General features: G+C 40.0%; 1 protein-coding gene and 2 long non-coding RNA genes across 6 annotated transcripts in view; 2 read left to right on the top strand and 1 right to left on the bottom strand.

The window, feature by feature from the left end:
- The first annotated feature begins 81,105 nt into the window (after positions 1 to 81,105).
- Positions 81,106 to 84,000, top strand: LOC146893425 (uncharacterized). Of its 2 annotated transcripts, none has more exons than XR_015002928.2 (3): positions 81,106 to 81,557; positions 82,678 to 82,790; positions 82,891 to 84,000. It is a non-coding gene; the product is annotated as an uncharacterized LOC146893425 (long non-coding RNA). The 2 variants fall into 2 exon arrangements; XR_015002927.2 differs by having other exon boundaries at positions 82,531 to 82,790.
- A 1,167-nt stretch (positions 84,001 to 85,167) lies between these two features.
- On the top strand, positions 85,168 to 135,719 carry Far1 (fatty acyl-CoA reductase 1). 3 transcript variants are annotated; one of them, XM_087908545.1, is made up of 13 exons: positions 85,198 to 85,302; positions 98,928 to 98,981; positions 107,433 to 107,626; positions 108,483 to 108,658; positions 114,915 to 115,094; positions 117,428 to 117,605; positions 118,534 to 118,578; positions 118,695 to 118,813; positions 119,364 to 119,431; positions 121,390 to 121,561; positions 129,280 to 129,409; positions 130,993 to 131,120; positions 132,903 to 135,719. In XM_087908545.1, the coding sequence occupies exons 3-13, from the start codon at positions 107,438 to 107,440 to the stop codon at positions 133,063 to 133,065; spliced, it is 1,548 nt and encodes a 515-aa protein (XP_087764671.1). In that variant the 5' UTR covers positions 85,198 to 85,302; positions 98,928 to 98,981; positions 107,433 to 107,437; the 3' UTR covers positions 133,066 to 135,719. The 3 variants fall into 3 exon arrangements, with proteins under 3 accessions (XP_085549059.1, XP_087764671.1, XP_085549060.1); XM_085692934.2 differs by lacking the exon at positions 121,390 to 121,561 and adding an exon at positions 120,914 to 121,085 and having other exon boundaries at positions 85,199 to 85,302; XM_085692933.2 differs by lacking the exons at positions 98,928 to 98,981; positions 121,390 to 121,561 and adding an exon at positions 120,914 to 121,085 and having other exon boundaries at positions 85,168 to 85,302.
- Positions 135,720 to 137,820: 2,101 nt separating this feature from the next.
- Positions 137,821 to 144,179, bottom strand: part of LOC146893426 (uncharacterized) — a 7,911-nt gene continuing 1,552 nt past the window's right edge. Inside the window, exon 2 of the long non-coding RNA XR_015003035.1 lies at positions 137,821 to 138,156. This is a non-coding gene — a long non-coding RNA (uncharacterized LOC146893426). The remainder of the gene's footprint in view (positions 138,157 to 144,179) is intronic.

Genomic DNA, 144,179 nt, shown 5'->3' with positions numbered 1-144,179 from the left:
AAAAACTAATCTATAAACACCCGGATAAAGATTTTATTTAGTGTAATAGAGCCGTGCTTTTGCACGTAGTAAGTGCTCAGTAAAACCTGCTGTTGTGCTAGGTGTGGTGAGATTTTCCTAGTGCCGGAGACTGAATACAAGGCCAGCTTGAACGACATAGGAAAGCCTGCTTCAAATGAACAAGTAAAGCCCTGTTAGAAGCAAAATCACTAGCTAAAAAGCTGAATTTCTACTTTAAACAACATACAAATTTAACTCAAGGAGGGGAGATAGAGCTCAGTGGTAGATGTAAGGCTGGTACACACAAGGCTTTGTTCTTTCCCCAGGGATGCCAAGAATTATGCAAAACGGATTAAAAAACCTAAACAGTTATACCTAGAAGCTCCTAGAAGAAACAGTGGATGACATATTCTGTACTGAACAATATTAGTAGTCAAAGGACTGTATACATTTTCAGAACTTCAGGACAAGTTACAGTTCATAGGCGTTAAGAACATCTCTTTAAGGCTGGCTTTTACGAGCATCACCCAAAACCTCATGTGGGGTGAAGGAGTTGAGGTGTATAGGTGGGTGATCCCACGAATAGAAGGGTTTGGGAGTTCACCAGTGTTGGATCTCGACTCTATATCTCCAGTCCTCTGCACCGTAATTTGTAGCTGATTATCTCAGAAACGAGAGCACCAATGCACTCTCTTTTACTTAGATTTTTTTTCTCATCTCTGGTATTTTTAGGATCCTCTTAGGAATATGTCAATCAATTACATTTTTACCTTCTCAAGTTTGTTCTCTGCTTAGCTTAACCTCTTTATCATTGATAACAAACTATGAATCTTCAGTTGGCTGACAGGGTGTTATTTAGTTTTTAAATCTCTAGTATGAGAGCGTTACTAAATTGCCTTCTGTTTTTTGTTTGTTGGTTTTGTTTTCTTTAACAGTCTAAAAAATTAGTTTCAGACAGTGAGTGGATACAAGTGAAAGATGCTTTCAGGCTTGTGACTCCCATCTTCTCTTTTTGCTTTGTGTGATAAGAGAATGAATGTTTGAGTTCAGAAGTGTTCTGGTTGGTGTAGTGAAGGACACCTTGCGGATGTCCTTTGGAAAAGACAAGGGAGCTTCCTGGTGTGACTTAGCTTGTTAGTGATTCAGGCAATGCTGCCATCAAGTGGGCCAAAAAGTACGTTCTGGAAGAGGCGACAAATAAAAAGTCCATTCAAATGTCCCTGACCTTTTGTGTTTAACACAGTGACTGGATTGCATTAATAAAGAATATGTTCTGGTTGGGTGCAGTTCAGCAAGCGTTCTCAAGGGTCTGTCATTTTCTGAATGCTAGCTAGAACAATACAAAACAGGTATTTGAAAACAGGTCTCTCTAGAATAAAAAAGAAAATGATACATAAATGTAAAGTTTTCAGAAGTTTTTTATGCAAAGTATTTAGATTGATTTATAGATAAGTATTATTATAATCTTTAAGATGAGGAAGCACAGACCCGGAAATGTAAAAATTTGCCCACGCTGCTTTTTGGAAAGAACGTTTAATCAAATCTTAAAAGCAGAAGCAAAGTTGAGAATCACACTGTTCACTATAAATGCGCGAAGTAATTATAATATAAAAGGAAGTTAGGTGACTGGGCAGTGGTGGTTGGTGCACGTCTTAAATCCCTGCTCTTGGGAGGCAGAGGCAGGGGAATCTCTCTGAGTTTGAGGCCAATCTAGTCTACAGAATGAGTTCCAGAACAGCCAGGGCTACACAGAGAAACCTAGTCTAAAAAATAAAAACAAAAAACAAAGAAAAAGAAAAAACCAAATCAAACCAAAAACAAACAAACAAGAAAACCCAACCTAAACCAAAAAAACCACTATCCACCACCATCACCAAAAAATTCAGGAGAGCAATGGAGCACACTCAACTATGGTAGGGAGTATGAGAAGACTCTCTCAGGTATAGTGAGTTGACTTTCAAAGGGCTAGGTTGCTATGTCACTGTAGGACAGTGACAACATGGAAGACATCTTGTTATGTGACACCAGAGACGATAGAAATAACTGGTAAACCCAACTTCCAAAGTCAGACACCCTGTAACTTTGCTTTTTCGTTAATTTCCTGTAGTTGGAACACTTGTTCTCTCTCTTCTTTGGGAGCAATAAATAGATACCAGTGATTTTTATTACTTCTGTGGGACAATTATTTTGTCATATGTGTAATGATCTGTCCGATCCCTTTAAAAGACAAGCCCTGCTACTCCCACCCCTGTCCACTGAGGCAGGCAGATCTTCCTTCCTGCTTTCAGCCTGAGTCTCTTCCTTTTCCATCTCCCTCTCGAAGAGGCAGCTTCTGCCTTTCCACACTTCTTCCCTTCCCACCTTCTCTCTCTCTCTCTCTCTCTCTCTCTTTCTCTCTGCCTCTCTGCTCTTCTCCCCTTTCTCCCTTTCCCCTCCATAACCCACTAAATAAATATCCAACTTCACTCTGCGTGGCATGCCAATCCATGTCTCTGTCTCTTGCTCACTGCGTGGCTCCCTGCTTGGGACCAGCCACCTTCAGGGAGACCTGAGTTGTGGTCTCGTGGCGTGTTCATCTGTCTGTCTTTCCTCGTGAGACTGGCTGCCCCATTGATGTCTCTTACCCTCCACGTGGCTCCCTGTTTGGGACTTGTGGCCCACTGCAGTCACTTGGGAACCTGCAGCATTAGACCTGCGGTGGTATGAACTCATGCACCATCCCTGCCTGGGACCCACTGCCCCTTGTGGCCCACAGCCCTCTGCTGCCCTTCAGGGACCTGCACCATTTTATTTTTACCATTACAGTTACGCAGGATTTTGTGGACCATCCAAGATGGGTACTAGGACCCAAACTTGGTCTTCTGCAAGAATAATATGTGCTCTTGACCCGTGTATTAGTCGCTGTTCTGTTGCTGTGAAGAAACACCATGAGCAAAGCATCTCTTATGAAAGAAAGCACTTGGGGACTTGTTTACAGTTTCAGAGGTTGAGTCCATTTTTTTATGGTGGGGGCATGGCAGCAACTCATGGTGCTGGAACAGTAACTGAAAATTTGCCTTCCTGATTTGCAGGCAAAGAGAATAACGGTGGGCCTAGTGGGCTTTTGAAACCTCAAAGCATTCAAATATTTGTGCCTATGGGGTAGGGGTGGGGGAGACAATCCTTATTCAAGCCACCACAACCACTAAGTTGCCTTTCCAGTCCCATACCCCAAGACTTTCTTGATCCTGAATAGTTTATCATTTAGCCCCTGTTGTAATATAAAATGTTACATTTCTTTTTCCACTTCAAAATCTTATTTTAAAAAGGAAAATTATTTTCATATTAAATTTTTAACTTTTTCCTTCTGTTTGATGTTAGAGACTACAGCATTACTAGAAACATATTCAGAACCTGTTTTATAATGTGCCTTTTTGTGCATATAGTAATGTAATATATAATATCAAACACACAAAATCAGTGTGTTCCTTTACAAATGTGTTTCAGTTCTAGAATGTAGGAGGGTTTTGTTTTAGTTTTTATTTATTTTTTTTTTTAGTTTACTGCAACAAACAATTTGTGCATACTATTTCTTTGAAATTTTCTTTTTTCATTTTTTTGTTTTTTTGAGTCGGGATCTTGCTATGTAGCCTAATGGCCCTGGCACTCACTGCCGAGACCAGAAGACTGGCCTCAAACTCGTGTGCAATCCTCCTACCTCAGCCTCCCCACTGATGGGATTTCAGTCATGTGTTACCATAGCTGGCCTATGTGTTGTTTCTGTAGATTATTTTCAGAAGTAAGTTTTGATATCATGGTAAGTGTAAGTACTTTGCCTTATCTATGAGTTATAAATAATTGTTTAATTTCTAACAGGTACCAACTCACTCAAACAAATTAAACCAACTTTGGATCAGTAGTGTCAACTAGTTTCTGTAATTATTTCTATCTTGTAACAGTTAATTTATATAAGGCCCAATTAATACAGTGAAATCTTTATAATAATATTTAAGAAGATGGATAAAGATCGTTCAGATCATTCATGTTGTTTATTTTGTAGAAAGGATAACTACATTTTTCTTTGGAACTTCCTGGAAACTCTTGGGTGGTCTTTGAATTAATAAAACATCTTTTTTTTGAGAAAGGGTTTTGCTAAAGCTTTGGAGGCTGTTCTGGAACTAGCTCTTGTAGACCAGGCTGGCCTCGAACTCTGAGGTCTGCCTGCCTCTGCCTCCCAAGTGCTGGGATTAAAGGCATGCACCATCACCGCCTGGCTTAATAAAACACTTTTACCACAAAACAAGTATTATTCTTATATCATAATGACAGTAGCAATTCAAGTACATGGCATAATGTGTGTATACAAGACATCTTATTTTGTGACTTTACCTCTTCTTGCTGTAACAGACAAGGCCTCAGGTAGCCCAGGCTGGCCTCAAACCCACTAGATATCCAAGAATGATTTTAAGCTCCTGATCTTCCTGATGTTTGGTCAAAAGTGAGATCCCAGCCCTCTAACACTCCTATATCCAAGGACTCTGGGATGATTGATTGAAAGTGTCACCTCAGCCCCCTGATACCCCTATATCCAAGGACTCTGGGGTGTTTGGGTTGGAAGCATCACCCCAGACCCTGGCAGTCATCCTTGGGTCGCCAATGGAGTGCCAATGGAGCAGAATGCTCCATTTCAAGCCCCTTCCCCCTGGGAGTTGCCTTGGTCCAGACTCCACCTCTGGGAAGCCCGCTAAGCGCTGACCCCTCCCCAGGGAGAGTCAGGACCACTCCCACAGGCTATTTAGGTTTGTGCCGGAAAAAAAAAAACCACACGGTCGAGGGTTTGCATGGTTTCTCCCTCTCTGTCCCCACCCTCATGCTCCCAACCACATGGGAATCCTGCATTTATTAAACATGGGCATCTTTGATTCAGTCTAATCTGGTCTGATTGAAATTATTTGTGTCAGCGGAGAGGCTCCTCTTAAGGATTATTTCTAACCTACCTCTACCTCCCAGGTGTTGGGGTTATGGCCTAATGCCACCAGACTAGGCTTGTTTAAAAAAAGCTGTGTGTGTGTGTGTGTATGTATGAGAGACAGAGAGAGAGAGAGAGAGAGAGAGAGAGAGAGAGAGAGAGAGAGAGAGAGAGAGAGACCGCCATGGTGTGCATGTGGAAGTCACAGGAAACCTCTTGGGGGAGTCAATTCTCTCCTTCTACTGTGGCATCTGGGGATCAAAACCAAGTTCTCAGGCTTGAGTACTCTTACCCACGGAGCCACCTCACCGACCTTGCTAAATATTTTTAAAGAGGGTTTTGTTTAATTGCTTGTGTCTTTCTTGGAGTGGTAGCTGAAAAGATGTTTAGTTAAATATTTGTATAAAACTTACCTGGTTGCAAAGCCAAAACAAAAGGACAAAAACAATGCAGTTTACAAAAGATAGAAAAAGATCTCCAGGGTCAGGAGATCAAGAGGTAAGGCAATGTAAGAGGAGTCAAAGTATAGAGAGCAGAGAACACTGTAGCTCAGGCAACACTCAGTTTGATTGTGGAATTTATAACATGAGGAGAGTTGGCAGGTGGCTCAGTGGCTCACTAGGTGACATGAAACATTTAGGTTGAGAAGCATGAGTGTTAGGTCTTTAGACGTCTGGGAGAATTCAACAACGAATCCATCTGGACCTGGATTCCTTTCAATTGGGAGATTTTTTTTTTAAGTACAGTTTCAATCTCATTGCTTGTTAGAGATATGCTTAATAATCTTGTATGCACATTAAAAGTCATCCATTTCTTTTAGATTTTCCAGCTTAATAGAACACTAATCTTTGTGCCCCAATGATTTTGTGAATTTCTCGGTATTCGCTCCCCATGTCTCCTTTTCAGCTCCAGTTTCACTTACTTGGGGTCTCTCTCTCTTTCTCTTTTCTTTCTTAGTTTGACCAAGCCTTTGCCATTCTTGCTAATCTTTTCAAAGAACCAACTCTTTGTTCCTTTGATTCTATGTATTGTTTGGGGTTTTTAATTTCCATTTTATTAACTTCTGCCTTGTCCTCAATAATTCCTTCCCATCGACTGGTTTTGGATCTGCCTTGTTTCTCTAAGGCCCCAAGGCCCATCTGTAAGTTAGAGCACCTTGACTTTCTAAACACAGGCACCTTTGGCTCTACACTTTCCTCTTGTCCTGGTGCCCCATAGGTCGTATGTTGTGCTTTCATTTTCATTTAATTCTATGGATTTTTTTATCCTTGCTGACTTCTGTAAAGTTCCCCCCCCCCCCCCGGCCCAATGAGCCTCTCCACCAACACAATAATCCAAATGAGACCAAATCAAACCAAATTTTAAAAAGTCCAGGTTGAATGGATGCCAGCTCTCCTGGGTGACCCTTGGGGTAGGGGACACACACAGAGTGAGGGTTGGGGGGAAGGAGAACTGGAAAGGCCACAGACAGGGGAAAGGAAGACCAGAAGATCACACATTTATTCTCTGGGGGGGCAGTTTAAATAGCCTGTGGGAGTGGTCTTGACAGGCTTTTTTAGAGGTGGAGTCTAGACATTAGCAATTCCCAGGGGAGGGGTCCTGGAATGGAAAGTTCCATTCAAACATTTTAGAATGGATGCCAGGGGCTGGGGTGAAGCCTCTAACCAAACAACTCCTTCGGTGATCCTTTCATCATTCAGTGGTGAGTTATTCAATTTCCCAGAGTTTGTCTGTTCTGTGGCTTTTCTGCTATTGATTTCTACAATTGGCTTTGGCTGTTAAATAAAGGAGGAAGTAGAGTTTGCCTAGAGTCTCACCTAGTAACTGATATCAGTCCCAGCTTTCTTTGTTTTTTCTTCCCAGGCTTCCAGACGCCTGGGTGACCTTTTGTAAGGTCACAGATGCTGAAACCGGCAACAGTCTTTCAAGAGTTGGCCTTGAATTCTGGTCCCACCTAAACTTGGCAAGGTTGGTGTGGTGATATTTTGTTTATGTATTAAGGAATAAAGCTTGCCTGAAGATCAGAGTGCAGAGCTAAACCACTAGAGCCCAGGGAGTGATGGCACACACCATTAATCTCAGCACTGGGGGACCAGGCAGAGGGGTGGATCTCTGTGAGTTCAAGGCCACACTGGGTTACAGAAGATTGAATCTGTCTAAATGAGAAAGAGAGCTCACACAAAGGTGATCCCAACACTTGGGATCACATGCCTTGAATCCCAGCACTCGGGAGGTGGAGACAGGAATAATATGGCTGGGTGGAGAGAGGAATATAAGGTGGAAGGAGACAGGAGCTCAGTGCAGTCTGAGGATCACTCCTGCAGTCAGAGAACAAAGTATGAGAAGACAGTCTGAGGAGGATTGTCTCTTTGGTCTGAGTATTGGTAGAGGTAAAAGAACTCTCTAGTGACTGGCCACTCTGCTCCTCTGATCTTAAGCATTGACCCCTATGTCTGACTCTGGGTGTAAAGCTCTAGGATAACTCTGAAACCATTTCTGACAACTTTGAGGCCGTTTCTGAGGCCTCTCAGCCTTAGTGCTTCCCCCTCCCCTGGGAAACTAACAACTACATATGCATGTACTGGAATATTGGAGACTCTCTATCTCCTTGTGTCCTTGTGGACATTCTCCAAACAGAGGTCTGCTCCTGGAATTAGGAAAAGACAACCCACAGATGTTCACAGATATTTTGGCTCAGTCCTGGGAGAGGGGCCAAAGTAACCCTCAGATGTTCCCTCTTACCTCACCTGATCTGTCAACAGCCCTCCAGCCCTGCCTCAAACCAATTATTGCGTGATCTAGCCAGATTCTCGGAATTTGGCCAGATTCTCTGACTGTGGCTGGCCCGGGGTCTTTCTGAAAAGCCATTGACTATGACACTGGGACCTGTTTCCTCTGCATATGCTGGATTTTGGGGATCCAGTCTGTTTGGACGCTCGCCTTCCTGGACCTGGAGGGAGGGGGAGGGAGCTGGAGCTTCCCACAGGGCAGGAAACCCTGACTGCCCTGGGGACGGAGGGGAAGGAGGGAGGGAGTGGGGGGAGTGGGAGGGTGTTGGGAGGGGGGGCGGAAATGGAAACTTTTATAATTTAATAAAATTTACAAAAAAAGAGTTCAAGCTGAAAAAAAAACAAACAAAAAAAACCCAATTATTGTTAATAGCCCTTTAAATAAGTTAATCCTAATAGTTGAAGAACAACCCCCGAGTTTTCCCCCTCCCTTGTTTCTATGGCTTTTTACTTTAAAAGTAGCCTGTACCAGTTATTCAGGGTCTTTTGGCTTCTCAAATGCTGAAGGACCTTGTTGTGACAGAATTAATTAAACTCTATTGCTTTTACATCAACTGTGGTGTGAGAGTGGTCTCTTGGGGCAACTCCTCCTGGTAATTGGACTTCAGGGTCCAACATGGGTTTTTATTTTTAATACCAATTAGAATTTGTGCTATAGGTTGGATCTCAAATACTGGTCCTGTTTTTATGAGTCAGTTTGCCAAAGTTGGCCTCAACTTTCCTGTTGCCCTGTGCACTACTTACAATGTGAGTCTATTTTCCCCTAGGGCCTGGCTCTGAGCAGACTTTGCCTTTTGAAGACTGTGCAGTTCCAAGTCAAAGTTCCTCCCCATAGCCTAGAGGTACTCTCCTGGCCAAGGTCCAGTGTATAGTCTAATGGCACTCTCATGAGTGTGATTCATGGGAGTCGGTGGTCACTCACTCAGCAGGGATTCTTTTAAAACTTTGTCTTATCGACCAGTGTGCCTTTTTGAGCTACATCCAGGAAACTCATTCTTTGCTAGAGTGAGCTAGAATAAGCTCTCAGGCTCTACAGAGGGTTTGAGAGGGTATGATCTATTATGGAAGACAAGGTAAGTTAGAGTCCATGGGGGTGGGAATAAGCAACTGGGTCTCCTCACAATCACCTTTCATTTTGTTCCCTTTGTCCATTCTTGCTGAGTCTGGTTGAACAGTCTCACAAGTGATTTCACCTATCTCACTGTGGCCTCTTCACCAGCTCTTGAGTTAACTTCTTAAAATACTTTTTTATTCTTTCACAAGCAATGGAACAGATACATTAAAAAGTCAAATTCCCTACATGGCACAGAGGACCTCTGCAACCCAATTCTACCTCTGTGTCCCAAGTTCAACCTTTATGACTTCTATCATGTACCTTTTTATGATTTTTTTTAAATGCTGCAAGATCCCTGGCAGCAGTAGGCAGCAGAAATGCTCTAGGTCCCAAATGGTGGTAGAGGGGCCATGTGGCGGCAGACAGCAGGCACTGGGAGCAGCCAGTCCCAGGCAGAGACGGCTGCTGGTCCCAGAGCGGTGGCCCAAGCAGTGGTGGTGGGCCATGTGGTGGCAGGCAGCAGACTCTGGGAGCAGCCAGTCCCAGGCAGAGAAGGCTGCCAGTCCCTGAGCAATGGCTGGTTCCAGGCAGGGAGACACATGGCGGATGGGCAGAGACAGAGACATGGATAGACACGACATGCAGAGTGAGGTTGAATATGAATATTCAGGGGGTTATGGAGGGGAAAGAGAGAAGGAGGGCAGAGAGAGAGAGAGAGAGAGAGAGAGAGAGAGAGAGAGAGAGAGAGAGAGAAGGGGAGAAAGAGACAGAGAGGGGGAAGCAGAGAAGTGGGGAGAGAGGCAGAAGCGAAGCTGCCTCTCCAAGAGGAAGATGGAAAAGAGAGTGAACTCAGGCCGGAAGCTGAAGATCAGCCTGCCTCAGCGAATGGGGGAGGGAGTGGGCGTGGCTTGTCTCTGGAAGAGACAGAACAACCATTACATTCCCATCTTTTTTTTTTATAATAAAATGCAGGTGGTTAGGCACCACAGGTCAAAGGAATTGGGGTGGCAGATTCTCAAGACTGCTTCTTGTTTATTTGTGGGCGTCATCTTTGGGGGGAACCTGAGAAGACTGGATGCTGGCCACATCCTGGAATAGCTGGTCTCTTTGCTCCTGTCTGGTGTTTGTGGCATGGAAATGTCTGGTGTCTCTTATACCTGGTTAAGGTATTGGCAGAACAGAGGACAAAGTTAAATTAAGGAAAAAAAATTTAGGACCAGGGAATTGAGGGGGATGTATCTGACCTGTTTAAGGTGAATCCTTTAATTCGGCTCTCTGGAACTCACAAGAATTTTTTGGGTTTGTGAAAACAGAAGTTTTAGACACATAATGACTGTGACATATTTTTGTACAATGAACAGTTTTTTTTAGACAATGGAAGGCAGCATAAAAGAGAAATTTGATTTGAAATTTGTTTGGTGAGGTAACCTGACAAAACCTCTCAGCTATCAAGCTGTATCAGAGATCTTTGAGAAGGATAAGATTTTACTTGAGTTACTGATTAAAATATGACAGAGAACTTACTTGGTTGGCACCCAGAGCTACTCTTTTTTGGGTCCTCCATGGTCACTGAAGGTTGCACTTGACCTTTACTGTTTAGCTCCAGGTCTGCCAGGCTCCAGAAGAACCTGTGGGCTAAGAAATCTGTAGGAAGACAGGCCTACCTTGACCTGAGCAGCTAGACTATCGATTCTAGCAATTCTGTCCACATCTGGAGGTCTTTAGTTTAGATGAAAGGCAGTCTTCCCCAATGGTCAGCGTTTGGCAGTCGAAGCAAACTGCAGATGGACGTTGTTCTGTGCCCATTTGTCTTCTGTCTTCTTTGGAAGGAATAAGAGTGCTGCTGCTAGGAGTCAACCTGTCTCTTTTTATTATGAAAAGTTTTTTAAAAATTAAATATTTAAATATCACATTCTTCAGATCTCCGAGCAGTTGAAGGCTGTTTATCAGATATAACTACAGTATAGAATCTGCCCGGAGAGCTGGGTCTGAGCTTGACCACACTGGCTCTCAACTTAACAGGTAAGATTTACCCTCGTAAAAGGACAGAAAGAAGAATAAACTACTTGTAATATAAGGTTAATGACAGAATTGACAATAGTAGAGAACAGCTTAATATATTTTAAATGAGGGCTGGATTAAATATAAGACATTTTTGTGAGAGAATTAAAAGTATATATCATTTTAAGGCATGAGACTTACTGATTTTATAGTCTGAAATGAGATGTAATGAACAATTATTACACACAGAAAGAGTGAACAGGGATTGAGCAAAGTGGGTGCTCTTGGTGGGTCCTACCAAAGGCGTGCCACTGTGTAAAACACATGTAGCAGAGTCAACAAGAGGAATTTAGTGAAAACTGGGGGACAAGGCAGGGTATATTTCAGTAAAGATGGAGGAACTTGGTCACCTGACCTGGCTCTCAGTTGAGATGGCAGTAAGGTCACCCATGCAATAAAGTTAACAATGGGGAACCAGACAGATAATACCTCAGTAAAGATGGAGGAACTTGGTCACCTGACCTGGCCCTCAGCCAATATGGTGACAAAGTCACCTGACCCCAATCAAAATGGTGGCAGCCACAATGTTATATGGAAAAGTCACTCAGGAAGATGGCGGTGAAGTCACTTGACCTCAGTTAAGATGGTGGTGAGGTCACATGACCTCAGTCAAAATGGCAGCAGTCACACGTTGTATGAAAAAAGTCACAATTTTTGAGCTATAGGGGTTTTAAGACCAATAAGAGATGGAAAAGCGACAATTTTTGAGCTGTAGGGATTTTAAGCTTAATAATAAGAGAGACCTAGAGGCATGATCTGCCCTGTTGCTGAGCTGCCATGCCACAAGCTGTGGCGGGGAGCAAAAGACTGGGATTGAAAAAACCGGATCATGCTATGGATGGAATTGAAAAAAGCCAGGGGACAGACATGGATGGTTGCTATCCACAGCTGAAATTTTGAAAACCCGTGAAACAGTGACATCACAAGGCCTATAATGGGGACGTCTCCCTGTATAGGCAGTGTACAAATCGGCATGAACACCCAGGACCCGTGAGCCGGGCGCTCCCTGACTCTGGGTGGTGTGCTATGGCCTGGCTGGATCTGGTCGGGGTGACTCAGAAGCCAGAGAGGCCAGAGGCCACTCAGAGTGGCCTTTTACGGTGAGGGAAGAAAAGGAAAGAAAAGAAATGGGGAAAAAAGAGAGAAAGAAGGATCAGAGGGCCCCTGGGCCCTCAGTCACGGGTGGATTGGCCCCGGACCATTCCAAACACAATTTAAGCAGAGGGAAGCAACCATAGCAGAATGGGGGAAACTTAAAGCTGGTGGTGGGAGTAGGAAAAAATCTGGTTCAGGATCCCAATCTCTGGAGAGGAACTGGAGTGGGAGAGCCTATCCGAGTCACGGCATCAATTTTATGATTTTTTTAAATGCTGCAAGATCCCCGGTGGCAGTCGGCAGCAGAAATGCTGTAGGTCCCAAATGGTGGTAGCAGGCCATGTGGTGGCAAGCAGCAGGCTCTGGGAGCAGCCAGTCCCAGGCAGAGAAGGCTGCCAGTCCCCGAGCAATGGCTGGTTCCAGGCAGGGAGACACATGGCAGGTGGGCAGGAGACAGAGACATGGATAGACACGACATGAGTGAGGTTGAATATTTATCCAGGGGGTTATGGAGGGGGAAGAGAGAAGGGGGCAGAAAGAGAGAGAGAGAGAGAGAGAGAGAGAGAGAGAGAGAGAGAGAAAGAGAGAGAAGAGGAGAAAGAGACAGAGAAGGGGGGAAGCAGAGAAGTGGGGAGAGAGGCAGAAGTGAAGCTGCCTCTCCGAGAGGAAGACAGAAAAGAGAGTAAGTTCAGGCCAGAAGCTGAAGATCAGCCTGCCTCAGCAAATGGGGGAGGGTGTGGGCGTGGCTTGTCTCTGGAAGAGACAGAACAACCATTACATACCTGATGTGTTGTCATTGGGATTTCCCCTTTCTCTCATCACTTTGATCTTATGTGCGTTATGTCTTTGTATCGATTGCAGTAAGTAGTGGAGTGTCAGGAACAAGAGACCTTTCTTCAAAAACAAGAAAAGTAGAAGGCCGGTGTGATGCTTATCTTTGACATGATCTAAAATTATCTGGTGTGTTAGTTGCTTTCTCGTTGCTGTGATGAAATACTACAAGCAGAACTGACTGTAGAAGAATGAGTTTATTTTGGCTCATGGTTGTTATCGTAAAAATAAAGCAGCATGTTCCTCCGCATTCCTCAAGGGGCCTGTGGGCCATGAGGGGCAGCAAGTCCCAGGTGGGGTGGGTGAGAGACAGAGACGGATAGGCACACGCCATGCAGAGTGAGGTTGGATATTTATTTAGCAGGCTATGGAAGGGAAGGGGAAAGGGGAGAAGGGGGAAGAACAGAGAGAGGCAGAGAGAGAGGGGGGAGGGGGAAGGGAAGAAGGGGGTAAAGGGAGAGAGGCAGAAGTTGCCTCTTTGGGAGTGAGACAGAAAAGGAAGGGCTGGCAGGCTGGAAGCAGAAGGAAGATCTGCTTGCCTCGGCAGACAGGGGGTGGGGGTGAGGGGAGTGGGCAGGGCATGTCTCTTAAAGGGACAGGACGGACCATTACAATGGTTCCAGAGGGATAGCCCATAAAGGCAGAGAAGTTATGACAGCAGGTGGCTGGGGCAGGAAACTGTTTGATCACATCAACACCACACACACAGGAAGCCAAGAACCATCAGAAAATGAGGCACGGCTATAAATCCTTAAAGCCTGCCCCCAGTGATGTACATCCTCCAGCAAGTTTCTACCTCCTAAATATTCCATAACCTTGCAAACATCGCTACATACTGGGGACCAGTTTCAAACACATGAGCCTATGGGAGACATTTCTCATTCAAGTACATTTGTGAAAGAGGCTCAGTGAGTGACTGTCTAGATCAGGTTGACCTATGGACATGTTATCTTGATTGCCTTACTGATGTGAAAGCAGGCAGCATCACTTGTTATGGAGGACCTGGACCATATCAGGGTAGAGAATGATAGCTGAGTAGGTGAGTACTAAGTATGCACACACCATTTATCTCTGCTCTTGAATGTGATGCTTCGCGTTCCTGCCTTGACTTCCCTATAATGATGGACCGTAACCTGAAATTGTGAGTTGACAAAATAAACCTTACATTTACTTTTGTCTGGGTATTCTATCACAGCAACAGATACGAAACTAGGATACCTGGCCAGATCCGTGGATAAACGCACCTTTATTGGATAAGCCCAATGCCCCTAGTTCAGTTCTTAGAACCTACATAAGGTAGAAGGAAAGAACCAGCTCCACAAAAGTTGTTCTCTGACCTCTGCACATGTGCCATGGCCCATGTGTGCCCACTCAGTGTCCAGGAACACACATATAACACACACAAAAATAACAAATAAAATAAGCATTCAATATATTTAAAAGAAACAAAAACAATGTGGAAAGCAAGAACTGACTCTTCTAAGCTGTCCTCTGACCTTCACACACTCTCTGAGGCATGTGTGCACCTATGCTTACATGCAAAGTATGTTAAAAATTTAATAAATTTGGTGCTTGATTTGGCTGAGCTCATCCTTTTGAAATAGTGTCTTGTGAACTAGTGTTACAGTTTCTCAATTCAAGGGGCTCCTGAGAGATGTCCCTGGCAAAATAAAAAAAAAAAAACACTTGTGGAACATTAGTATAAGATGTGTAACATTCATTTATGCTATGGAATAATTGTTAAATGATGCAAAGATGTGTTGCATTCTTTCATGTTCTATTGGTTTAGCTCTGTAAAGCTGTGTTGCTTTGCCTGCATAAAACACAAGGTTGGTCTAATAAAGAGCTGAATGGTCAAGAGCTAAGCAGAAGAGAGTAACACACAGGGCTGGCATGAAGAAAGAATAAACAAAAAAATATAGAAAAAAGAGGAGAGAAGGACATCAGGGGCCAACCACCCAGCCACACAGCCAGCCATGGGAAAAGAAAGGAGAGAGAGAGAGAGAGAGAGAGAGAGAGAGAGAGAGAGAGAGAGAGAGAGAAAGAGAAAAGAAAGAAAGATAGAATAAAGGAAGAAAGAAAGGGGAAAAGCCCAGAGACAAAATGTAGTTAATGAGTCATGGAATAATTAGGTTAGAAAAACTGGCTAGAAACAAGCCAAGCTAAGGCCAGGCATTCACAAGTAAAAATAAGTCTCCATGTATTATTTGGGATCTGGGTGATGAACCCCCAAAGAGTAAAAACAAAGAAACAAAAAAAACCCCAACCCCCCCCCAAAAAAAACTAAAGTTGATCCCATTTTTTTTTTCCTTTTAAAAAATATTGTTAGCAGGAAAAGTGAAACTATATACACAGCTTATATCTCTACTAAACAGCACTGCTTTCAAATATAGGGGCCCATGGCTTTAGGGCTTACCTGTGCTAAAACCCCAGGATAGGACAAGTCCAGTTCAAGAGTCTGCTACACGCTATTTGTGGATCCCACAGTCCCCTGCCTGGCGCCTTCTAAACACAAGATAGTGTAGGGAGAAGGAGGAGGTGGGAGAATAAGAGGAGATTTGCTGTAGTAGTGGTCATAGTAGGTGCTGCTGTGGATGTACTCGGCTCTGTTAAGCCCCGTGTGAATTAAAGCCGTTGCTGCCCCGCTGACCTCACAGGTTGGAAAATGGTTTGAGTAAAGCAAAATCTCCTTAAACTGTAAAATCGCCACATAAATAGTGGTTGTCACGGTCCTATACTCATGACGGCAGCTCTCATATTTTGGCATGCAGTGCTGTAACTGGGTTAGCATAGCTGGCCCTGGGCCCCACAGCCATTTTTATTGCATCAAAACTTAACACTGGGTCTGACACTAGGTGGCAGTAAAAGCCACACTCCTTGCTGTCTTGGTCCCAGCAGCACAACTGACCCTGAACTGGAAAATGTGCAGTGTCCCTGAGGGACGCACCCCATACCCTCTTGGGTTAAGAGTCTTTTGCATCTCAAGTTTGCTGCTAGGCACTGTGGAGAACACAAAAATCTTCTAAGACACAGAACAGCTCTTCAGGAGCATGCGTGTGTTAAGAGACAATTACGGAGGCCACTGCTTGGAACCGAATATTTGCACCAGGCCCCAACGGAACAGTGTAGCACCTGCACTACTGGGAATGGGGCTGGAGACTTAAAAACACACGAACCCAGACAGACAGAGACACGAGGACACAGGTCATCCTTGATACAAGAATGCCCACTTTATTGTGCTGGGGGCAGCTTATATAGGGATCCTTACCTGATAGCCACGCCCCAGCTCCCGGGATCTTTCAGCTGCAGGCCTCATCAGAACACACTCCCCTGCCATCAAGGTCTTATGCTCAGAGCAGCTGAGCACAGATGTTTTGTTCGGTTCACTCCAGCAGGCAGAGGGTCTATCAAGGGGCCAGGGGTCTGCAGCCCCCAACAGACCAGACCAAACCAAAATGATGTCATTGGAGCTAAATACCACATAAACAGAAAATTTAAGTACATCAACCCTAAAACAGATTAGCTTCCTGGAAACAGACTCCAGTCTCCCTAAGCTAATAAAAGGAAGTCCACTATGCTCTAACCCTTCCCCAAACGGTGTAACCTCATATTAGCCCACTAGTTTATTTCCCCTTCTCCTTCCTTGTCTCTATCTTGCAAAGCCCACTGTTTGAACCTTACCCAGTGACAGCTTTTTTGTAGAACTGAGGCAGCCCTGATTCACCATCCTTGAAGAAAAGCCATTCATATTTATGATAAAATTTGTTGTAATTTTGTCTTTTGATGAGTCTAAGAAAGAAGGCTAGTCCTCAAAAAAAAAAAATCTGTGTTGGAGAGAGGGGTGGCAACTGTGGGTGTCCTGAGAGGCCTACAGGGGAAATGGGAAGAGCTTCCTATGGCGTTTGACATGTGACATCTGAGCTGGGTTTTCATGAAGGATGTCTTCTCTTGGTGGAGAAAGCAGGGGACATTCCAGAAGAGGGGTGAGCAACTGCAAAGAACACTTGGGACACCAGTGAGAAGTGGGGGGGGCCTTTGGAAAGGGAAGATGAGGGGTGGGCATGGTAAGACAGGGCTGCAGGGTGAAGACGCGTCCTGCCTCGGACAGCGGCGTCCCTGCTGAGCAGCTAATAGTACACAGAGGGAAGCGTAGATGGCAGTGGGAAGGTGCCACAGCTAATCCTGGCAGTCAGCGTGAATGAAATAAACACAAACCACCTGACATTCTTGTGAGGGACTTACCTTGTGAGGGACCACCTGCTGGTGGTCACAGTGATAGGAAACTTTGCTTTGGTCTCACCTGCCTTCACTCCTCTGGCAAGTTCACCTATCCTATGGCATTCCTTTGCTGATGTTAGAAACCACTTATGATTCTGCCATAGACTAGACTAGCCCCCTCCAGGAATCCTCTAGTATGTCAGCACCAGACTGGGACTGCTGAGACATCCAGGCTTTTTTGTTTTTTTGTTTTGTTTTGTTTTTCGAAACAGGGTTTCTCTTGTGGCTTTGGGTCTAGCTGTTGTAGACCAGACTGGCCTCAGACTCACAGAGATCCACCTGCCTCTGCCTCCTGAGTACTGTGATTAAAGCCATGCGCCACCACCACCTGGTGACATCCAGTCTCATAAATGGAAATAGGGGATTCCGAGCCTTCCCAGTGTGAGATGGCCATTGTTGGCCCAGCAGGACCACCTCATGTAACCCAATTTAATAAATTTCCCTTTTGTATATGTTCTCGTCCCTGCCTTTCTCTTGTCCCTAGATTTCTCCTATTTATTCTCTCTGCATGCTAGACCCACCTATTTCTCTCTCCTGCCTTGTTACTGGCCATTCAGCTTTTTATTATACCAATCATACGTTTTAGGCAGGCAAAAACAACAGTGTTACAGTGTTAAACAAATGCAACATAAAAGAATGCAACACACCTTTGTATCATTCAACATATATTCCACATCATAAATGCCTGTAACGTATCTTAAACTAATATTCCACACCGAACACTAAACAGAAAGGTCTCGTTAGTACACAGAGCCATTTTCAGTTTGTTTAACACAGTTTGAAGGCCAGGAATGTTCTATAAGTACCAGACTATGTTTGAAGCTCCTGTTGGTGTTGTGGACGTAGTGATTCATCTCTCACTTTCCATCTTCCTCCAGCCCAGATGTGCCAATCCCTGTTCATTTCCTACTAATCAGCACATGATTGGGCCAGTTCTGGTAATGGAAAGTAAAAAGATAGCATCTAGGGAGCTTCTGAAACAACTTTGATTGTTAAAGTTGATAGATGAACAGGATGGCTCTCTTCCTTCCTTCCCTTGTGCTGCTTGCTTGGGCCCCCGAACCACGTCAGCCACTTCATATCGGAGGCGATCCAGCGTTGAGTAAGGAAGGAGAGAACCACAGAGGGGTTGACCACCAGGCAGGCTGCCCCCCAAGGCGGAGTCCATTTCCTTGTGTTTTGATACCGTGTGAGGGATGCTTCCTGTCACCTGCAGCTAGAAACACTACTCTTCTCTGCCACAGAGCCGTCATCTGAAACAATCCCTATGTTCTTGCATTCTGGAGTTTAAGTATGATCACGTTTAGAGTGCACAGGGCTATCTGTGGTTTTGGTACATGGGAGAGTGAGTTTCCTTAATGTAGAACCTTGGGTGAAGCTCCCTGTTCTTGGCAGCCAAGAACATTATGGATCTCTATTTGGATCCTCCGAGCCTCCGTGAAGCAGAAACTCTATTGCTTAGCTAAATCACATCTATTTATTTGTTTATTTAGTGTCGGGGGAGCACATTTGCAATAATGCGGAGGTCAGAGGACAACTTTTGAGAGCCCCCTTCTTCCTAATTGAAAGTCTGTCCTCACAGTGAATTTTCAGTTTGTGTGGATTCTCATAATCTGATGAACTTGACCCCATGCAAGCTGAACTGAAGACCTTTAAATGGGGTGAGATTTCAGCTCCATTGCTAGGGGGCATAATATGTCACTAGGGAAATAGGCTTAAGAGTTAGGCTGTCCCTGTTCCTCTGTAATCTTGGTTAAATTGCTCAATGTCTCTAAACCTCAGAAACTCCATGTGTGACTCCCATGTGTGACACACATATATTGTTTTAGAAGCTGTAAGAAACCAAAAGACGTGCTTATTCTTCTCAATTCTGAGCTTTATATTCTTTTCAACTGCTTTCTATTTCTGAAATTGGGGTGTTTTCCTCAAACCCTATGCCAAATAAACTTACAAGGGTAACTTATGGTGTGTGCTTGGCAATTTATTAGTTACTTATTTTGTTGCTGTGGCAAACACCTGAGAAAGGCATTATAAGGAAGAAAGGGTTTGTTTGAGCTCACAGTCTGAGGGGACAGTCTGTCACAGTGGGGAGACTGGCTCTCTCTAGCTGTGGTGCCTGGAGCATAAGGCAGCTGATCACATTGTGTCCACAGAAAGCAGGGAGTAATGCCGGCGTCCTGTTCACTTTCTACTTTGTCTCTTTTTATTCACCTGGGGGCCCCAGCCCATGGAATGGTGCTGCCCACATCCAAAGTGAGTGTTCTGATTTCAGTTCAGTCTGCGGGAATATCCTCATAGTGTACCTAGAGCTGCCCCCTGACAGTTTTGGCGACATCGTTGGTAAGATTACACGATAGTGCTACAGCTGTGGAAAACAGCATGACATTTCCTAGACTGGGTGGGGCATAGGTGAGAAAAAATTTACATCTTGGTCCAGTCAAGTTAACAATAAGGCTATCCATCACAGATGGAACTTATGTGTTCACTCCATAATAAAATTAATTTTCAATCATTATAGAAAAGAACACTAAATATAAAAGAAAAAGATTAGCATTGATAAAGTTTAAAAAATATCTATTAACCAAGAGACCAAAAAGAAAACGGGCAGGTGCATAACACATTGAGAGAAAATATCCATACCATAGTTCCTTGGTACGGGGCTCCCTCCAGATCTGCCCACTAGAACTCTCAGGGAGTTGGGCTCCTAGAACTTCGACATTTGAGTTTGTGTCTACACACTGTGTTTGAGCAGAGGGAACTGTCAGAGAATGGATGCCTCAGTTGTAAAGGGCATTGGGAAAATGTGAATGTGTAGTTCACTGTTATCAACTGAAGCCAATTCAAATGTATTTGGAACAAAATGTTGGAAAACAATGCGTTTACCAAAGTTTTGAAGAAATCCACTATTTAGCATTCAGGTAGAGGAGGGAGAAGGGGGAAAGGTGAGCAGAAATGGATAAGGAGAACTTGGGGACCTATGGGTGTGTGTGCAGAAGGAAAACTGAGGTTACAATAGAACCAGAGGAGGAAGATGTGTCCGGAAAGGTGAGACTTGCCAAATGTTGCTGAGATGTGATGTAAGAACAGCATTATCAAATTTATCAAGGTCAGTGGGCTGTAAGGTGAGAAGGATTTGATTACATAACACAGGCAGACGGCTCATGGTCACCTGCCAATGAGAGGTAAGAGAGCAATCAGAGCAAGTGAAAGAGGTGAGAAACATTGAGTGTGAGCAGAGCCACACTCTGCCACACTCTGCCAGAGTCTGCCACAGCTGCCGGGATTGGCGGTCAAAATTTTACTTTTTAGTAATGTGTAGTCTGTGCCCAGTGCCCATGGTGGCCAGAAGAGGGCATTAGAACTGCTAGAACACAGGCAGCTGTGAGCCCCCTGATGTGGGTGTTGGGAACCCAGCCCTGATCATCTGCAAACCATTAGGAGCTCTTAACCTTCAAGACATCTCTAGTCCCAAGCTCTAGTTTGAGATAACAGCTCACACATTACAGGCTACCTTGAAGCTGGCTGTGTCTCGAGGTTCTTTTGCTGGATACTGTGCAGCTCAGTGGCTTTCAGATATAAAGTAAACCACTTGTTCAGAGTCATAGCAGCGGGTTTGACGCATTCCTCTTAGACAAGAAGGACTGGGGACACCATTGTTGCATAATGCGTGTACAATGGATGACTCTGAAGTGCTTTTGTTGGCCAGAGGTGACTTAATGTAGTCAAACTTGAGTCAGCGTTTCTTGTTTCCTTGACATAGTGGACAAGTGGATTATCAGACATCCTGGATTTAGTTGAGAGAGCAGGTCTGTTAGAGTCATCAGAGCACAGGTATTGTTTTGAGTTTGACTTCAGGTTGATGACAATTGCTGGCTGTCCTCTCTAAAGGCAGATGTTTCTCCATATTGCAGTGAAGGGCATAGTCACAGTGAAGGGCATAGTCACAGTGAAGGGCATAGTCACAGTGAAGGGCATAGTCACAGTGAAGTGTTGGGCGCCATCTGTAATATGAGGGCCGGCTTGTTGGGGTTTCTGTTCCCGCTCAGTATTCCACAACCGGCAACTCCCAAGGAAAAATCATATACAGAGTCTATATTAGGTTATAAACTGATTGGCCCATTAGGTCAGGCTATTTATTAGTTCTTATGACTTATCTTAACCCATTATTCTGATCTATGTTAGCCATATGGCTTGGTACCTTTTTCAGCTGGGCAAGTTACATGCTGCCTCTTTGGTGGTCTGTGCAGGAGTGGCTCAGGAAGCTTCCTCCTCCCTAGCCTTCTCCTATTCTCATTGCCCTGCCTCCACTTCCTGTCTGGTTGACCCACCTATACTTCCTGCCTGGCCAATCAGCGTTTTATTAAAATACATGATTGACAGAATATAGACAATTCTCCCACACCAGTGAAGGGCATAATCACACTGAAGGGCATAGTCACACTGAAGGGCATAGTCACAGGGAAGGGCATAGCCACAGGGAAGGGCATAGTCACACTGAAGGACATAGTCACAGGGAAGGGCATAGTCACACTGAAGGGCATAGTCACACTGAAGGGCATAGTCACACTGAAAGGCATAGTCACAGGGAAGGGCATAGTCACACTGAAGGGCATAGTCACAGGGAAGGGCATAGTCACAGGGAAGGGCATAGTCACAGTGAAGGGCATAGTCACAGGGAAGGGTATAGTTACAGCTGTCTTTGAGCTCACCACACTTAGCTGAGCAGGTGACTGAGTTTTGTCTTCTGTGGCTAAATTTTCAGAACTGTTGCCTTCTCCCTTCTTATATTTTTGATTGTGAGTCTAGCCTTTTGCGGCTGAGCCATCTCTCCAGCCCACCTTCTTCCTTCTAAAAGGTAAATCTTTATTATTTTTCTGAGACTTTCCTACATAAATACACTGTGTTTTGATCATGTTTACTCCCCACTCCTCCCCGTAACTCTTCCCAGCTCCATCCCTCCACTTCCATCCACACCCAACTCCTAGAGCACCGGACTTAGCTCCATTATACTTCCAAGTGCTCCTTTTCCCCTCAAACTGTACACTTTGTATTTCTCTCTGTCCAACTTTCTCCTTTATAGATTTGCTGAAGAGTGATCACTAATAACCACATAAAACAGTCAGTACTAGGCTTTCTTGAAATCTCCCTGACAATACTATTAATTCAAAACTCCTCATGTAGATTTTTAAGACAAGGGTAAAATGCAGCCACATTTGTCATCAAAATGCCATAAAAATCATCTCTAGGGGCTGGAGAGATGGTTCAGTGGTTAAGAGCACTGACTGCTCTTCCAGAGGACCTGGGTTCAATTCCCAGCACCCACATGGCAGCTCACAACTGTCTGAAGATCCAGTTCCAGGGTATCTGACATTTCACACCAATGCACATAAAATAAAAGTTAAATAAACCATAAAAATATTTTAAAAGCCGTCTCTAGGCCCCTTACTTATCAAAATCTTACCTCTGAAACTTCTCAAGCTGGGCCCCTACAGTTCAAATCAGTCTCAGCCTGAGTCTTACGTTTACTCACTAAGAGCCCTGCTAAAGAGCCCAACTATTTTTCTAATTCCACATCCCAGTCTTCTCTAGCCCTTCAACAAACCACATGATCAGACCTACACAGATATACCACTCCCGGGTACCAACTTCTATCTTAGTCACTGTTCTATTGCTGTGAAGAGATGCCATGAGACACCAAGAAACTCTTATAAGAGAAAACATTTAGTTGTGGACTTGTTTATGGTTTCAGATGCTTAGCCCATTATTATCAAGGTGAGAAGCATGGTGCTGGAGAAGTAGTTGAGAACTACATTCTGATCCATAGGTGGAGAGAGAGGGACTGGCCCTGGCATGATCTTTCTAAAACCTCAAAGTACAATCCCAGTGAAATACTTTCTTCAACAAGGCCACACCTCCAAATCCTTCTCAAAAAGTGCCAATCCCTGATGAATATCCATTTAAAGTATGAGCCTGTGAGTCCTTCTCATTCAAGCCACCACATTCCCTTTCTCTATTCCTTTCTTTGTCCCTGAAAGGTCACCTCATTCCCCGATTTCTTCTGTAATTTCAGTGATGATCTCTACAACAAATGTCTTCCCTGTTGTGAGATCATCACAGAAGACCTAGACTGCCATCTCTTCTTTCTAGAGTGGAGTCTTCATCTTGATCAGGAACCACACTGTGAGCTACATGTCGATCTTGAACTTCATCTAGAACTGGAACAATACTGCTGCCTCTCACCTCAGTATTTGTGGAGGATCCACAGGTCAGTGATGTCCGAGCTACTGCAGAAGTTTTCCAAGGCTCAGGTATGGCGGCTTGTGCCTCTAACCTCTGTTCTTGGAAGGCGAAGGCAGGGAGATGCCTGTGGGGTTGTGGTCAGTCTGGATCACATAGTGAGTTCCAAGCAGCCAGGTCTGCAAGTAAGATCTCCTCTAAAAAGGGTTTTTTTTTTGAAAGAATTTTCTGAAAAAATTAAACTGTAAATTCTAACTATTGACGTACTGAAGCATGATTCCTGAGATTTTTTTAATAAAGATTTTTAGAAAAGAATTTATGTATACATGTGTAGGATTGTGTGTGTGTACAAGTATATACAATGCCTACAGAGGCCAAAAGAAGATCCTCTGGGACTGGGGTTACAGTTGATTGTGAGTTGTCCAACATGGGTGTCCGGAACTGAATTCTGAGCTGCTAGTTCAGAATTTAGAGCTGTAGCTCTAAAACATCTCTCCACTTTAAAAACATTGTTTTGAAAGGTTGTGGGTGTGCCATGGCACACATGTGACACACATGTGACACACATGTGACACACATGTGGACGTCGGAGGATGACTCGCAGGAGTCAGTTTTCACCTTTAACCTGTGGGTCCTAGGGATTGAACTCAGGTCATCATTGAGCCTTGGTGGCAAGTCCCTTACCTTCTGGACCATCTCCCCTATCCTGTGCTGTGAAGGATGTGGATAAGGTAGGCTGTCATCGAACTTTGCCACTTATTCACAAACAGGCCCTTCTTCCAACTGTTCTAGAAGATCTGGTTTTGAGGACGATTTTGTGGGAGGCAGTTTCTCAATGTTAGCACAACCCACAACTCAAGTTTCATCATTATCTTAAGGTCTGTGTCACAGCTAAAGCCCTTTGCCTTCTACACTGAAGTGTAAATACACACGTGACTGAGGGAGAATGGAGGGGAAGACAGTGTTTGAGAGAAGAGTGAGGGAGGCAGAGCGGAAACTAAGAGAACATAAGATACTGTGAATAGTAACCCCTAAAACTGTGCATTGAGCATCGGGCCCTATTCTAAGCACTTCTAAAAATTCATTTATGTGTCATGGATGACATAATGAAGTAAGTTGCCATCTAAGTCACTTGTATTTATCAAATGAGGGAATACAGTGGAGAGAGGGGAAGAAACTCTCCATTGACAAGTCACCTTCGTTCACATAGAATGCAGCGGAACAGAATGGAGACCCCAGGGCCACTTTAGTTCTTAACCACCCTGCCACCCCACTCCTGCCTAAGAGCCTCCAAGGACATCTGGCCCAGGAAGTGCTTTAGCAGGCCCAGGGCTTCCTGGCATGGTTTTCCAGAGCCTTCTCACCATCCCTCCAAGGGAATCTAAAAGAGATTAGTCCTAGACGAGGCAAGGAATAAAACTGGAGGGTGGAGGAGGGACCCTGTTTGCATTACATAGAAAATAATTTACAAACAAATGGAAACAAACTTGAGCAGAAGGAGACACTCAGGGATCAGGACAGTGGTCTCTGGTATCAGTGACCCTCTGTTCTGCCACTGGGCATTGCCTTTGGGACCTCTGTGAAGGTTATGAATGTAAGAAGAACACTGTGAGCTGAGCTTTGTGACGCAGCTCTTAAAACCTAGAATGTTAAGGAGACTTCGTTTATTGAACTCAGGATGGAGCTTAAGAACCTCAGGGTTTGTACTCAACTCTTTGGAGTCTTTAAAAGAACTCAGTTCAGATTACCAAGGTGTATCAAATATCAGCAGAGTCGTGGCTGTAACTGTAATAAACATGGCTTAGAGTTTTCTTTCTTTTTTCTTTTTTTAATTTGTTTTGTTTTAAACCAGCTCTTCAAGACTGCAAGGCACAAAACTATGTACTACATGAAGCCCGACCTCCACTTCCCCAACCACAGCAAATGCCTGAGTTTCTCTTGCTCTGTGGCCTCACTAACACCTTATGTTTTGGTTTGGCCATTTTGATAATAAGCACTCTCACTGAGGTAAGGAGGCATCGCCTAATGCTTTTGGTTTGTATTTTCCTGAGTAGAAGGGTTGAGCATTGAAAAGGAAACACACACTGATCATTTCTATGTTTTCTTCAGACAGTGTGTTCAGACTACACTAGCCAACCTATGAGAACAATCAAGGTATCCACTGATGAAAAAGGATAATGCTAAATAGTATGTCAAATTATCGTATTGGACCCCATAAATATGTATAGATAAATGTCTCCATTTTTATTAAGAGAAAACACTTTAGATGGCACCCGTCACTGACACTAGTTAACTCCAAGGAGCTATTCTGAGAGTGTCTGTATTCACTTTTTGCATTTATTGTTTTCTTGACTTTTGAAAATGAACGTGAAATTTTAAAATAAGAGCGTTAGTTTTAACATTAATAATAAGTAACAAATACAGCCAGTTACACAGACTAAGGTTAAAGAAATAGGAAGTGTCTTCCAGAAAATTCTGCCTTGGAATCTACTTCCCCTCATTGGATTTCTCTCTGTGTGGGCCCAGGAAGTCAAAGGTGGGACGATGTCTTCACTCTCTGTGTGTTTGCTTTCTCTTGTAACAGGCAATCACAGCGGGATCATAGCCACGGGGAACGCTTTCTGTGTGAGCTCACCTGTGTCTCTCGGATCTGTTCCTATGTTAGAATCTTCACATTTATCTTGTCAGCTAGGTCTGATCATGGGTCTCCATGCCAAGCACTGTTACCCAAGCAGAGCAGGGGAACACACTGCCTTCTCCACTGGACTCTGTTCCATTTTCCGTCCCATTTGTAACTTCCTGCACCAGCGATGCTCCCCAAACAGCAATTCCGTCATTTCTCTAATAGTCCTCTCCAGCCATTCCTGGTCTAATTTAATCTACAGTAATAAACACCATTTTCAACATTTAAAAAGCATGAGGCAGGGGCATATGTGCTCTTTAGCATGCATGAGGAGGTCAGAGAACAGCCTAGGGTGTTGGTCCTTCCCTACCATGGCATCTCTTGTTGTTACCCCCATGTAGACCAGGATAGCAGGCTCATGAGCCTCCAGCCCTTCTTCCACCGGAGTGCTGGGATATGCATGTGTACTACCACATGCATAGTGTGGCTTTCCAGGGTTCCGGGATCTGCACTCAGGGCCTCACGTTTCCACAGTGAGTGTTTCACCCGTGGAACTATCTCCCCAGCCCCCGTTCATGTATTTTATCCTCATACCTGGTAAATACAGTTCCTAAAGCTCCTCCACAGAGACCCAGCAATTGTCCTCGTCTCTGTCTCCAAAACAAATGACTGACAAATTATGAACCCGTGACGAAACATATTATTTGCCTAACCTTTTCTGCTGGGACTTCGCTGGAGCCAGGCCAGCATTATTCGTAGGCCTGTGTTCAACTTTTTCTTGTCCTTGACTTATGTGAGCTGAGAAGCTGGGCCAGGCTCAGTTGTCTTTCCTTGGGAATTCTAAGTCAGAGCCACTTGGACCTGGCAGAACAGCTGTCTGGAAGGGAAGATGGTCTCTGCTAGGCTGTTTCTCCAGACTTCCCTGAATTCCTAAGCTTACTGAGGAACAATTTACAAACACGGGGTCACTTGCTTGGTGCCAGTTCATGTCCTTTTTCTCCTTCTAAAGAGAAATAATTAGACTTTCGATTAACCAGGAAACACTAACGATGCCACTTAAACTGAGGTGAGTGAAACAGCTCATTGTGGAGAATTAAATGGGGCGAGATGCAGCATTAACAACATGGTTTATCCTTGAGACTATTTAGGAATTTTTCTGAAGACTGAGAACATTTTTTTTCTTAAGATGATAAGTTTGGATTCTTATTATATCAAACACCCAGAGCCCTTAGTACATGATTGAGACCACCAGGAAAGACAGAGTCGTAAATAAAACTAGGACTTCGGTTAAAACACTTCTAGACATAACCCCAAAGACTCTAACTCCTACTATAGAGATACTTGCCCTTCTGTGCTCATTGCTAATAAATTCACAATCACTAGTAAATGGAGTTAGTCTAGATGTCTATCAAGGAAAATGAGAATGTTACATATACAATGCAATATCATTTGTCTGTAAAGAAAAACGATATGAAACTCTCAGGAAAATGGGGAGAAGTGGACTGGCAATGTGGCTCTTGCTGCCAAGACTTAAGTTTAGTCTCTGGAACCACAATGGTAAGAGAATCAACAGCTAAAAGTTGACCTCTGATCTCCCTCAAAATAAATAAATAAAAATAGAGGGAAATTAAGAAAATGGTTGGAACTAGAAAATATTGCATTAAATGAGGCAACCCAGACTCTTAAACCAATGCACATGTTCTCTTCTCATATGTGAATTCTAGCTTTTAATGATTAGATTTGTAGAGATCAGGAAGCTGAAAAGAGACCATGAGACAGGGAGGGGAAGAGAACTTAAGGAGGGAAGGAGATGTTGGAAGTATGGTAGTAGGAATATATAAGAAGACAGTGGAGAGCAGGGGCTGAGCTGTTAACCAGGGCTAAGGATGTATAGAAAACTTTATGGAAACTCACTACTTTGTAAGCTAATTTGTTAGCAGGGAATCCATACCCGATACTGTGAACCTGCTCAAAAGCTGTGGAGGTCTTAACTTCTAGGTTGAACCTACGACAGTTGTTGGGCTAAATGAACACGTTGTTCTCAAACTGCCTTGTAAATATTCATGTTTATACCCATAGACTAGTGCTGCTCTCAGCCTTGGTTAGAGAATTTTCTTCTTGAAGTAGAGAGCAGTCAGTGCAGGAACTCGTAATTGGTCAAAACGCTGAGAATAAGAGACTGCGGCTCAGCCCAAAGGGAACATATCAATATTCCCCTTTCCCCCAGGTCCCACCACTCAGGGAACACCATGGGAGCTTAGGTGGGAAGAATGTGAGAGGTAGAGGAAGGGGAGGGAGCTGTGGGACTGTCTTCTGGACTTGACATGACAGCTATACCCATGAACTCACAGTCACTGTAGCTAAGACCAAGACCTTCCCAAGACTGAGCTGTCAGCTCCAGTACTAGCTGAGGAATTATTGGCAATTGACAGCCACTGGGAGCAGAGAGTTTTTTTTTTCCTTCAAGACTGTGAGCACTGTGCAGTTGCTCATGATCCAGTAAATAGCCCCATGCCCACATACATGACAGCAACCGTTATTAAACTTAGTGGGTTATAGAAAAACAAAACAAAACATGAAAGCAAAAAAGTAAAGTAGGTGGGGAAGTTGTTGGGGAGAAGGCAGACTGAGGATTGGGAGGGGAAAGAGGAGACTGGGTGGGGGAAGACGAGCAGAGGCCGTCACACACGTCAAGGGAAAGTGCAGTTTTCAAACAAAGGCTGAAATACAGGTGGGGCAAAAATCCAAATCCTTGAGGAATCTGATTGGGAAGAAGTGGAGAAGACCAGTGGGAAAGTGGAGAAATGCTGGTTTAAGTGACAGAAATAAAAGCCGTCCAATGAGGGCCCAGAGGTTCACGCATGAACACATGGCAGACTCTTAAGTGTTGGGGGTTTGGGTAGCTAAGGCAAAGGTTGCCATGACTGACTGATGGACACAACCAAGTTCTCTGTATAATGGGGTCTAAGGATATGTGGTCCTGTGGCCATTCATATGCTGAACAAGGCCAGGTCTGGAGCTTACCCCCAGTAGTATTTATAACAGACAGCTATTTGCCAGGAGACAACATGCTCCAAAAATCCTGCTAAAGAGAGATAAGGAAGCTGGGAGAATTACACACTTATCGCTGACCGTGGCACAAGACTTAATCTGACACAGAAAAAAAATTAAATAAAAATGTCTCATTACGGTCAGCTGCTCTGATAAGAGAAACCTGCAGGTATACGTCCGCCGGAGGCAACCTGGATGTGTCCTCACGGAAGTGCCTGTAGGGAGTGCCCTTCTGAGCTAGCTCAGTATTGGCTGGTGCCAAACACTGCACATAGCTTGTGCAGAAGTCCAGTTAGTTAATGGAGAAGCTGAGATTGCCTTCTGTCTGTCCCTTAAGTTTCCACAAAACAAAGTTTGAAACAAAGTCTTGGGTACAGAAGGTTGCCCTAAGGAACAGGAAGGAGCAAGAGGATGGAGAGAAATGAGCTGGTAATGAATATATTAGTAACCTAGATACACCATGGGAAGTCTGAGCTTTCTCAGACTCTCTCAAGACCACCACCCTTCACCCTGATGCTCGGAACAGTTCAGGTCAGACTGTAGGAGCTAGGTGTTATATTTTCTGTCACCTGCATAATGTGTATGCATTTAGACACTAAATTGATTTCCTGTCCTGAGCACCAATTCTTAGTCTTGTTCTTAGTCCAGTCAGCAATGTACCTGGGTTTCACAGGTCTTCCAGCTTCTTTGATTACAGAGGAGACTCCTGGAGATTATTCTAGATTGTGGGTTTTTTCCTCAGTCAATCACCTACTTTCGTTTACTTCACATATTCTATCATTTTGTTGAAATCTTTAATGTTCTGAAGGAGAAGTGACTATTTAGATCCTTTACCTATATTTCATTGAGTTATTTGTCCTTTTATGACTAAATGGAAAGAATACATTCATTACAGAGTCTAGTCTCTTGTCCAACATAAGTGGGGTTCCAGATTCATGGTTTTTTTGGGGGGGGGCGTGGTTATCAGAGCACCAATTGTTGAAAAGACCATTCTTTTCCAAGCAATTCGGCTTGATGAAAATATATTGACTAGGAGCTAGAGATAGCTCAGCAGCTAAAAGCACTGGCTGCTCTTGCAAAAGACCCGAATTTGGTTCCCACATTTACATAATGGCTTACAGCCATCTGTAACCCCAGCTCCAGAGTCTCTAACATACTCTGCTTAACTCTGAGGACACCAGGCACTCATGTGGTACACATACATATATCCAGGGAAAACACACACATAAAATAAATAAGCCCAAAAATAGTTTTAAGAAAATATATTGACTATCAAGTATGAGGGTTTACTTTTGGACTCTTTATTCTACTCCACCGGCCATGCCTTCCTCAACGTTAATCTTCATGCCATTATCACAAAGTCTTTATGACCACAGTTTTTTAGTAAGTTTTTAAACTGGCAAGGGTGGGGTTTGGATATAGCTTAGTGGTAGAGAGCGTGTCCAGCACGTGCAAGTCCCTGAGTTCAATACCTGGGGCTCAAAAGTTGACAAGGTTGAATTCTACAGATTTATTCTTTTACTGATTGTTTTAGACTGACTATTTTGGATCACCTACATTCCCAGCATTAAATTTGGAGCTTAACTTTTCTTTACAGAGGATTGCTTATAGCTCTCTTCATGAATGCACAGAGCTCAACATCTGGACATGAATGTTGGGAATCATACGCTTGTTTTGGGGGTTGCTTATTGTTTTGTTTTGTTTTGTTTTTGTTTTTGTTTTTTGAGGCAGAGTTTCTCTGTGTAGTCCTGTCTATCCTGCAATTCACTTTGTACACTAGGCTGGCCTTGAACTCAGAGATCTGCCTACCTCTGCCTCCCAAGTGCTGGGATTAAACTCATGTGCCATCACACCTGGCCATACACTTAATGTGTGTTTTTTTTTATAAATACACTTAATAATTACACTTTATAAATACACCTAATGTGTGTTGTGACACTCTACGGCACTGATAGCCAGAGTGTGATGAATGAAAACAACATTGGAGACTTCTAATTTTTGAAACTTAAAAGTTTCAAATAGTAACATTTTATAATCTATATTCTCTAAAATAACTTTGTGGCCCAGGGCTGGCATTGCCATAGCTTGAGTGTGGAGTTCAGAGGACAAGCATTCCCTGCCTTTTCACCTTGTTTAAGACAGGGTCTTCCCATACGTGCATGCCTCTGGAGACTCAACTTTCTCCACCTCCACTGCCTGTTGGCAGTCTGGGATAACAGATGTGTAAGCTTCTTTATCTTACTGTTGTGTCGGTTCTGGGTACTCCAATTCAAGTCATCTGGCTCGAGTGGGAAGCACGTTTGCCTGCTGAGCCATCTCACCAGCATGGTTTGATGTTCTTTCTCAACTCCTTTGTCCATGATCCTAAAGCCCAGCCGAGGATCATGTGGGCTCTCCCCACCCCCATAGGAATGCCTGTGTGTTCATCCAATACAACTCACCCAAAGTACAAAGCGTATTATAGGAACTCCTTGTAGATCCAATTTCTTTTCATTGTGAAACTTCGTAACTATCTGTACTAATCCCTTTTATCTAACCCAGATAAAGGATTTCTTAATTACTTACTACCCAGGTTGTTTTTGCCAAGGACACCCAAGTTACCCCATCCATTGATCCATTTCCCTTTGCTTCACCTAAGCTCTATGCTTCCGTAGACACAGAGGTTTACCACCCACATTGAGCACTCGGTCTTTCAGAGTTTCTCTTGGGTTCTACTGTGGGCATCTCCTACAATGACCAGCTGGCCTGTGACGTGTCCAGTACTGACATCTCTCCACCACACCCCCAGGACATGCTCTAAGATATCCTCATCTTGCCTCTGAGTTTCACAACCAATGGATTCCTTCTCTAGGTCTTTCATCTTAGTTACACTACTGTGACCTATGCTTTTTAACTTTAATCCAATTAATCAAGTGTGCTGACATACTCCAAAATAATAAAAATATTTCCTCCTGTAAAACTGAGTGTTAGCTGCTACACGTAGACAGATCATCAGTCCACTTGGAATTTATTTTATATACAGTGTAAGTTAGAGATAAAAGTAATCTACATATTAGACATTGATATCTAATTGATCCATTTTAATTGACTGCAGTGTGTTAGTTAGGGTTTCTATTGCTCTGACAAAGTACTGTGGCCAAAAAGCAAGTTGGGGAGCAAAGAGTTTATTTAGCTTACACTTTAGCATTGCTGAACTCAAACAGGGCAAGATCCCAGAGACAGGAACTGAGCAGAGGCCATGGAGGGGTGCTGCTTCCTGGCTTGCCTTTCATGTCTTGCTCAGTCTGCCTTATAGAACCCAGGGCCAACAACCCAGGGATGGCATCACCCACCATAGGCTGGGCCCTTCATCACTCATCACTAATTAAGAAAATGTCTTACAGCTGGATCTCATGGAGGCATTTCCTCAGCTGAGGCCCCTTCCTCTTTGATGATTCTCTTTTGTGTCAAGTTGACACACAAAACCAGCCAGTGTACACAGTAAAACATCTTCATGTCATGGATCCACATTTTTTGTGTCTTCCATCCCGTTCCTTTGATCTACTTGTCTGTTTTTGTGATAGTTCAACATAGTGTGAGTCACGGTAGCTTTATAAGAAGCTATGCTACCCTACAGACCAAGAGTTTTGTTTTCTATTTGTAATGCGTGCTTTCATATGATTTTTAAAATGAATTTAAATAATCTTGTCAATTTCTACATGCACACATATATGTTCTGGTTGTTAGTTACAATGGACTTAATTCCACTTAGGAGAAAAGTGATATTTTAAAATGTTTATATGCAAGACAATTGCTCTACCCCTGAGATGTTTCCTCAGCCCTGCATAACTGGGTCTTCAGTTCAATTCCATTAGTCCTGTCTGTTCTTATTCCAATACCAAGCTGTTTTCAATACTGTAGCTCTATAGTAGAGTTTGAGGTCAGGAATGGTGATGCCTCCAGAAGTTTCTTTATTGTACAGGACTGTTTTATCTATTCTGGGTTTTTTGTTTTTCCATATGAAGTTGAGTATTGCTCTTTTGAGGTCTCTGAAGATTTTTTCTGGTATTTTGATGGGTATTGCATTAAATACATAGATTGTTTTTTTGCTAAGATTGCCACTTTTACTATGTTAATTCTACCTATCTAAGAACACGAGAGATCTTTCCTTTTTCTGATGTCTTTGTTTCTTTTGCCAAAGATTTAAAGTTCTTGTCATACAGGCCATTCACTTGTTTGGTTAGAGTTACCCCAAGATATTTTATGTTATTTGTGGATTTTGTAAAGGGAGATATTTCTCTGATTTCTTTCTCAGCCCTTTTATCATCTGAGTATAGGAAGGTACTGATTTTTTTTTTTAGTTAATCTTGTATCCTACTACATTACTGAAGATGTTTATCAGTTGTAGGAGTTCCCCAACAGAATTTTTGGGGTCACTTATGTATACTATCATATCATCATCAAATAGTGAAAGCTTGGCTTCTTTTTCAATTTGTATCCCCTTGACCTCCTTTTATTGTCTTATTGTTCTAGCTAGAATTTTGAGTACTATATTGAATAGACATGGAGAGAGTGGACAGCCTTGTTTTGTTCCTCATTTCAGTGGGATTGCTTTGAGTTTCTCTCCATTTAGTTTGATGTTGGCTTGCTGTATATTGCCTTTACGATGGTTACGTATTTTCCTATATCCCTGTTCTCTCCAAGATCTTTATCTTGAAGGAGTATTGAATTTTGTCAAATGCTTCTTCAGCATTTAATAAAATGATCATGTGATCATGTGTTTTTTTTTTTTCTTTGTTTATATGGTGGATTACATTGACCAGTTTTTGTATGTCGAACCATCCCCGCATCTCTGGGACAAAGCCTACTTGGTCCTGGTGGATGAGTTTTTTGTTTTGTTTTGTTTTGTATTTTTGGTGTACTCTTGGATTTGGTTTGCTGGTATTTTTGCATAAATGTTTATTAGGAAAATTGATCTTTAATTCTCTTTCTTAGTTGTGCCTTTGTGTTTGGGTAACGGTAACTCTAGTCTCGTAAAAAGCTTGGCAGTGTTCATTCTGTTTCTATTGTGTGGAACAATTTGAGGAGTATTGGTATTAGTTCTTTGAAAATCTTGTAGAATTTTGTGCTGAAACCATTTGGTCCTACGCTTTTTTGGTTGGGAGACTTTTCATGACTCTTTCTATTTGCTTAGCAATTATAGGTCTATTTTTAAAAAATATTTATTTATTTATTATGTATATAATATTCTGTCTGTGTGTCTGCCTGCAGGCCAGAAGAGGGCATCAGATTTCATTTCAGATGGTTGTGAGCCACCATGTGGTTGCTGGGAATTGAACTCAGGACCTTTGGGAGAGCAGGCAATGCTCTTAACCACTGAGCCATCTCTCCAGCCTGGTCTATTTAATTTGCTTATCTAGTCTTGATTTAATTTTAGTATGTGGTACTTATCCAGAAAATTGTCCTTTAAGTTTTCCAATTTTGTGGAGTATAGGTTTCTGAAGTATGACCTGATGATTCTGGATTTCCTCCATGTTTGTTGTTGTGCCCTCCTTTTTGTTTCTGATTTTGTTAATTTGAATATTCTCTCTCTGCCTTTTGGTTAGTTTAGATAAAGATTTGTCTGTTTTGTTGACTTTCTCAAAGAACCAACTCTTTGTTGCATTGTTCTTTGTACTGCTTTCTTTGCTTCTATTTTGATGATTTCAGCTTTCAATTTGATTATTTCCTGTTGTCTAGTCCTATTGGGTGAGTTTGCTTCTTTTAGTTCTAGAGCTTTCAGGTATTCTGTTAATTTGTTAGTGTGAGATTATTCCAGCATTTAGTGCTATGAACTTTCTTAGCACTGCTTTCATTGTGTCCCATACGTTTGGATATGTTGTGTGATCATTTTCATTGAATTTTAGAAAGTCTTTAATTTCTTTCTTATTTCTTCCTTGATCCAGTGGCGATTCACTTGAGCATTGTTCAGTTTCCATGAGTTTGTGCACTTTCTGAAATTGGTGGTGTTGTTGAATTCTAACTTTAAGCCACAATGATCCAATAAGACACAGGGGGTTATTCCAATTTTTTAAATCTATTTAAATTTGCTTTGTTAGTGAGTATGAGGTCGATTTTGGAGAAGGATCCATGAGAAGAAGGCATATTCTTTTGTGTTTGGGTGGAATGTTCTATTGTTGCCTGTTAAGCCTGTTTGAGTCATCACATTGCCCGGAGGGTCAGGAACCTGTAACATACATTACATCAGTAAGCTGTCATGTGTTGCTTGAAGTTGCTGAGAAGCTGGTGGTCAGGCCTGAAGGCCTTCCCAAGGCTCACCAGCACTAAACCTGATATTTCATCAGTTTTGTCCCTAGGGACTCAGGCTTGATGTTAATCGACCCCTATTTGCCTCCAAGTGATATAGTGCAGTTCATTTGTTTGGCGTTTTTTTCTTTGTATCTGTCTTGACTTGTTTTAATACCTTACAGATTTACTTTATACACTGGCCTAAATAATTTGGGTCTGCCAAAGCCTCTTCTACTTTACAAAGATTATGTCCTAACACAGAACTCACCAAAGCAACTAAGGCTTCAGTCCAGTCCTAAGCTTCCTGATAAATCTACATCTTCCTCAACTCTCAAATAAAAAAAGTCTCATCTGGCCCAGTGAACTGGGCATCCATTACCACTTAAAATTTATTTCACGCTTTTCATGGGTTCCATGTTCTTGGATCTTGTTAAAGGATTCATCTGTGTAGGGCTCTTTAGCGTAGATTTAACTTTGGTTAAACTTTGTTCTTTTCTCTCTCTTTTTTCCTATATCTTGCTAATTTATGAAACAGTCATGCAGAATTTCAGTCTCAGCTTCTCTTACATAAGGAAATACCCATGGAACACCCATCTTGGCCTTAGATACATTTTCTACTATTCTTAGTAGTGGCCACGCAAACTCTGTGGCAGCCTGCTGACACTCTCTTGGACCACGGAGAGAAAGGTAGCCACATCAGTATTTCCCTCGTGGGCTTCCCACGCAGGCTCTCCCTCTGAGTAGAGGTCTTGGCCTTTGTTGTAGGTTTTAGCACCTTGTAGGGTTTGTAGAACAGTTGACATAACAAAAAGAAATGCCGTCTTAGAGAATATAGGGAAAGATAGCCCCCCAAGGATCATCCACTCCCAGCCCCTCAGATACTCCACCCTCAGGCTGCCCAGCCTCAGCTTCTCGCCTTGCTACCCACAACCAGGATCATGTATTCACTCTGCCAGAACTCATCCTTAGTTCTCTGTCTGTCCATGGCCAGGCACCAGTTACATGGTGGGACTCTATTCCTGGGGAGACATGAATGAATGTCTACTCACCCCAGACAGCAAAGTAACAACAGATCATAGCATGGATTCCTTAAAAACCTAACACAGTGAACCAATGTGTTTTATTGGGATTGCTTACAGGAATATGGGTAAGAGGCTACTTACAGGGGCAGAAATGACTCACGGCTTGCATGAGAGTATCTCCCAGCAGTCCCTACTGCTTATTCAAGCTTCAGGAGAGATGGACCTAGTCTATGCGGTCAGTTTGGGGGAATTTCATGAAACCTTTGCGCTGTTAACTTCCTGAACTTAAGGAGCTTCTCTGCAGGATGGAATCTCCCCATTAGGGTACCCTGTTGTTTTTATCCTTTTAGAACATCTTAGGTCTTAAGGCATTCCAAGATAGATGGTTTTATCGTAAACGGTGACGCAACATCCCCTCCCTCTGAATCAGACTGTTGAAACAATAAATTCTCGAGAAACTGGAACTTCTCCCGGAATCTCACACTGGGAGACTAGAAGGGTCTTGTGTCAACTTGTCGGCAAACTTGTCGGCAGAAAGAAGTCGCACACAGTCCTGACAATTGCCAGGTCTCCTTTCAAGAGAAGCTAGAACCAAGAAAACGATGATGGGCCGCACCTTGAAGAGTCATAAAATAAGAATATAGCCACGTAGGTTGCAAAAATAAAAATGTAGGAATAAAGAAATACAAAGTTGTAAGCCTCGGAGAATGGGAGCAGGCTGTCAGCCGCTTTCTCAGCAGTTTAAGGATTACCTGTCAACAGTGGGTTACTCTGCTTTACAATAGACAGTTCTGTCTGCAAGGCTGAAGCAGCCCTCTGCAAACTGAGGGTTGCTCTGTAAGCTGGGGGTCAGCTTTTAGATACCACCCCCGGCCCCAGTCACTCATGACCAGCAACTGATGTGAGCTGAATTAACCTTAATTGATGGGATGCACCTGACTTTTGGTTGTGTGTTTTCCCATACCCTCCACTGCTACACAAAGCTGACTGCATCAGGGAACTATAGAGCTTTGGCAAACACCATCAGAAAGTGCCAGGGAAGAACATGTACTTAAATACAAACACTAGTTTAACTATTACTAGTTACACTAGTTATTAATTTTTATTAATTATTATTAGCTCATACTAATCTACGTATTCTCCCATTCACTTCCCCCCCTTTTTTTCAAGGAGATCTCTGGGCCTACATAATTTTCACTCCAACCCTATATGAGTAATAAACAACCCCTAAATGATGTCCCTAACCCTAAGGACAAACTTTGTTGGGAGAGGGGACGCCTCTTATAGAATTGCTTCCAGCAATCTTTTCTCATTTTACATGCCAAATCCATTTCCCACTCCCTTCCCTTCTCCTGCTCCCTCCATCTTCTCCCTCATACCCATCCTCCCACTCCCCATCCACTCCTCAGAGAGGGTAAGGCTTTCCATGAGGAGTCAACAAAGTCTAGCACCCCCTCCCCATATCTAGGCTGAGCCAGGTATCTCTTCAGAGAGAATGGGTTCCAAAAAAAAAAAAAAGACAGAACAAGCAGTAGGGATAAATCTTGGTCTCACTACCATAGTCTGCCCCAGCCATACAGCTGTCACCCACATTCAGAGCACCTCGTTGGGTCCTATGCTGGTTCCCATGCTGTCAGGCTGGAGTTGGAAGGCTTCCATTAGCTCAGGTAAGCTGTTTCAGTGAGTGTCCTCATCATGGTCTTGACCTCTCTGCTCCTATTCTCACTCCTCCCTCTCTTGGACTAGACTTTGGGAGCTCAGGCCAATGTTCCACTGTGGTTCTCTGTATCTGATTCCATCAGTTGTTAGACGTAGGTTCTATGATGACATTCTGATGACCTTCTTAAATGTCAACTTCTCTTTAATTCACTGTCTTAGGATTCTATTGCTGTGAAGAGACACCATGACCACTGTAACTCTTATAAGGAGAACATTTAATTGGGGACTCATTTACAGTTTCAGATGTTACCATCATGGCTGGGAGCATGGCGGCATGCAGGCAGATGTGGTGCTGGAGAAAAAGCTGAGATTCCTACATTTTGTAGGCCACGGGAAGTAGACTGAGACACTGAGTGGTGTTCTGAGAATAGGAAACCTCAAAACCCCCTTTTACAATGACACAGTTCCTCCAACAAGGCCATCCCTACTCCAACGAAACCACACCTCTTAGTGCCGCTCCCTATGAGATTATAGCGGCCAATTACATTCAAGCTACCATACTCAGTTTACTTACAGAACTGTTTTTATGATTATGTGAGCTCACATAAAAAAAGCACTGCAATTACACCTAGTATATGGTTAGTGCTTTGCCTAATGATATCTAATAAAGTTTGACTGTGGTCAAGGTCATTATCTTCATTTGATGAGAATATGTAAGACTAGCTCAGGATTTTTGCTGATATAAATATTGTACTCAGACTTCAACTTACCTTGGACAAGGAATCCAAGAACATCTACATTTACAGGTACTGAAAAGTCAGACTGCCTCTGGGTGGAGTGAGAAAGCTGGAAGTTTTCTCTGGCATGTGTGTGTGTGTTTGCTTGAGTATACATGTGTGTGCATGCACATGTATTCAGAGGCTAGAGGTCCACCTCAGATGTCATTTCTCAGAAAGCCATCCAACTTGTGTTTTGAGATGGGGTCTCCCACAGGCCTGGTGAGGCTGCCCGATGTAATGATTACCTAATTTGTTCCAGTATAATAAAAACTCAGGAGTCAGAAATTGAGATAAACATCTGAAAAATCCAAGAAAAGCAGAGCAATTGGCTGACACTCTCCATGTTTTCCCCAAACCACTAGCCCTGGAAATTCCCTAGAACTTGTCCCTCCTCTCTTCCTGTCCTCCCTAGCCACCCTCTTCAGTCCTCCAAGACCTTTATGGCTAATCCTGGTCAGTCAATTGCTGACTCCATCCTTTGATTCAAGGTTGCTTTTATTGGCACAGTAGATTGGTTGTATAGACAATTCTCCTACAACAGCCTGGAACATCCTGGTTTGGTGAGACTGGCTAGCCAGCAAGCTCCAGGAATCTCCTCCTGCTTCTGTATCCTGGGATTATAGCCATGAGCCACAACACCTGGCTTTTTTACTTGGGTTCTGGGAATTGAACTCAGGTCCTCATGCTTCTGAAGCTATCACTTTATTGACTAACCCATCTTCCCAGTCTCTCTTCAAATGAATAAATGGTGTCTTCATACATAAAAGCTGAGGACTAAATTTCTTTCATCTAGATCCAGAAAGGATCCAGTTGGCCCAAGAAGACAAAAAGACTAACAGATTAATAAAGAGCTAACCTTTTTTGAGTGATTGGTACATGCTAAATAGTGTCTTAAAATTTTAACATTTGTTTTATTTTTTCATTGCACAACAGTTCTGCATATAAAGATTCAGTCTCTGTCCATTTCACTGAAGTATGGAGCAGCAATTTCCCCAAGGTTACTTACTTATTTTGGTGTGAAGTTTAGCCTTAAATCAAGACCCACTCAGCCCAGAACCTTCATCCTAGTTATTCCCTGGTAGTGTTTCCCTTGCTACCTGTGTTAGTTTGGATGTAATTGGCCCCCATATGCTCCTAGGGAATGGCACTATTGACTTAGTTGGAGTAGTGTTAGTGTGGGGGCGGGCTAGAGATCTCTTTTGCTCAAGCCATGCCCAGTGATGCAGTTCACTTTCTGTTGCCTTTGTATCAAGACATAGGACTCTCAATTCTAGCACCATAGCTCCCTGCACACCACATGTCCCACTATGATATGGACTAAACCTCCGAAACTGTAAACCTCCCTATTAAATGTTTTCCTTTATAAGAGTTACCATGGTCAGAACATCTCTTCACAGCAATAGAAATCCTAACAAGACATCCCTTTCCACCACAAGTAACCACCAATTACTCAATTCTGACCTTTAAAATGTTTTATCTGCATTTTTACATATTCGTACTGATAAACACACACTTGCATACAGTGCCCATGGAGACTAGAAAGGGGCTTTGTATCCCTTGGAATTCAGGTGGTTGTGAGCTGCCTATTACAGGTGCTGGAATTTAACTCATGTCTTCTGGAAGAACATACATTCCCTTAACCACCGAGCAATTACTCCAGCTCCCATTCTGATTTTTAAGCTCGTTCACTTTTGCAAATCTGAAATAAATAGTTATTTCACTAATGTAGTTTGTACTTTTCTGATCATTTGGGAGGTTCAGTCTCTTTTCACATCTTTGTGGGCTATTTATAGGCCTTTCATGAGTTATTTGTTTATATCACTCTTGTAAATGATCTTTTTTTTCTGGAAATAAGTTTTATATATTGATGCAATCAATTTGTAACCTATGTGTGTGTGTGTGCGTGTGTGTGAATTATCTTAGGCTGGCCCTATACTTTCCATCTTCCTACAGATTTTATTTTATTTTTGAAATAAAATTCACATTGCACAAAAGTCACTCTTAGCTATTTTAAAGTATACAACTCATGGATTTTAGTAGTTTCACATTATGTTTCTCCAGAATATTTTCACCACCCAAATAAGAAACGCTGTATTTATTAAGCATCCACTCCACACCCTCCCATCTGATCCCAGGCCTGGGCAAGTACTAATCTTCATATGTGTTCATGTATTTGTCTGCATTTCAGACAAGTCATTAATTCTGCTTCTTGGAATCTTCATTTTTATTATGAAAACTCCTGTATGTATATTTGAAGTACTAATAAGATGTGTGTACTTTTCTCCTATTAATCTGTTTCTGTAGCTGTTTCATTATCAAAACCTAAGAACAGGCAGGAATGTTTCCCCTGTGTTGGTTAAAGTCAGTAGCTGAAAGCCTGGTGCTCAGAAACTGTGCACTAAAAGAGAACAAAGATGGAGGAAGGAAACTGATGATAGAAAATGAGACACAGAGCAGTGCATAGAGAGACGGTTCTTGCGTTTGTGCCATTGCAGATTTTAGAGCTGCTTGCTTAAAAATAGATTTATTTTATTTTTATAAATTGTGTGTGTGCATGCATGCTTGTGCATATGTGATCGCCTCTATGTGTGGAATGTGAAACTATGAGTGCAATGTCTACAGAGTACAAAAGGGGGAATCAGATGTCATGGAGAAAGAGTTGCAGGCTCCTGTGAACCCCCTGGTATGGATACTGGGAGTGCTTTTCAAATCTGTAAGGGCAATATATACTCCCCCCCCAAAATCCAACAAAACAAAACAAAACAATAACAACAAAACCCACTAATATACTTTTATGTGTGTAGGTGCTACGTCTGCATGTCTGGTATCCAAGGAGACCAGAAGAGAGTATCCGTTACCTGGAACTGGAGTTACAGCCATTTGTAAGTCACACTGTGGGTACTGGGAATTGAACTCAGGTCCACTAGAAAAGCAGCCAGTGTTCCTAACCACTATACCATCTCTCTAGGATTTTAGTACACACTCTTAACTTGGGGAGACGTCTCTCTGGCCCCTAGAGTTGCTTTTGAATATTCGTGAACTGGGTGCTAAGAAGTGGGGAAGTTCACTTTCAGGAAGCGAAACTAAGAACGGACCAAGCATTGCATAATTTTGTCTAATCTGTTATGCTCAAATCCTTGAAGTTCCCCCAAACCCAACAAGGAGACCGAGTCCTGTAAGTAAAAACAAAGAGCCTTTATTTTATGCAAGTTTGCAAACTCAATCTCTCCAACGTATTGGAATAAACGGAGAACCCTGAGCTCAGTTAGAGTTGGGTTTTTATAATAGTAAAGGTAGGGGTAAGGGGTTTATGAGGTTCAGGACCCCTGATTGGCTGACATTTGTCTAGGGGTGTCCTGGTGAGTGTGTGTTGGCAGGTGATCCTATCTACAGTGGTTGGAACATTAGGCATTTCCTTTGGATGGTCTGTTCATGGGTGGTGCTCAGGTAATCTTAGTTGATGGTCATTTCTGCAACCAGGTATTGCTTCAGGGTAAACTACTGAGACTCAGGCCTCTATTAAATTTATTGATGATTGAGTCCTACACAGGCAGGTGATAATGGTTGGAAGTAAAGAACTTCCTTTGGGTGATCTATTGAAATTTAGCTTATTATGCCTGGCTCCCACATTTTCCCCTTCACAAACACTGATGACCGGATCGAATCTTGGGTCCTTCTTGCCCCTGGTTTTAAGGAGGTATGAAACTGCTTAAATTAATAAGTCTGTTAATTTACAAATTTGGACCTATTTTTTTAGTGTATCAACAGGCACTATAGGTAGTTATCTTGTCCCCCATGTCAGGAAATTTCCCCTTGTCTCAGTCTTTCAACCTATTTTGGGCAGGGAGCATGGAACAACGCGTTCCTTTCCACAACTACTTCAAGCTCACCTTGGGGGCATTGCTGTCAAAACCCACGTAGGTTGAAAGGCTAGCCAAAGGTAGGGAGGGAATTCAGACAATGGGGCACTCATCAGACTCCACTGAAGCAACAGGGAGTGTTCATATCAGCTGGACTGGTCCACATCAGGTTTCAGGAAGTACAGGGCTCGCCACCATTCAGAACAGATTGTAGTCAGCAACTGATGCTTAGATGAGTCTGCCAGTCAAGTGGAAGCCTATTGAGATAAGTTTAAACTAATAACAGAAGTTAAAATTTATTAACTTAAATAAAAACCCATACTGTAGGGAAAAGAGCAGATAATGGGCATTTGTAAACAGAAGGAATAGACTCACACCTTTGAGTCCTAGCAAAAACACAGATTTTGGTTAGAAACATGTATATTTTTCTGCTGTCCAGAGAATCATGTATGGTTTGGACAGAGATGTCTTTGGCCTGATGAGAAACACCTTTAAGTTCACATTTAAATGGCAACCAGAACAGATCTAAAATCTTGAGCTTGTAACCCACACAGTAAGTAGTCATTGCTCCATCAGCTTATCAGAACTCCCATGTGTATGGGGGAATTAGAAACGTTTTCTATATCTGAACCTGTATTTACATCTTACGTCATTTTTTTAGACCCTCAAAGCATATGAACCTTTATATCCTCAGACTTTAAAACATTTTTTAATGAGCTAACAAGTTTTCTGTAGCTTTGTGGAAGGATCTGGATACCTTTCGCTACTAAACTGACATTATAACTGCCCTAGCCATCGACACTATCAGAGATCTAGAAGGATAAATAAAGTATATCTGAGTACAGACCAAGTGGTTTCTGAATCTATTAAAAATGACAAGGACCAGAGTCCATATACAGAGTCATACCCAGGTCTCCATAGCATTGGAGACAGAAATATCCAGAACAGCAGTCTTACTGTCTAAGCCAGGCCCATAAGGTAAATTTTTCTTTTTCTGTGGAAGAGGGGGACATGGAAAAGACTGACCTTATTTTGTCTAGGCAAAAGTGGTGCAATCAATTCTCCAAGGTCCTGCTGTTTGCCCACAGTCTGGACTGGGTCCCGGTAGCAGGCATTGCACTGGGGCATCTCGCCCCAGTGGTCAGTGTCATCGTAATCCAGGTGGAGACATCATGGTGTCTCCTAATCTTCTCTGGAGACCTTGGGTTACTGCTAGGATCTCGGAGTCTCTGTCTAATATAATAAACTTTTTAGTCATTATTTTAAATGCCATATTCTGCAGATCTCTGAAGTATGAGGGCTGCCTAGGTATGTCTGTTTAGATAAACTTTGTTTCTCATTATTTAAGTTTGACTTTGAAAACATATACAGGGAACTAAATAAGGCTTATTCCTGTAACTAGTTATATCAGTACTTTAAAGATGACTGACCGACTTATATATTTTCTAACAGTCTATAATAAGTTAACAACTTTCACAAGACTAGAACTCCACACTCTGTTATGATTTTGAATTAAAGCTAATAAAGAAACTGTGTTAGTCATTCTGAGGGTAAGCACAGAACAAGTTTATATCTAGCTGTTAAGGCTGTCTCCTGCAAAGGCAAGGAACAGGTTCCAGGGTAAAATGGGAACAGTAGGGAGTCTAAGAGCTAGCCTTGACCTAGGGCAAACTGAGGTGCAGGTCTACCTTACTGCTGATCTATCATCTTGACAAGTGTGTACCAAGTTGCCCTGGGAAAGCTGCCCTAGGTTCTACATTTTTCCCCTTCACAAATACCCATGACAGGACTCAATCATGGGTCCTGTACACCCAGGGGCTCAAAGCGGTGATACTGGGACCTCAATACCATCAGTTGAACAGTATTGACCCATTCTCAAGCAAAAGCCATCAGTCTGTTGATAAGAAGAAAGATCTTTAGGAGCCTGTTAGAGCTGAAAGTAAGGTTGTTAACCAAGGAGACCAGCTGAACAAGTTTTCATCCAGCTTCCGTGTGAGTGTTCTGTTTTTATTATTAACGAGGCCATTGAATCTCTAATTACTCCAGAGTGATTGACGTAGGAACAATATTCTTTTCCCAGAAGAGGTGGTCCAAACCTCTTAGTATCAATACAAAAATGTATGACTCAGTTTATCCAAATAGCTTAAATCCAACAAAGCTAGCAAAGGTAGGGAGGCTAAACATACATTTTTAAGCCCGAATAGACCTTGAACAAGGAAATATATTATTAAACTATTAGTTATATTTTAATTAGTTAACTGTAACATGACAGGCTGGCTTGTTTGGGTTTCTGTCCCACCCGGTACCCCACAGCTGGCAAGCCCCAAAGAAACTCACACAGAGTCTATATTAGGTTATAAACTGATTGGCCCATTATCTTAGTCTTTTTATTAGTTCTTGTAGCTTATATTAACCCATTGTTCTTATCTATGCTAGCCACATGGCTCGATACCTTTTTCAACTGGCAAGTCACATGTTACTTCTTCAGTGGTCTGAGCTGGACTGGGAGGAATCAGCTTCCTCCTTCCCAGAATTCTCCTGTGCTCATTGCATCACCTCTACTTCCTGTCTGGTTTTCCTGCCTATACTTCCTGCCTGGCCAATTAGCATTTATTTAAAACATGATTGAGAGAATACAGACAATTCTCCCATACCAGTTAACCTTTTAATATAGTTTTTTATGTTATAGTGATCTTCCATTACAAAATTTACCCATTGTTATTTTACAACTGCAGTTTTGCCTATATTGTGAATCTCAGTTCAAACATCTGACATGCAGATGGTCCCAGACTACCCCTGTACAATCCCCAAAATATTTAGATTCATAGGCTTGGATGCTGTTCCAAGCCCTCTGTCAAACTGATTAGGTCATTGTCTCCTGTATCACAAGAAATGAACATTTCCATTTCTGGTTAGATTTTGGTGCTTATGGCTCTGACCCTAATATTTAGACTTTTATTTTAAGTTTAAATATTAACAATATAAAACATAATATAAAACATTTTTATAGCACAGATAGCTCACAGCCTTATAAATTTATTTTAAATTTTTTTCTAAAAAATTAAAATCTCTTAAATGTCTTTCTGCAATATCAAGAATATCAAAAATAAAGTACTTCTTTGGTCCCATCCTCGACAGCACATACATAGCCTGTCTTTTAGAGCTCAGTCTGCTCCATTTCACTGTAGCTGGTGCTTCTGGTGACTATCACCTGGCACTGGCATTTCTAAAACTATTAAGGTCCATTGTTGCAACTGCACATTCTTTGGGACTCTAGTCTTGCCGTGCATCTGTAAACCTTAGCTGTTTCCTACGATCCCTTTATATCTTTATAACCACTATCACCTGGGTGACTCTTAAATTAATAAAGTCTAGCTGGCAGAGCAAGATATGTTTGAGAATAAAAACATTGAGATGCAGCTTTAATACTTTAAATCATATATATATATATACATATATATACATATATATATGTATGCACACACACACACACACACACACACACACACACACACACACACACATATATATATATATATATATAAAACCTTGTTTTTAGAAAGGGACATGAGTCATCATGCAAAAATCTACCCCAATTCAAACTATCTTGGAGATTTGTTAGGCCCACTCCATGTGGTCATCTTTAATTAAGATGGTGGTGAAATCATGTGGCATCCATTTTTTTAACTCTAGTAAAATGGCAATCCAAAATTTAAAACGGAATCATGCTATGGTTTCTTTAAAATTACCCATGCATAGATTTTTATTGTTGTTGTTGTTGGGTTTTTGTTTTTTTGTTTTTGGTTTTTTTTTTTTTTTGGTTTTTCAAGACAGGGTTTCTCTGTTGCTTTGGAGCCTGTCCTGGAACTAGCTCTTGTAGACCAGGCTGGCTTCGAACTCACAGAGATCCGCCTGCCTCTGCCTCCTGAGTGCTGAGATTAAAGGTATGCCCCACCACCCATGCATAGATTTTAAGTAATTTAAACATGGGTCTAACAAAGGAAGAGCCATAATTCAATTCTTGAGCCAGCTTTTCAATAAAAACATCTTATAGCAGTTTTAACATTATCTATACCAAAACGTCACCTGAATTTCTGCTACCCAAATTTAGCAACCAGGGCTCAGTAATAAATTCTGAAGTCAGGCCCATTAATGTGGCCACAGCAGTGATGGGTGGCAGAGACAGCAAAAATAGCCAGACCATTTCTGTCTCAGCTCCATGCTTGCAAGAAAACTTACATAGACAAACTTTTTAACAAAACAAGCATATTCAGTATTTGCATGTATGAGAAACCACAGCAAACATAATTTATATCCCCCTTTGATCTTTTATAACTTTTAATATACCTTTAATCCATTTTTCCTCTCTTTTTTAATCTCTTTCTTTCTCCCTCGTTTTCCAGACAACATACCAAAATCTCTCTCATTTTTCAAACAACATAAAAACTCTTACCAATGTCTTTTTTTTTTGTGGTTTTCCTCAGTGGTATATGATATATTGTATGGCTACAATATTTTAAATAAGAACAGAAACATGCATATGCTATAACAAAAAATCCTTTAAATTTACATCACATAAAATCCTGTACCAGTGTAAAACATTTGAGACCAACAGTAGTTTTTTCCATACCTTAACCAATAAAAATTTGTAACCAGCCCTTCTAAATGGTGACAGGACTTTATAACACATTGGATCTGAATGATGAAAGCAGCTCTGGTGGAGGGAAGTCTGGCTATAGTGTCACAGCATGGCCGTTACAGCAACACTTATAGCCAAAGTCCTTGACCCGCAGAGTCAAACCTTAGTCAGGTTTGACCAGAAATTGCGGCACACAGTCCCCAGGGCAGGCTGAGAGAACTCATCCACCAGCATGGGAGGGGGCAGGGTTTTGCAGCATGGGAGGATGTTGTGATCTAGCTCCCCTTACTCCCCCTGACTGACAGTGGAACTTCCTTGTAGTCTGTAATTGACAAAGATATTTGTGTTCTTTCTGGTCCTTGGTTTTCCACAGAAGCAGTAGAGGTATAAAAAGCTTTAGCTCGGGACAAAATAAAGGTTGCTGTTCTTCTACCTGAAAAGAAGCCTCTGTGTCTCAATCCTGGCACCCACCTGCCAGTCTTGGCATCCAGGCCACACTGGGTGGCAAGTGGAGGTCCCACCGAGATCTGGAAAGTGGGGATTCATGAACGGGGTCGCTCTGTCTGTCAACTAAATCGAGGAGCATATTGGGAAAGGTAATGTGTTGCTTTTCATCCCCAGAGATACTCTGAGGGATATCCTCCAAAAGATTAGCAAGTATAAAGAAGCGGGAGGGTGAATTGAAGGCCTCAAAAAGTAACTGAAACTCTTAAAGCAACAAGGCACTGAAGTAACAAGGAAGACAGCTGAAGATTTCATATAAACAATAGCTCAAGTTAGCCCCTGGTTTATTATGGGAGGGGGTTTAAATGTTCCAGACTGGGAAAAAGCCAAGTCAGATTAAAAGGTGTATGTGTTTCTTCATCCCCAGGGATGCTCTGAAGGATTCCCTCAGGAAGACTGGCCAGTAGGGAAGTAATAAAGAGGAGGCAGGAGGGTGGATTGAGGGCCTCAAAAAGATAGGATATGTACAGATGTATGTTATTATGTTGATTGTGTAGTCTTTTGTGTTCTGGACAGGAGAAAGATATTTGATTCTGGGAACTGCTAATAAAGGTATTTTGACTTTAAAATATGGGCCTAAGGATTTGATGCTTTGGAAAAGAGGTTCTGCTTTTGTCTCCACAGAGGATGAGAACCTGTGGATTCATTGCAAATTTATGTGGTTTGATTCACCGAGACCCCCTGAAATGTTGATTTAAAATACCCACAAGAATGCAGCACCCCTGATCAGCAGGAAGTAGCCAGACAGGTTGACAATGCCCAAATTCCCTAAAAGATTGTTAAAGTGGGGCCCCTATAATGGTTCTGGAGCAGGAGCAGCGAGCCTGCTTCCCTGAGTTCTGCTCTGCTCCATGCACCGGTTTGGACCCAGAGAGAGTGCGTCTGGGGCCAGAAGGCAGCTGGAGCAGAGCTTTGATAGGCATGGTGCCCTGGCACAGTCAGAGCCCAGCCTGGGAGACAATATGGCAGTGTCAGGGGTATCAGCAAATATGGCAGCAAGTGTTGGACCATAGAAGATTGGCAGAAGAGAGAACTTGGAATCACCACAGCTATGATTGTCATTATTGCTATCTCTGCCACTGCAAGATACTGCTGTCGGAATTGCTCTCTCCCAGACTGTGCAGACGGCTGAGATTGCCAACCAGCTGGTTGAAAAAGTCAGCAATGCTTTGGACATTCAAAATGATCTTAATGGACATATTCAATTGGGCATATTGACCTTGAACCAACAAGTGGCTCTGGAACAGGAACAAGTGGGCTTTTCAACGGCTAACATGTTCTAGCTCTTATCACATTATGTGTGCTACTCCTGGCATTGTATTGCATGCTTCTGCTACTGTTATGGAACTCAACTGTCATATGAGAGGGGTTTGGAATACTGCTTTTGTTAATTTTACCACCCAGTTAGGGCATGCTAGATGGTTGCAGCGCTGGTCTGGCTTGTTGGCGCTCTCAGTCCTGGGGATACTTTGTTTTGGGCTATGTGTCTGGGTAGCCACGAACAGGCAATAATTGGGGGCAGGATGCCACCTAAGACAGGGAATATTAGAGGGCTATTCCTCACGACAGGCAAGGTATTCCACACAAAGTAACAAGACAGGCACCACTTATTTTATAAAATAAAATGGGGGGGTAGTTGTTGTGATCTAGCTGCCCTCACTCCCTGTGACCTACAGCAGAACTTCCTTGTGGTCTGTAATTGACAAAGATGTTTGTGTTCTTTCTGGCCAGTGGTTTTCCACAGGAGCAGTAGAGGTATAAAAGGCTTTAGCTAGGGGCAAAATAAAGGTTGCTGTTCTTCCACCTGAAAAGAAGCCTCTGTGTCTCAATCCCAGCACCCCCCCCCCAAGCAGTCTTGGCATCCAGGCTGTTCTGGGTGGCAGGAGGAAAAGATTGTTAACTACTCCAAGCCATAGCAATTAACCCCAGATTCTCTGTTCAGTGTTTGAAATCCTATGGGGGCACATCTGCCCCCTACAACTGTGGCTGGCAGCCTTGCTACATTGCAACAAGGCTGCATAGCCCAGCCACCCAGCCACACAAGCACGCTGCCCTGCCACCTCTGCTTGGGGCCAAAGCTGACTCCTATTCATGAAATGTTTAAGGCTGCAGGTAGAGGTCATTTGTCTTATCCCTTTTAGGAAAATACACCCCTGTGCTTATGGTTCTATCTCTAAAGTCCTGTAAGTGATCACAATAGCAAAGTCAAAGAACTCATGATTTGAGTCTGTCCCATATTGTCAGCACCAGTCTGGGTCAGGACAAAACCACAACAACACACAGACACACCGGACAATGGCGCCAAACCAAACCGAAGACAACAGCTTCAAGCTGTTTTGTGGCTGTGACCCACCTCTCTATCGAACTGAGACCACTTCCCGCGTGTCTCTCTGTAGAACTGAGACGGCTACCCGCGTGTCTCACCAGAGGGAATCACCCTCTGCAGAAGGGTCCTGGGTACGTCTCCTTCAGGTACCTCACCTATGATCTTTTTGCACTCCACCTAGATCATCTCCAGGCTCTATGGTTCCTGGGCCCGCTCACAGAAAGGCATGAGACATGGAACAAAACACAGAAATCTTACCAGCTGGTTGAAGGCTCTACAGGTGGTAGTCCCAGTGGACTTGGGGGATCCGGGATGAACCCCCAAATGTTATGTCCAAGTCCATGAAGTCCCCCAAAGGCCAACAAGGAGACAGAGTCCCATATGTAAAAACAAAGAGCCTTTATTTTATGCAATTTTGCAAACTCGGTCTCTCTGCATGTCCAATGTATTGGAATAAACAGAGAGCCCTGAACTCTGTTAGAGTTGAGTTTTTATAGTAGTAAAGGTGGGGGTGAGGGGTTTCTGAGGTTCAAGACCCCTGATTGGCTGACATTTGTCTAGGGGTGTCCTGGTGAGTGTGTGCTGGCAGATGATCCTATCTACAGTGGTTGGAACATTAAGCATTTCCTTTGGATGGTCTATTCTTGAGTGGTGCTCAGGTAATCTTAGTTTATATTCCTTACTGCAACCAGGTATTGCTTCAGGGTAAACTACTGAAACTCAGGCCTTTATTAAATTTATTGATGATTGAGTCCTACACTGGCAGGTGATAATGGTTGGAAGTAAAGAACTTCCTTTTGGCGATCTGTTCATATTTAGCTTATCATGGCTGACTCCTACAATCTAGTCTTAACAGTACCAAATTGTCCTCAAACTCCGACTGCCTCAGCCTTCCAAGTGCTGTACCACAGACTTATGCTACCACATGTGGATTTATTGGACACTCATCTTCTCTGTTAGTTTTTTCTTAGAGCATTTTCCAAGTGTGTAGGAAGATAAGGCCTACAAGGCCAAGAAATGAGCCAACCTGGAATCTGTCTGAGGCCCTAGCGGCAGAGGTCCTGATTGTGCCTAGCCAATGAGGGGTGACCAGGCAATGTCAACAGACTGGAATGCAGCCTGGGTGCTGGGAGGAGGGTATATAAGGCTCGCCCCATTGCTGAATAAATTAGTCTGTTGTTTGCCTTTCTTCTGACTCCCTGTGCCTATGTCGCTGATGCTGTGATTTTTACCTCATCCACTGAGAGAGCTGTTAGGACCTAGCAACACATGTGGGAAGGGAAGGGCTCATAATGTAGCTATTTACTTCCTCAGTTAATATTTCAGCTTGATGTGGCTCAGAGGACCAGCTCAACAGAGGATAATATATAAGCCCTCAGACGTAACTCACATACCATAAAGTTCACCCTTTAAAAAGGCGGCTGTGAGCATATTTATAAACTTGTACAACCACCACTATTGTTGTAGGGCAGTGTGATCTGAGAAGAACAACTGTCACCTTCATCTGAGAGGTTGTGACAAACAGTTTTTGTTTTTTCTTTGTCTTGTTTGTTGTTTTTTTCAAGATAGGGTCTTAGTATGTAGTCTGACTGTCCTGAAACTCACTATGTCATCAAGCTGGCCTCAAACTCACAGAAACCCTCTGCCTTTGCCTCCAAATGCTGGGATTAAAGGTGTGCACCACTAAGCCTGGATCCATTAAAGTTTTCCCCCTCTTCATTTATATGTAGCTTTTTAAACACTTAAATTACACACTGAAAACATGTGATACCACACTACCTCAAGCATAATTCATTATACTGAAAGCAGGCACTAGACTCATGTCCAGCTAGTGTTTTGGCAGGTGATCAATGGCATGTGAGTTCTTCACTGTGCTTACTTCTCTATGAGTACAGGGGAGATTATTTGAAATAAATTGATAATTTTACTTAAATTAAGGTCCTGGAGTCAAAAAAGTAACAAGATTAAAACACACACATACATACAATGAATAGAACTGGAGGACATAATACTTCCTAAATACGTTGCACAAATAAATGCATGTATGGTGTGATATCCCTCATATGTGGAATATGAAGAATCAATATCATGGAACATGCAGGTAGAATATTAGTTATTAGGCACTGTGAAAGACATAACATGCCACAACGAGAGGGTTTGCAGCTGGGTACAATGTGAATGAACCCACTGGCTACTCTGATATGAACATTATACAATGTACTCATATATACAAAGTTCATATCAAACCCCATAAATTTGTATAATCACATAAGAATGAAAACTTTTAATGTTCATCTTTTATTCAATCCCCCTATCCAGAAAGAAATCATTCAATCATGAAGAGAAGAAGAGAATGGAGTTAAGATGCTTGGAGGAAGATAGCCCTCTGTTAAACTCTCTCTCTCTCTCTCTCTCTCTCTCTCTCTCACACACACACACACACACACACACACACACACACACACACACATTGGTAATTGATATAAAATTCTTCACCAAAAATATCCTGCAAGTTATTACATTTAAAGCTCAAATTTGACATGAATTATATACCTCAATAAGGTTGTTAAAAATCAAAGAACAAATATATAAAAGGATTCCTAGGAAATTTATTGCCAGTAAATCTTTCTTGATGTAAATTTTGACGACATATGATTATACAGAGGAAAAATGATATAGTCAAGAAGTTTGGTGCCCCCTAAAGGAAATAAGATGTGTAAGAATGGACACATATGGATTATTTTTCATAATTTATGTAAAACACACTGGCATAAGGCAGCAGTGATAACAGTGTAATGTTGGTAACCTGCTGATGTGTGAAAGAAATGTCAAGAGCACACAATAGGATGCAACAATTAGAAATGTCTTCATGAAAAGTTAGTAACACATGGAGGAGAAAACTATCTCCAGATATAGAATATCTGAAAATATCTCCTACATATTGCAAAGAAAATAATAGATGTTTTAAGGAATGGAGTAATACAACACACAAGAGTAGATTACAATCCAAGAGTCAGATCAGGGGTGTATTGTTTGGCAAGTGGATGTCTGTTTTTCAGGGCTGTCTTCTTCCTCCTTCTCCTCCTCCACCTGCAGTTCATTCTTAAGATAAGAAGAAAAAAAGGAAAGAAAGAAACTTGCTTTTCTTTTTTTAAAAAAGGATATATTTAGAAACTGTTCAGCCCTGTACCAGACATGGATATCAGGCTGCCAGGAGTTCCCCATCCCCAACTAGTTGCCTAAAACAATTTAGAACAATCTTCTTGCAACCATCTTTGAAAAGGCCAGGCACATATTTCTGGCAGCGAGCAGAGTGCTTCATTCTGAGGCCTTGGTAGCCATCCCTCAGGACTTCATAGAGCCCTGGCCTTTGCATCCCCATTAGTGCCTCTGGGACCTAGCTAACAGGACCCTACTGTGGTCTGAAGGCCAGGGAACCAACCCAACAGAAGGTGCCCCTCCCTCTCCCTCCCTCCCCATTCACTCCTTCTCCATCTCCACTTGGATACGGTAAGGCCTCCCACGAGAATAAACAAAGCATGACATATCAAGATGAGGCAGGACCAAGTTCTTCTTTCCCTGCATCAAGGCTGAATAATGCATCCCACCATAAAGAATAGGTTAAAAAGAGCCAGTTCATGCATCAGGAACAGACCTTGGTCCCACTGCTAGGGATGCCATAAAAGACCAAGCTACACAATTGTTACGCAGATGCAGAGTGCCTAGGTCGGTCCCATGCCAGCTCCCTAGCTGTCTATCCAGAGTCTGTGAGCTCCCAAAAGCTCAGGTCAGTTGTCTCTGTGGGTTTCCCCATCATGATCTTGACCCTCCCCCTTGCTCATACAACCCCTCCACTGTCTTTTCAAATGGACCCAGGAGGTCAACCCAGTGCTTGACTGTGGATCTCTCCATCTACTCCCACCAGGTACTAAGTGAGCTCTATGATGACAACTAGGACAGTCACCAATCTGATTACAGGAGAAGGCCAGTTCAGGACCCTCTCCAGTATTGCTAGGAATCTTAGCTGGGGTCATCCTTGTGGCATCCCTGGAGCCTTCATGGCACCAGATTTCCTCCTAATCCCACAATAACCCCTCTATCACGATATCTTTCCCACAACTCTTCTGCTCTGTTCTGACCATGACTTGACCATACTGATCCCTCATGTTCCTATCCCCTATCCCTTCCCCTCTACTCTCCCCACCCCCAGTTTACCCAGGACATTCCATCTATTTCCTTTTTACAGAGAGATCCATGTGCTCGTCTTAGGGTCCTCCTTGTTACCTAACATTTCTGAGGCTGAGGATTGTAGCCTGGTTATTTTTTGCTTTATATCTAATCTTCACTTATGAGTAAATACATACCATGTTTGTCTGTCTGGGTCAGGATTACCTCATTCAGGATGATTTTTTTCTAGTTCCATCCATTTCCCTTCAAATTTCATTATGTTCTTTTTTCTGTTGAGTAATACTCCTTTGAGTAAATATACCACATTTTCTTTATCCATTTTTTAGTTGAGGGGTATCTAGGTTATTTCCAGGTTTGGCTATTACAAATAATGTTGCTATGAATATAGTTGAGCAAGTGTCCTTGGAGTATGTTTGAACATCCTTAGGGTATATGCCCACAAATCATATCACTGGGTTTTTGTTGTCGGGGGTTTCTGTCCTGCCTGGTTCCCACAATTGTTAAGTCCCAAAGAAATCACATATAGGTCTACATTAGTTATAAAATGATTGGCACATTAGCTCCAGCTTATTAACTCTTATAACTCATATAGCTCATTATTAGCCCATTATTCTTACCTGTGTTAGCCATGTGGCTCAGTACCTTATTCAGTGGGGCAATCACATCTTTCTTCTTCCGTGATCAGGTCAGGACTGCAGAGGAATAGGCTTCCTCCTTCCCAGAATTCTCCTATTCTCATTGACCTACCTCTAATTCCTGTTTGGTTGTCCTGCCTATACTTCCTGCCTGGCTACTGACCAATCAGCATTTATTTAAAATATAATTGACAGAATACAGACCATTCTCCCACACCAGGTCTTGAGGTAGATTGATTCCCAATTTTCTGATAAACTGTCATACTGATTTCCAAAGTGGCTGTACAAGTTTGCACTCCTACCAACAGTGGAAGAATGTTCCCCTTATTCCACATTCTCCCTAACATAGACTGTCATTAGCATTTTTGATCTTGGTCATTCTGACAAGTGTAAGATGGTATCCCAGAGACATTTTGATTTGCATTTCTCTGGTAGTTAAGGATGTTGAACACTTCTTTAAGTGTATTTTGGTCATTCAAGATTTTTCTGTTGAGAATTCTGTTTAAATCTGTACCTCATTTTGAAATGGAATTATTTGGTATTTTGATGTCCTGTTTCTTGAGTTCTTTATATTTTGGTTATCAGTCCTCTGTCAGATGTTGGGGCTGGTAAAGATCTTTTCCCATTCTGTAGGCTGCCATTTTATCTTATTGATAGTGTCCATTTCCTTACAGAAGCTTTTCAGTTTCAGGAGATCCCACTTACTAATTATCAATCTCAGTGTCTATGCTACTGATGTTGTATTCAGGAACTAGTCTCCTCTGCCAATGTGTTCAAGGCTACTTCTCACTTTCTCTTTTATCAATTTCAGTGTAACTGGATTTATATTGAGGTCTTTGAACCACTTTGACTTGAGTTTTTCCTCTCTCTCTCTCTCTCTCTCTCTCTCTTTTTCATAATATTGCTAACAGGGAAAAAATAAAATTCCATGTGTGCATTTTCTGAAGTTTAGTATTTTTTGTACATATTTTAGATTCGTAGAGCAAATGTTTTTTTCTTTTCTTCTTCCTTGCAATGATCCTCTTAGTATTATTCAGAGTTCCTCCAAGTCACGATACATCTGCAGAATTAGGGCTTCCACATCCATGTCCAGACACCCATTTCACTTACCGGGCTCCACTCTTCCATTCTGTGAATGATTTCCAACCTTTTTTGTTACGTTATATAGGTATGCAGTTGTCTTTAGACTGTTGAAACATGGCTCCCAAGCCTTCCTGGAGAGTCTCCAAAACACAAGAAAGTGAATAGGAATCCCTCTGTGCCAGGAAGGCCCCACTGCTGTTGCTACCCTCCTTTTGCTGCAACTTCATTCCCTCCTTCATCAGGCAACTGCACACAGGGCAGAGCTGGCCTGAGCTTGTTGAACTTGGAGAAGGTTGGAGAGCTGCAGCACCATAGGGCCATGGAGGTCTCTTCATTTAAGTTTTCCAATAAAGTTTTTTCTACCTATTTTACTCTGGGTGTTATTACAAACACATTTTCCTCATTCTATTTTCAGACCATCCTTTATTGGCATATAGAAATGTAATTGGTATTTGTATACTTAACTAGTATCTAGCAACCTTGGCAAGTTGATTCTTCAGTTTTGGTGTTTTTAAAATGCATTGCTTGTGATTTTCTAGATAAAAGGTTATATTGTTAACAGAGTTAGTTTTATTTCCTCCTGTTAATCCATTTTTCACTTAAAATATGTCTTGCTTATTTGTCTGGATTATACATTCCAGGGTAATGCTATGTATAAGTTGCAAAAGCCATCTATTTATCTTTGTTTGGAAAGTAAAGAAACATCTGCAAGTATTTCATTAAGTATGATATTAATTGTAGTTTTCTTTTTTTATGTTTTAGCTTTTGAATTTTTTTATATTTTTATTTTTCCATTCTATTATTTACACTTCCTTCCTTCCTCCCAATCCCCTCCTGCTCCCACACTCCCCCTCCTCCCTCTCCTACCCTGCTTGAGAGAGGGCAGGGAACCCTACTCTGTGGGAAGTCCAAGGCCCTCCCCCCACATCCAGGCCTAGGGAGCTGAGCATCCAAATAGACTAGGGTTCCCAAAAGCCAGAACATGCCATAAAAACAAGTCCCAGTGCCTTTATCAATGACTTCTCAGTCAGCCCCCATTGTCAGCCACAATCAGAGAGTCCGGTTTGATCACATGTTCATTCAGACCCGGTCCAGCTGGATTTGGTGAGCTCCCAATGGAACAGGCACACTGCCTCAGTTGGTGGACCAACCCCTCGTGGTCCTGACTTCCTTGCTCATCTTCTCCCTCCTTCTGCCTTTCAACTGGACCTTGGGAGCTCAGTCCGTTGCTCTGATGAGGGTCTCTGTCTCTATCTCCATCCATCTCCGGACAAAGATTCATGGTGATATTCGAGATAATCATCAGCATGATAGTGGGGCAAGGACAGTTCAGGCACCCTCTCCTCTGCTGCCCAAGACCTAGTTGGGGACATCCCTGTGGACATCTGGGATCCCCTCTAGATCCAAGTCTCTTGCCAACCCTAAAATGGATCCCTTGAGGTAGGTATCTTCTTCCCTGCTCCTATATCCGCCCTTCCTCCATCTCCACTTTCCCACTCCCCCAAGCTGCTGCCAGTCCTTTCCTTCTCCCTTCCCTCTCCCCCTCTCCCCTTTCCCCAAACCTCACCTCCATCCCTGCCCCCACCCCCATGCTCACAACTTTTGCCCTGCAATCTTGTTTGCTTCCAATTTCCAGGAGGATCTATATATGTTTTTCTTTGGGTTCACCTTGTTATTTGGCTTCTCTAGGCTTGTGAACTATAGGCTTAATGACCTTGGTTTATGGCTAGAGTTCACAAATGAGTGAGTACATACCATATTCATCTTTTTGGGTCTGGGTTATATCACTCAAGATAGTGTTTTCTATTTCCATAAGGACACTGTCATTAAGACAAAAAGGCATCCTACTGAATGGGAGAAGATTTTCACCAACCCCGCATCAGACAAAGGTCTGATCTCCAAAATATATAAAGAACTCAAGAAACTAGACTTTAAAATTCTAATTAACCCAATGAAAAAATGGGGCACTGAACTGAACAGAGAATTCTCAACAGAAGAAGTTCAAATGGCCAAGAGACACTTAAGGTCATGTTCAACTTCCTTAGCGATCAGGAAAATGCAAATCAAAACAACTTTGAGATACCATCTTACACCTGTCAGAATGGCTAAAATCAAAAACACCAATGATAGCCTTTGCTGGAGAGGATGTGGAGTAAGGGGAACATTGCTGGTGGGAATGCAAACTTGTGCAACCACTGTGGAAATCAGTGTGGCGGTTTCTCAGGAAATTGGGAATCAACCTACCTCAGGAGCCAGCAATACCACTCTTGGGAATATACCCAAGAGATGCCCAATCATACTACAAAAGCATTTGTTCAACTATGTTTATAGCAGCATTATTTGTAAAAGCCAGAACCTGAAAACAACCTAGATGCCTCTCAATGGAAGAATGGATAAAGAAAGTGTGGAATATATACGCATTAGAGTACTACTCAGCAGTAAAAAACAATGACATTGTAGTTTTCTTCTAGGTGCCCTTTATTAAATTCAAGGAACTACTGGGATGATCATAATTTCTTAACTTTCCTATATTAATGATTTATTTCATTTTTCATTGTTTCATTTTGTTATGTTAAATAAACCTTGCATTTATGTAAAAAATATTATTTGCCCACAGAATATTGTTCTTCTATGAACTGTTGGGTTTGTATTAAATGTCAACAACATATAGTTAAAACTGAAGTGAGGATTTCTGTGACAACATTTGTGGAGAGCATTCGTCGAGAACAGTGTTTCTCAACCTTCCTAACACAGACCCCTTAGTACAGTTGCTCATGTTGTGGTGACCCCCAATCACAAAATTATAAAATTATTTTTTGTTATTTCACACAGCCAGGAAATGAACAGCAGCCTCCCACAACAGATTGGCATGCCAACAGGATCAACTATATCCATGTAAAACCTGAGAAAGCATAAAAAAGGAAATTTAGACACAAAATAACAGAGTTAAACATTGCTTTTTGGTTGCAGCATTTTCTCAGTTGGGCTTTGTTTACTAGAAACAAGCAGAGGCATGATTCTTTTAAGAGAAGGCTTCCTGACTCAGTAATAGCAGCAAAAATTGCATGGCTTCTTTAAAAAGGCTTGCTGGTCAGTGCTAGCTGCATGAACAACTCTGACTCTTTTGGGAGGTCTAGCTATGTAACATTTAAATGGGGTTTGTGAGCATAGTGCTACAAGTTGCTTAATGGCAACACAGATTTGCTGCAACCTGACCCTGGATTTGGGGCAGAGAGAAAGACTCTCAGAGGCAGAGAACATGCCTCTGCTATGTTGGACTGGGCAGAATCAACAGGCAGTGTCATGAAGTTGGTTCTAGCCATGCCCACTTAGCATTAAAAATAAAGCACTCCTAGTCAAAAGATACTTACAGATACACAATAAAGAAAATTTCAAATTAAAAAAAGACCTCTAAATGGGTCACAATGTGTTTAAAAAGTGTATATAAGCTTGGGAGGGAAAAAAGAGTATAGACAGTTATAAAAAAAGGTAAAGTCTTTAAAGAGACAGAGTACAGACATTCATAGTCATAGATTAAAGGAATAAAGAAAAATAAGCCACGCAAAGATGGAAAATACACAGAGAGTATGATTATGTATATTATTGTGTTTTCTTTGAATCTTTTCGACTGTGAATGAGCTAAGTACAGAGATACATTTCATTGTATGGGCTGCTAAGTTAAACCAATATATAAATTTTAAAGGTATCTTGACTCCAAAATTTGGGCCTAAGGATATGTTGCTTTGGAAAAGAGGTTCTGCTTTTGTTTCCACAGACATAGAGAACCTATGTATTTCTTCAAGGCTAATGTGATTTGATGAATTAAGAGCTCCTGAAAGGTTGCTGTGAACACCCCCCCCCCCAAATTACTTTGCCCAACAAAAAGCAGGAAGCAGTTTGGAGAGAACTATGCCCAAATTCCAATTTTTTTAAAATTAATTAATTAATTTATTATACATACAATATTCTGTTTGTGTGTATGCCTGCAGACCAGAAGAGGGCACCAGACTTCATTACAGATGGTTGTGAGCCACCATGTGGTTGCTGGGAATTGAACTCAGGACCTTTGGAAGAGCAGGCAATGCTCTTAACCACTGAGCCATCTCTCCAGCCTCCAAATTCCAATTTTTTAAAACTGTTTCTTTACATTTAAAGGGGGATATGTTATAGAGACAAATATTTTTCATTGGTATGGATATTGGTTTATTGGGACAATTTAAGGTATATATATATATATATATATATATATATATATATATATATATTTCTGCTCTTGATTAAGGTATTGTGTTTGTGCAGCTCATTTAAAATGTATAATTAAGAAATATAGGTTAATAGATAATCTATAATAGTCAAGCTTGTAGTCATGTTAGTTAGGTTTTCTAGATATATAGAGATATACTTCAGTTAGATAATCTTCAAACCTTTCAAAGACATATGGAATATGGCATTTAAAGTGTTTAAGAACTTAGGACTTTTCACAACAATGAGACCCATCTGCTCCTGACAGCACCAATTACTTCAAAAGGAAAATGGGCATCGAAGAGATTCCTTATGGTGTTTACTAGCCATTTGGGCAAGAAACTGCTTGAAATTATGCTGTATGAACTGGACATGCAGGACACACAGAGAAATGACTGATGAACTTTCCTAAAGGTGAGACAATCCTTCAGGGTTCCTCTTCATGAAAGAGTTTGCCAGACATTCTGCAGGGCTCAGAAGAAAATGACTGGCAAACTGCCAATATTGCTGGGACTGTCTTTGAAATTTCCTGCTTCATGGAAAAGTCTGCTGGATACTATGGGCCAGTAGGCTGAAGATGGGTGCCCACAATGTTACAAAAGAACTTTTGAATTTATAAATTTTGCTTTATGTGCATTTCAGAGGAACCAAGTTCTCTTCTACTTAAGTTTTCCCAAACAACTTTGATCCATCCCCCATAGCAATTTCTTAGAATTGTGTTTTGTAACTTGGCACTGACTTGAATTTGTAGTGTTGATTTTTGTGACAGTATTTTATTTATACTTACTTCTTGGCAATTGCTAAGAATATCACATGCTTTTATTCCTTTCTCACCTTAAACCTTGAAATAAATAAATGCTGTTTTTGAAAAAAAAAAAAGAACTTTGGGTGACTGTCTAAGTAGCAAGATGTCTCTGTCAATTCTAGTGTTGGGAGTTGCTTACAATGCACTTCCTGTTTACTTAGGTATATTATATCCTTCTGGAGTCTTTGATGGACTTGAAGAATTTATAGTTATAGTTTTCTTTAGTTATGATAAAAGATAAAGTATATATAAATATTGTAACTGTAATTCTTGCTTGATAACTGCTTTATTGTATATAATCTTGCTTTGTTAAAGTTAAAACCTTCCTTTTTATTTAGACAGAAAAGGGGAGGTGATATGGGATTCTCCTCTATATGCTATGAATATATTTTATTGCCATTGGTTAATAAAGACGCTGATTTTGGCCAATGGCTTAAAAGAACAGAGCCAAGTCGAGAGAGAGAGAGAGAGAGAGAGAGAGAGAGAGAGAGAGAGAGAGAGAGAGAAGGCAGAGTCACAGAAGCCATGTAGCCTCCAGCAGGGACAGACACACTGAAACTTTACCCAGTAAGCCATAGCCATGTGGTGATACACAGATTAATAAAAGTGGGTTAATTTAAGATATAAGAGTAAGCCAGAAATATGCTTAAGCTATTGGCCAAACAGTACTGAAATTAATACAGATTTCTGTGTGATTATTCCTGGAGTCTGGGCAGCCAGGAAATGAACAAGTAGCCTCCCCCAACAATACTTAAAGATAAGTTCTCATGAAAGGGGCACTATTTAAGAGACACAGATCAAACAAAGAGGCTAGAGCGATGATTTTGTGGGTAAAGGTGCTTTCTATGTAATTATGCGGACCTGAGTTCAGATGCCTAGCACCTAGAGAAAAAGTAGAGTTTGTCTGTGTACATCTGTGACCCCAAGAACTACAGATGTGAGGGTAGAGACAAGAGGACTGGTGGGACTTTCACTGAAAACGGTGAGCTTCATGTTCAGTGAGAGACCCCACCTCAAAGCAAAGGTAAAAGCAGCAGATAAAGTCTGACAACCTGTAGCTACTTCTCAGATACACAACTGTGTGTACAAATACAACACATACACACACATACACACACACACACACTTACATTCTCCTTCTCTCAAACCAAAGTCTACACCAGATAAAATTTACTACTTAATGATAACTTATTAAGCTATATCATAATTCTTATCATAATTATTACATCTGCAACTATGGAAGTATGGCACATTCTTAGAAAATCATTGAGGAAATGAAAAACTTTAAAAGGAAAATAGTCAAAATATGATCACTCACCATTATCACAAAAATATTTGGTAGACATTATTTGAGAGCTCTGTATCACAGCTGTTTGATTCTATATTTAAATGTATTATTGTTTATCATTAATTTTAAATCTTATTTTGTCTTCACTTAAACATTTTGGATGTTATTCACAGCTATTCTGTTCTAAGACTTTGGTTGTTGTGACTCTTGACTTACTGAATGCTTAGGGGTGTGAATATGCTTCCTTTAGATGTGATTGGTTTGTATCACATTTTTTAGCCTAGATAATGCTCTGTGTTTGCTTTGATTTGTTTTTTTATGACATTAAATATTGCTAGGAAGAAGTGGATAATCCAGTTTTCTACTACTTTTGCAGTTTGTGAGTGTGTGGTTGGGTGGAGGTGCAGAGTCTCATTCTGTATCCCAGGCTATCCTTGAAATCATGGCAATCCTGCTCCAACAGCATCCCAGGTTCTGGAATAACAGAAATATACCGCCATATCTAGTGTCTCTTCTTAATGTGTGTGTGTGTGTGTGTGTGTGTGTGTGTGTGTGTGTGTATGCCTGAAGAATAGTGTTTCATTCTTAAAATTTCCCTTAGTTTGGTCTCATCTCCACTAAATCACTTTTTTTCAGGATTAAGATTGACTCTTTAATTTTCAGTTCTAACTCCTTTTAATGCCTCTCTCTCTCTCTCTCTCTCTCTCTCTCTCTCTCTCTCTCTGTCTCTCTCTCTGTTCCTTCAAGTCAAAAGTTAATCTTATGTTCTATGTTCATCCTCTGTGGTGACTAACTTCTACCTGCTTTGACTCTGAATTCTTTTCTGGTCACTGTAACGATTAACCAGGGTTTTGTTTATGTTACAAATCTTACTTCAAGGCTGGGAATGTAGTTCAGTTGGTAGACTGCTTGCCCAGCATGCATAAAGCCCTGTGTATTGGCTGCATTTCTATTGCTGTAGTGAAACACCAGGGCCAAGGCAACTTTTAAAAGGAGGTGTTTATTTGGGCTTATGATTTCAGAGGCATAAAAACCCATCATGGTGGGGAAATGGCAGGCATGGCAGCAGGCATGATGACTGGAGTAGCAGGATGAGAGTATAGAGAAAACTGGGGATGATGCCAGACTTAAACTCTCAAAGACTACCTCCACTGGTGTACGTCCTTCACTAAAGCCACACTTTAAGACTCCCCAAACAGTATTACCACCTGGGAACCAAGTATTCAAATGTCTCATCCTATGGGGGACATTCTCACTCAAGCCACTGCACCCTGGTTCCATTCAAGTCTCCAAGTAACCTCCTGCATTCAGAAGGCTGAGATGAGTAAAGAATAACTATGCGTGTGAGGCCAGCCTGGGGTACATAGGGAGTTCTGGGCTAGCCTGTGCTGCAGCATAAGACATTGTCTCAAATAATCAAACCAAAAAAAAAGCAAAAAGAAAGAAGAAAAGATAGACAGAAAACAAGGACAGAAGGAAGGAAGGAAAGAAGGAAGAGAGGGAGGGAGAGAAGAGGGAAGGAGGAAGGGAGGGAGAAAAGGAAGGAGGAAACTCTCCTCAGTTGTGCCATTTTGTTCTTGTTTCAGTTTATTATAAGACAGAGTTATTTTGTCCTCCAACTGTTTCCTCAATTCTACCTTTTCCCTCTTCACATCTGCTGGTGTTGTTTTATCTGGTATTTGAGATCTTGCTTTGTTAAATCACTATAACCCAATTTTCCTTAGGCAAAAAAGCATTCATGTGCATTTTCTTCAATATTGACTATGCATAATATTTTGTAGACTTAACTGGGTTTATTTTAAACACTCCATAGTTCTCTAAAGAGTTCTCTAAAGTTGTGCCAATCACTTGGGGATGTATGGAGGAAAACATTTAATACATTTTAAAATAAACTTTTAATATCTCTATCATGTGTTTGATCCTCGTCTTTGTTGAGGTGGAATGTCCTGTATGCTATGAATATATGTTGTTCCCATTGGTTGATAATTAAAGCTGATTTGACCTATGGCAAGAGAGAATATAGCTAGGTGGGAAATCCAAACAGATACACAGGACAAGAAGGGTGGGATCAAGAGGAATGTGAGCCCGCCACATAAGGATAGAGATACCAGCAGCAGCTTAAGAAAGATGTCAGAACAGAGGCAATGCCTCGGCCACGTGGCGATACACAGATAGATGTAGAAATGGGCCAATTTATAAGAGACAGCTAGCCAGTAATAGCTTGAGCCATTAGCCAAGCAATTATATTTAATATTAGCCTCTAAGTAATTATTTTATAGGCAGCTGTGGAGACTGGCAGGCAGGAGAGAAACCAGTCCAGCGGTATCAGGCAAGACAGAGAAAACTTCCAGCTACGCTTAGTTAGGGTTTCTATTGCTATGAAGATACCATGACAGTGGCAATTCTTATTAGGAAAACATTTAATTTGGGTGGCTGGCTTACAGTTTCAGAGGTTCAATCCATTTTCATGGCAGGGAGCATGGCAGCATGCAGGCAGATACAGTGCTGGCTACATCTTGATCAGAAGGCAACATAACGTGAACTGTGGCACTGGGAGTACCTTGAACATAGGAGACCTCAGAGCTCACCCCCACAGTGACACGCTGCCTCCAGCAAGGACATACTTACTTCAACAAGATCACATCCTAAAAGTGCCACTCCTTTTGGGGGCCATTTTCTTTCAAACCACCACAGTCCTATGGCTCTTCTCATTGTTCTACTCTTTCGTTCTTTAGATTGAAGGCTTGAGACCAGAACAACCTAGCCAAGCTGCTACAGCATCTGCTGGCCCTTCATCCGTCTGACCAGAGGACCATATGCCACGCTTCATGCAGGTATTTTGAGAAGACAACTTCAAAGAAACAAAATCTATTTTGAGGGTAGTGGGATTCCAGTACATCTAGGAGTCAATGCCCTCTGTATCCCAGCCCCAAGGTTCTTAGTTTAAGGGTGCAGCATATTCCGTGTAACACTTGGCCGTGGATTTCTGCCCAAGGAGCGGCACTGACTTCACTCAGTGATTACTTGTTCCCATTTCACGTGGCTCTAAGTGAAGCAGTAAACTGAGAGATAACTGAGCTCTTCCTTGGGGATCGATAGCATTGACTCGGTCCAGCTGCTGCCAACAAAGCAGGCTTTACCATTAAAAAGGAAGACAAGTCCATATGCCAGCATTCCCAATAGCAAGAAGAGACTAGGAGGACCTAGCCCTTTTTCAGCCTACTTTTGAAGGAGGGAGTATCTTCAGAACCCTCCTTTTTACAACTTCACACCCAGGTTTCCCCTTCCTCTGGAATTGGATCGTAAGTCACTGTAAAACTGGACTGTCATGAATCCTTGATGACAGGAATGTCAACTGAGAGAGGCTTTGCCTCACAGGGAAATTTTACAACATTTGGCAATGCCTTTGGTCATTAAACTTGTCAGTAGCTAAGGCGTTTACTGGCATCTAATGGGATTGTTTCTTGGAGCTCCAGAGGCAATGCGGTGTAGCATTAGGGCCTGCTTATCAGGGGTTTCTGTCCTGCCCAGTTCCCAGAGCCCATATGCCCCAAAGAAAATCACACATGTGTTACGTTTCAATATATGTATCACTCAGAGTTCACCAACTTATTTTACTAATATTTAGGGCATGTTCCAATGGACTGCCAAAGGTAACAACACTGTTTTCTTCTCTCCAGGTGAGATTGGAGGAGTCATCAGATCTTTCCCAATTATATGCAACACTTTGGATGAAAATTATGTGTGTATATTTTTTATAAGGAGAAGTCTGGTGTTTATGGACACCGTCCTTCACATGGGGTTTAAAATCTAAACTTGGATTTTCTGCCAGAGTGAGAAGTTCTAAATTTATTGCTGTGGAACGCCTAGAATAATTCAGTGTGCGACATTAGAGCCATGCATACACACACGCATTTGATAGCTCTGTGTACTGCGTGGTCCATCAAAGTGAATATTCAGCACTCAAACCTCACTTGCTAAATACATTCTTGTAAAGAGAAGTCACAGGAACTGGTTCAGAAGAGTTCTCAGTGGCAAACAATAAAACAATCCTCATGCCAAAACATTTGAGGATAATATTTTTTAAACCAACAATAAGCGCACATTGTATAAAAATATTGACTAAACAAAGGATGGAATGAATAAATTTAGGTGTTTAAGAAAATTAACAAGGAATTCTTCACAGAAAATATAAAATCCGATTTGTAGCTATTGCCTGCTCTGCAAAGTAGAACTGACTTTCCCTCCATTTGAGCTTGGATTGGCCTTGGTGACAGATTCCAAAGAACAGACTGTGGGGAGTAAAGATCATGTAAGAGTGAAAAAGCTAAACGCATCCCACAATTACCAGGTGGTAAAGATGGTATTGTCAGTGTCAAGACACATGGGCAAACCACCCTAGCAGAAGCGACGGACGCAGTCGCTCCTGCAGAAGAGACAGACACAGTCGCTCCAGCAGAAGTGACGGACACAGTCGCTCCAGCAGAAGTGACGGACACAGTCGCTCCAGCAGAAGTGACGGACACAGTCGCTCCAGCAGAAGTGACGGACACAGTCGCTCCAGCAGAAGTGACGGACACAGTCGCTCCAGCAGAAGTGACGGACACAGTCGCTCCAGCAGAAGTGATGGGCAAAGTGTACCTAGCCTTTGCGATTATCCACAAAACTCATCACAACAGTATAGTTAAAAGTCAAATCCCAGACAAAATTGAACTGAAGGATGGTCTATAGCATTGACTAATGTATTCCAAACTAACAAAATCATAAAACCTGAGAAACCATCAAAGATTTGAGGTGATTACGAAAACATAGAGACTTAAACATACATGGAATTGTGGGCTTACTTCTTGATCAGAAAAGGGATATTAGTGAGAAAACCAACAAAATCTTGGTAGAGTCCACAGTTAGTTGTATTATACTAATATTAATTTCTTATGGTTTGTGAGTGTGCAGCCCTGTGCACATGTGTGGGTGCACAGGTGTGCACATGTGTGGGTGCACAGGTGTGCACATGTGTGGGTGCACAGGTGTGCACAGTGCATATGGAGGCCAGAGTATGATCCCGGGTATTGTTCCTCAGGTGTCATCCACCTGTTTTGTGAGACAGAAATTTGAGTATTGCAGAGGTGTGGAGCTTTCTACATAGTCTAGGTTGGCTAGGCAATGAACCACAGAGATTTGCCTGTTTCCACCAGCTCTGGGATTATAAGCATGTGACATCTGGCATTTTCTTACATGGGTTCTGGTGATCAAACCTAAGGCCTCAGCTGACTTATCTGCCTAGCCCTAGCTTATTAGTTCTGAGAAATGGCCGTCAGTCACAGTGTGTGGTGTATAAACCTAAAGAAAACTGGGCAGAATGCATATGGCAGCTCCCTGGTTTACTTTTGAGAATCTGTAGCTCATATAATCTTATTCCAAAAGTAATTTAAAAATTTAAGTATGTTCAGAAAAGCAATTTTGGGCAGTGTCACATAAGAAAATTATTTTTCTATGGGTCATGGGTACTTCCCCAAACCTCACAACTAGGTGGCTGAAAAACACCTGTATTCTAATCTTCCGTTCAGAGAATTCCCAGCTATTCAGGAACCTGTGGAATTCAGCTCTTTGGGTATTGTACTGGGATGAGGAAGTCCTTGAAGTGGGGGACACAAGCACTCTCTTTCTTGGAAGTGATACTCTCTGGTTGTCAATAAGATCAGCTGGCATTTGAAACAACTGTACCAACCTCAAAAATGTGAGCTATGGCACCTTCCACTGAGAACTGGCTTATCCTAGGGGCCAAAGTCAGTCGTCTGGTCCAAGGCTCAAAACAAGACCAGCATCCTAGTCCAAGGTTCAAAATCAAACCTACACCCCCTAGTCCCCATTCTTTCCATCCTGTTTCTTTCCACTGTTGCTCTGGTCCTTTGGTTCTCTTGGCCACTAGCTCTCCCACAAAGACCTCCAGCAACACCATGAGTGCTGGAGACAATACAACCAACTGCTGATACCTTGGCACCCTGATTGCTGTTTTTAATGACTTGAATATTTCTACATTTTTTTATTTATTAATTATGTATACAGTGTTCTTATCCCTGAAGGCCAGAACTGGGCACCAGATCTTGTTACAGATGGTTGTGAGCCACCGTGTGGTTCCTGGGAATTGAACTCAGGACCTCTGGAGGAGCAGCCAGTGCTCTAAACCTCTGAGCCATCTCTCCAGCCCTTTCTACAATTTTTTTTAAAGGACACTTCTTTTCCCTTTGATGTTTTTTATTAAATAAAACCCATGGCATACTCCCAAAGCATAAATAAATAAAGCAAAACCCTGACTCCAGACACCAGCCTGACCAGTTCTTCAGCATGTTAACAGAAGTCTCCATTCTGTGTGACTAATTGTTCTTAAATGTCCATATGCTTTCCTGACCTTTCCCTTATCAGGTGGTAGTTTAAAGCCCCTTGGAGCCAGAATTGCTACTTTTCTTTTCATACGTGAAACAAGCAGTATGTATTCTGTGTTTGTCTTTCAGCTCTTAGGTCCTTCCCTTCTCTAACTTGATTTTTATTTTGATTTTGTATTGAGCTTCAAGTTCCTCTGGTCAACAGGACTCTGACCTGGTGATCAACTTCTTTTTGTAGTTAACAATTGTCATTGGGAACTTTGCCACACAAGGCACAAGTCCTCTGCTGACAGCTACAATGTTTACAGCCAGAATAAGAGCAAAGGCTGACGAATGCATCCTCTTTCCTCTTCATGCCCGTCCGGTGGTTTCAATGGTAAGTAAACACTTTCACTTTAAAGAGGTGGACTGCCCAAGTGACGAAAGGTTGATTAGTAAGGACACACTTAGACTGAGGAAGATCTGTTTTGTTTTGTTTTTTTTTTTTCCATTTCTCTTCTGGGACTTGAAGAGAATTCTTTCCTTTTATAATGTACATAATCAGTTTTTCCTTCTTGCAATGCTCTCTAGAAGTGGCTCTTTCTGTCAGGGCCTCAACTCAGTTTCTTTAACCATTTTGGTCTGTTTCTGGTTGTACTCAATATAGGGGAGGCGCTGTGGGACAATGGTTTGTACCCTGTAAAGGTTTGTCACTTGTATTGGTTTAATAAAAATGCTGATTGGCCAGTAACCAGGCAGAAAGTATAGGCAGGGTGACCAGAACAGGAGAATTCTGAAAAGAGGAAAGGCTCATCACGCAGACCAAGAGGAAGCAAAATGAAAATGCCTCACTGATAAAAGGCACTAAGCCACGTGGCTAACACAGACAAGAATTATGGACTAATTTAAGATGTAAGAATTATCTAATAAGAAGCCTGAGCTAATAGGACAACCAGTTTATAATTAATGTAGGCCTCTGTGTGTTCCTTTGGGACTGAATGGCCATGGGACTGGGCAGGACAGAAACCTCTGTCAACAGGGAGGTGAGAGAGAAACTAAGCCAGAGGTGCCAGAGAGATGGTACAGTAGTTAACAACACTGATACTCTCGAAGAAGAGTTTGGCTTGCTTCCTACCTATGTGGTAGCTCACAGATATATATATATATATATATATATATATATATATATATATATATATATATATATCCAGTTCCAGGTCATCTGATGCATTCTGGCTTCTGCCGGCACCAGGCATGCACACGGTGTGCATATATACATGTAGGCAAACACTCAACACATTCAAGTAAATATATATATATATATATATATATATATATATATATATATATATATGTAAAAGAAAGCCAGAGAGGAAAGCCAAGGACCATACCGCTGATACAACAGTGTTATTCCACAGTGCCCTCTATCACGCCCACTTCATGTCTCCTGACTTCTGTATCACCACTGTGGTTCAGAGAAAGGCTAAAGCTGGGGATGGAGCTTGTTTGGTACAGACCTTTCCTATCTTGCCTGAGACCCTAGTTGTATCCCTGACACTCCCACAAACGGGGTGTTATATTACATTCCTGTAATCCTTGTACCCGAGAGAAATTACAGAGGTTCAGGAGTTCACAGTCAGCCACATCGACATAGTGAGTTTGAGGCCAAACTGTGACACATAAAACTTTGTCCCCATGAAATATAACAGCAATAAAAGAGAAGAAGAAAGAATGAATAAAAAGGTGGCTAGCCCTGATTTCCTGTATGAAAAGGGGGGTGAGAAAGGCAAACTCACTCCAAGATTTCTGACCCAAATGAGACAATTCCTAGCTAGCTGTTACCTTATTTTCTCGGTAGCACTGTCTTTCCCACGCGTTGTCTCACTCATTTCATGTCTGGTGGCTCAGCTTCTGGCCCCACTCCACCACTCCATGCCCGTCCTGTTTTCTCTTGCACTAGTGCTAGCGGCTTGACAGGTGAATCACACTGTTATCATTTGGGAGGGACTGCAAGGCATTGGCAATGAGGAAAGGCATGTTTCTGATCCCTCGAGCTGTAATTCTGCCACTTACCTTGGAAATCCTAAAAACTGCATGCCCTGCTTTCTCTTGATTCACAGTTGCTGTTTCTGGTTTTCTTAGGCAGGGACTCAATGTATAGACCAGGCTGGCCTTGAACTCACAGAGATCTGCCTGCCTCTCCCTCTGAGTGCTGGGATTGACAGCACTCAATCCTACTATGCCTGGATTTCATCCATGTTTTTATTTGTAAATAAAATGTAATTTTATTTGTAAGTCCTCCACGAGCTTCTTAGCCATTCCATCTTTTCAATATATTCCAAAGTGAAGATATCTAATAGGCAAAGTTCAAGGGGAAGATAAGCCTGATTGTTTAAATTTGGGAGTTGGCGGCATTTATTTGATACATACAGAATGACGTTATCAGTGCTATCAGTTAGGTATCTCTCTTCTCTTTTTATTTACCCTAGGGTCACCTCCCACCCTTTTTCTGTGTATTGAACCAGGGCCTTCTGTTTGCTTGGTAAGCTTTCTATCATGGAACCACAGTCCCAGTATTCCTATAGTTTGAATCTTGAGTACCTGTCAAAGGTCTATGAGTTACAAGACTTGATTCAGGGCCAGTGGGATCATTCTGTTTATAGAACCCTGTGCATGCAATTTTGACAACCTGAGTTTGGTCCTTGGAACCCACAGTAGAATAGAACCAACCCCAACCCCTAAAAGCTGTCCTTTGACTTAGGCCCGTGCCACGTGCTCAAGAGCCGCACCACCGAGCTGTGTCCTAGGTCCCCTTTGATCTTAAAATTAATTTTTCAGGTATTTTGTTTAACAGGTGTCAATTAAAGCTCAATTTTTTTACACTTAAAGATGAATGTTTTTATAAAAATATATACAATAAGAAACTTTCATAGCTTTCTTCCCACATGATCTGGAATATTAGACTCTTAGAGGGATTCAGAGATATAGAAGTCCAATAGCTGAATTCCATGAAATGCATGTCTTAAGTTTTACTGCAGACTGCCAAATTGGTCTGCAAAGTACAATGAGTTACTTTGTGAAGTGCAATGTGCTACTTTGCAGGCAGTTTTTGAAAGAATTCCTGTTTCATCACATTCTTCCTGAAACCTTGTCTGACCTGCCTTTACTGTCCTTAGTGGTGTCTTCTCCCCCCACAAACCACCTCCTTACTTTATAGGATGAGAAACCCCAATGACTGATCATACTACAAAACTTTGACCCTTTGGCCCCTTGAGGATAAGCTATAAAAGTTTCACTAATTGACCAATAATTAAGTATGCATCTAACCACTTATTTTCCTGACCCCTAGTAGATGTTGTAACCACATGAAGTTAAGACACCTTCTCTGAGGCGCCACTAAGCTGTAATATGCTAGCACTGTCCGTGGCACATAATAGAAGTAAGGCCTTCAGTCAATATTTGCTGAATGTCGTATCACCTAGCAGAAATACAACTTAATGTCCCTCTTAGTCCCACCTCTTTTTTCCCTTCTCTTACACATGTAACCAGGCCTAATCAGTTCTCCATCTCATGTCTTTAATATCCCTGGCCTCCTGGCATTCCCACTTCCACTGCTGCCAAACCATTTATGGCTACCTAGATCTCTACCTTTGCTTCCCATACCCCATTCCACGTCCTTTTCTTTCGGCCCACCTCCCATATGATCACTAAAGTTGTCTTTCTGGTGTTGGAGGAAGTCCCGTTTATTTAAAACATATCAACAGTATGTGACCACTTGGTTTTTCATAGTTTTGTTTCAACTGATTTTTTCAAATCCATCTCTTAATCCATCTTCTCATCAAACATTCCTTTCCTCTGTCTCAGCCCCGAGGGAACCAGACTATTCATCATCTTTTGACTTTCTGGCTACTCTTTCCATTTTATGTAACATTTTACATGTTCAGCTTCTGCCCAGAAAACACATCTCTGACAATGTGCTTGCTCACCGTTAGCTAATCCCTCCCTTCCCTTCCTTCTTTGAGCCCCTTACACCGTCCTCCTGCATGCTCCCATTGGGTTTCCTAGTGACTCTTCTCTTGGTACTTGCATCTTACTGTGTTTGTCTCCTGCAACTGATCAAGCTGTTTGATAGAAATACAATGCAAGCTATTCATAATTTTAATTTTTTCTAATAGCTACATTAAAAAAGGGTGAAACTGATCTAACAACATTTTTACTTAATATTATACAAATTGAATATAAAATTAATACAACTTACTGTAAATTCTTTGTAAGACTTTTTTCTCTGTATTAAAGCACAAACGCAGTCTGGAACAGCCTCAATTACGTACTCAGTAACTCCCATACTTGACAGCTAGTGTGAGTATCAGGAGAAATCATATCTTGATCAGTTTTGTATTCCCAGGGGCTGGCATTGCAACAAATGCTGAGTGATTGTTAGATGACTATCGGGACACAGCTAAAGCAGCTAAAGTTGATTGATCACTATGGGAAATGCACTGTGATAAAGACTGTAAATATTTATCCCTTTCCATTTCAGCATATGGTTGGCTGATAGTCAGTGGTCACTAACTAGCTGTTAGGTAATTAGGTAGTTTAGAGCAAGTCATTTAGCGTCTCCTACTACCAAATTATTTACTTGTGAAATGAGGTAAAGAGCAGGCACAGTAACTTTAAGACCAGCTCTGAACCAGTTCGGCTGTAACTAAATGTGGACCCTGAGAGCAGTTGCCTTTGGGGCCAATGCTGTGTGGTCAACAGGGAAATGTTTTAGAATTGGACACAGTGGGCAGAGTTCTTGACTCAGTTATGTGGTCTTAGGGGGATTGGATTAAATTCCTCTATATTTTGTGTCCTTGTCAGTAAATGGAATTAGTAATGCAGGGTGGGTACATTCTTGTTGTGGGGCTTAAAAAATATCACCTCTTAGTTACCTGACATACTACGGAAAACAGAAGATACCTGTATTTTAACCTTTTCCCCCATAATTTAACAAACACCTTAGTCTTCCAGATGCCAGAAATTGTTGGTCAGTGGTTAAAAGATTCTAAGTTTCACAGCACCCCTAGGAGGAGGGACATTAAAATATTTTCTGTTTTAGTTTCAAGAAACTGAGGCTGAGGTTAAATAACTTGCTTGCTCCAGATCACACAAGCCGTAAGAAGAGAGTCATGATTCTACCCTAGGAGTCAAGTACTCAAATCAGAGCCCATAGTCAATGTGCTACACTTTCTCATGCCAACCGCTGCCAGTTTCTGTATGCTGTGGCACAGAGAAACTACACTCGGGACAATAAGAGATTGCAAATGAGACAAATGTGTTTCATTTCCTTGAACAACAGCCATACCTTTGTAGACACTTTTTTTTTTTTAACACATAGGTGTGGTCGGCTACTTGAAGTTTTTCCAGCTTAGGGCCTTTATTTGCAAATGTGCCGGAGAGAAAGCCTTACCTCACAGGCTCAAAGGTGTGCCTGCAAAACCATAGCCACTCAGGCTGTTTTCAGGAGGAACACTATCCAAAGAAAGGAAGCAGGCAGGTCAGAACCTGCGGTGCCCTTTGACGCAGGTTTTAGCGTAAAGATGATAGACTGGTGGTTCTCATCTTTGGGCATCTGGGGCAGCTCCATTCTGGCTCAGATATAAAAGTAGTAACTCTATAAGAAAGAAAGAAAAGACAAGAAAAAGAAAACATTTCCCAGGTCTCAAGGTACTACTGTTCCATTGCAGGTGTGCCAAGATGAGATCCAAACCATGATAGTCACACACACAAAACAAGACTCGGGTGACCAGATGTGCAAAGAGACTGGCCAACAAGATGACTTCATTTCATAACGATGATTGGAAAATTGAGAACAGATGCTATCTAAAGAAACAGTACAAGCACTGTGCTTAGGCAGGTGTGGCAACATATGCTTGTTCATCTCAGCACCTGAGATGTTGAAGCAAGAGGATTTCAAGTTAGATTCTAGCTTGGCCTACACAGCGAGACCCTGTCTCAAAAACCAACCCATGAACAGCAGCAACAACAACAAAGCACTTTTCTTTTCTTTTTCTTTCTCAAGGCCTATGAGCCAGGTAACACAAGTAGACCTTTATAAACAATCGAGGTTTAGTACAGGGCTCCTCAAAGTTGTGACTGTTTTTCACCTGCAAAAAATTTTACACAACCCTGAGAACATAGGTATATAAAACAAGTATATAAATCAAAATATTGATAACAAATTCTAATTTTTTGGAAGCAATCTGTGGTGTATATACATAATATACCATTTGTTACAGACAAAAGCAAATTTCTATTCTAATGACACTAATGAGACAGACAAACTGGTTTCTTTTTGTATGAAGAATTAAAGCTTGGCTATTTGATAATGCAGCACGCAGAGGATCTTTAACACTGTAAACAAACCTAAAGGGTTGACTGACATCTGTGTAACTGTCAATGTGGAGAACACCTTTATACAGAAATATGTTGTGCAAGATAGCAGATGTTTGGTTAAACCATCCCTGGAATCGTTGGACATCCTACCCTAATCCCAAACCAAAATTCCTTTAATGGTTCTCCATGAAATTCAAACAACTTAAACAAAAAAAAATTAAAATCAAACATTTTAACAGAATGCAAAGATATACTAATTTAATATACGGTAAAGAACCATGTTGTGAAAATATCATGGCTTTATCCTCCACAGTTAAACAAGTAATGTTGCTATATGAGCAGAAAGCTCTGTGTGTTTAGTAAATCCATAATACACAATAGTCTTGAATCTGAATTGGTATTTCAGGCAGAGTTCACTGGCCTTATGGGTTGTGATGGCACATGCAGTGCAAACTGTGGTATGTGTGTGTGTGATGTGTGCATATGTATGTGATGTGTGTGTATGTGTGTGTGATATATGTGTGTATGTGTGTGTATGTGTGTATATGTGTGTATGTGTACATATGTGTGTATATGTGTGTGGTGTGTGTATGTATGTGTGTATACGTGTGTGGTGTGTGTGTGTGTGTGTTCAAGGGAAGTCTTCTGTGAAGTCATGAGATACTGCACAGGTGAGCAATACCAGAAACCTTGGTCCATGACTTTGATTTTGAATTAATTTCTGATTGTTTCACGTTTAGAAATGTTTTACTGCTGCCTGGGTTTCTGTGACCCCCACATTCAGTTATGTGACTCTTCCATATGGGAATGTGAATGAGAACTCCTGGAAAGAAGCCACATCTGCAGGGTCCGATTGCTTCTAACTGTGGAGAGACTAGAGTGGGGCAGGCCCAGAGGCTAACTGTACCTTACCTTGAGCTAGTTTTAGTCTTTCCATCCACCAGCAGCTGCTCCTTGCCCACCTCTGTGTCAAAACTGACATCCTGTGGCTAATAGTCAAAAACCTTTGGCGTCTATGATCTTAGCACCAATCCCAAAGCTAAGGACGTTATCAAATAGCATCCTGGGCCTATGGAAAAGCTTCCCCACCTTACTGTACTTACCCCTCTGGTGTAGTCACCAATGTGTTTTAAACTTGTCTTGACTGATGACTTTCTTCCGTAAAACTATAAAACTTCATGAAGCTGCTTGCATGTTGGAACACAAAATCTGGGTTCATCTAAATCTGTGTTTCTAACCCAAGGTCACTCAAAATGCCTCCAGTATCACTATTTCTTATTCCCTTTAAGACAGCAGCTGTGTTATTTGTGTGCACAGGGTCATGACTCACAGTTTAAGGAGCTGGGAGTTAGAGGCGATCAGCTGAGAACCAGTCAATGATCAGAACACAAAGAGGGCTTTAAAGAACCAGGAACACAGCAGTTGCATGATGTCTCCACTTAGACTAAGCCTTCAGATGAAAACCAAATATCTTTTACAAGTCTCAGAAGCACCCAAGGCAGATCATGGGAAACGAGGAAATGAAACCAAGGGGATCTGTGTATACTTGCTCGAACTGGCAGTTGGTAGGCCAGAGAGGACGTTAGAAAACTGACAGAGTGTCTCTGTTGTTCATGTTTTCACTACAAGCCTTTAAATACTTTCCAAGGGGATGGCATTGAGTGGTAGAGTATTTGCCTAGCATGCCGCAAGGTCCTGGGTTTGATCATCAGACACACAGGCACACATGCACATGCAAACCTACGCGCACATACACATGCTCACACACACACTAAAGCTGACCAATTCTGGGTGTCATGATTGGGTACCGGATAAGGAAAGACTCACTAAATGAGCTGCAGAGAGTAACTGCCATAAATAGAGTTTAGTTCACCTTAGTAAAGTTGCCTGAAACTGTGAGTGAAGAGCGTTGGTGCATTTTAGGTATCGGTAATGACACACTACTGCAACTTCAGTTTTGTCAAACAGTTTTTTCCCTAACACATAACAGCTGTCTTCAAGTTGTCATGGAAACTGCAGTTAAGGCATGATAGAAATGCTTATGAATCTCAAGACTTTTTACAAGGGACATGCATAAGAATGTAATGAACACACCACACACACACACACACACACACACACACACACACACCCACACACACACACCGGTTTAATCTTGTCATGGAAGAGGCACATGGAGCATAGTAATGCAATTTATGCTATTTGTCAATAAACTTGAATGCCAACTCCATTTCTGCCAACTAGCAGCTGTGCAGCTTTGGGCAGGTTATTTGTTTCACTGAGTCTCAGCTTCTAAGAAACTCACATGAAAGTTTTAGCTGCTAGGGAGAACAGAGTAAAGACCTCACTAGAACTATGTTTCGTAAGACATTGACAGGAAATATATCATGAGCTGGAAAATGACACATGCCATAAGAAAAGTACTTTCTCGGGTCAGGGATAGTATTTGTATCAAGTTGTTTGATTTTGCTTGTTTTCTCTCCTCCCTCCCTCCCTCCCTCCCTCTCTCTGTTTCTTTCTCTCTCTCTCTCTCTCTCTTCTTTCTCTTTCTATCTGTCTTTCTTTCTCTTTCTCTTCCTCTTTCTTTTTGCCCTCTTTTATGCATGTGTGTATTTGGTATGCAGGATCTTGTCTGTGGGCACACACTGGTGTGTATGTGTGTGGTGGAGGAGGCATCTTCCTTGATTGTTCTCCATTTTATTTATTGAGGAAAGTTGTCTTTGCTAGCTAGAGTTCTCGGATTCTGGCTAAAGCAGCTACCTAGCTTCCCCTAGTGATTCTTTGCTTCTGCCTTCCCAATGCTGAGATAACAGGTTGCTATCATGCCTGCCTGGCTTTTTTCTCTTAAAAAAAACAAATAAACAAACAACAAAACAAATTCCCAAACAAGGTTTCTGGGGATCAAACTCCAGTTTTCTCACTTGCACAGCAAGCTCTTTATCCACTGAGCCAGTCCCCTTTTCTATTTCTAAAGAAGTTATGGAATTCTCATGTATTCATAAACAGCAGTAACTACATTCATGTGTAGAGTATTTTTTTCTTGTGTATTGTCGTAGCAAATGTGTGGTACCTGCCTTTAGGATATAAAACATAATACCACATTTTTGGCTTGGTATAATTTACTTTCATTTACAGAATACTGGTTCTGTGTACACTTCTTTCATATTTGAATAAAACTGCAATGCACTGAATCTCATACAGCATACTGTATGTATAATATCAGGGATATTACTTAGTAAAGATGAGCAAGGAAGTTGTCCCCCCTTTTGGTGTGTATGTGTGTACTGTTTATGCATGTGTGTGGATGCATGTCAGTGTGCAGCTGAGCACATATTCATGTGCATGTGTGTGTGGAGGCCTGCAGTGGATGTTGACAACCCTCTTCCACATTATTCTTTCAGGTGGGGTATTTCAACCAAACCCAGTGCTCACTGATCAGGCTAGTCTAGCTAGCCAACTTGCTCTCAGGATCCCTGCTCCAGTGCCTGAGGTCACAATTACAAGTGAACTGCCAAGTGTATCCAGCATTTATGTGGGTTCTGGGGATCCAAACTCTAGTCCTCTTATTTGATTGGTAACCGCTTTGACTGCTAAGTCATGTCCCGGCACTGAATGGTTTTTGGTATGTGTGTGGTGCCTGTACGGTGTGAAGGTGTATGTGTGTATGTGTTATGTGTGTGGTGCTTGCATGGTGTGAAGGTGCATGTGTGTATGTGTGTGGTATCTGCATGGTGTGAAGGTGCATGTGTGCATGTGTGTGGTGTCTGCACAGTGTGAAGGTGCATATGTGTATGTGTGTGGTGTCTGCATGGTGTGAAGGTGCATGTGTACGTGTGTGGTGTCTGCATGGTGTGAAGGTGCATGTGTGTATGTGTGTGGTATCTGCATGGTGTGAAGGTGCATGTGTGCATGTGTGTGGTGTCTGCACAGTGTGAAGGTGCATATGTGTATGTGTGTGGTGTCTGCATGGTGTGAAGGTGCATGTGTACGTGTGTGGTGTCTGCATGGTGTGAAGGTGCATGCATGTGTGTGGTGTCTGCACGGTGTGAAGGTGCATGTGTATGTGTGTGGTGTCTGCACGGTGTGAAGGTGTATGTGTATGTGTGTGGTGCCTGCATGGTGTGAAGGTACATGTGTGCATGTGTGTGGTGTCTGCATGGTGTGAAGGTGCATGTGTATGTGTGTGGTGTCTGCACGATGTGAAGGTGCATGTGAATGTGTGTGATATCTGCACGGTGTGAAGGTGCATGTGTACATGTGTTTGGTGTCTGCATGGTGTGAAGGTGCATGTGTGTATGTGTGTGGTGTCTGCATGGTGTGAAGGTGCATGTGTATGTGTGTGGTATCTGCACGGTGTGAAGGTGCATGTGTACATGTGTTTGGTGTCTGCATGGTGTGAAGGTGCATGTGTGTATGTGTGTGGTGTCTGCACGGTGTGAAGGTGCATGTGTATGTGTGTGGTGTCTGCATGGTGTGAAGGTGCATGTATATGTGGAGGCAAGGGGTCAATGGCAGGTGTCTTCTTCGATTGTTCATCCACCTGCCTTTTTGAGATACTGTCTTTCATTAAATCTGGAGCTCATTGATTAGGCTAGGCTTGGCCAGTCAATGAACTCTACTGATCCACCTGTCTTTGCACTACCCTTCCTCAGGACTACAGATACCCACTGGCACGCCTGGCTTCTTATGTGTGTGCTTGGACTCTGAACGCAGGTCCTCATAATTGTGCCATAGGCATTTTGCCAACTAAGCCATCTCCCAGTCCAATTATAAATTTTGGTGTTCATTTTTAACTAGATTTCCATGAAAGCAACAAACACTCGAGATAAACAGCTTAAAAGGAGGGAATGTTTGCATTGGCATAACGTGGGGGAGGGGGAGGTGTCCACGCCACATTCAGACACATTCCTTCTGCCTATGTCAAGACAGTATATCACAGCAGGGAGCATGCTGAAGCAACTCCTCATGATTTATGGGAAGCAGAAAAGATTGACAAAGGAGGCAGGGTCCCAGTCCCCTCTGAAAACACACTTCTGGTGACCTGAGACACTCCGCCCTACAAAGTCCCACCTTCTAGTTTGTACTGCTTTTCAAAGATACCAAGTTGAGGGTCAAATTTTTCAAGTATGAGCCTTTGAGGGACAACCCAGGTCCAAACTATCACAGTTTTCATACATTTTCTGGGGCAAAATTCTCCATTGTGTTTGCGAAAGCTAGTAACTGCTCACTTTCTATAAATCTGAGTTCAGAATGATGGTGCGTTATAGGGGTGCTGGCTACACAACATACCCCAGCCATGGCGCTGCACCATTCTTGAGTCTGAAGATTTGAAATCCTTTTCCAGAAAGCTCTTTGCTCTCCGTGGGAAGGTCTCTGCCCATGGGCACATGTGCTAGATACACATACATCTGAACCAAAATTGTTGTCAAGATTTATTTATGAATGTTTGCTTGACAGTAAGTTTGTGCGGCACACACGTGCCTGGTGTCTAAGGAGGCCATAAGAGTGTGTCCTTAGACATGGAGTTCCAGACATCTGTGAGCCACCATGTTGATGCTGCCAGCAGACAGGTCCTCTGTAAAGAGCCACAGGGGCTCCTAACCAATGAGGCCTTCCTCTAGCATTCAAAGCTATTGCTAAATCACAATGGAATCATTAAGCGATTACTTGAATAATTCCGTTGCCTTCCTCAGAATTAAGTATGAACTTTTGTAATTATATACAGATAGCCCTTAAAGGTATTTTTGTGTTAAAAATTTTGTGAAGAATGTGTTTTCTAGAAATGGTGCCCGAACGCATACATACAGTAGACTGCCAAGCCTGAGTAGTGACTTAATATTGGAATTGTCTCTTTACAGCCATGCTCTGTGAGAGAGATTGCCACATTGAACTTTATATGCCCAGTTTAGTGATAAGTAGTTTAAATAAAGGCATTTATCAAAATTAAACATATTACTAAATGAATAAACATGACTATTATATCTTTATCTTACTCTGGTGTACTTTCAGATTTATTATTCAGTACAAAGGGTCTCTCTCTCTCTCTCTGTGTGTGTGTGTGTGTGTGTGTGTCGGGGGTGGGTGGGTGTGTGGCACGCAGACAGGCTTTTGCTCTGTTTCTCTGGCTGCCTTCTAACAATTCTTAAGCTCAAGTGCTCCTCCTCCCTTGGCCTCTCAAGTACTTGGGACTGCTGGGGATGTGGTTCAATGGCGGAGCGCTTGCTTAACATGTCTGCGGGACTGCATCTAAGATAGTAGACTGAAGGTAAGCTGCTATTAGCTGCTCAGTGATCTGTGATCTTCTTTCGAAACAACTGCACTAGACTGTGAATTCATGGAGGATAGAAGCCATGGGATTCAAGTTCATTTCCTGGACTGTTTGGAGTGTCTGCCAGGGTGCAGCTCCACGAGTGCTTTCATGCCTTCAGAATCATAGGATCTCCACGAGGGGGGCAGCAGCAGGAGATCACAGAGGAGGCTCAGAGAGGGTTCAGTATTGATGAAGAAGCCAGAGGCCTTGGACTAGACTAAGGACTCACTGCAATGAATGCTTGTAAGTAAAACTGTGTGGGCAGGGCAGTATACTGTATGACACCCATATGGCTCCTGATGCCACAGCAAGGAAAAATACGTGATGTGGAGGTGGGAAGGGGGAGGAGAGAAGTGGCACACACACGACCCCGGAGCTGAAGACCGTTGTGACAGGCGTGAGGGAATGCTGCAGTTGATAGAGGAACAGGGCATGCCCAGAGGGGCTGGCAAAATTTTTCTAACTGTAAATTTTTAATTTTTGTATTATTATTTCCTGTGGAAGGGTTACAAAGGTGGAGGGCAGACATGGAAAGACTGGGAAATGAGTGGAATCAGGGTATATGATATGAAATTCCGAAAGAATCAGTAAAATTATATTTTAAAAAAACAAGGTCAAGGATACATACATTTAAGGAGATCTGTACAGTTGTACCCAACTGTGAGTCTTTTAAAACAACAAACAACTGATTGAAATGATAGACTCTTTACATGCTGTATGGGACCTGAGTAACAGTTTTTCTTTTCGGCCCCAGCTATTGACTCCTAAAACCAAATGACATTGTTTCAAATGAGTAACAGTAGGCCATAGGAGACCCTTTCCCACGCTCTGTAAAAAGGTCTCAGTACAAGAATGGACTAATGTTGACCTCTTAGTGTCTTACGGTCTTAAAATGACATTTGAAAAATTGCTACCTGGATAGTCTTGCAAATTAAAATATACATATATACTTGTTTGCTTTGACAAAATAAGTACATTTTGCTATTGTGTATATGAGATACAATTATATATGATCTGTTTGTAATAACTATGTCTCTGTGTCATGATACTAATTGCTGCTGGCTCTATGGGGTACTTCTTAAGCTATGCAAGTCTTTTTTTTTAAAGCTTGCAAAGTGTTAGACATATGTAAGTCTGTATGCAATTTCTGAAACAGATGTACTGTTGTTGTGTTTTTATAAAACCTTGTAGTTAACTATTTTCTGTTATGTGATAGTCTTGTATTTATAAAGCGTTGTGACCCAGCTGTCTGCTAGCTGTCAGAAGCAGAGGTATAGCTTCTGACAAAGGCATCTGGACAAGATTTGTGGGGTGAAGCCTCTGGCTGCGTGCAGCACAGTGAGTACTTCCACGCCACCAACAGGGATGGGCAACAAAACAAGCCCCAAACCCCAAGGGAAATCACCTGGTACCATCCAGTCTACCCTGAAAGCTCTAAGTGTGTGTTACTCGCAGGAGAAGCAGAATGGACTTCAGGTATGTCTGATCTGAAATCTACTCCTACCCCAGTTTGAGCCTAAGGTTCTTTTGGCGCTGACTTCTTGACATCTGTTCCGTACTGTCCTCTTCCCACTAGGAGGGATCAGATCATACCAACGAGGATGAAGGCTCTCCTAGCGTCCTGGGACAGTGGAGAACAGATCATCAGATGGTTAATCAGTGATGCCTTCAGAGAACATTGCTCTGAGAAAAGTTGTCGGAACTAAAAGAAAGCCATACTGGGTATGGAGCAGGTACCTGCAATCCCAACACGTGGGAAGCTGAAATAGGATTTTAAGTTTGAGACCGGGGTAGGCTTTATGACTCCAACCCTGTCTCAAACCAACAAGATGGGGTTACCTGTGCCAGTCCTTCCAAAAGTAAAAGCTAAGGGGTTATGAAAAACACTTCTTGAGCCTAGCTCTCTGGCACTACATGTGCTCTAACCTTGGGCTCTACATGAATTTTATTATAATCGTTTCAGACACATTCCACCTCAAGACTGAGATTTTAAAACAAAAAGTGGGGAACTTTGAAGAAACGAAGCTATTCTAAAGAGACACTTGTGTTTCTCAGACTACTGAAACAATGGACCCAATAGAAATAGGGATTTCCCTAGAAATCTGACGCTGGAGAGAAAAAAAAAAAGAGGCCAGTCAGAAAGGGAACAAGTCTTCTAGAAAGACATTGCACACGATTTTAACAATGTATCAGACCAAGTTACAGGATGAGACTGAAGCCCAGATAATGATGGGCCAATGGCGGTTGAGATCACACACTGACCAGGACACTGGCTCTCTAAACTTGAACCTCATTTCAGGACACTGAGGACTGACTGGCGGTTCACTGGGTCTCTTTGTCTTTCTTCCCAATGTGGTAACATTGAACACACCTCCTTCTTTTGTTCTACATTATTAAAGCTTCTTGTTTGGCTTGAGGACAAGTGGCGCAACCTGGCCTGGAGAACCCAATCAAGTCCAATAATAGTATGTTGCCTATGTTTTAGTAACTCCCCCCCCCCCCACACTTCCCAACACACTCATGAAAGCAACCATAATTATACTCAGTGAGTTAAAAAAAAAAGGCATCAGAGTAGGAGAAGGCTTGTTGGGGATATGGGTTTCACAGATGAGAGGGCAAGAGGGCTGTGTATGTAAAAATGCCCCAGACAAACATGAAATTGTCAAATAAAAACATTTCGTTTGGAAAAGGAGAAACCCTCATACTCCAGTCGTTTGTAGTTTTCAACTTTTTTTTTTTTATCGTTTTAAATTATGTGTATGTGTGTGTGTCTGTATGTGGGTACGTGCACGTGAGTGCAGGTGCTCAATGAGGCCAGAGACTGGTACTACTGGCAGGTGGTTGTGAACTGCTCCATGTAGGGTACTGGGAACTGAACTCGCCTTTTTTGGAAGATCAGTACTTGCTTTTAAACCACTAAGCCTTCTCTCTAGCCCAGGTTTGTAGTGTTTGAATGACAGCCAAATCCTGGTGTTAATTATGAAGTGATTACCAGAATCTTGTTATTTCAAAAACTGTACGTGAAGCACACAGCCCCACGAAATCTTCACACACCGGGGTAACCACCACTGGATCGAGAAAAATCAGGTTCCCAGCTGGCACATCAAGTTCCCTGGCACCCTAGCCCTCCGCGCACACCCCACCCTCCAAGGCCATAGTACCGAAACTTCTCTCACGGTTCCTACATCTTGCAGGAGATTGTTTAGAAGAAGTACCGACTACGCGGACAGTCTGGTGGAGTGGATGAGAGCTCATCTCCTATCATCCCTATGGGCCCTTCTGGAGGTCTACACAGCGATGGCTCCGCATTCTGAGGAGCCAGGCTGGCAGTTCTCTGGCAGGATCGTCACACCCAGCTATGGATGTGGGTAGCCAGACCCACCTGGGGCGCGCCAGGGTCCACGGTGGCAGGACCCAAGCACGCCGCAAGGGCTGCTGGGCGGGCTCTCGCGCCCGCTGCGGGCTCCGCACCTTTCGCGCGGGCCGGGCTCCCGTGCAAGGGTAGTCGGGCGTGGCACCGGGCGCGACCCTCCGGATCGCGCGTGGCCGGGGGCGGCGCTGCTGAGCCGGGATGTGCGGCGCGCTCCCATTGGCTGCGCTCCCCCCCCCCACCACCACACCGCCCAGCCGCCCACCCACCGGCCTCTCTCCGTTCCCCCATTGGCCGTCAGGCCCCCGGACGGGGGGGGGGGAAACCTGGTTTGGGGGTGGGAGGCTGAAGAAGAGTGGAAGGTGAGCGGTTCTCCCGGGAAGGGTGTGCGCGAGAGCCAATCAGGAGCAGACGTGGAAAAGAGGCGCCGCGCCAGCCAATCAGATCCCGAGGCGCCGTCGGGACCCGCTGACGCCAGAGCGGCCGCAGCCAATGGGCGCGCCGCTGTCTGTCCGCTCTTCGGCGGCCGGTCGGGGGCGGTGAAAAGCGAGTGAGGAGAGCGCGACGGCGGCGTAGCCATCGCTGAGGGGAGAGCGAGGCCCGAGCTTCCGCATCGAGGTGAGAAGCACGGGCTCTGTCGCAGGCTCGGCCGCGGCCCCTCCGCGCCCGGCCGCCGTTTTGCGGGCGTCCCCGGCCGGGCTGCGCTGAGGTGGGGCCTGCGAGCCGCCCCGCCCCCGCCCCGCTGCGGCCGCCTGGAGGCGGGGGCACCGCCTCTGCCTGGACTGTCCCTGCGCGGCGTGGCCGGGCCGCCGCCCTCCCGACAGCCGGGGCCGCGGCAAGGGAGCGGAGAGGGGCCTGGCCTGCAGCCCCGGGAGCCGGGGGCGCCGCCTGCAGGGGGAGGCCGGGCAGAGGCGGCCACGGTGGGACACGGAGTTAACGGAGGAGGGTGGCGGCCTGGGATTGAGAGATTCCGGGTTGAGGAGGAAGAAAGTGATGCTCGGGAGAGGGAGTCCAGTGAGAGGCCCCTGGTCCGGTGTGGGATTGGCCTCTGGGAAGCAGGCATCGATGGGGTTGAGGGGAAATCGGCTGAGAGATGGAGATCTGGTTTGGGGTTTGAAGGTTAAGGTCTCTGGACCAATGGGAACAGGGCATGTGGAGTGTAAGAAGGCACCCAGAAACCGGAAGGTGGCCGTGGGGTGAGAGATTTTAGGGTAGGAATGAATGGAGGATGTTTGGATAGAAGGTGTTATTTGGCCTCTTGGAAAGTATGCAGGGTGCAGTCAAGGTGGCTTTCCGTGTGCTTACTGAAGGGTGGGGATCTTTTGTGAATAGTGAAGTCAGAACTGAGTTGAGGGAGCGAGTGCCTTAACATGACTGCCCTTCCACGCCGTACTTAGGAAGGGCGGAACACAGTTCTGCTACCGAGTCTGATCTTTGTCCTGTCCCCCTGATGATCCATCCAAGTGTTTTGCCACAGCTCACACAAACTTACCTATCTCAGAAGTAATGGGTATTAAGTATTATTTGTTTTTGATTTGGGGCATTGTTTAATTCTTTATATGAAAAAGGAAAATGTTAAGAGCAGCATTTTAAGATTCAGCTACTTTGTTGGGTATGTGTAATATCGCATAAAAAATGGTGCAAGGTCCCTTACAGAAACAAAAATGAGGATTAATGCATAAATAAAGTTTGCAGTCTCGAATGAGCAATCTTTAATGTAGTGAAACTTATATTATGTTTGTTGGGTAGTTGATTTCGATTTTGAGAAGTTTTGTAGTTAAACAAAAATTTCTTTTCATTTGAGAAAGACATTAGTATATGTGAGTTATTGCTACTGCCTTCCTCCTTGAAGCTTCTATGGCTTTGGTTTGTAGGGTGCAGGCAGAGTTAGGAGGCAGCGAAGAGGGGATCACATTCCCAGTGGATTTAAATGGGAGGGATAATTTCTACTTGAGGGCAGGAAAAAGGCCTTTGAAGAGTTACCATGTCAAGGGCAAAATTCAAGAGAGCAGTTATATAGATGTTTCCTTGTTCACCAGATTAGTATAGAATTTTAGCTACTGGATCATTCTTCAGGACGTGGAAGGTGTTTTTGGGTAATACACTCACTGTAGTCATGTTTTGTCCTTATTGGAACCTAGTGCCCAAGTGTGCAGTTACCTGTAAGCAGAGAAACAATTCAAGTCAGGTCAAGCAGGGCAAGTTTCTTGAGAAAGGTGAATTTTGATCATTTGCACAAGGAGTTGGTTTATGGGTAATTAGACACAAGGGTGATTACAATCCAGTAGTTTGGATGAAGTGTAAGCAACTGTAGACAAAAAAAAAAAAAAAACCACACAAATGAAAATGGTTTCTAAGGCAAATTACAGATAAATCTAAATGAAGGATTAGGTCCGTGGTCATCAGCTAAGCCTCCTCTTAAAGCTTGGTTGATAAGTAGTGGTTTCATATGATGATTTGGAAGGAAACAGAACAGTTGGACTGAAGATGAGCAGTAATGTACAGTGCCTCAAAATATTTTTTGATAGCTAGAAATAGCAAAATTTATTAGTTGCTGCTCGGTGCCAGAAACTGTTTTGAGCTTTCCAAGTATCATCTTTGGATTGTAGGTGAGGGAGAGGTTCAGACAGATTTATCTTGCTTACCTCAAGTTACACCAGCTATTACATGGCAAGTCAGAATTGACAGAATCAGTTAGTAAACATTAGTTGAGCATTTGCTTGATGCCAGGCACTGGTAAATGCTGGAGATTCTTAACTTACCAGAAAATTCAAAGGTTAGATCTGAGCCTCTTATAGAAGAAACTTGTTATAAAAGAAGTCAGTAAAGAAGAAAAAGATTGCTCGGAGAGATTTTGTAGATACTGAGGACTATGCTGTTTAGAGACGCCTAGAGTTGACTTTTTAGAGGAAGACTCAGAAGAACAATGACTAAGAAGAAACCACCAAGGAAAATAAGGGGAAAAAATGTGAATGCTGAAGTGAATTGTGATTTGGGCCAATAGTCATGCTTAGTGGCGGGTATTTAATTTAAATATTTAGTGTGGTTACAGCTATCATCATTTTCAGGGGAAAAATCATAGCAGAACCCCTTATAATGCTTTATTCTTTGACTTAAAAGAACTGAGTGTCTTAAAAATGCTTGTACTTTTTCCAAACAAAAATGAGTATTGTTGTATTTATCATTAAGGGATAGCAACCATTTAATAGAAACAGGGCAATAGGGAATATGTAGGTTTAAACTTGGAGTGAAAGTAGAGATGATCTTATTTGATATCTGTTCCATGAGCTATTTTGGAAGACCTGTTCTCATGTTGGAAATTATAGTGATATATTATTTGTGTTTTAATAAATAAAGCTTGCCTGAAGGTCAGGGCAAAGCAGCCACACTAGTCAGTCATATAGACCAGGCAGTGGTGGCACACACCTTTAATTCCAACAGCCACACTAGTTAGCCATAGGTGCTGGACAGTGGTGATGTATGCCTTTAATCCCAGCATTAGAGAGGAATATAAGGCGGGATGAGACAGGAACTGGCTTTTTCAGTCTGAAGATTTTATAGAGGTAAGAGCTGTCTAGTGGCTTGGCTACTTTGCTTTTCTGATCTTCAGGTCGAACCCCAATATCTGTCTCTGGGTTTTATTATTCGTGCTACAGAAAATGACTGATTTGTTGTGAATTGAAATGGTATGTCCTAAAAGATGGCGTTTACTGAAGCCATAGGACTAGGTTATTAAAGTACCTTGAGTCGTAGAGATAGGGTCCTGACTTTCCTGAACATTTATTTTCTTAGAGTTTAAGAAAAGAACTTCTTCCGCTGGTCTGAAGAGGCAAGCAGGTCTCTTCCCCGCCCCTCCTTTCTCCTAACCCCTTCCCCTTCTCTCAATAAACTCCTCACCTAAACTCTTTCTAAAAACAAAGCAATGAACCACTCATAGAAGGGTCATATTAACTTTCTTACATCCTACCTTCCCACATATGGTTCCCTTGTTCCTCTCTTTGGTGGTTTGATACAGACTTACAAGTTTTACTTCAGTAAACAGTATAAAAATGCTACATTTATGTTTAACTCATCTACTTAAACAGTTAAAAATTCACTTTTGGGACTTGAGTGATGGCTCACTCAGTAAAGTGTTTGCTGTGCAAGCATGAAGATCTTAGTTTGGATTTCCAGCACCCACAGAAGAACTGACATAACATGCCTGTAATCTTAGCACTGGGGAGGGGAAACAGGAGGATTCCTGGGACTTGGTGGTTTACTAATCTAGTCAAATCAGAGACTTGTCTGAAAAATAAAGTGAGAAGCGATGAGGAAAATATCTCATGTCAACCTCTGGCTTCAACATGCAGAAGCACACACATGTATAACACTCGCATGCACACACACCACACACACACACTTCACTCTTGTATTCCCAATTCAAAGAAAACATATTAAGAAAGCAGCTCTTTGTTTATCAACTAATTATTCCCAAACAAACTAGGAGGATTTCCCCAAGGGTCAGTGCAGATTGAGTCCAATCTCATAAATGAAGAGGGAGCAATAACTTCCATTCGGACTGTAGAAATTGTGGAATAAGTGTAATGTGATTTCTCTTTCACCTAGACACTGTATTATGTTCCTTAATTAAATGATCACAGCTACTTTCCTTTTTTTATGTATGTGCTGCATTTTATAAATGAGGAAACTGAGGCTCAGAGAACTTAAGTTAGAGAGCTAAGTGACAGAATTAGGACATAGTCCTTACTTTGGTGGGGCGTAGTGTCATGTGTCTGTAATTGCAGCACAATTACAGACACAATTGGGAGACAGAGGCAGGAAGATTCTTGAGTTTGAGACCAGCCTGGATTGCATAGCACGATCTTATCTGAGAAAAGCAAACAAACAAAAATCCCCAAATCTATGTTTTGTTTCTGAAATTGAGACAGATAAGGACTTGACTTATTTATTTATTGATATCTCTAATTGAAAAAAAGTGTCATATACTCTCCAGTATTTAATAGCTACTTGATACCTTAGAAGATAGATCTCAGTCCCCTCCTCTTCTTTGAGATAGGATCTAATTCCAAGTCCTAGTTGACTTGGAATTCTCTAGGTAGACCAGACTGGTCTTGACGCACAGTGATAGTCTACTTTTCTTCCTGAGTGCTGAGACTAAAGGTAAATGCCTCCATACTAAACTCCTGCTGCAGATGTCTGTGCCCTGTGACCCTACCTCTAAACAAATAGTAGTGAGCTTGTTTCTTACAGGGTCTGTTATATTACATTTTCCTGTTTTAGAGATGCATGTTTCAGCATTTAAGTATTTTTAAAAAGACAATATATTTGATAGTATATCTTTAAAATGTTAGGAGTGGATACTGTATCTTAAAGCCAAATATCCCTGAGAATTGAGGAAGTAATGGTAGATGCATTAGATGCATGTAGTTTTTAATGTGTAATGGTTTTAGAAATTACATTTTCTTCCTAGCCCTTCCTTATTTATCATTTATTTACTTTCCTTTAAATTATTGCTCATTTTCTTTAGTTAATATGATACAGAAATGTGTCATAATGCAGAAAATTGAAATTAGCAGGTTTGAGTTTTAATTTTGTCGTTGTTAACAATTTCATGTTTAACTGTAGACAAGTCACTTCCTGTCTCTGACTTTAGTTTCCTCATCTGTTTCTGGTGACAGGGAGTAGAACCTTAAAAACTACGGTTGCTTTTTACCTCGTTTTCCCTTTTTAATCTCCCTTTCTTCCCTCCTGCCATTTTTGTCATGGATTCCTAAGAATATGGTTGTGTTCTTAATTATAATCTTTTTGCTATCTTACCTTTACTGAGATAGGCTCTCTTATAGAACTTATACTCGTTAAATTGTTCATAAAGTAATGGGTGGATGTTGTCTCTTATCTGAGCTAATAAAGACATATTAGAAATATGTATGTATGTATGTATGTATGTATGTATGTATGTATGTTAAAGCTGTTGAGAATCTACTAACATTGTAGCTTAGTGGCAGAAAAAGTACTTGGCATTGCCTGCAATGCCCAGAGTTCAGTTCCCATACCACAAATAACAACATTAAAAATGTTGAAGTTAGCTGGATCCCAGATCTTGGGAGGCAAAGGCGCCTAGGCAGATCTCTGTGATTTGAGGCCAGCCTGTTCTACATTGTGAGTTCCAAGACAGCCAGAGCTGTCTGTGACCCTGTCTTAAAAAATAAGGCTGAAGTTTCATTGGAAGTTAGTTTTGCCTAAGCATTAAATGTTTAGCCAAACTAGATCTGCTCTGTTCTTCACAAATGTACAAAGGAGAAAACTCATGTGCCTGTCTTTAAGAAGCCTTCTGTTACTTATCCATGAGCTTTAAAAGTTATATACTTCTGGTCCATACTGCTTCCTAGCTTGTACCCCATCTACTTTCCCACAACTTCAAAGCAAATTAAAGAACTAAACTGCCACACAGCCTAATGTTAATCAAAGTGGAATAGAAATGTTTTTCATCTGAATGTATATTTTGAAACTTCTGTTTTCTATGGTATTGTGCAAGAGAAATCAGATGCAATAAGGTGCTGTGGGGCAGATAAACTGTTAGGAGGGAGACTGAATATGTGCACTGGAAACAATGTAGCAGTGGTTGGCTGTGTACTTTAAACAGGTATTGAGTTGAACACTTTTGAAATGAAGTAGAATTTATCTATGTGGAAAGAGAAGAACTAGTAGGTGGTATGGTGAAGGAACTTGCACAAATTTATGCATGTATAGAGAAAAATCTTAACTTTGGCTTCAGTTGCATGGTAATCAGTATCTCTTTATCTTTTAAACCCATATAAGGTATTATGGGCATAGTGAGGATCTTGCATCAGTTCTTGGAAAAAGCCATTTGTTGTACTAGAAATTAAGGCACAATGTTTTATGAATGTATATTTGTCCCTGGTGGATTATTTGGCAATTCCCATTAAAAAGTGCTGTTATCTTATAAATATTGTGTGCCAACATGTAATAATCGATGTACTTTGGCTAAAGTGTGGGTGTGTGCCATTTCTTTTAGGTACAAATCACTTGGAGACTTTAAATAATGTCTCTTTTGTGTACATACACATGTTAACTATTTGAGAAACTTAAGATTTTGAAACATATAGTTTATTGTAGTTCATGGAATTCTTAGAAATGTGGACTTGGAGAATCATGAGATATCTTTGAACTGGGGAAATTTATATCATGTCATCTTGTGAAGTATTTTAAAAATAACTTTTTTCCCCCTAGAATGCAGAAGTCCTTAAGTTTTATAAACCTGAACATCTTCATAAAAATTTGTCTTGTCTCCTTAGAAGAAAACCTGCGTTTAGATTTTTGTATAACTTTAGTGCTTTCTTAAAACTTTCAGAGGCTAGGCTGTAGCTGTAGCTCAGTGGTCCCCAGCATGGCTCTTGGAACTTAGTAACAAAACCCTTTGAGGTCTGTGGATCCTGGCTTAATAACGTCTTCCCCTTTGTGCAGTGTTAGAGATTGAATCCAAGGCTTTGTTCATACTTGGTAAGTGTTTTACCCCTGAACTGTAGTTCTAGCTGATAATTCATTCTTTAATGTGTAGGCAGAAGGATACTGTGAAAACTTAGCTCTGTTCTATTTTATGTCATGTTTACCTTTACAAGTAAGTGATTTAATAGGGATTACAAAATTATGAAGTTTATCATGAAAATACTTGCTTAAAAATTAGACCCACTGAATTCTTGGGGGAGAAATTAAACTATAGTCAGGTGGGCTTTTTATTTGTTTGTTTGTTTGTTTTCAAGACAGGGTTTCTCTGTGTAGCCCTGGCTGTCCTGGAACTAGCTCTATAGACCAGACTGGCCTCAAACTTGCAGATATCCGCCTGCTGCTACCTCCTGAGTGCTTGGATTAAAGGTGTGCATCACCACCACCCAGCTCATAGCCAGGTTTTTGTTTAGTTGTGTTTTTTTGAGATTGGTTTTATGTAGACTGTGCTTTAGTGTTTTATGTACATCATGTAGGGCTGCATCTGCTTGAATGAACAGAAGATGGACACAGTAAAATGCATAAATACCTTTTATTTTTGTTGCAGCACCAGAAAGTTCTTTAGATTACCTTGCCCTGAAACAATGAGGTCTGTGGAGAAAAAGAAAAACCTGTTATTTTGAATCTCACATGTGGGTAATCTCTCATCATCCCCTTAGTTTGAGGAGTGGTTATTAGTAGGTTTCTTAAAAACATGTGATTTTTAGAAACTTATGGATTGCATTTAAAATGTAGGTCATAATAATATTTGGTTATTAGCATAAGCACAATTCTCAGAGAGGAAGCAGGTAAATTAGCTGATAGTGGGACATTTGATAGACTGAAGATGGTGGTGAATGACTTTAAAGTGATAACCTTTGTGACCTTTTAAAGTTAATAATTCCCTAAGTAGCAAATAGAAGACTAGGAAACAGTGTATTCTAGTGAATAGTAGTTAGAAATAGACTTTGTGATCTAGATGATGATAAGCAATCTGGATTTTCAGTGAATTGAACAAGAGACCAGAGTTGTTAATTAATTTTGCCCAAACACGGTTGTTATGGTCCCTGTAGTGTAGCAATTGGTTACTCTGATTCTTGTTAAATCTTTTGTACTTTTTAAAATTTTGACTAGAGCCAGGAAGATGACTTAGTAAAAATGTTTGTTGTGCAAGATGTGACCAGAATTTGATCCCTGGAACTCATGTAAAAAGCCAGATGGGATGATGCACATCTGTAATATCATTACTTCTAATGCAGTCAGCGGCAGACATAGGCAAGTCTTTCAGGAACAGTAGTTTTGTGAGAAGTGACTCTAGAAAGTTATCCCCTGACCACGACACATGGGCCACGACATGTGTGCACCCACATTCATACACACACAGTTTTAAAAATTTTGACTGTCTTTTCATTATGGGCCTCAGTATATACAGAACAGTATGTTTTAGCTCTATAACTGATAATTTGACCACAAAATCTCTGAGTTTTTGTATTCTCAATTTTTTTTCTGCTGCATTCTTAGTATTGTAACAGTTACAAGGATTATTTAAAGTAGGCTGCCAGGTACCTGAATTCAGTTTGACAGCTGAAAACATACTGGAAATTCAGAAAGTCACTAGACATTACTACTCTTGTGACTTTTTCACAGTTCTTGGCCAGTCCTTGCCTGATAGCTTTTTTTTTTATTATTGATTTTATTGAGCTATACAATTTTCTCTACTCTCCTCTCTTTCTCTCCCCTCCCCTTCAACCCTCCTATGGTCCCCATACTCCCAATTTACTCAGAGATCTTGTCTTTTTCTACTTTCCATGTACATTAGATCCATGTATGTCTCTCTTAGGGTCCTCATTGTTGTCTAGGTTCTCTGGGATTATGAATTAATTGTACGCTGGTTTTCTTTGCTTTATGTCTAGAAACCTTATGAGTGAGTACATATAATATTTGTCTTTCTGTGTCTGGATTACCTCACTCAATATGTTATTTTCTAGCTCCATCCATTTGCCTGCAGATTTCAAGATGTCATTATTTTTACCACTGTGTAGTGCTCTATTGTGTAAATGTACCACATTTTCCTTATCCATTCTTTGGTTGAGGGGCTTTTAGGTTGTTTCCAGGTTCTGACTATGACAAATAATGCTGCTATGAACATAGTTGAGCACATATCCTTGTGGTACGATTGAGCATCCTTTGGGTATATACCCAAAGCCTGATAGCTTTTGGTTGCATGATATATCTTAAAAGATACTGATTTTTGAGAAGAGATTACAGGATTTAGTCCTTTAAAGACATCCATGAGAGTATTCCTTCTCACTCAGAACTAGAGATCAGAAGGATCATTGGCATCTGAGTGCAGATGTTATCACCACTTACACAGCTGGCCCTGATTCTGAATTCTTAACCACTTTTGCTTTTTGTGGCCATAGGAATCCCTGACCATGTGAGGATTCATGTCCCTGTAATCTGAAAGAACTCATAACAGTGCCTCTGAAGCTTTTAAATGTGAACTTTCTAGTGGAATAGTAGTCATTACCAGGATACAAATGTATTTTGGGGAAGATTTTCATTAGGAATATGGGTAGCTCCTAATTGAATTATAAAAATGGAAGTCTTGATTAGTTAGAAATCAACGATGAAATTGTAGGAGTTTAAAAATACCTACAACTAAATTGGTAGCAAATCTAAACTAATGGTGATTGTCTTTCCAATTAAAAAACAAATTTGATAATTAAAACCCATGAGTAGGTAAAGACGGCATGATTTAACTAGCAATAGTATTTCTTGAAAGTTACTGTTATAATAACTTCTGAGAATCAAATGTAGTAACATTGCTAGTTGCATAACCAGACTTAGTTCTTGAATACAGTTCATCATATATTTTGATAATGTTCATTTAGCATTTATTCATATGTAGCCGTATGGATCAGAGGACAATTATGTTTTCTTAAGTGATTTGTGTGCAGAGACTTGTCCCATTTTTAAAAAGAGAAGTATTACTTAGATGGCTGATCTGGTGATCACAAGCTTTTAGTGAGCATTGTTTCCCTGGGTGGATTGGGAAATTTGTGAAGGGCCTGGTTTGAAGTTCACTTAGTATCTTTACTTCTGGATATCTCGTAGCCTTTGTAATGCTAATGTACTTTCACTAATCTGATTGGACATGGTTTGCAGTTTCTCAAACCCATTTCCCAACAAAACTTCCCTGTTTTTAGATTTAACCTTAACCACGGATTCAGAAGCCTTCTGAAGAAAGTAATGTAAGAAAAGTATAGTATACCTCTGAGGCAGAGAATGAGAGCAGTTTCCTGCTTTAAGGTTACATATAAGTCTTTCGATGTGATAATCATAATGAGTCATAGCTGTTTGCAGTTATAAATGTATTTGCAGAATACAATTTTGTCACCATGTTTTGAAAATTTAACTTTGTGAATAGAATTTAGTATACTTTAGTTAGACTGTACAAGATACATGATTATTAATTTGACTCAGTTTGGGGTCATGTAGTCTGCATGTAATGTTTAGGGTTAAAGTGTACATTTTTTTAAAAGCATCAATTTAAGCTCAGTATTTTAAAAATATTAATACTATGGACAGTATACAATCTTAATGACTTTTTAAGCAAAAGAGAATATTTTAGTTTCTTTGTAGACTTGGCAAAGTTTGAAAGCTTCATCTTTGGTAACACAAAGTATTAGTATACCTTGTGTCTCAAACACTTATTTTTCATAGGCTAAAAATATTAAGATAAAAAATTCTTAATATGGAAATATTTTTATTAAGGTAAGGAATAAATACAGCCCAGTTATTTGACTATAAAGTAGTTTATCTAAAATAAAATTACATGTGACTGACTTAATGGGCAAGTTCTTTGAAGGATTCTCTCCCTGAAATGGAATTGAGTATGTTTTTCCAAGTGGTAAAAATGATCCCCACTTCCCCACTCACTCGGTGACTAAACCCATTATTAGTACTTGTTTGCATTTTATATTTTGGAGATTTCTTTCTACTTACTATCCTATTTTATTTTTAACCATACTGTATAGCGAGGAACACAGCCCTTTTCTGTAAGTTTTATAGCAATTACCAGTATAGGCCTTAAACTTACAAACAGGAGCAAAACAAAAAAATGGATAATATTGAGAAATTTGCAATTTTTTGTAAGCATATAATTTTAGTGCCATAAAATTGATACTTACTCTCTGGTGTAGTATAAATTAATTCTTTTATTATTGAGACAGGGTCTCAACATCTAAAAATTTTCAGACTAGTAAGATTCTAGAAGCATTTTAATTCTTGTGAAAGTGCAGTGCTTATAGAAGGACATTGGTGTACAAAATGGTCATTTAGTAGCCCAAGAACTAATCTAATGGACCATTGAGATTCCTTACTACCAAGTACCTTAGACATTAGGGGTGTAGAATACAGATATTGCTATATCAGTGCTGTGTAGGCAAACAGAGTGGCTATTATATCTACTTCAATGGATGCTTACAACAGAGTTGGACACTAGCATCTTTTATTGAAAAAAGAAATGTTATCCAAGATGCTAGAGCTATTCTTTTGTCTGTGGAAAACTGCCTGATAAGCTTTAATTTTTGAGAAAAGAACTCACTGTTCTTTGCTGTGTGAACATAGTTTGTACATTTGAGTTTGCATTTTGATTGTTTATTTGTTGTGTATAGCTTCCTTTCACAGGAATTTATACTTTGTTAGTGAAAAGACTATGTATAAATTGCATTCACAGTGTACATGTGTTTCAAAACATGTTGTATATAATATATACAATTTTGTCATTAGTAAGTTTGTCACTCTTTGTAGTTACTAGCTAGACCTTTGTCTTTCAATGCACCTTCAAATGAGACTCTGAAAGATGTATGTAAAGGCTCCTTTATAGTCTCATTGAAGTCAATTGTCTTGTTTTGCCTAAAAGGTTATCAACTCCAAATGTGGCAATCTAGTTAAAGTTCCCTGTTAATTGAAATGGGAAATGCCATTATTCAATAAGTTGGATTACTTGGAGTGTGTGTGTGTGTGTGTGTGTGTGAGAGAGAGAGAGAGAGAGAGAGAGAGAGAGAATAGAAGTTTGAAAATATGAGGCCCATGAGACCACACTTTAAAAAGTTTTGCTAGCAAAATAATATATGGTAAAGGGGACCTGTAGCACAGATTCTATTTGGTCTTAATAATAAAAACTTGGAGTCAGGTATTAGGGGGTGAAAGCTGCATCATCAGAGAAGTAAAACAGCCAGCCACTGGAGAGTTCTGACCTCTACCAGTGCTTGGACTGAAAGGGCGAGATTCTGTCTCTATGAATCTTCAGATTGAATGCTGTCTCTCCGAAACCTCAGACTACATCTCAGACTGAATCCTCAGACTGCATCCCCAGACTGCATGCATCTGAGATCCTGTCTCCTCCCACCTTATATTCTCTCTCCACCCAGCCATATCACTCGTGTCTCCATCTCTCTTGTGCTGGGATTAAAGACGTGGCTCCCAAATGCTGGGATCACCTTTGCGTGGGCTCTTTTTCTGTTTTAGACAGATTCATGGCCTTGAACTCAAAGAGATCCCTCTGCCTCTGTCTCCCGAATTCTGGGATTAAAGGTGTGTGCCACCACTGTCTGGCCTCTATTGCTAACTAGTGGCTTAGCTCTGCACTCTTCGGCAATCTTACTTGTTAGATTACAAACAAAATATCACTACAAGTACCCAGGGAGGGAGATGGCTCACTTGGTGAAGTACTTATCACTTAATTAGGAGAACCTGAGTTTGATTTCCAGAACCCACAAAAAGCCAAGTTTCATGCACTTGTTATCCCAGCACTAGGGAGGTAGAGATGGCCTTATCTTTGGGATGCACTGAGTACACAGCCTAGCCTACTCATTGAGTTCCAGGCTAATGAGACCCTGTCTCATAAAGCAAAGTGGGTGTTTCCTTAGGAATGACACCTGAGATTGAACTCTGGCTGTCACATACACCAATTATTTGATAAATAAAAACTACAGGAAGTCACTGTAGTAAGGTTCCTATGCTAGTCCCTAATATACCCTGAATAAATAAAGATGGAGTCATTATTGTAAAAGTTGTGTATCACCAAGCTGAAACTCTCAGTTGATTTTTGACTTCCTGGGATATTAGGATTATAGCAACAACAGTGAAACCTCCCATACAAGTTAGTTTCATTTGATATGACAATAAAGTTCCCTCTTTCTTAATCCAAAAAAGATAACCTTCAAAAATCTGGTATTAACCAGTTAGTTACTTTTGTGTTCTAAACCTGACTACTTTACAAGGAAAGTGACTTTAAGTTGACCAGAATGTGGTCTACCTTTTGTTTTATTTCTTCTTTCTTTGGCCTTTTTTTTTATAAATCTATTTGTTTTGGCATATAAAACCAACCTTTTAAGCCAGACATGATGGTATACGCTTATAATCTTAGGATTTAGGAGATGGAGACAGGAGAATCTTGAATGCAAAACCTACCAGGTACATAGCAGGGCTTTTCAATGATAAGGGGAAAGGGAGAAAGGGAGGGAGAGAGGGAGAAAAGAACAAACAACAAAACCTAGTAAAGAATTCCTTGGAATTCTTGTTTGTCTTATGGAATGAAATGCTTTTTGATTATAGAATAGAAAATAAAGTCAATTAGGGTCTGTTAAACTGTATGTTGCAAGACACTGGGGCTAATCTCCATCATTGGAAAGCAAAAACAGATTGTTTGTTCTAATTTTGTCCTTTGACAGATTTGGTGACTGGTGAGGAAGGGACCCAGAGACTGCTTGAACAACGAAGGCAAGGTATTATTGGCCCTGTTGAGAGTTGGGAGCCCCTATCTTTCTAACAGAGCCCACAAGAGTTTCTAGATAAGCTCCTCTTGGCCAGATTCTGTTCTTTTTGCATTGAGCCTAGGATTATTTTGGCTTGGGGGTACCACACTTAGTTTGCTTTGTGAGTGCCTGACTTAGTTTATAGTGACAGTCATGTCCCTGGGAAAGACAAGTTTATGACCATGCTGTACTTAATGTAGACTGTGCATTCTACACAAGTACTCACCTGCTAACCTAGCTACACCTGCATCTCCTACAGATGCAGGTAGTGTAATACTACAATACCTGTAGCATTAAAGGTAGTGTGCGGTGAAGGTGGTACTACAGGGAGTGTGACACTTGCTCTTCATCTCTTTTCTTGTACATTGAACTACAAAAAAACCTTAGCCAAGTTGGATGAGGGGATCTCAAGCCACAGTGACAACTTGGGGCGCAATTCTAGCTTTCAAAAACCATTAGAATACATCCTGAAGTAGTGCTTATGTTTTAAATTTGAACTGTCTTCAAGTCACTTGTCAATAAAGAGTTATACTCTGGTGACTTCAAGACTGTCAGAAAAGGTGAGAGAGCTTCTGCCTAGATAGTATAATCCTGGTTGTGAGGAGATCAACAGCTTTGAGAGCAATCTAGCCTGAGGTTACTGTGCTGTAAATGAACCACGCTACTTTGTTGGGAAAGGCAGTGATACCCTTACATTCATGAACCTGGGCTGTTTACCTGCAGTTACTTTGAGGGACCGTTTCTAAATTCCTGAGCTAAAGAAATTGTGAGAACATTAGTGGTTGTTATAAATTACTTTGTTAAATAGTGATATAAAACCACAACTTAACTTTTTCTGAATCTGCGGCTATGTACTGAGATTAGGTGATATACAGATGTCAATAATATATTCCTCAATAATATATTCCATGTTTCTAACATTTACTTTCTTTTGATCTTTCAATTTTGGTATACAAAACTTTGTTTCTACTGTTCTTTACTGTGCTCATCTGAAAAACTACTTCAACTCTAAGTATTTAAAGTATTGTGTTGTAACTGCAGCTGTCTTCCTGTGTATTGGGAAGAGTGCATACTTATCATGACATGAAGCTTAAGCATCATCTTTAGAAGGCCTTTTGCTCAGGGCCTTAATTGTAGTCACTATGATGTTTGACCTTTTATCAGTTTCTTAGGGTGATGGTTACCAAGTTTTCACAGAGTTTGCTCTTTATTTCATTAGAAATTTATCAAGGTTGTAGAGGCTGGAAGTGTGAAATGAGTGTGGGCAGAGCCGTGCCTGGCTTGATGCTGTGTAACTCTAGTCACTGGCCTTGTTACATGGTGTTCTTCCTGTGTTAGTAGAGCATTCCTGGACTGAGTTCTGAACTCTGCTGCCTTTCTCACTCATGCTTCACTTTTCTTAATGCTTGTGAAATACTAGAAATTATTGTTTAGAGCAGGGCTTGGCAAACCATGGCCTGCAAGTGGTGACTTTCTGGTTTCTCTCCAGAGAGGGAGGGAGGGACAGAATGAGAGAATGAGAATAGAAGTATTTTCTTCTTTGTCCATTTGTTTACTCAACTGTCTCTTCTAATGAGCTTTGACTAATGTGTTTGTATATTGAATGCACAGAGGAGCCAGTCTTAAGGATTTTTTAAAAGTTTTATTACAACGTAGTCCTGCCATTTTGTTTATTCTCTATAGCTGCTTAGTCCGTGTTACATTACTATAATGAAATGCCTGAGACTGAATAATTTTGTAAATATAATATTTATTGTTCAAGTCTTAGTGCCAGCATATGTTTATAAGTGTTCCTTAACACTGCCAGGAAGCTTTCCAAAGTCACACCCAGTTTTACTATACAAGTACTATTATGGTTTATCTCCCTTTCTGTGTTTAAAAGTTACAGAATAGTGGGGTTGAAGGGCCTACATGTATGCATTGTATCTTCTAGAGTAGTCTGAGAGTAGGACCAGAGCTCTTAAGAATATTTGAGGGCTTGTGAATTACTGTCAGCCAGTAAGTGGTTTGTTTCTTCGAACCTTCAGATACTTGATAGAGGTCTGGTTCTGCTAAAAATCATTAATTTCCTTCCCCAGACAAAAAAGTGAGTATATATGCATGTGCAGATTGCATTATTCCACTAATAACTAAATACCTTTTAGTCTTTAATGATATTTTTTCTGAGGCTTAACGATTACACTATAAATTTAATGATTACTTAAAAACTTGTTTATTAGTTCAAAAGTATGTAGTGAGTACAAGTTTTGCCTAATTCACCCAATGACTTAATTTGCTTGAAATTTTTCAAATATTTTCATTTATTTTGCCTGTAATTTGTATTCACTGGATTCAGTCTTTGACGAACAGAGTCCTGCTGACCATGCTAGTTGCTGGTGAATGAGCTATGGCAGTAACACAAACAGTGGCTTGTGTCTTTTCACACTGTCAGAAGTGTGTTGAATGTGAAGTTTGCAAGTCATGTAAATTTTATTAGCTTAACTTCACCAATATCCTTGGTTTCATTTGAAATTTCAACTCTTAGAGTTGTTAAACTATTTGTTATAGTTTGATGTTGATAACTAGTACAATATTAAAATTGCATATTACAATTCAAATAATATTCAGTTTACGGACTGTTGTAAAAGGTTGAAGAATATAAAGGAGCCAAACAAGTGTAGATTAAATTCAGGTGGCCAGTATTCGACCCAGGAACCAATTGATATAAAAGTGACTAGTGTCTACTGAGGCTTTGTTAATGACCAGGGGAGTGTCCTGAGCTGAGTACAGGGGCAGTCAGGAGTTTGTTGCCTAGTGATCTGGGCAGAGGCTGGAGGGAAGCTTGCTTAGTCCTTGAGAAAGTGATGACTTGGTGTGCCATGCTGCAATCTGTGTCTCTTGTTTTTGCTTCATTAATTTCTGTCCAACATTTGCTGATTATTTACTTACACAGAGAAATTGTTTTTCTTGCTCTAGTATGTCTTTGTAAGTTTAATGTGCCTGCTTCTCCTGATAATATGGTGGTAGTTGTTTATTTGTATTAATAATATACTGGATTATTCACATTTACATTGGTACCTAAATGGAGAAACTTGGGACAAGGTACAGCCAAGAAGCTGTGGCTGTACAATTTATTCAGAGGCATAACTTGCTGTTTTTCAAGGGCATTTAAGTCTACTCGTTTTCAAAATTTATTGATCCACAAGGGGTTTACTTGTTTATATGTAAAAATGTGTTTAAATTTATTACACTTGAGCAAGATCTCAGAGTTTCTTGTACCTTGATCTGTTTTCCTCCACTGTCCTGGGGTTTTTGTTACTAGTTCCAGGGAATGAGTTTAGCTATGTAAAGTCTTTAAGTAAGTCATGTTTGGTGGGACAGGAAAATAAATATTCTGATGTTAGGTATATGCTTACTTCTTGACCAAGTATGATGTATTTTCATTAAAATTGATTATGACAATAATTAAATCCAGCTGGTGATTTTCCAACTCCAGCTCTAAGTTTGACAATGAGGTCTTGGTAAAGTGAAATTACTTGGACCAATTAGCAGTTTTTACACGGCTGCATTTTGGCCTGTCAGCTTTGTATGTGAAACAGTCTGAAGTTTTAAAGGATTACTCATATAGAGTTAAGTTTATTTCACATCCACCTCTTTATAAAGCAGGTTCTTGTCTGTTAGATGTGCTCAGTATATGGCAGGATGCCCTGACATGAAGGATATTTTTTTCCTGCTGTAGTTGAGTAGTGCACTTTAGAACTGAATAGGAACTTTAAGATAACCCACTCCAGTGTTTTCATTTCCTCTGAACTTCTGGTGTTGTGTGCTCAGTTATTTCCATGATTGATATATTTATCTCTCTGAAAGGCATGTAGAAAATTTTTATGCTTTCTGTAACTGTGGAGTTTAGTTAGAAGACACTGGCTCAAATTTGATTCTGTTCATACATATGTTCTTAGTGAACTTAGCCAAGAAAAAAGAAAAAAAGGAAAGAAACAAACCTTACTGGAAACTTATGGGAAATAATATCAGAAGGTATTACTCAATCCCTGACCCCAGCCCATGGAATTGTGCTATCCATAGTCAAGGTGATTCTTCTTTTCTTTGCTTAAAACTCTGAAAATGTTCTACAGTCTCAGTTGGATGAGTGCTTCCTTAATGCCTTTGTTTTTTAATCCAGTCAATTTGAAAGTTGAAATTATCCATCATAACATTTTAATTTAGTTTTTTGTTTTTTAAAGATTTATCGCAGGGCAAGGGGATTTGTGTTTCTTGGCAATAAAAAAACTGCTTGTTTTTTAAGTGGTATATTTTTGTGCTTTTGTACTTACTTAATTGGAAAACTCTAAGAGCTTAAAAAATTAAAAATGAGGGACCTTAATTTTAATCATTTAACGAAGTTTCTAAAACTATTAACATACTACCTTTCCATTAATACTAGGATATCTGTTTAGTGAATATAGTTAAAAAAGTTTAGTTTGTATGTTAAGTTGATATCCTGGGCATTCTCTATTCTTCATTTGTGGTCACTTTAGGCTCTGTTTGCCCATAAGACCTGTGTGTTCTTCTACAAATAAAACAGGTTCAGATTAGTAATAGCTTTAGCTTAAATGACAGAGTCTGGGTTTGAATTATTAGTTAAGACTATGTCTTAAGTAGCTTTGTGGTAAGTTTATCTTAATACAATTTTAAATGAATTTTTTTTTAAACAGCTGTTAAGAAACACTTTTGGCAAGTAAACCTGAGTGAATTCCTTGAAAGCAGTGGTAGTACTTGGTACTCAGCACTTTGTTAGACTTTTAATTTTTTTTTCCAAACTTTTGAGTCAGAGTATACAGTGTTACTTGGAGAAACTTGTAGTTGCTAGGAGTCTTTACCCTTTCCAGGAAGGAATGATAGGCCTGTGCCGTTCTCAGGAGTGCAGTGCTCTAGCTGCTTGCTTGCTCAAAGACGATAGGAGCTTGTTAAACTCCTTCACTAATTAATTCTTTGTTGGTTATTTCTTGGTTTTCTACCTTTATGTGAATTGCTGATTTCCAAGGATCTTTGTTCCTTTTTTGTAGTAATTATTTTGTAGATGCAGTATTTTTAAACCTTTTCTGAATTTGTTCTTTGATAGCTTCACAGATGTAGAAAGGGCAGTGTGTGTAGAAAGGGCACTGTGATTGCTGTAGTTCCTTATCTCCTTTCTACCCCTATTCCCTTTCATTTTTTTTTAAAGATCTATTGAGTTTAACAGGGTTTATCTGTGACTATGACCCTACCCATCAGCACTTGATGAGTTTCTTAGTGAGATACACAGTTGAAGTTAAAACTGCCCCTTCCCCCGGAATACATTCATAGCTAGTAATTCAGTAGGGAGGAATAGGGTCTTTGATCTATGATTGACTGTTGATAGGCCCCATCTTCTTAAGACCTTTTGCAGATAGTCATAGTTGTTGTGACATGATGACTACCTTGACTGTGGCATGCCTAGAAGACATTACAGCAATCCTTCTTCCTGTCTTCAACTTCTTAAATTCTTATTGTCCCTTTTCCTTCAAATTTCCTGTGTCTTGGAAGGAGTGGTATAAATGTCCTAAGCACTACTCTTAGTACCTTGAGCAGCCATTGGTCTCTGCATACACTACTTACTGTACATTGCAAAGAGAAGCTTTTCTGAGTCTTAGAATAGCATTTGTCTGGATATAAATGTAGGATATTTCTAGAACAGCTTGGTGCTGTAGTAATTTACCTAAACAACTGTAGTTAAGTGTCCCCTTTAGGGCCTAAGACCTCTATGGCCATGGAGTTTTAGATCAGGTTACAGTACCAGGTATGAATTCTCTGTTGTGGATTAGGCCTCAAATACAGTAAGCAGACTTCATAGTACCTTCAGGCACAGTGAAAGCTTCCTAGCAGGGAAGAAACTTCCAACCTGTTCCAGCTTGATTCTTTACACCTTGCAACCAAGGTATGTTGTCTTCAGCAGTAGGATCTTATTAAGTAGTTCTGGTGGGTAACCAACAAGAGTGGCAAAGAGCCTGTATTGTTTGGGAGGCCTCCTTGACCAATACCTTGTTGGTATTTTTGTTAAGTTACATTTGACTTTCAGGATCATGATTATGTAGATTGAATATTCTTATAAATGGTTTGGAGAATATTTATAAATGGCTTATAGGGTATTTATGAGACCTCAATGTTTTCTTGATGTTTTCATTATCTTACTTTGTAGTTGGATTGTGAAGAACTAGGCAGTTAGTTTTGGTAGCTGCTTTTGACTTTGATTTTGGAGATATCTTTTTCCCAAGAATTACTGGTTGAAAACTTCCTGGACTATACTTCAAGGGTTTTTGTTTTTGTTTCATTCCTGAAGATCCCAATTTCCCCACTTTCCTTAGGATGTTTGGTGCACCCTAAAACTTAGCCTATTTTAGTTGTGTCCTAAGCACCTGTGATGCTTGCTTCAAGTACATATAAATATTAAGGCTGGATCCAATATTTATTCAGGAAATGATTATGTCAGGAGTAATTCTCCTGTTTTGTGTGCATGTTTTTTGATTACCTTGATGACTTCATATTCTAATCCAGCTTCTTGATCCCAAGTTTGGTGTTTTCTCCTGGGTTTCAGTGGGGAGATGTTAAATATAGCTCTGACCTTAGAGTACTTTTCTTCTTCTGTCGTGGTCTCTCTGTCAGTTCATTCTCACCTGTTCTAAGAAGTTATTCTGCTTTATTTCTCTCCCCCATTTTTGCTTATTCATGAGGTTTTTTTGTTTCTAGATTTTAAAAAATATCTTTAATTGAAATAGAAATGGCACCACTTTCCCCTCCATTTCTTCCCTCCGGCCTCTCCCAGCTACCCTCTCTCAAATGTCTCCCATGCCACACAACTCACAACTTGATAGCCTCTTTTTCCTTGATTGTATGTTACGTACATTCATTTATGTATGTACGTGTATGCAGAAATAAATGTAAGCTGTTGAGTCCATTGTTGTTGTTTTTGTGTATATGACTTCAAGGCTGAGCAATCTGCATTGGGCAACCAATAAAGGAGAGGTTAATCCTTCTTCCATCAATAAGAAGTTGCCTGTAGTTCTTTGTCCAGGGGTGAGATCTCTAAATTTTCTCCTTTTCATACTATCTTGTCCTTTGATACTTTTATTATTTTGGTCTTGTTTATGTAGCCATTTCTAGGAGAGATTATTTCATGGCTTACTTACTGGTATTCTGGTTTTTAAAATCTTTTCATTACCTTTCAGTGATGTTCCTTGAGCCATGCATGCAGAAGCTGTGATGTAAATGTATCTGTTAGGCTTGGCTCCCTATGATTTGATCTCTGCATTGGGTACAATTGTTTTCTGTGATGCTCTCCATTTTCTGTAAAGAGAAACTTTTTTGAAGATTAGTTGCCATACTTGTCTAGGAAAGGTGGCTCACACCTTCAGATTTCTATAGAACACTTATAAATTATGAGAACCTTGAACATAAACACATACATTTATTAGACTTTCCAGTTAAATGACTTACATAGTATTTTAAAAAATATTTATGTATTTATTATGTATACAATATTTTGTCTGTGTGTATGCTGCAGGCCAGAAGAGGGCACCAGACCTCATTACAGATGGTTGTGAGCTACCATGTGGTTTCTGGGAATTGAACTATCAGGACATTTGGAAGAGCAGGCAATGCTCTTAACCTCTGAGCCATCTCTCCAGCCCCCTTAAGTAGTATTGAAGCTTTTTTCTTCTCTGATTGCATTGCATGTCTTCAGGCATGTGTTAATATTTCATGCTATGTATATGGATTTCTAAGTAGCATCGAGCTTGGATTTCAATATAGTTTAGTCTCGTGTAGTAATATATTTTATAGATCTTCCTGTACTCACATCATACATCCCCTGCTCGTTTTCTTGTATATTTTTCCACCCTTTCTTTTTTTCTCTCTTTCCTTTTCTTTATTCCGCCCCCCCTTTTTGCTTATTGTCGTGAATGTGTAGAAGAAAGGATTTGATGTTTTCTCTTCCTGTTTAGGTGGCTGATGACAGGTGACTGTGACACCTGGCGGTGTTATTCAAGTATTATTTTGAGTCTGCTGACCTCCATTCAGAATTATAAATTTCTTTGGGAAGAGAGAATCATTATTCAGTTGTATTAAGGTTTAACAGAGGTTTAATGAATATTTGTGTTCTTAATGTAATGTTTTAGAGATCTTTTAAATACAACTATACTAAAGAAACCTGGGGCCTGAAAAGGTGAGTGATTTTTCTGAGGTAATTCAGGAAAGAACAAGGTCTTGAGATGCTGCAGTCCATTCTTGCTTCCTTTGTATTATAATTGTCAATATTTAATTTTGATTTTTGCCAGTCTGTTAAAATGCTTATGTGGAAACCAAGAGGTTTTAAAATGAGATTGAGCATACATTCATTAAACTGTTTGTGTTGTCATGTTTCTCTCATAGTCAAAATGGTTTCAATCCCAGAATACTATGAAGGCAAGAATATCCTCCTCACAGGAGCTACTGGTTTCTTAGGGAAGGTGCTTCTGGAAAAGTTGCTGAGATCTTGTCCTAAGGTGAATTCAGTCTATGTTTTGGTGAGACAGAAAGCTGGACAGACACCGCAAGAGCGTGTGGAAGAAATCCTTAGTGGCAAGGTAAATGTGGAGGATGATAATTTAGAAGGGGACAAAGGTATATGCTTGTGTATGAAATCGTGAAGCATTAAATTAGATGCATAGTGTATATATATTGTTTCAGTATCCCCACCCCCCAAAAAGAAAACTACAGAGAAATTGCTAAGTTCCTGCAATATGGCAGTGAACTAGAGTGAGGAGAAGAAAACAGCTTTCTTTTATGCTAGACCAAATTTTCTAATAAGGTCTAAACTACTGTTATGATTGATATTTCAAGTATGCAACAACTAAACAAAACCACGTAGTAGCCAAATCCAGTTGTTTCTTTCTAAAATGTATGTTTTTTCATCCTGTGCAAGAACACGCTTTTGCCTTGAAATTTCAGGGTCTTCTTTCTCTGTCTCACTTTTGGCCACATCACTCACCTGTGTGCCTACATGTTCTGTTGATCCTTCAGGTCTCTGATTCAGTGTCATTTCCTCCAAGAACTTTCTGTAACTCATAACTCCAGGGGACATCACATCCCCTTCTGGCCTCTGTAGGTACTGCACTCAGGTGTATAGATACACATATAATTAAACAGTTTTTAAAATCTTTTAAAGGAGTCAAGCAATTAACTGGCAGTATTGGAGCGTGAGGCTATCTTTGTCCAGATGTCTTCTATTTCTTAAACCTGTTCTGAGGCATAAGGCAATCTGAGTAGCCAGCTCGAACTCTCTGAGTCTCGACTTTATGTCTGGAAGACGAGCAATCTTCTATTCTGTGCCCCATGAAATTTAAAATTTTAAAATAGTTGTCCTTGATGGGAAGAGAGGTTATAATAGGTTTTGGGAAGTGGAAAACACAATCCTAGAATAAATATATTCCCATTTGATAGCTTTTTGACAGGTTGAGAGATGAAAACCCAGATTTTAGAGAGAAAATTATACCAATCAACAGTGAACTCACCCAACCTAAACTCGCTCTCAGTGAAGAAGATAAGGAGGTCATTATAGAATCTACCAATATCATATTCCACTGTGCAGCTACTGTAAGATTTAATGAAAATTTAAGGTAAGTACAGATACTTATTAACATTGAATTACATATGTTACAGATGTAATTTTAATTCGACTTTTTAGTGAGCTTGTTTTGAAAATGTTGTGAAACTGTCATATGTTAATAGTGACTTTCGGTGTTTTATAGAAGTTAGTAAAATTCTTTTATAATCATTTTGAAAATAAAAGACAGCTAGTATATGCCAACTATAAAACCTTGCCATGGCTTTATAAAATAGGACAGAGGAAACAGACTAGAAGAGAGCAGAGTGTACTTGGTAAGAAGCAGGAAGAGTTACTCAGCTGTGTTGGTTACCTTTCTGTGAATTGTTGTCGGACTCCATTACCCCAGCAGCTGTTTGCTTCCACTCTTCACTATGTATTCTAGAACATAATCAGAATTAAGTTCAGGTTTTGCATGCTAAGATAGAAGTGACTTTTGACACTTTGTTTATATTTCAAAAACTCTACTTTGGTGCCATTGTTAAGAGACAAGGTAACATCAGAAATTAAGTTTTAATTTGAAACCAAATTTGAGCTTCAGGATACATTCTGCAACTAGTAAAAAAAAAAGTTCTAAGTGATCAGTATTTTAAAAATAAAATGAAGGGCTTGAAAGATGGCTCAATGGTTAAGAGTATTGACTGCTCTTCCAGAGAACCTAGGTTGATTTCCAACACCCACATGATGGCTTACGGCCATCTGTAGCTCATTACAGGGATTGGCTGTCCTCATCTGGCGTCCATTCACACTGGACACATATGTGGTACACAGACATATATGCAGGCAAAATATCCATACATATGAGTTAAAAATCAATAAATCTTTTTTAAAAAATAAATGAATATACACTTCAAATAATGAAATTTAATTCATAATACATATTTTTGATGGTGTGTCTAAAAGTACAATTTTATGTTTATTATATAGTCTTACCGTAGTTTAAATAATAAAGCATTTGTTTTTCTTTAAAATGTTCAAAAAGTTAAGCTCTGGCTACAAATGGCTTTGGCAATAATCCTCATATTTTTCGAATAAAGAAGTGTTAACTATTAAATGAGCATAATGCCAAATGTTTGGGTATATGAAGATATAATCACTGCCTCCTATACTTCTAGGGTTGTGCTTTACAGTCTTCAAAACATGCTCATTTGTTCCTTCTGTCATAACTTTACCCAGCTTGTCCTAGGCAGCTGAGGCAACAATATAGAGAAAACGGAAAAGATTTTGGAGTTACACACTTTAGTTCTAGTCTTGACCTCATTGTTTATTAACTGAAGAGTTTGGACAATTATTAACCTTCTTGAATTTGAGTTTGCTTATCTATAAATTGGCACTTCTCAGAAAACTTTTTCTGATGGGTCATTTTACCTCTCAACCACAGAGTATCAGTCTGTAAGCCATTGCTTTATCACTCTCTTTAAATTCTTTTGTGAGCCAGCAGGTGAGACACTCAGTGACTGTCATGTGTTTAAAATCCAGAAGTAACAAAATAATATCATAATCAGTGTAGTATAGTCTCACTTTATTAGATAGATATACATCATGTATATTAGGCATATATGTTTTTCTATATTGATGGTAATTGTTTGTAATTTTATGTGCATATTATTATTCCCACCATGAACATATGTTATTCTTCAAATTAAGACAAATAATATTGAAAATATATGTAAAGCAATACATTCCATCTTAAAGAAATTTGTACCTTCATCAATAAGAAAATTTCTTTTTATAATTAATTTTTTAAAATTTCATATGTGTACTATATTTACATCATTTCCCTCTTGTTCTTCTACCAGCCCCTCCTCTATTATCTCTTCTACCTCTCAAATTCATAGCCTCATTTTCTTCATATATATTCATACATATGCACATATATGAATAAATACATAAACACAACTTGCCAAGTCTTTTAGTGTTGCTTATATTGTATATGTTTTTAGGATTTACCAGTTGGTATTGGATAACCAGTTGTGGGCTCATTGCTGGGAAAGACCAATTCTCTCTCTTTCTTAGCTGTCATGATAGGACTCTCAGATTTCCCCCATGGCATGTTACCTGCTGTTTTGTTCAGCCGTATCACTGAGATTTCATGGGTACAACTTTCTTCTCATATATGGAAGACATAATCTCATAGCAGATTTCCTGGTCCTCTCTTAGAATTTTTTTGCCCCTCTTTGGTGATGTTCCCTGAGCCTTATGTGTAAGAGTTGATCAGAGATTATCATTTGGGCCCTAAGCCCTGAAAATGCCTTTTTTTTTTTTTAACATTTAAAATTTTCCCTTCCATGTATATTTGTATATAAATCTAACATTGTACTTTAAATAGTATTTTCAAGATTATGAATATAGTCTCTGATTTTTGTTTGAATCAGGCTGTGGTAGCCCAGGCTAACTTTAATATTATGCTCTTTCTGCCTCAGCTTCCCAAATGCTGGTATTACAGGCATATACTGTGCTTGTTTGTTACTGAATTTTAGTGGTTGCTTTATTTTTCCTTAGAATTCATTACTATACAATGAGCAGTCTAACATATTTTCCCCTAATAGTTCATGCTTTAATTATTTTCTTATTATAATCAAAAGAAATCATTTACACAGTCATATGAAACCTAGTGTGTTTTCAGGGACTGGTGCATAATACTACTATACTAGTTGTGGTATAGTTCTCATTGACTTAAAGGGGGAAATTAGGTGTTTTTAAGGGGAATTTTATTAACAGAAAACATTAATTAGGATAAAACACATCAAGGAAACCTTTACCAGAAGGATAACAGTATATTTCTTTTGTATTCTCCTTGGATTTATCATTAATGATAAAGATTTTTTCATTATTACAATTTCTTACACTAGACAGACCATATTGGAAAGTCTAGATAACTTATTGTTAACTATCCCTTTGTTAAGTCATGAATGTTTACTGTTCTAGTCCTAGTCTCTACATCATAACTATTTCTGTGAAGCAAATCTAGTGTGTGTTGATGTCTAAATAATAGTAGAACGTTAGATTTGGGCCAGATATTCAGAAATATTGGAAATAGCCTGTAATAGTCACCTAGGGGAAAACCATGTATAACTATAACCATCACCATCTGTTAAGTCACGGATATCACATGGTATAGTTGTTACTACTGAGGGAATGCAGAAGGAGGAGAGTCACCATAACACTGTGCCTAGTGCTTTGGAGAGGAACCAAGGTAAATTTGGATGTGCACCCTTTCATAAAGCCCTGGGGCCTGTGTGAACTATGTTGATACAGGCCTAAATGCAGATAATACTGAACACTGAACACATCTGTTGAGTGCTGAGGAGGCAAAGTTCATTAGTTTTCAGACATGTTTTTCAAATATTGAACTGGGGAGAAATTGACAGGAATAAAGGGGTGAGGAAGGAGAAGGGGAGTAAGTAGTTGTTTAAGTAGTTGGTCACAGGGTCTTGTATTCACTAGGCGGGACAGTATCAGTTACGTAGAGAGGAATATCAAGAGGCCAGAGGCTATCATGAGGTCAAAAACAGTCAGAAAAGAGGGAATAAATAGATTGGGGAAAATGCTTGAGATTTCAAAAATGGAGCAGTTCTGGATGATGAGGCCCCAGCAGATAGGTATGGAGTCGGATTTCCAAAAAGAGTGGAAGTACAGATTAGATAAAGGAGTGGTGCAGTCCTTAGACTTTAAGGAAGGGCCAGTGGTGATTCCTGGTGCTTGTGGGGGTACTTTGTGTTGATAGCTTTTTTCCTAGTTCTGTCTCTGGCCCTGTCTCTGCTGTGAATTTTTCATACATGCTCCTGTAGGGAAAGCTGTCTTTAATAAAAATATTTTCTGCCTCTTTCCACCTCCAAAGAAAAGAAAAAAAGAAAAGAAAACTATAATAACTGGAAACATATTTTAAAATGTAGATTTCTTGATTGTACTTGACCCTGCCTGTCTTAAGATTTACTATTTCATAAAGCAAAACATGAGAACTTTATTTCATTTTTCTTACTTTCTAGTCTAGCATGTAAGGGACTCAGTCTGAAGTTCAACAAAATAAAACTAGTATTTCTATTGATTGAGGTTAAAACTAGCCTGACAGATACTAAATTAACTTATATTGTTTTAGTATGTCTTCAGGTTTGGGCTCTCAGGTACAAATAGAGTGGAGAGACTGAAGGCACAGAAGTGTGCCTCCTGAGCCATTCCTCACTTCAGTGACCTAGAAACTGCCACTATCCTCAGGACAGTGCAACAGAATACCCCTTGTGTCCTTTTCTCAAAACATCTCTCTCCCTATCCCCATTGTTTTGTAAATGAGAAAGAAAATAATGCATTCTCTAATGCTCTAGTAGATAGTATCCTCTCTGTGAAAGGTCTTTTCTAGATTTCCATTTGAACAGATGTTTTTTTCTCCTTAGTTGAGATTTGGGACGATCATAAGACCCCTACGTTAGTTTCATTAAAAACATTTTTTTTCCTCCATAGGATCTCAGATGTAATTAAAAGAAATAAAGTCTTAAGAGATCTTTATTTATTTAGCTTTTCCCTTTTATGAGTTACTCCTTGTTTCTGGTGACCCAGAACTTCTTGTCCTGTCCTCAGGAGCTTTGTAATAAAATATTCTCAGTATACCTCTTCTTAAACAATATCCTCCTTGTCCCCATTCTTTTTAAACAGATAGTTATCGAAGTATTGCTGTACAGTCAGGTAGACTGAATTCTATCTGTGACGTATTTTTTCTTAAACACTACAATATGAGCATTTTGCAGAGTGCTCAGTGCCATTTTCATTTTTATAAAAAACATTTCACACCTGATGTAATGATACATGTTTGTAATCCCAACATTCAAGAGGTGGAGGTAGGAGGATCATAAAACAGCTTCATCCTAGTCAACATAGGGAGTTGGAGTTCCAGGCCAGCCCTGGGCTACATGATCCTACCTTAAAAAGGCCTCCCCTCAAAGCTTATTGGATCTATGTTTAAGCATGCATTGTTTTTATATAGTTATTAATATTAATTTAATAATTTCACCTTTTAAATTTAGCATAGAAATAACTTACATGTTTCTAATGTTTTTCATGGTTATACTTTTAGTCACTACATGATTCTGTAATGTTGATACATAACAATTTGTGTAATTTTCACAAAAATGGTGTTTCTTGTTTGAAAAATTAGGCTTTGGGTGACTTTTTGCTCTGAAATTTAGGTTACTAGATTAATAAATGCATACTTTCTGTAATTACTGGTACTTTGTCCTAGTTTCTTTTAGGTCAGTTGTATGAATTTGTAGTTGTAATAAGACTGTAATACTCTATGCCAGTTTTACCACTCAGTAGTGTTGAGTATTTCAACCTGTCCCCCTCCCCCTACTTTTATAGTCTGTTTGTTGGTGTATGTGCAGGTATGTGTACACGTGTGTGGAAACCAGAGGACAAATTAAGGATAGGATTCCTTGGATGCTATTCACTATTTTTACTTTATTTATTTATTCATTCATTCATTCATCTACTTGTTTGTTTATTTGAGATTGGATGTGTCACTGGTTTGGGACTCACTCTGTATGTTTATCATGCACAATGCATATGGAATGACTAAAGTATTATGTTTATGACCTCACATAACTTTTCTTGTATTGAGAATGCTTTAAAATGTATGATTTTCATTATTCTGGTATGTTGTTTTTTAGTTCAGTTACTATGTTGTACAATAGACCTTTTGATATGGACCATTAAAAAATGCTACGAATCAAGTTGTATAGAAAAAAAACTTTCCACCATTTGCTTAATACTCACAAGCAGTTTTGAGATGGTGTTAAGAATAGCAAATCCTAAATGCTTATAATGCTTACAAGTTACTTTTTGTCACTTAGTCATTCCCATTTCTGGTGGGAGATTCTATAACTGTTTCATTTACAGGTGGGGAAGCTGAGGGTTGAGTGCTTGTGTAACTTAGCATTTTAGCTGACAAGGAGGCCATACCCGGGTCTGAGCCCAACCTGATTCTATAGCTTTGTTCATAATCCTGTTTTACATCACAATGTATGCTTTGTTTTTCAAATCCTATATTGGAGTTTATTTTATTATTGGAAGATTCATGCATAGTTACTAAAATAAATGTTCTTCATACTAAAATAAAACACACCGACTCAGAGCTAACAGAGAAATTGTAAATTACCAAAAAAATGTTTCTTTGTCTGTACTTACCTACTGAAATTCAGATTTGGTTTTTAAATATGTTAAAGAGAAAAAAAAAACCACATAGATTTCTAAGTTCTCATTGTCTCTTTCTTTTGTAGAGATGCTGTTCAGTTAAATGTGATTGCTACACGACAGCTTATTCTGCTCGCACAACAAATGAAGAATCTGGAAGTGTTCATGCATGTGTCAACAGCATACGCCTACTGCAATCGAAAGCATATTGATGAAGTAGTTTATCCTCCCCCTGTAGATCCCAAGAAGCTGATTGATTCTTTAGAGTATGTTTGGATTTATACACATTGCTTTTAGTCTTAAGATTTTGGATTCAAGTTTATCTTCTTTTTTCCCTCTCTCTGTGCTGTCTACACACATGTGCTTGCATGTATTTATCTCTTCCTATATTCAACAACTGCTTATTTTCTGCCCAGTACAGGGTTATGTCTGTTGGTGAGGTCATTGTAGAGTTTTCCCTTTGGGTCCAGTAATGATTGGAGGAAGGTCTCTGAATAATTTATCTCTGTGTTAGAAGCTTTGTTTTTTAGGTAGTCATTTCTAGCTCCTATGGAGACCAGAGACCAATGACTGCTAACCCCAAGGTTCTAAAGAACTCCCTCTCCTGCAGTGTATAATATATAAAAAGAGACTTTCCTTTTTAAGAGAATCGGAGAAATTCTAGTCCTTTAATTCATACTCCTAGTGTTACCATCTTTCTAAGGACAGGGATTCCTAGCAGCAATTCTTACATGAACAATATTTGTATTTGATAAATGTAGAGGATTATGTGAAATGTATATAACACAACCTAGCCTTCATTTGCTTTTTGGTCTGACTTTCTTACCATATGAAGAATTTTTTTTTTTGGACTACAATTATAGAAGCATTCCAACAGCCATTACATCTTTATATATTTGTTTTCAAACAGTATCTCTGTGGGCCTTTTTCTTACAATTTTTGTTTTTTCTTGGTCTCATCTTTCCTCACAGATAATTCCATTTACTTTTGATTTCCACTATCCCTGAAATAAGCACACGTGACCTTTTAAGAAAGGGTTTTCATGGAAATGGATTGTAAGAAAATCAATACCATAGATGACTGAGACATTTCTTGTGAGACTCAGTTTCATAGATGTTCCTAAATATATACCTCATTTCATCATAGATCAATAAAAGTGTTGTGATTCTGGAGAAAAGTGATGTTAATGAAGCTTATTACTTTTTGACTTTTTAGTCTTGGCTTATATTGGCATCTAAGGAAATGAGAAGAGCTTGTAACCTAAATCTTTTTTCTCCTTTCCTGACTTTCAAAGGAATCTGTCTAGTCTAGTAAATGATTTGTGAACTTCCTGTGTAAACTCAGTAGAAGTAAGGTTTAGTGGCCTGAGTCTTTTTTCGGCGTTATTTGTTTGTTTGTATGTTTTTAGGTGGGGCAGGGAGCTTATTTTCCAATCTGTCAACTACCTATCCTACCCAGTTTTCAAAACTCAATCTCCATTGTAGTTTTTTCTCAAACTGTATTTGCCTGTAGTTTAATGTTCTTACTCTTCCACATACACAAAGTACTTCCATATGTGGGAGAATTTTAAGCTTCTCTAGTTATTTTTATCATTAGATTGTAGCAATATACAGAATCTATTTGAGTGCTTAAGTAGACATGAAGGACAAGTTTCTAGAAACAAGGACATAGCACCTTAGAGAAAAATAAGGAAAGATCATTGACATCACCTATTTGGTCATGGTCCTTCTTACAGGTGATCTTCAGAAATGGTAAGGTCAGTTAAGAGATGACTGAATTGTAGGTTGTTAATTGAATTTTCATAACATGCTTTAATATTTTTATTATTAATCATAGTATTTATTAATCTCTCTTGAGGATATATAATCCCAGTGATTCATCTTAAATATTTAGATTATTAGACATTTTATATTAAATGTGAATATATGTAAATAGCAAATGTGTATATTTAAGCTGTTACTCTATTAGATGGTAGTACATATATATGTTTCTAATGAAACATTTGAGACCTCTGATCTATTTTGGAATTTATTTGGACTTTGGAAAGGAACTCTGATTAAGTACTATATAATAGTACTTAATTACTTCATTTTCGTTTTTGGTAACATCCCCGATCAAAGACACACAAAATATTGAATGTTTAAACTGCATGATAATTTCTAAAGACCCTTAATTGGTTCGGGTCAGTTAAGTTTTCTATCTAAATATGATTTATGAAAGATCTATTGGTTCTTATTTGACATAGGAGTTGGAGATAGTAGACCTATGTTTCATATTTAAAGACACTATCTTTTTTTTAACCTGTTAATAAAAGTTATTGTGTGGCACATGCCTTTTAATCCCAGCACTTGGGAGGCAGAAGCAGGCAAATTTTTGAGTTCAAGGTGAGCCTGGTCTACAGAGCAAGTTCCAGGACATCCAGGGCTACACAGAAAAACCCTATTTTTTTTTAAAAAAAAAAAAACAAGAAAAGAAAAGGGTTATTGTACAATTATTTAAATCAGGGCAACAGATAGGTTTGTGCAAAGTTCAGTTAAGTAGGTTTTTAATCTATGATAAAGTATTTGGATTTTTTTAATGTAATTTCTTTGTTTACCAGATGGATGGATGATGGCCTAGTAAATGATATCACACCAAAATTGATAGGCGACAGGCCTAATACATACATCTACACCAAGGCATTGGCAGAATATGTTGTACAACAAGAAGGAGCAAAGCTAAATGTTGCCATTGTAAGGCCATCGATTGTTGGTGCCAGTTGGAAAGAACCTTTTCCAGTAAGCTCTTTAAAGTTGTTAAGTAATTGGGATTTAGAGTTTTAAGTTCTAACTATATAAAGAGTGGGCATATGATTTAAGAGCTGTGTTATATGCTGAATGTGCTCTACTGTGCAGAGCTGATGAGCATAGAAAGAGATATATTACTCACGCCTTTATCTCTAAGGTGCTTCTGAGTGTATGGAATGTAGAGTAACAGTTTTAATTTCTAGCCGAAAATCAAATCAAAAGTTCTGACATTATGTTTTCAGTAAAGGAGACCATGATTTCATCTGTTTTCAGTGCCAAAAGAAAGTTATGTGAAGTATATCTTTCTATGTGTAGATTACAAAACTAAGAAAAGCATAAGAGATTTCTTTGGTAACTTGCTACTACTAAGCAGGAAAAAGGTGTTAGGATACTTTTAAATCCTTAGAATAAGAGAAGGCAGAAACAAACGCCAGAAAGTAAGCTGATTCAGGAAAAAACCCTAACAGCCCAAGGTCTGTATAAATAGCAGTAAGTGATAGCCTGTCCTTTTGTTGTTTTGATAATTATTCTGTTTTTTTTCTGATTTACTTACTAAGTTTAAGGAACACATATTATTTTCTCTTAATCAAGATACTGTATTAATAAATAGTATAAAATCAAAGGTATACAGGCTTAATTTAGGAAAAGGTATGGAAAGTATACAGTATTTTTCACCTTTGCAGAGATTTAGCAGAGGGAGGTAATACTTTAACGATACTTTGATTTAGTCATTTATTACACTAGAGGAAACTCTTGGGAGATTTTTGGGTACTAAAGCCACTATTCTTCATGGAGTGTAGATCTTTCTTAGGCTTTGGGAGAAAACGACAAAGTGTGTTTGGAGTTAGCACTTTCAAATAATAAATCTACTTTGATAGTAGTTTTAACCTCTTTTTTTTCCTTCAATTTTTGACATTAGGGATGGATTGATAACTTTAATGGACCAAGTGGTCTCTTCATTGCGGTAAATAAACTTTTTGATTTACTTCTTTGATAAAAATTCCTGTATCTTTATACTTAAGTCTATGAATATGTGTTTTGGCTATGTGTCTGAATGTGTTGTTTTTAATTTCAAAAAAGGCAGGGAAAGGAATTCTTCGAACAATGCGTGCCTCCAACAATGCCCTTGCAGATCTCGTTCCTGTAGATGTAGTGGTCAACACAAGCCTTGCTGCAGCCTGGTATTCTGGAGTTAATAGGTATATGAGGCAACGATAATGCTTACTAACTGTGTGGTAACTGAGAGGGAAAAGGAGCTTAACCCCTTAGTCCTGATTGTGCCATGTTAGTAAAGTGTTCTATTAGGATATAGGAAATAGCACTGTCTGTTCTAGTTGCTGAGTAGTGGAAGCAGTAACATGTGGAATCATTAGTGGTGAGAAAGAAATAATGTATTCACAGAATTTACAGGTTTGTTAGGAACTAAAAAACGTGGATGTGTGGGTGGGTGGATGAGGGATCCTGAATGATGATATAAGCCAAACTAAAATAGTATAAACAAGAGATGTTCTTTGTATGTCAACCGTGGCACACTAGAGCAGCTGTAATAATCTCTGAGCATCCTTTTATGGTAATAATAGTATTTGTAACTAAAACCTAAACATTTAAGAAATAATCCCTTAGGGTGCTTTTTGTATAATATAGAATAGATATCCAGCATCATCATGTCTTCCTGCTTTGATAGTACGTAAGACTTAAGATACTTTTGACTTCTCTTATGTTTCTTTGCTTTCGTCTTTGTCTTTGCAGACCAAGAAACATCATGGTGTATAATTGCACAACAGGCAGCACTAATCCTTTCCACTGGGGGGAAGTTGGTATGATTTTATCTCTGTTTTTGAATGTTAGAATGTAAAGCATTCACTGACTGTTTTAAATGAGGCCTTGGGGCTACTGAGTTACAAAGTTATTCTTATTTTAGTTACTGTTTGAGAATAACTACCAATCCTGCCTTGTGAACATCTTTAATGTTTCACAGTGTAAGAATAGCCTGATGTATGTCTCCATCCACCTAGTGAGACCCTAGCTGTTCTCTTGTCATCTGCAACACCCTCATAGACTACCTGTGGCTTGCGGGTAATTCTTTTTTTCTAACAAATAAGACTACATTCTACCAAAGTAAAAGATCTATAACAAATAGAACATTTGTTAACTAGCTCTAAAATAGGCTAGTAAAACTTGATGATCGAAAGCAAACTCATTTTAAATTGAGTCAGGTATAAATATTTATGACTTCCTTTTTTATAATCTATTTTATTTCCAATTGAATTTTTGCTATTCTAAATAATTTTGTTTTTAAAGTAAATTGGTTCTGGAGATCAGTCTACCCCTTTCCTCACCCACCCACCCACAAAGTCAAGCACTTCATTCCTAGTCCTTATTTCTGCTCTGCTTTGGTTTTTTTTTTTTCGAGATAAAAATCACACTAGGTAGCTCAAACTGACCTGGAATTTGCAATATAGTTCTGGCTGGCATCCAACTTTCTATCCTCCTGCCTCAGCCTCCCAAGTGCTGACATTACAGTCATGCACTACCACAGCTAGCTACCTTAAAGCAATCTTACTTGATATTTGTACTAGGGTTTTTCTGTGCCATTTGTATTTAAATTTAAGGATTGACTGTTGAGTATGTAAGAGAAAACTCTATATTGATTTCACAATATTTTAAGTCATGGTCCTTCAGGGATATTGAAGCATCTTAAGTAAGTGAGGTTTTTATATACTTTGTTGTGTTGTACAGTTTTGTGAAAAATCAAATTCCATATTATACATTTCCATTAAAATATTAACATAGAAGATACCAAGTTTGATTGTGTCGATGTTGAATAACCTAAGTAAACTACAGCAGAGGTTATTTTGGGGTTGTTTTAAGCTTATATGATGTGTGTTAATTTGAGTAAATCATTCATAAGCAAAGGATGATGATTTTCCTTTTCTTTTTTAAGTAAGTACAGTAATAAGAATCTGGAAAGAGGAACAGAAAGAAAGAAGCTATCGTGAGAGGTGAAATATAGAGAGTGACATTATAAACTGGCCTAGGTAAAACATTAACAAGATTTTCAGGGTGAATTTTAGTAAAAATTTATTCATTTAATTAAAATACTGGCAGTTTTTAAACCCCTTGGAATCAGCAGTCTAATGCCCATTTCTCTTAGCTATGGAGAATAGAAAAGCTCGTTTTTTAAAATGAATGAACTCTGAATCTTTGGTAAAATATTTTGCATTGTGAAAACATGATTTTTTTTCAAAACTTCATTACATGGTTGTTATCAAAGCTGTTACACAACTTTTCTTCCTCAGAATACCATGTAATTTCCACTTTCAAGAGGAATCCTCTCGAACAGGCCTTCAGACGGCCCAATGTAAATCTAACCTCCAATCACCTTTTATATCATTACTGGATTGCTGTAAGCCATAAGGCCCCAGCATTCCTGTATGATATCTACCTCAGGATGACTGGAAGAAGCCCAAGGTAATGGTGACTAGCTCTGTCTTATCTGTTCCTCTGACTGTTAAACAACCCGTGCTTAACACTGAAATGCTATTAATTCTTTATCTGTTCGTGCTATGATAAGGCTTAATGGCCTTTTGTGAATGAGAAGACTCTTGAATGTAAGACACTGTCAGAAAAGCAAAGGTAGTGCTGTAAGTCAATCTATTTGCTCTTAATTTTGGGTGATAAATTACTGTCATATGTTGAAGTCTAGGTCTAACTTGAGGTTCTTTCTGAATAAAAAATAATATTCAAAATGCTTTAACGCTTATTTTTCCTACAGGAGATTATATAAATCATTTCTTCAGGATGAATCCTTTAAACCAAGTACTCAGGCACCCTAATATTAAGTTCTATACCAACAACCTAATACTCCATTATTGGAAGGGTGTCAGACATACAGTACCTGCATTATTGCTCGATCTTGCACTCAGGTTGACAGGTCAGAAACCGTGGTAAGAAGAATAGCAGTAATACACTATGTATTGGTAAGGTGGTGGAAGCTTGCTGGAGAGACATCATGTCGCTAGCATGAGCTTACCTTTAGAATTACTAACCTGATTAAACACAATCACAATCAAGATGCCAGGACATTTCCTAGAAATTGGAGGTGTTCGGATACCAAGAATGGATCTCATCTTATGGGATCACTGATTCTCCAAACTCCCATTATAGCAGGAAATGTCCTACCTCAGGATTGTCATTGTTATTATAAGCTGAAATTGAGTCCCTCATTCTCCCTTAAAAACCTAGTGCTGAATTTTCTACATGGAATTCAGGGTCAGATATTTTGCTTTAAAGTTGATGGTTTAGTTTCATATGAAAAATATAGGATGATTCTAGAAAATTGCTTGAAATATCTTAGCTACCTATTCAGCTTATAATACGGTAATTACAGTTTTTGACTAATGTTCTAGTTTTAAAAAGTTGGCAAACAGTAAACTTGTTCTTTTCTTATAGTTGTAATATCTTTCTCTTTTCCTTTTTTTCATTGAAACCCTACAAATAAAGTTCTCCTACTTACTATCTTTAGCACATGGTGAAATAGACTACAAAATGTATATTTTTTTAACTACATTGGCACCTTTAATTGGCAAATTCAGGATTTAAGTATTTATGTACAAAGAAGATGATGATTCCAGAACTTCCATCAGCTGCTGAAAAAATAAAAGTGAGGTATTTGCCAGTTATAGTATCTCAGGATCTGAGTTACTTATAGGGAATTTTGGTAGATTGAATAGTTTAGAATGTTAATATATTCACTATTGAACTAAGGGGGAGTGTTGAATAGAACAACTTGCAGAACAAACATTTCAACTTTTCTAAAATGATTTGCAAATAGTTTTGCTTATGTTGACATTTTTCATGGCTAAAAATCAGGTGAAATTAATGATTGATGGTAATGCATACTTATATTAGTAAAGTTGCTATAAATTGGGGCAGAAAAGACAAAACTAGTTCCAAAAAGTAAAAGAGATTTAATACACCGTTTTGCCTTACAAAGAGAATGGGCTAATTCCCATTAATTAAAAGGATTTTTTATTAATTCTTTGAGAATTTCATACAAGAAGTCAATATATTTTGACCATATTCACCCCCCAATTTTCTATACCCACCCTACTCCTCCTGACTTTATATTCTTTCTTTCTTTCTTTCTTTTTTTTTTTTTTCGAGACAGGGTTTCTCTGTAGCTTTGGAACCTATCCTGGAACTAGTTCTTGTAGACCAGGCTGGCCTCGAACTCACAGAGATCCACCTGCCTCTGCCTCCCAAGCGCTGGGATTAAAGGCTTGCTCCACCACTCAGCTATATTCTTTCTTTTAAAATGACCCACTGAGTCCAATTTATGCCACCTACATATTACATAGGTATGGGATGATACACTGGAGCATGTTGGACCTACCAAGGGTCACATGTGTGAAGAAAACTGACTGCCCCTCCACTGACTGCTGTCAGCAGCTTCTCAGCTAGGGGTGGGAACACGTGAGATTCTACCCCGTCCCTCTTAGAATGTTGACTGGCTTTATCTTGTGTATGTCTGGTGAAGGCAATCATAGCTGGGAGCTCAATAAACTTAAAAATAATTATAATAAAAGGAAAAAATCCATAGTTACTAAGCAATACAAAGAAGATTCTGTGTTATAGCAAGTCATCTCAGATTTAGTGATTAAAATAGTCATTGTTTCACTATCTTATGTTCTTTTTCTCATGGGATCAGGAATTTGCAGAGAAATCAGTTTCTGTGGTTTTAGTTTAAGACTTGTCATTTGATCAGATGGGGCTGAAAGAACTGCAGTCGGGTCGGGTTGTGGAGCTGGGTTAGCCAGGAGCTGGTTATTACTGCCTCTGTCTCATCAGCATTATATTTTGTAGGATCTTTTCAAGGCCTAATGGTTGCCTCTATGAATTAACTTTTTTTGCATGGTAGCTAAAGTGTTAGACTTTAAGTAAAGTGGAAGCTAGAAATCCTCCTTTATCACTTCAGCCTGGTTTGTTCTTTGAAATAGGATTTCATGTAGCTCAGGCTAGCCTCAGATTAAAAGCCAGGCGCATAGGCAAATGCCACCATGCCTGATTTGCTTTTATTCACAAGCAAGTCACAAATCCTCCTAGATGTAAAGAAAGGGGGTGCTCTGGAGAGCAGTCAGACCCCAGAAATGAGCAGGTGAGCACAATGACTTTCGGCTATTTTTGGAAAGTACAGCCTGTAGCAGTTAACCTTCTGGCTAAGAGAATTCACATTCTTCTACCTTGAACAATGTAGCCAATTCTTTCCTCCACAAATCCCTATGATATCAGCTGGAAGTTTTGCTATTTAAATCTGATCCAATTACAGATAAGATAGTTTAGAAATGACATTGTAGATTCCATGTCTTATGAAAACCTATAACAAAGCAAATTAGCAGCTGCCCACATATATACTCTATATATGTTGAGAGAAACATAAGATAATAGCTTCAGACAGTGTTGTCAAAAAGAAAAAACGGGGAGGCACGCAGCAATCACTGTTCTATAACAGTTCTCAATTGCAGTTGACAACTAGACTTGTTTCTACATTCTGAAAATTCTCCATTTTTTTTCCATTAAAAAAAATGACCCATGCAAGTTTGAACAGCCTACTCATTCTGCTTCCTGCCCATAAAAAGTTAGAATCCAGGGATCAGGAAACTTTTCTTTAAAGGGACCATCTTGTATACATTTAGGCCGTGTAAGCAATTGTTTTTGTTACTACCAGGCTGCTCTGCTGTTAAAAGAAGGAAAGCAGTCATAGACATGTTTATAAATAATAAACATGATTGTTCAGTAATAGAATGGATTTGGTGTGTGGACTCTTGTTTACTTACTTTTGTTACAGAAACATTTTCATTGCTATATTCTCCCTTTTTATATATATTCATGTGGCTAAAAATTAGGAGTTTCCATTGTATCTTTTCTAATCAGATAGATCAGAGCCTATCACAGATCTCTTTGAGACAAGCCCTTCTTGGGTCTCAATAGGTTGCTGTGGAACATTAACTATAGATACTAAATCTTTGCTTCTTACAACCTGCCATCCAAATAGTAGAGAATGTGGTATCTGTCTTTATAATCTTGAGAGATTTTTGTTTGATCTTTCTGTTTAAAAAATTCCATGTTTGTGTAAGGGTACTCTAAAATCTTAAAGAATGTTGTGTCTCTACCCTGAATTTTATTTATATTCAGAAACTATCTTTTTCCCTTTTGTTTTTATATAATTGATGTGATACAACCTAGAATTTCTGAGTTCTAGACTTAAAAATATCACTTTCTGAACATTTGATTCGTTGCTATTCACAGACTTAGTAATAGCCTGACAATAGGTTAGCATCTGTCTCCTACTGTCCTGTCAAGTCTGTTGCTGCTTCTTACCCTCCTATTGGATTGCCTACTGTCTTCCTTTTAATACATTCTTAGTAAACTGGTTAGCTGGTGATTGCAAGGGTAGCTACCTAGCATCAGTGGAGTGGTCCACTCAGCTTTCAATGCAAGAATCTTGAGAATTCCCAGCTTTCCCATGTGCTTCTCCTAGCTTGCTGTGTGCAGCAGTTTTTCTGTGCAGTAAACTATGCCAAATACTTTCTGGGGGAAACTGCAGCTCAGCTGTGCTTCCTTTACCTAACACTGTTCTGCCATTATGAGCCAATGGCTCAGGACTTGCATGCTAGCACTTGCGAGCATGAATGACAGGCATGCAGTGCCATAAGAAAATTGTTTTATAATGAATTCCTGACTAGCCTTTTACATTTTCTCCAAATTTCATTCAGACACTTTACTTTCTAAGATCAGCTTGTCTTCATTCAAGAAATCTTGACTAGATTAAATTTTAGGAATTCAGGTTTGGTTTTTGTTATCTTCATGTTACTGTAGCTTCAAGTTGTATAAAGCGTCCTCTATTTTTCTTTTCATGGCCCTTTCAGATTTCGGTAAATGATCTCAAAGGTCATAACAGAGTCTACCACCGAATTCTAAAATGCCACAAACCTCAGCTTTGTATTATTGTCAGTCCTTCCCAGTACTAATATGTCTTACTCTATTGCATGACAAGTCATTATGTAACCATAGTGTCTCAAAGCAAGTTATTTTGTTTATGTGTCACAACTTCTGTGAGTAAGGAATTCTGGAGAGGTTTGGATGAGTGGCTGTGGTTGAAGTAAGTCTGTAACATGAGGGCCAGGCTTGTTGGGGTTTCTGTGTATCTTTATCCTGCCCAGTTCCCACAGATGGCATGTCCCAAAGAAATAACACAGAGAGTCTGCATTAGATATAAACTGATTGGCCCATTAGCTCAGGTGTCTTACTAGCTCTGGTAACTTATATTAGCCCATTATTTTTATCTATGTTAGCCACATGGCTTGGTACCTTTTTCAGTGGGGGCAGGTCACATTCTGCTTCTTCTGTGGTCTCGGCAGGACTGGGGGAAGAGCTTACTTCTTCCCAGAATACTCCTGTTCTCATTGTACCACCTCTACTTCCTGTCTGGTTTTCCCACCTATACTTCTGCCTGGCTATCGGCCAATCAGCGTTTATTTAAAATGTAATTGACAGAATACAGAATTGTCCCGCACCAGTAAGTCCTTAAGGTGTGATCAGACAGGAACCAGAACATATACACTAGAGTGAGTCATTAAGGGAGAGAAAGGGTGCAGAGTAGCTAGGCAGCTTTCTCTCTTCCTTTAGAATTAGACTCTTCATGTGTTGTCTGCACGTGGTCTGGTTTGAGATTCCTTGTAGCATGACAGCCTCAGGGGTCATTGGACAGGATTCAAAGTGACTGAAGTCTTCAAGGGTGAGTATGCAAAGAGCAAGAAAGACTACTCTTAGCACCATTCTTACTTCTGAAGTCAACATTCTAATGTCTTCCCCTTGTGATGACAAGTTAATTCCAATGTCTTCCCCTTGTGATGAGAAGTTAATGTAGGTAACAGTGTAATTTACTTTGTAGGATCTATCAAAGCAGGAATAATCTGAGACCTCTGTAAGTGTATAATATAAAAGCAGCAAGGAGTAGGGTATGGTGCTGCAGACTGTAATTTGAGTCCTCAGGAAGCTGAAATAGGAGGATTTCCACTAGTTTGAGGCCAGCCTGGGCTACATAGTTGCATAGGCCAGCATAGAATGATTGAAACCCTGTCTCAGAAAAACAATTAAGTAAATAAGTAAATAAAAGCAACAAGGGATATAAAAGTTTACTTAGGTGATGTACACGTTAACTTAAGTCGCCTAGTTTATTCTTTAGATATTTGCCTAGTCAAGAGTAAGTGAACACTGTGTTACACTTTCTGTAGACCCTAATATAATACCTCATTCTACATTAAACTAATGCTGTTAGTTCATGGAATCCAGTTTACTCATTTACATGATTTTGAGTGTCAGCTAGATAAAATCTGACTCATTGTATATTTTGAGATAATTATGTTCCATTTCTTAATATGTGGATTCTTGGTTAAAGGGAAAACGAGGGTACATGTAGAATCATCATTAATTATTCTACATTTAGCATATGTCATTGTTGAAAATAGCATATTTTAAAAAGTTACTTCATGTTTGTTGTTGTTCTGTTTAACTTCTCTGAATCTGACATTTTTCATCTACGTGATTCTCACCAGGAGACATTTGACAATATTTGGAGTTGGTCATCACAATGGGGACTGGTGTGCTTTACCTCAGCCCCAGTAGACTAAGGCCATGGGTACTGCCAAGTATCTTAGTACATAGATACTTTTATTTGTGATAGCTAAGGTTGAGAAATCCTAGATTAGATGATTGTTAAGATTTGGCTGTACTGTAAATTGTGATTAATTATATTTTATTAATTCTATTTTAGAAGTTGTCATAGTAAAGAATAAATACATCCTCAACAGGTACCAGACAGTATAGTCACAGCATTCACTATGACATGTTAAACCAGAGCGATGGTACAGTTCCAAGTGTGCTTCACTTTACCAATATCCTGATGATAATTGTCTGCACTTTCTCATGTGTATGAATTTTCAACTCTTCTAACCTCTTCCCTCTGTTTTGTGGGGTTTTTGTTTGTTTGTTTTTGTTTTGTCTTGAGACAGGGCTGAGTTATAAACCAGTGTAGCTCCACATTCATGGCAGTTTTCCGGCCTTACCCTCCCAAGTGTGGGATTACAAGCATGCTTGAGCTACCATGCCTGGCCCCTCTCGGTTTTTTGTTTTTTGTTTTTGTTTACTTTTAAATAAGAAATGTTCTTTGGATGACTGAATCAAGGATTGATTTTAGGGCAGCTATTGTCACTTGAATGATTCCACACATGAGATTAGGCAAGAATGGACAGTTAAGGAGTCAGGAAGAAAAATGATTTAGTAAAATACTCATTGGAAAACGGTGTGAACTATGCATCTTTAGGATGAAATTAATGTATATTATACTGCCTGTGATACTGTGTTGATTGTTCTAGATTTATTATATCTTTAAAGAAATTTTTTTTTTAGAAAAATCTTGTTCATTAAAGGAAAGTTCCCTAAGTTTTAGCTATATGTTTTTAAATCTTTATCTAGATATAGCTTTGGATGTTTGATAATTCTTTATATGTTTAATGAAGAATTTAGTTTAGAATTCCTTAGTGAATGAAGTAGTTTTTCTTTACATTATTCATATTGCCTTATTTCCTTCAAGTATTTTATTCAAGTTTCTTTTTAAATGTATTAAATGTTATCATAGTTTCTTGGCTAATGGTACTATTTTTATTTTCTTTATCATTTCTTATATTCTGATTTTTCTGCCATGTCCTCCATTTGTAAAGCTCCTAATTTGAGGTCTTTCTAAATTTCATATACTTTTAGCTAATCCTTTTTGTGGGAATGTAAATGGATTTTTTTTTATTTCTACATGAACTATTTTCCTGTTTTTTTTTTTGTGTGTGTGTGTATGTAATTGATTCAGAGAGCTCTTTCTTAATTACTGCTTGGATTAGTACTTTGATATCAATGACTTATGCAAGTGATAATAAATATATTGTCTGATAAGATTAAGGTTCCTTGCCCTTTAAAAGGAAACAAAGAATTATACTGTTTTGTTTCTCTGAGGAACGACATGGGTGAGGCCTGAGCAATTAAGTGTTTCAGAAAGTCCTTGGCATTGGTCATTGATGTCACAGCACGTTCAGACAATCAGGAGCGGTGCCAATCACTGTTGAAGAGAAAGTTCTTGTATTTTTTTAATAGAGTAGACTAAATGGCAGAGGAATATTTCTGTTTGTCTGCTTCAGTGATGCTGAAGTGCTGGGATTATAACATAGTTGTGGAAACTGTGTTAAGGGTTCTTATTAAGGACAGGTTAGCTAAGAAGCAAAGGGAGTCTAAACTGAATCTTTTTGACTTACGTGATATATAGAAAATTTGAATTTAAACTTTAGTATTGCATATGCTTTGAGAATTAATTCTGTGTCAGCAGAATTTTGTGCAGGTGATATTAAATTTCCTTTACTGCTACTTCCAATTTGCTTTTTCATTTTGGATTTATAATTTATGCTCCCAAGATGCAGAAATATTCTGATTCTCTGCTATTTTGGTACACTTACTGAATTACAGTTGGGAGTAAGTGGTTGGGACCGTGGTGATAATGGGATGATTTTTTTTTTTTTTACCCAGTCTAGATATGAACCTCTTGTTTTTTCTTGAAATACAGGATGATGAAAACAATCACCCGTCTTCACAAAGCCATGGTGTTTCTTGAGTATTTCACAAGTAACTCTTGGGTTTGGAATACTGATAATGTCAATATGTTAATGAACCAATTAAACCCTGAAGATAAAAAGGCAAGTATTTTCTGTTTTGGGTTAGAAAATATGTAACCAGAAAACAGCCTGAAATCTAGGCATTTCCCATAACCAGCACGTAAATCAATCTAATTATATTTTTCATTATTTAATTTTAATTATTTATAGAGGTACAATTTGCTTTGTCTTAGAATTGATAAAGTATTTGGGAATATCAAAGACTTTCTAAAGTACAATTGAGTTGTTAATCCTTTCTTCCACAGGTTGAGTTCAGAGAGAAATTTAGCATCTTTATGGGTCTTATGTTCAGGATATCTTGTTTTTTCTGATCCTTTTTTTTTGGGTGGTGGTGGTGGGGCTCTAATTGCTTTTTCGTATTGTATGGTCTTTGCCATTCTACTCTGCTTGTTTGAAAATTAAGCTGTATTCCTTCTGAAGTTACCTCAGATTTTGTTTGTTTTGTCTCATTATGTACCTCTGGCGGGCCTGGAACTTAACCATGTAAATCAGGCTGGCCTCAAACTCACAGAGATCCTCCTGCCTCTGCCTCCTGAGTGCTTGATTAAAGACCTGGGCCACTACTACCCATCTACCTCATATATTTTAGTGTGTATATCTGTCTTAAATACATCCCATTTCCTCCTGTTAGAAGTATAGCAGTGCTAAGGATTAAACCTAGGGCCTTATTCTCAGTCCCGTCCTTCTTTTGGTGGTTAGAACCTTAGCACGGCTCTGACAATATCTCCAGCTCACCAGCCATGTGCTTACATATTACTCTACTTCTCCAGTTCAAGCCCCACAGTTAGGGGACAGTTGCTCTATCTGTTTTCATTTTTAGAGCTTCTCTTTATTATCATTTTCTTTCTGTCTGGTGTGTTGTTTAGTACACCAGAATATGGCTTAATTAAGAGAGTGATCATAGCGAAACTTTCAGATTTTGATTGTCTGTCAGTCTTTATTCACCCTAAGTGGCTTTTTTTTAACACTATTTCAGCATATTAAAGATTATTTTATGTTCTGTCTATTTTGTTACAGTTGAAAAGTCAGTTATTTGTTTCTCCTTGCTCTTTTCCAGGTTTTTTACATGTTTGGTGTTCTGAAACTTTGTTTAGGCTTTTTCTATCTGTAGATGGCTGTCTTTCTGCAATTTGGGAAAATCCTTAAACACTGTTTCTTCAGATGCTACTATCTCTCTCTGGTCTTAATCCTCTCACAGAATGGTTTTGTGGTAGACCATGGTGCCCGTTTGTTATTTTAACTAAATATAAAGACTGGCTTCAAACTGGTGACCCACCTTCCTACTGTGTGCTGGCATAATAGTGTGTGCTGTCATGCTCTGCTTGATTTTTCTTGATGTCAGAAATATTCTCTAGAAAAATTAATCTCTTCGCTGTAGAAAATATACAGAAGAGAGGGGAGGTTAAGATGAACAGGAACTTGAATATATGTCAATTCCTTTGTGAAGTAGTGAAAAGCACAGAAATATATTGACAGTAGAAAAAGTAATACTATAGTTAAGTGTTTTATAATCGTTTCATTTGAGATTGTTCTTCAGATAAGCTGAATTTTTTGACAAATTATAAAAAAAACTATCACAGCAATCACTTTTTTTCTTACCATAGACCTTTAATATTGATGTAAGGCAGCTACATTGGGCAGAATATATAGAGAATTACTGCATGGGGACTAAAAAATATGTGTTGAATGAAGAGATGTCCGGCCTCCCTGCAGCTAGAAAGCATCTGAACAAGTAAGTTTGTCATGGGCTTGTTGCACATTTTCTCTTTCTTATAAAATATTCCAATTTGTTTTGGTATAAGAGTATTCTGAATAACAATGATGTATTATATTTAAGAATAGTGCTTAGCTTTGGATTTGTAATTATGTGGTATTTAAGATTATTAAAGGACTGGCGAGGTGGGTCAGTGGTTAAGAGCACCAGCTGCTTTTCCAGGGTCCCAGAGTTTGATTCCCAGCTTGCATGGTGGATCACAACTATTACTCCAGTTCTGGAGGATCCCACCCACACCATCTTCTGGCTTCCATAGGTACTAGGCATACACATGGTACCCAGATATACATGCAGGCAAAGTATCCATACACATAAATAAATAAAGACTATAAAACTTACTATCTTCATTTGAGTGTATTCTTGAGTATGAACTTTGGGTAAATTTTAATTTTGAAAATCACTATTTACCTTCAGTTTCTATTGAAAAAGTAAAACTACTAGCAGAAAATGAGAATATTGTTTGAACCAAAAGTTACTTATATATAGTTTTTTATTTTTAAACTTACAGCACAGAGTAATGGTGTTTTTACTTTTTTAGTCAAAGTAGTACATGCTGTTTTAAAACATAAATTCAGAAAACAGAGGAGTCAGAATCAGCTATAGTCCCATCATTCAGAGATTTAAGTATTACTAAGGGTCGTCTCATTTGGGGTGTGTGTGTGTGTGTGTGTGTATGTTTTCTAAGACTCCTGTTGTTCACTTGCTAAGGTCATAGCACTATGGATTTTGCAAAATGCTGATTTTATTGATGAGGAAACAGGTTTGCAGGATCATATTTTACTAACTGTAAGGAAGTTAGAACATAGATGTTTTAACTACTTATTTAAAGCTGCTGTCACTACTTCTACACCTCATTGCTGTACTACAGTCATGTCTTGGACTGCATGATTAAGTTATTGGAATTTATTATAGTACCTGCCTGAAGGGTTAAATTTCTTCATGCAACCATGAAAAGCCATCAAAAATGTTGAGAAACAAGAACAAAGGAACATACTTGCTGATCTTTGAGAGCAGAAAGGTTCTCTATGGAGCTAATGCTATCTTATTCTTAGATGAGGACTTATCAGTTGTCTTTTGAGTTTTGGGACTGTTAAACTCTAGAAACTCAAACATATATCTGTTTTACTTCCAGTTTTGATTGCTGGCTTGGCTTCCTTCCTTCCTTCCTTCCTTCCTTCCTTCCTTCCTTCCTTCCTTCCTTCCTTCCTTCCTTCCTTCCCTCCATCCCTTCTTCTCTTCCTCCTTCCCTCCCTCTCCCCATCCAGGTTTCTCCCACTCCTCTTTATTTCTGACAGGACCTCATTCTGTAGCCCAGGCTGATCTTAAACTTAGGATCTTCTTGCTCAGATTCAGCCTCCCAAGTGCTAGAATCCCCAGTTATGATGCCACCATGCTTGACTTAACTTGCAGTTTGTTGAAGCCTATCACAGGAATGGGTACAAAGCGATTGCTCAGTTTAATTGTTGTTTACTAAGTCTTTAGTCCAGGTACACTGACATGAAAAGACTTTGCTGTACACCCCATTGCTAGAGTAAGGCATTGATATGCTGTTCAGGTGCAGACAGGCATGTTTGAATTGTGCTAACTTGAATTTACTAACTTTTAGTTTAGCTTTCAAATGTTGAAAGTTAAAAGATTGCTTAGAACGTTGATTAAAATTATAACTACTAATTAGCTGCTATCCAAAATAATGATTTTATTCTAGAAAATAGTTAGTGTGTCTTTTGATTTGCTTTTCAGGTTGCGGAATATCCGTTATGGTTTCAATACTATCCTTGTGATTCTTATCTGGCGCATTTTTATTGCAAGATCGCAAATGGCAAGAAACATCTGGTACTTTGTGGTTAGTCTGTGTTACAAATTTCTGTCATACTTCCGAGCATCCAGCACTATGAGATACTGAAGACCAAGAATTTAGCATTAGAACATCTATGCATATGGTGATCTAAATGCACAAAACGTAAAATGTACCTAAGTCATCTCACCTTTTGTTAAGAAATTAAACCATCTTAAGTTTGAGCGTGGAGTAAATTATGGTCCATTTTATGTAACATTTTAATGTTTATGCTCAAAATCTAGTGAACACACTGTGGTATGCCAGCTCAAATCTGCAATACCCACTCAAACTATGACTTAACATTTTGATCTTTGGAATGCAGAGGGTAGAAAGAGGGAAGAAGTGGGACTATGGGAACATTGACCAGTATAACTGTGCAGTTCTGGAACATACTAATTAAAACATGCCTTAACATGCAGTCCTAATATTCAGTGCAATGGGAAGTGTGCAGAGAGGAGGCCTAGCTAAATTAGTTAAGTATTTGATTTGATTCTTAAATGTTAGATTTCTTTTTTTAATCAGATGAGAGGTGGGTTTTAGTTTTGTTAAGACCACAGCCATGTATTTTTTCTTCTTATAAATTATAGGTGGTAGCATATATAAAGACTTGTTCTAACTTTCTTTCTGATTAAATGTGTATTGCATATCATTTTCCTGCAAGTAATCAGTTGCTCTTAGGATCAGAAGGTCAAATATTATTCTACAGACACTAATGGATCTAAGTGAATTTGAGAATCCGGATCAGTATATGCTCTGTGCATTTGAAGCAAAGTGAAAACATGCACAATAAACCTGTGTTAGTATCAAAAGAATAGGAAAACTTTTTTCTAGTCTACTTTTTGATCAAATGTAACTCTAGTGAGATATGTTCTCATTTTGAAGAGGAATTCTTGAGACTTGATTGGAGATGGGATTGGGGAAGGATTTGTCACATGTGTTCTCTCCTCCCTTACAAATTTTCTCGCAGAATTCACCCCGTCTTGAACATGCATTATTCTGAAGGAATGTAGTTGCAGCTTTTAACATTAAGAAAATGTCCTCATGTGTTTACCAACACATACTAATTTTGACCTTGAAAGCTGAATTCCTTAAAAATAAATAATGCATAAGTATGTGTATAAAATTAAATAAAGGATTTTACCATGTAAAGTAGCAAACTTTTGAATGAGTATCAAGTCATCATTTCTTTGCATGTTGTTTTAGCTTTAGAAAGACATGCGTTATAGCAACAAGTAATAGCAAGAAAATTGATGTATATTTATTGATGCATTACAATTCCCTTTAAATCTTACTAGTTTGTTACTATTTTATCATATATTTTCTTTAATTACTTACTTGTTCAGCACAACACTGTTATAATTAAGCTGATCAAGTTGTACTACATTTAAATCATCAGCAGTGTATCTTGAAAGTGCTTAATGGGGTCAGTTCACAGTACAAAAAAATGAAATGTAACTTTACATTTTAATTTTTTGTCAGTTGAAATACAGTGTAGAAGAAGTTTATTTTGCTATTGTGGAAAAGCAAAATGTAAGGAAACCAACTTTTTCCATGCAGGTGTGTAGTCTTGAAAAGGAAAAAAAAATGCTTCTGTGTTGAAGCCAGACTTTGTGTAGTAAAACTTTTAAACATAATTTTAAAAGAAGTGTGTATGTAAATATCTATGTATTCTTTGGAATGATACTGAAGTCTCTGGTCTAGGACCATGCCTTGTGTAAGGTATGAGAGACCATGATAGTGTGTGAAAATGGGATAAATGATGCCTATAAGGTGGCCCACATAATATACATTGAATACTCCATGTCTCCAAACACATTTCCATGCTGTAATAACAACACACTAACCTTTGTATGATTTTTGTACATCTGCCAAATATACCTAGAATCTGGTGAATTGTCTTTGGGTCTCAGAAAAGAATCAGGTGCAATGTGAGCAGGTCTGTAAAGTGAATCAACATGTGTCTTCTGTTTATTGCTCTTGTCATCTAATTTAAAGCAGTGCTGACTAGGGCTATGCTGAGGTTACAAATTAATTTTGTGTATTTAGAATCCTGTTCTCAAAAGAAAGGTAATGAATAAATGACACTCATTCTGGAATTTACAATTTTGAAATTAGTATGGAGAGATTGTCAGTCCTCACAAAGTATGCTTTGAAGTCAAGTCATATTTAAAGGATTTGTAAATGTATTTTGTTTGTTTGTAATTTGCTAGACAGTATTTTTAGTTTTGATTTTATTTTCCATAGAGATTATTTAATAGGAAAACCTGTAAAATAAATTTATTTCATTCAACTCATTTGACAAAACTGTATTCTAAACCATTTGGGGGTTTTTCATTATCTTTCCTTCTCTGAACTCTGGCATACATATTTGTACACTGTAATGTCATTGTAACCATTTAATTGCCTTGGCAACGCTAATGTATCTTAAAGCTTAGTGCAGATAAGCATGAGCAGGTGGTATGTTGTTTGACTTAAGGGTGACGTAGAATAAGCGTTCCTCCAGTCTGCCTGATGAAGCTTGGAAGCGGGAGGGGACTCTCCCTCTCCCTTCTCTCCTTTGTGTTTGTCTATAGGAACTGATGGGAAAACTTTGTTTTGTGTTTTGTTTGTTTGTTGTTTTAAGTGTAAACTGATAATCTTTTATAAGAAGTAAATAGAAGCATTGGGTGCCTTTGTTTGTAAACCAAAAAGTAATAAATGAACCCTATATTTCTATTCTAGCATCTATTGTATTTTTACATTGTGGAAATCATCCATGAGTTACCATGACTAAGTAGTTCTGACCATTTCATCTTTCTTAGGTGTCCTCATTGATTCTCAGCATCTTTTTATTTATATCGGAGTTATTCACACAGTACTTTAGAGGAAGCATGTAGGCATAATAAACAGTTAAAATATTTTTATACAGCAGTTAATAATGAAGCAGATGTTTTTTGTTTTTAATGTAAACAGAACCAAGAGACCACCAGCACATTCCTAGGGCAAATCACGTCATGTTTATAGATTCTTCACCAGTAATTGATCTACTTTATTAAAAGGATTACTCATTTTCACAGAGATTGAGTGAACCACATAGGGGAGGATGAGAATGCATCAGGGTAGGGTTGCAGTGTAAATGGTTTTGTAAGCATGGCTTTCTAGGCCAGCTTCCAACTCTGCCTTGAAACCGTTTGCACTGACTTGTTCTGCTTTGAAAAAAAATTCTAACTTTGCATGAGAAGCTTAGAGAAAAGGGTGTATGCTGCGTAACATACCTTGGGAATGGGTTTCACAGTCTGTTTAAATGTATATGAAATATTTTCTTAATAAAGAAAATTTGAGCAACATTGTTTGATGTGCTCCTTTTGTAAGTTGATAAGTTCAAAATACATTTGCTTTTGAAAGCTCCAAGTGGTATATAAGCTTAGTATTTTTCCTGTTGGCTTGAGCTCCAAAGAAGAAAGCTCTTATTCTGTGTGTGCTTGTGCTGGGCTGAGAACCATGTATTATAATGTCTGCGAAGATTTCTCCAAAATCATTATATAAGAATCTACTGAAATATTATCAATTTATTTATCATAAGATAAATATGCTAATGACTTTGACATGGCAGTATAATTTTATATGAATAAACCTTTTTAAAAAAGAAACATACATGTAAGCATGAGGACAGTTTTATTTGATATAGTCATCCAGGGAGATCTTGTATTTTAATTTGTCAGTTTTTAGTTTGATACTTAATATGTTATATCTTTCTCAGCTTCCTGTATTTCATTTTGGTTCTTGGTTTCATGAGAGCAAATCCAATCTTCATGCTGGACATTGTAAAGACTCTAGCTGACACTTTTTGAGTACTTAGTGTTTGTTAGGCATATGCTAAGCATTTCCATATGATGCTCTATTTATGCCTTACAACAAGCCCTCTGTTAAAAGCGCCTCTGTTGTCCCTGTTTTATTTGGGTAATTGAGGCATATGACACATAATACTACCAGTGTCAGAGCTAGGACTTGAACTCATTCTAGCTCTGAAGCCCACAGTTTTTTGTTCAATATAACTATAGCTGGCCCTCCATATCCATGTCTCTGGATTCAACCCACCATAGCTTGAAAATAATTTTAAATTACTTACAAACATCTCTTCCATAAACGATAAGGTATAGCTTTGGTCTTGTGCCCTTAATTTCTTGAGTGTGTCTCTCAGGTGATCTGTTATATAAACCTATATGTATTTAAATCTAGATGATTAATCTATTCTATACTTAGGGCATGTAATATATACTGTTAAACATGTGGCCTACCATTTGAGGTGTTCTGTGCTGCATTACTGTCTACATAACTTTTACATACTATTAAGTATAAGTAATCTAGAAGTACTTTTATGTGTACAGGCCAGTATGCAAACATTGTACAACTTGTGTAAAGGACTCAGGCATATCTGGAGATTTTGTATTTGAAATTAATTCACTGTTCAGAGAAAGTTCCTTGTCAGGTTGTACTCATGTTCATTTTTCCTTCCTAAAACTGTTATCCAACAAATACTGAATGCCTAGTACTGTTTTATATGTCCTTATCACCAAATGATAAGCTTCAAAGTAATCCAGTCCTGAATGTGACACACTATCATCCCTTAAGAGTTAATTGATTTGATAAAAGCAGGTTAATATATACCTCAGATAAGGACAAAATACAGCTGAGAGGAAGGAGCACTCACTGCTTTAAGAAAAATCTCATCATAAGATGCTTGGGTTGTGATTGAGCACCCAGCAGGAGGAGAGTGGTGGAGAGAGGTTTCCAAACCTTTGGAGGGAGTTGTGTCTGGAAAAGTAATGTGAACCACAAAAATATTTATTTTATTTTATTTTTTGGTGCTAAAAAAAATGGCAAGGTAGTCAGGGAAAGTTAAAGCTGGGTAGGGAGGGGAAATGGAGGGCCTTTGCATTCTCAGAACTCACTGTTGTGAAATTGCCTATCAGAAACTCTAAACACCACAAGGTTTTCCTGGATCACACATATCCAAAAATATAGATTTAAATAAATGAAATTGTTCAAGAGAGAAAGCATTGATGTGGTGTCGCTGTTTCTTTTTTGAGAGTATAAACCACACTTGTTGAAGCAAACCTTGATCTCAGTTTTCTCTGATTTCTCACAATGTAGTCTCCAGGTAGCATGGACTTCTTTCTGGAACACAGAAATACATTTTGAGTCAGGAGCCCTGGAGTTCAGCAATCTGTTTTTAAGAAGCGCGCGCGCGCACACACACACACACACACACACACACACACACACACCCGCCATGTAATGCTGATGTCCGCACAAGCTGGATAGAATTGTTCTAGTTAGTCCTGGTGAGGTACAGCATTCTAGGTTAACCCACTGGGATTTCAAGAGAAGATCAAGAAAAATCAAGATGATAGGAAGTGATAGGATATGAACATACATAAAGGTCTAAAATGGCCTGAGGAGGCCCAAATACTAGATGCTACTGCTATATGGGGAGATGGATAACCTAGCATTTGTTCCTATTTTGTATTTTCTTTGTTCTGCCATGAGCACGAGTCATTTTTAAACCAAAACAAAGTTTCTGTTTTAAGTTACAGATGAAGGCAAAGCATGAAGAAAAAAAAAATCAGTCAAGATTAAAAGGTGGTTTTGCTCCTTTAAAGGGCCAGGGTCTATTCATTCAGGATTCATTAGCTTGAGGAAGCATATCTGGCTCACAGATGGCAGTGACCAACAGCAGCAGCTTGTCTGGGACTTTGTTTTAGTTTTTCCTAAGTTAACTTATTAACCAGGTTGTGACTCAGCCTGTCTGGTTAGCTTGCCAGCCTTGAGGAGTGCCTGTCTGCAGCCAGTCACAGATCTCACCTAGCTTTGTATTCCTATGGTAACCCCCTGTTGACATTCTTATTTGTTAGTTAGTGAGCCTTGAGTTTATAGAATGGACTAGCCCAGAGGTGATTTCTCTATTGGTGAGAGCTAAGAAGGATTTTCTGGTCCTTAAAGCTGCGTTCCAGAGCCCTGTACCATGGTAGCATCTCACCACCATAGCAGGACACAGCCAGTTGAAAGTATTGATAATTCTAGTCTTAGCTGAGGAAATCTGAAATAAGGATTCTTTTTGTCTTACCCTCTAAGAAAAATGGGAAATTTTTTTTTAACATGCCCCATTATACTTAAAATACCTGTTTGTGTTTCCTCTGCTCCATCTGTGAGTTCTCTCGGCAGGCAGACTTGCCTTTTAACCGGTGAATTAAGATGTCCTTTTAGCAGTCTAAGTGTCTTATGTACAAGACTTTGCAAAGAAGTCTGAGAGGATATTACAGGTTCACACCGATAACCTTTGGTTTTAATCGAGACATGTTAATAACACAAATGGCCCGAGTTAGAAACCCTGCAGCTGTTTTGCTGTGATAAAACACTCTTGACGAAAAGCGAGTTAGGGGGAGGAAAGATTTGGCTTATGTTTTCAGGTCATAATTCATCACTGAGGCAAGTCAAGGCAGGATTTTGAAGCAGAAACAATGAAGGAACACTGCCTGTTGGTTTACTCATAAGCCTGTTCTTAGTTAGCTTTCTTACATAGCCCAAGACCACCTGTCCAGGGAATGGTGCTGCCCACAGTGAACTGGGCTCCCCTACATCAGTGAACAATCAGGACATTTTCCTACAGACCAATTTGTCTAGTCAATTCTTTCTTCCACCCAAGTGTTTCCACTTAGCTGATTTCAGGTTGTGTCAAGTGACAAACTTGACAACAGTTGACAAGCTTCATTCAATAAACATTGATAGGCTATCTGTTATTCACTAATTTAAAAACTATTTTTAAGTTCTTAGCAGATTATAACAGTATTAAGTGGGCTTTTTGTTTTGTCTTTTTATTTGTCGTTGATGAGACATTTAGCTAAAGAAATTTAGTAGTATAATAGATTAAGGACTCCTTTGATTCTTAGCTCAATAACGCAAGGTGGTTGGGAATACACACAGCATCTGACAGCACAGTAGGGTAGTCTGCGCTCGCACTGACCTGCCCTCGCATACGAATGCATCCATAGGCTTGGGCCACCGTACAGTAAAATGCTGTCCACTCAATGTTGCTCCTCAGTTTTCTCTTCCCATAGTTGTAGGATTATTTGAACTCATACCATGTTAGCGGTTCCCTCTTACCTTGAATTTCAGAGACCCTCTCTACAAACTCCTTGTTTAAACCCATGTTCTTATTAGTCTAACAGACCACCAGATTCTAGGTCATCACAGAACAAATCCAGAAATCCTGCTTAACACTGAAATGTGTTAATACAGCCTCATAAAGGTCTCACAACGACCCCTTAAGAAGAAAAGTGGAAGGGTTTCTTGTGTCAGAAAAGAAATCAGTACTCTCCATCAATAACTAGTACACCAGGTAAATGTATACATGGAGGTTTCTAAGAGCTCCGCTGTGGAACCTTTTTCTCAAGCTCAGGCATGGTACACCTAGCTGTATCTCTGAGACCTGTGTGTTACCTGTTTACCAGCCCTGCTGCCCTTACTGCGTGTTGCTTGGTTAGCCCTCCATCTGCTTTGTGTTCCCACCTCTCACTTGAAAGTTTCCTTACTGTCTTGACTCCCAGGAGCATCTGGTATCCATCACCCAGGCTGATCCCCCTTGTAGGAGATGAGATAAGCTCACACAAATTTAAATTTAAGGTTTGGGACATAACCAGAAGGATAGATTGAGGTCAACAGGGTGTCCATTGCTAACTTGCTGATTTGATTCTACTTGTCAATCTGTAAATTCTTTTCCTTTTTATTAGGTAACTCAGCAAATAAGAGTTGCTATCAGAGAAAAGGTTATGTTTATTGAATTTCTTTTAAGGTGGTTTCTCTGACCTTACATTCTTCACCATATTGCTAGTGTTCTTGAACAGTTGAGTTGTAGAAACTCCTGTCTTAAATGCTGCCCCTCCCTGGATGAGACAGCTACAAACTGTACTATTCTTTGCCATTATTCTCCCAAACCAATGTTCCATAGCTGACCAGTGACTGAAATAACCAGGGCATCACTTTAAACCCGGCTGTTCTTTAGACCAAAGCTTCTAGTTAGTACTAAAGAGAAGTCCAATTAAACTGTGATTCTGATAATGAGCCCACAGGCTTGCCCTTCCCGGCCCCAATCTAGTGCTTTTCAGCAGAACCATGTAGCAGGGAAGTGTGTGGGCCCCAACTGGGGCATCCTAGAAATGTGACCTGGGATTAATATTTATAACAAGGCTTGTGCCTGGGGAGAACAAGAACCACCCAAGTCTTTTTGAAGAGTTGCCCTTACTACCCTGGGCCTGTGGGGGCCGGGGGTAAGAGGAGTAGGGAGAGATCTGTCATTTATTTTCCAAATACAGACCAACAGCAATGTGCAAGATTGCTGTTTAGCATTTTCCAGGAATTCCCATTGACCCTTTTCAGTAAAAGGTGCAATTGTTTGTAAAGCTGCATTGTGTCTCTTAGTGACTACAGAATGGAAGTTCCTAGTTACTTCTTAAAAAAGCAAACAAACCTGCTCTATAAGGACAGAGAAGCCAAACTGCATAGTGGAAGCTCTAACAGAGAGCTGTTCTCTAACAGACGTCTGTTTAGAATATAGTGAGTGTTCAGCAACTCTTCCCTCAGAATCACACAAAATTTCCTGAATTTGTGTATCCTAATTTGCATTTTCTACTGTACACTGTGATTTTCCCCATTTCTAGTGTTTTCTTGCACATTCCTCACCTCTAAGGAATATACATTTTGAATAAAACTATTAAAATTCAGTTCTTTTTTCTCCTTCTGGTGTTTATAGCAGTTCATTGAGCACCCTTGCTTATTGACTTTTCTGCAACTAACAGCCCTTGGCTGGGAGAGTTCCTTCAAAACAACCCCACCCAACACAGCATTGCCATCCTCACCTAAAGGCGGTAGGATTAACCCATTTCAGAACCAGCTGTCCCCATGGGTTCTGTTAGCCACTCCTTGAGACAGCACACCCTGTGTTCCAGAGTTCAGTGATGTGTAGCCAGTCAATTGTTTGGCAAACAAGTTGGTCTTCCCTTTCCTAAGGGCCTGAGAGATTTTAGCTGGTGAGCTGAGCTCCATTTGTGTTTCAGGAGTGTTTCTCCTTTCTTGCTTGCATTTGAAAGACAGACGCCTAATGTGGAAATTTTTTACTAATTGTACAAAACTTGATTCTTTTAACAGAATTTCACAGAGCATCAGCCTGATTGTCTATGCTGAAGGCACGGGCAACCCATGTCGTGTGATTAGCAAGAACATCAAACTCCAGAAGCTAACTCCAAGCCACCCGAAAAGGAGGACAAGTCACCCCACCAACACAAATTTAAGATAGAAAATGTTCCATTTTGAAGGAGAGTGTGAAAAGAAAAACCTTTCCAGTTTGAACTAGATTCCTTTCTCAGAATCAGAAATGCTCGTTTACACCTGCAAATTGTAGGGTACACATTTCAAAGCTGTTAGATCACATTCTTGCTCTGCATTTGGGTCTGGCTACTCTTTGCTCTCTCCCGCACAACATTTTCACTTAACAAATGGACAGTTTTCCCACAAGACCTCTGGAAGAGCAGCCTGTGTTCCTGACTGCTGGCAGAGCCATCACTCCAATCCTACCAGTTTTTTTTTTAAAGGCTAAATTACTTTTTCCATTTCAGTTTAAGCCAATAATTAACAATTGTTGACCAAGGTTTCTGTCCCACTCAGTCCTGCAGCCGTTCAGTCCCAAAGAAACACACTGAGGTCTACATTAATTATAAACTGATTAGCCTAGTATCTCAGTCTTCTTATTAACTCTTATAATTTATATTAGCCCATAATTCTTGCTGTGTTAGCCACGTGGCTTGGTACCTTTTTAGGCGAGGCAGTTATATTTTGCTTACTCTGTGTTTGACTTCCTCTCTGTCTGGGTGATGACTATAGGCTGAACTTTCCTCTCCTAGAATTCTCCTGTTCTCATTGCCCCACCTCTACTTCCTGCCTGGTTACTGGCCAATCAGTGTTTATTTAAAATACAAGTGACAGTACAAACTATTGACCCACAGCACTTACTCCCCCTTTTTTGTTATTTAAAATACAAGTGACAGGATACAGACAATTGGCCCACAGCACTTATCCCCTTTTTTTTTAAAATGAGAACTCTAAATCAACTCTCCTTTGTTTAACTTTTCTACTGACCATTATCCATAATGACTTGTAACCAACATTCTAAACAAAGGCAAACATACATAATCCATTTTTGGGAATGTGGGTATAGTTTTCTAGGCTACTTCCTGCTGATTGGGGGCACTGATAATCTTATGGTGACCTCAAGAAAATTTAGACTTATGATCAAGTCCTGACTGGAGTATCCTGTGAGACTTGATCATCTCAGGCAGCAGTCTTTGAACTGTTCTGGATGTAGAACTCAGACATCTGGGCCATTCCTCCTTTTGGAGGTTTCTCAAGGGGTCTTCCTTGGTCAAACCTGATTTTTTTTAATGCAGAATGAATCCACAGTCCCTCATTTTCTGTGGAAACAAAAGCAAAATCTCTTCTCCAGAGTAACATCTTTTGGCTTAAATTTTAAAGTCAAAGCATTTTCAATATATGTATATATATTAGATTAATTCAGCAGCATCTTAGCAAATGTCTTTTAGCAGCTTTTGCTACTTCCTCAGTCATCAAAAACTTAAAGACAACACAATAACATACAGTATCCAGACTTTCTGTGTATTTTTCATCTTTACATGGTTTTATTTTAAACTATTTCATTTTTAATTTTTGGCTTTTTGGAGACAGGGTTTCTCTGTGTATCTTTATCCTGGAACTCACTCTGTATGCCAGGCAGTCCTTGAACTCACAGAGATCTACTTGCCTCTGCCTCCCAAGTGCTGGGGCTAAAGGTGTGTCCCACCACACCTTGAACTCACAGATATTCACCTGTCTCTGCCTCCCAAATGTTGGGATTAAAGATGTGTGCCACCAGACCTTGAACTCTGACCTCAATGACCTTGAACCTCTGATTGAACTTGAATTATATATTATTTTGAGGTCATTAGCAATGACCTCAAAATGTGAACTGTGTAAGTATCTTGATCAGAGGTAAGAATAGTATATAATTCAAGTTCAATCAGAGGTAAGAATAATATACAATAATAATAAATCTAGTTGTCTTTCTTTGTGCATATATGCATGTGTGTGTGCAT

The sequence above is a fragment of the Myodes glareolus genome, chromosome 7, assembly GCF_982192425.1.
Source record: "Myodes glareolus chromosome 7, mMyoGla1.1, whole genome shotgun sequence".
Taxonomy (NCBI): Eukaryota; Metazoa; Chordata; class Mammalia; order Rodentia; family Cricetidae; genus Myodes; species Myodes glareolus.
This window is presented reverse-complemented; position numbering and strand designations above follow the sequence as displayed.

Coding starts and splice junctions, on each gene's coding strand:
- Far1 (XM_085692933.2), top strand. CDS start 107,438: ATGGTTTCAATCCCAGAATACTATGAAGGCAAGAATATCCTCCTCACA. Junction 108,659..114,914: donor AGATTTAATGAAAATTTAAG/GTAAGTACAGAT, acceptor TTTCTTTTGTAG/AGATGCTGTTCAGTTAAATG. Junction 117,606..118,533: donor GTTGGAAAGAACCTTTTCCA/GTAAGCTCTTTA, acceptor TTTTGACATTAG/GGATGGATTGATAACTTTAA.